Source organism: Protobothrops mucrosquamatus, unplaced genomic scaffold, assembly GCF_001527695.2.
Source record: "Protobothrops mucrosquamatus isolate PMUCROS unplaced genomic scaffold, P.Mucros_1.0 scaffold217, whole genome shotgun sequence".
NCBI classification, from domain to species: Eukaryota; Metazoa; Chordata; class Lepidosauria; order Squamata; family Viperidae; genus Protobothrops; species Protobothrops mucrosquamatus.
Window position 1 is genome coordinate 157,337 of NW_015386570.1, and position 136,358 is coordinate 293,694.

The 136,358-nt window shown below is 37.8% G+C and overlaps 3 protein-coding genes and 2 non-coding genes across 7 annotated transcripts in view; 4 read left to right on the forward strand and 1 right to left on the reverse strand.

Moving 5' to 3' along the window:
* Positions 1 to 12,054: 12,054 nt before the first annotated feature.
* Positions 12,055 to 68,119, forward strand: LOC107285827 (low-density lipoprotein receptor-related protein 5). Its single transcript, XM_029283762.1, has 11 exons — positions 12,055 to 12,418; positions 24,509 to 24,706; positions 26,441 to 26,637; positions 29,040 to 29,171; positions 40,517 to 40,913; positions 41,925 to 42,096; positions 59,493 to 59,709; positions 62,257 to 62,546; positions 62,767 to 62,993; positions 64,441 to 64,625; positions 67,407 to 68,119. The coding sequence occupies exons 1-11, from the start codon at positions 12,087 to 12,089 to the stop codon at positions 67,799 to 67,801; spliced, it is 2,742 nt and encodes a 913-aa protein (XP_029139595.1). The 5' UTR covers positions 12,055 to 12,086; the 3' UTR covers positions 67,802 to 68,119.
* TRNAY-GUA lies at positions 45,909 to 45,997 on the forward strand. The gene is given in 2 exon segments: positions 45,909 to 45,945; positions 45,962 to 45,997. It is a non-coding gene; the product is annotated as a tRNA-Tyr (tRNA).
* A 1,791-nt stretch (positions 68,120 to 69,910) lies between the features above and the next one.
* On the forward strand, positions 69,911 to 90,537 carry LOC114922177 (low-density lipoprotein receptor-related protein 5-like). Its single transcript, XM_029283763.1, has 11 exons — positions 69,911 to 70,066; positions 72,385 to 72,596; positions 73,424 to 73,614; positions 77,018 to 77,227; positions 80,991 to 81,116; positions 83,270 to 83,506; positions 84,946 to 85,125; positions 87,059 to 87,334; positions 87,913 to 88,052; positions 88,858 to 88,955; positions 89,852 to 90,537. Exons 1-11 carry the CDS (start codon positions 69,911 to 69,913, stop codon positions 90,111 to 90,113), a joined length of 2,088 nt encoding a protein of 695 aa, XP_029139596.1. The 3' UTR covers positions 90,114 to 90,537.
* Positions 90,538 to 105,957: 15,420 nt separating this feature from the next.
* On the reverse strand, positions 105,958 to 106,030 carry TRNAA-AGC. Its single transcript has one exon. It is a non-coding gene; the product is annotated as a tRNA-Ala (tRNA).
* Positions 106,031 to 117,302: 11,272 nt separating this feature from the next.
* The window catches only part of PPP6R3 (protein phosphatase 6 regulatory subunit 3), a 65,865-nt gene continuing 46,809 nt past the window's right edge, over positions 117,303 to 136,358 (forward strand). For 2 of the 3 annotated variants that reach the window (XM_015814083.1, XM_015814084.1), the window contains exons 1-2: positions 133,612 to 133,786; positions 135,996 to 136,228. In XM_015814083.1, coding sequence (XP_015669569.1) covers positions 133,775 to 133,786; positions 135,996 to 136,228 — 245 coding nt within the window. In that variant the 5' untranslated portion in view covers positions 133,612 to 133,774. Of the gene's footprint in view, positions 117,319 to 133,611; positions 133,787 to 135,995; positions 136,229 to 136,358 lie in introns of those variants that run through there. The other variant, XM_015814082.1, reaches the window with a different exon arrangement.

Sequence of the window (136,358 nt, forward strand, 5' to 3'; positions counted from 1 at the left end):
GGTATTATTATTATTATACCCACAAAGAAATATAACCCAAAGAATTCTATGATCCTAAGGAACCCCCCTCTCTGTAGAATTGGGAGCTGCAGTCTTAAGAAGAGTGGGAAAATGTGTGGTTGCAATTACTACAAGGTTTGTTTTTTTAAAAAAATCTAAAAGCCATTTGGGCTCTTTTTTAGCTTTGTATGGCAAATTTGGTGGAAAAAGAGTTAAACAACAATGGTGTGTGTGTGTGGGGGGGCTTCTTTTGAAATGTATCACAAATTTCTTTCTTGAATATAATTCTGCTTTAGTGGGGAACATACTGATTACGGTCAATTCGGTCCTTATGACATCTGTTCCCAAAGGATTGCTTTGTGTTTCTGGAACTACATGAAGGAAGATTCACAAGTTTCTTTTCTATTGTTGTTCATAAATCCCAAGTGCTGCTTTCAGTACTACAGAGACAATGTCTGTGGGGTTTCTAAGATGAGTCTTTTCTGCAGCCACATGTGGCATAAGCCCAATTGTGATTGATGCGTTACCAATTTCAGCCTGTTTCTTTTGAACTAATTTGTTAATATTTTTTTTTTTAAAAATCAGTGTTAAACAAAACTAAGACTGGTTATAAAAATTCCTAAAGCTATGTCAAAGATTCCCTCTTACCCCACCCTTTTCACGTTGTTAGCATGTATATGCTTTGCAGGCTTGCATTGTGACCACATAAACTCTGCTTTTATTAAAATAAAAGCATTTATGTCTTAGTAATAGAAAGCCTGAAAAATATAGCTATGTGCTTTGGAGCCATAGATACTACAAATTTCATTTCAGGTCATCTGCTTTCTCAGCCACTTTTGCTGAGATGCCTGGCCATTATTTTGAAAATTAGAACATTCCAGACAGACAGAAAAATTTCCAGCCCCTTTTTGCTAAACTGCATTTTTGAACTAAAAAAAAAAAAGGAATGTGTTAAAGTTGCAGGATTGTGGTTAGATGGGGGAGGGGCTTAATATTGAAGCCAGGCTGGTTGATTTATATATGGGCATTTAATTTCACTAGGGCCGCTTTACTTTCTGGGAAAATAGCAAATCAGAGCCTTTTCATCTCTCTATTACCTGCATGAGTCCTTTTTGAAAAGAGAACAAAAAGCAAAATTCTACTATTCATCAATTGTATCAATTTTCCATCAATTTTGGGGGGAAAATGCTTTGCAAGCTGAAACTCTTGAACATGTGCATAATTTTTTATAATTGGAACTTTTGTTTCAATATTCAGGATAGAGGAGCAAAATTGGAAGAAGGATGGAAAACCACAAACTGGAAAGTAAATAAGGAAATAAGCTTGGTGGACAAAGCTATGGAGAAGCTTAAAGACAATTTCCAGGTAGCTGAAGGAATAAGAAAGTATGAGAGAAAGGAAGTGAAATGAGGCACTGGCAGGAAAAAAGATTGAAGACCTAGGACAGAGAGACCATGCAGAAATATGTGGATTGCAATTGCAAAATGAAGGGCCCTCTCTGTGGGCAAGCGTGCTGTCGCCCCAGTCCTAGGCCTTCAGCTGGGTTTTATAAAACCTTTTCGCTTTAGGCCTCTGCCGCCATGTGCAAAAAAAAAAAAAAAAGGTTCAATCAGTCAATTTCAACTCGTGGGGAAAAAAAAGTTCTTGCAAAGTTGGAATTGATTGATCGAACTTTTTAGTCCCACCCAGTCTGCCGTTACCACTGCAGCCATGCCCACCCAATTGGCCACGTCCATCCAATTGGCCACACCCATCCAATGGGCCACACCCACCCGGCACTCGACAATGCATAAGTGGGTTTGGGGTTGCAGTTTGGGCACTCGGTCTCTAAAAGGTTCGCATCACTGGGCTAGTTTATGGCTAAGATAAAGTGCCTGAATTTGATTGGTTTATCTTAGTCATTATCCAGTAAAGCTGCCACAAAAAGAGGGAGTTGCCTACATAAGGAGTTAACCAATGGTTAACTTCTCCTTTCTAGTCTCTAGGCATAGATGACCAGAGGAATTACTGAATAAACTGCTTTTGCAGCTGTAGTGCTCCAGGTTTTTTTTAAGTAAAATTCTATATATACTGAGGTAAGTTTCAGGCTTCCCCTACTAATATAAGGCCACCCAGATCTCAAACCAGTCCTTTATGTTTTTTTTGCTTTTTTAAAAAAGGAATGAGAGTCCTGGCCAGCCACGCCTGGGATTGGCAGAAGAGGAGGGGGAAATACTTCAGTCAATTGCAGTTTGCAGTTTGTAAAAGTTCCCTGGAAAAATATCTGGTACATAATTGATGTTAAGCTATAATTAATTTCTCCTGCAAATGCAGTCTTTGGGGGTAGGAAGCTCTGGTTATGGTCCCTGTCCTGCAATAATCTGGACACCCAGAGTTTGAAGGAAGTAGGAATCACAAGTACCACTGAGAATCAGATGCTTTCAGAGCCAAGGTACTGAAAAATCCTGCCCAGGGATTCTTTGAACCTAATTCACCAAACCCCAGCTTTGGTGTGCCAGTCTTCTTGAGTACAAATAGTCCTTGAATTATGACCAGAATTGAGCCCCACATTTTTGTTGCTGAGCAAGATAGTTGTTAAGGGAGCTTTGCCCCATTTTACCTTTTGCCACAGTTCTTTCTTGCCACAGTTGTTAAGTGAACCACTGCAGTTAAGTTAGTAACACAGTTGTTAAGTTAATCTGGCTTCCCATTGACTTTGCTTGTCAGAGGGTCGCAAAAGGCGATCACGTGACCCTGGGACACTGCAACCGTCATACATACATGTCAGTCGCCAAATGTCTGAATTTGATCACGTGACTATGGGGATGTTGCAGTGCCACAAAAGAACTCAGTAGCGCGACAGGTGGGAGGGTTAGCGGTCCTAAGGTAAGTAGGTGTGGGATGCCTGGGACAGCTCCATCCCCCACCTCCACCTTAGCTTGATTTTTATGTGTGTGCCATGCCCCAAAACTAGGACTTATATTGGAGGCACGTGTAAAAATCAAGCTAGGTCTTATTTTTGGGGAACACATTAGTTATATATCTGTCAATAGGGATGTGATCCTGGAGAGAGATGGAGTGCTGTTTCCAGGCCACGTCGCTTTAAAAAAGGGGTGTAGTTTAAAAGGTGCTGTATCAGCCAATGTGTAACCTGTTTGAATTTAATCTCATCCTCAGGAAGTTGTTTCTTTGGAGCTCTCCGTGGTACTGCAACCACTGGGCTGCCTTGCCAATCAATCTATGCTTCCTAGCGCTATAGCAGAGGCTATAATCAAGAGACCCCCATTAGAACACTGGATGAATGAGGTTGTATATAGTACAGGAATTGATAACAACTTGCGAGACTTCTGAAAAATAATATGCTTTATTTTATTACGCGCCTTTATCAGCTTTGCCAGAAAACACTGACTTTTTGTTTTGCACAATGTCTTTTAGATGTAAGTGTCCCCCGGGAAAGTAAGTAAGTTTGTCCAAATGAAATGGTATATAATCAGCAAGCTATATTTCATTGTAAATAATAACGTTAGTAGTAACAAACTGTAGACTGCCAAGTAAAACCAGGATTCTGAAATAAATCTGTCTGGTTTCCGAAACCTATAATTAGTGCAAAAGATTTAACCTACACAGTGCCAAATATGCATCTTTTACAAGACTCCAGAAAATATGCAGTGCTTGACTGTGCAATAAATAACCAAAGCTAGCTGCGCAAATTGCCTGGTCTTTGAGAAGGTGTTGACTCTTTGAAGTGGGAGTATGGAATGCAGATTAAAAATTAAAAATGGTTTTTTTAAAAAAAAATGTGTTGTTTTAATATGGCCTTGGGATAATTTTATATCCTATAAAAGTCCTGGGACAGGAAAAGCACATTTCTAAAACTTGCCCAGTTCATATCAGCTGTCAGTCATTTCTACAGCAACCTGCTTTATTCTATCCCTGATGTTTATGCTTTGTAAAACTGGAGTAGCAGAGCAGGTGAAAAATTGTATAGCTACTTCCCATTAAGAGGAGGGAGCTATTTTTTTCTTTTGTACTCAGTTTAGCTAATTGTGGTTTATAAATCTTTTTTGTCTTTCTAACAAAAGATTTTGACTGTTTGAATAATGACTGAGTTACATACATTGTGCTAAGCTGTGTTTGGTTTAACTGTGGTTTAAGAATACATCAAAATTAGCTGGATTTGCATATGTTAAGTTGTAAATTGTAGTGTACAAATGACAATGTCTAGGTTCACACACCTAAACCACATGACCTATGTGCTAGGTGTATAAACCTAAGCTAGTGTTGTCCTTGGATCGGGATGAATATTGGAAATTGATTATTGGAAATTTATTTTGCAATTTATTATGGCGATCTTAGATAACTTTTAAACAGAAGTTAAAACACACTCGCCAAAATCTTGAACCACAAAGAGGTCCAAAATCAAATTATTCAAATAAGTTCATAAATTGTACGTAGTAGGTAAGATAACTCAGTTTTCCAACAAAAAATATCTTAAGGGAAAGAGACACAATAGGCAAGTTATTATTATACTGTTGGTTTTAGTCATTCTTGTGTTAAATAACTTACAGTTGTTGAATTTGTGTGCAAATATAGTACTAAGCTATAAATCTTGGGTTTATAAAATCCCATAGCTACATTCACACAATAAATTAATCTAGAACAAATCATAATAAACATGAGCACAATGTGTGAACTTTTTCATTTTGTTACAATCAAGTTATAAGTGACTAAACAAAAACCAAATATTAAGCAGAAGTATTTATATACTACTTCCCCCAAATATTCTTATTTTTTCCCAAAAGCTATGGAAAGCAATAAGCTAATTAACTGGCTTAGTTCAAGAATACTATTTGATTCAATTTGTATAAATTTGCACTCTGAAATTTAAGGAGGATATATGTCTCTGAGGGTTTTTGCTTTAAATATATGATCATTGAATTATTTATTAAGTAGTTTGCTTCTAGCTAGCAGTTATGGAAGTCATATTCTCCAATATTTTTTGAAGGCGCCAGGAGAATTGTTCTGTAGTAATATTATTTGATAAATTTAGAGTTCAGATTGTATCTCCTCTTCAACAATATAGTTGCTTCACAAAATATTTAACATAACTAGAACTTATACTAAACATAATTTGTACTTTGATACATTCCTTGGATAGGATTGGTTCGCAGGAATTGGCTATGCATAGTAACAATTTTCAAATCATAGCCTATTGAAATTTAAAGCAAGGTTGAAGAGCCAGCTGCTGACATCTGTTGAAAATTCTATGCATAAATTATTCTTGGGCTGAAAATATATTTTAGTGTTCTCTTTCTCCCAATTTTAAACAAAGGAGAATAAAGTGAAGCTTTCATTTACTGTTTGTCCTTACTGTGCCCAAATGGAAAAAGTTGTGAAATGAAGATTACCTATACTGCCTTTTGTGTACTGTTAAGGTGAGGATGTGTGTGTGTGTGTGCGCGCGCGCGCATGTGTGTGCATAAATGTGTTTGTTATTTATTTGCTGATGCTCGTATGCCACAGGATTTCAGAAGGGCCGAGTGGTTTTTGTCTCCAACTTCCATCAATTCCAACTCGTACACTAATTGTCAAGGGAGGCAGGCGTTCACATCTCAGGTTGCATGTAGCAATATACTGTATCTACCTGCTTCACTACGTGGAAACATACCGTATGTTCTTTTTGGGTGTAGGACAACTCACTGCAGTCCACTTGCCACAACCAACTCACTACGGCCAACTCACTGCAGGACAACTTGCTTGCGCCCAGCTTGCCACCAGACCACTTGTCACAGCCAACTCGCTGTGGGACAACTTGCTGCGGGACAAGAGTTACACTAATATTGAAGAAATGGTGGAATAAAATCATTAAAGAAAGGATGCAAAAGGAGGGACAAAATGAAATGCGAATGGCAAAAATTAAAACATTTTTTAATTATTTAAAAAAAAATTAAATTGAATTGTTGAATTGTCCCACAGCGAGTTGTCCTACAGCAGTGGTTCTCAACCTTTTTAATGCCGCGACCCCAACCGGTCGTAAGTCGAGGACTAAACCGGTCGTAAGTCGAGGACTACCCAACCGGTCATAAGTTGAGGACTTTCCCTGCCCGGGAGTGCCGCACATGCGTGGTTCCGCCCCCTGCGCCGGCCAAGGCATAGTTGGCAAGCGGCAGAGACAGAGCAGGCCGACCACCAGCTGGCCCAGCCCAAGGGAGGTAAGGCACCCGCCGGAAAAGGGGGAAAAATGGCGGACAAAAAAAAATGGCGGACAAAAAAAATGGCGGACAGCCTTGCTTGGCGACCCCCGTGAAATGGTCGATCGACCCCAAATGGGGTCCCGACCCACAGGTTGAGAACCACTGTCCTACAGTGAGTTGTCCTGCAATGAGTTGGCTGGAACAAGTGGACAGAGGCGAGTTGGCCACAGTGAGTTGCCCCATTCCGTTCTTTTTGTTGTTGTTCACACATCGTTTTGGTTTAACTTTAGCTTTTGCCCTTTACTGGCACTGCTGTAGCATGTTAAATGATTATACTTTTTTATACTATGTGTTGCATAATCTCTGCCTTATTACAATTAAATCTAGACGAAATGACAGTATGGGGGGTTAATTGTAAATTAAATTGTAAATTGTAAATTTAGACGAAATGACAGTATGGGGGGGGTTAATATTAGGAAGAGGCTAAGGATTCCTAGTAGTGTTTTAATACTACAAGAAGCTCCCATATGAAGGAGATGGGGTTTTTTATTGCACATTTATGTTCTATGTTTTGTTGATCATTGCTTAAATAACAAAATTATAACTTGCTATAATGATAGGTTACAAAAAGACAACATATCCAAAATAAGAATTCAGGTTTCCTAAGCTGTTTCCTGGATTAATTTCCCATGTATAATATTTGTTTACTTCAGAGGGACAAAAGTACCCAATAAGCCACTGTGTACTTGTGCAGGATGAATTCCCCCTATACACACACTTCTCCAAGATAAAAGGAATAATTTTCCATTCTTCACAAGGCAGTACTTGACAAGTTTAAACTCAGGTTAAATATGAAGGCTCCATGCATGAAAATCAACGTTTAATCTAGCTTTTGAAGTTGGTGATCAATGGATTTCAGGTGTTCTACAGTAGTAGCTGCCAATGAATAGGGGTGGGTGCAAAACACAGAGCTTGATTGTTTTGAGCAGCAATCCCAACTATTGTAGTTAAAAAAAGGCTTTATTTCCTGGTCTTTTGACTGATTAAGATTGCCTCTCTTCTGTGCACTTTTATAGAATATTATATGGTGACTATGTATCCCAGTCTACATATTAGCCAAATATTAACTGTGTTTGATTTATGTTTTCCTGCGATAACTCAGCAGAAATACACAGTCTTGGTCTCTGTGTGTGTGATCCTTGTCGTGCTATTCATAAACTGTGTGGCCTTTAGAACAAAGAAAGTTGGGTACTCCTGTCTGTATCACTGGTTCCAGACTGGAATATATCATTTTATGTTCACCAGTTTAACAGGTAGATTAGTCTGAGCGTTTTTAGAATGTCGAAAGGCATTGTTAAGGGAATAAAAACTCAGTTATATCTGACACCATTGAGATATATTTGGGTTATCCAGTTTTAAAACTCGTATCTTTATTCCATTATCAGAATCAGTATTGTTAACCACCTAATCCCTTTGGAGTCAAGTACTGATATCCCATTTCATTGATAACTCTGAATACTTAGAGACATAACTGAGCAAAACTTAGATAACTGAATAAAAAAAATTACAACAGGCATCCTGATAATAAGGTTACAACAGTTTCATCTTTAAAAAATGCAGTTTTCAGTGCAGTTGTTAGATCTGGCTATCTGTGTAAGTGGAGATGGTGCTTGAATAGGCAGTTTGTTCATAAAGACATGTATCTGCAATTTTCCCCAAGGCATAATTTCTGGTCTTGTCTGCAGCAGACCACATCCTGCCTTTTTTTTTCATTTGAGTATCAAATAATCTCCCTAACTGTTCTAAGTCTTAGTTACATTTCCTTAAAGAAGGGTGTGTGTGGCTTTTCTGGATGGAGACTTCCTTTTTTCAAAAATAATAATAATAATGCACACCTGCCATAGTTTATTCTCTCCAAACAGCATTTGTCTGTTGGGGATGTTTGAGAGGTGTTTGTTTGACTGTACAGTTGTTGAAAAACTTTAGATAATACTCCTAAGACTGTTTTTCAGCTGTAGAAATTGTACGGTCTCCCCAGAATTGTCACATTTAAGTGTCTTTTAGGTTTTCCAATCAAATTTTTTTCTTTAGTAGTACGAATGATGTGGACACTAGGAGAGGAGATGACTATGAAAAGAGAAATGAGATCTGGTGTGGTATACTGGTTAAATTGTTGGACTAGAAACGGAAAATTCTGCTCAGCCACAAAATATCATTGTGTAACTTCGAGCCAGTCACTCATGCCTTCAGCACCACCTGCTTCACAGGGTTGTTGTGAGAGAAAATAGGAGGAGGGAGCAGTCTGCATGTTATCTTATGCTTCTAATTGAAGGCAGAATATAATTCAAATAAATACATGCAAGAGGTCATCAATTGGAAATAAAAACAAGCCTGTTAACAGGCTTGTAATGTAATGTTCTATAGTATATTTACATCTGTGCTGTGTAAGGTTCTGGTCACTGCATTTGAAAAGGGATATAACAGAGCTAGAAAAAGTGCCAAAGAAGGCAGCCAAAATTATTACCTTCCCTACTGAAAAAGGGTAGAATAAGTAGGAATTTTTAACTTAGAGAAAATATTATGGAGATATGAATTTACAATGGTAGAAAGAAAGTTGGCATGGAAATTTCCCCCCTGTCTTAAAAAATAGGACCAACAGCATTTAATTGGAAGGAAGATATAGAGCAGATTAAAAAAAAACAGTTCATATGGTATTTAATTAATTTTGTAGAGTTCATTATTACAAGACATGATTATGGCTACTAATTTGTTTGTCTTTGAAAAACGATTCATTCATGAATAGCAGTTCTACAAAAGGCTATTTGATTTAAAGACTCATTATAATTTCTGGATTGGAATTAGACTGTTTTTTCATTCCATTTGCAGAGGAATAATGCATGCTTTACATCTGTTTTTCAAGAAGAACCCCAGAAATGTGTGGTTGGCCACCCTAGGAAGCAAAGTGCTGAACTAAGATGGGCCTGGGATGGAGTATTCTTAAATTCTTGCTCAAGCTCAGTGTAAGGGAATCCTTACTATTTTTAATGAAATTGTATTTATTTATACACCTTCCTGGGAATCCTTGCCAATAATAGAAAGCCCAGGTATTTCCCCCCAAAGCAATTTGATAAATGGGCGACAAAAAACTGTTCTGCTAATGAAGATGGGTACTTAAGCCAATCTTTTTCTCCAGCACCGGAGATGGAGAATCCACCAATGGGTTAGCTCTGCCTTCCTGCCCATTAGACCAAGTCAGCCAAACTTGCCACGCCCATCCTTGGGTAAGTCACTCCCAGTCTTGACTTGGTCTTCAGCCCAAATGGACGTGATAAGTTTGGCTTCCAGTCTAAGGCAGGTAGTAGAGCTTAATTACTTTGGTGGATTCTGCTTTTTCTGACCCACAGCCATTTCAGTGGCTCGGGGGATGGTCCTTTTCCCCCCCAGATCTCTGGGCTATTGCTGAGGCTTCAGCTCCCTCCAAAGGAAAAGCCCTCTTCAGCTGTTCAGCACTGGGATCAGTGCTGCAACTAGAGCCTATTCAGACTTCCCAGGGGGTGGTGATTCCTCCCTCGTTTTCCTCAATGAATTGAGGAACCGGCTAAGCTCCCTGCCTCATCGGATCGGCGGCTGCTGTTTCCTTCGGGCTTTTACCGACTCCTTTGTTCTCCAAGCAGCCGCTGCGCTCCCCACTGATCAGACGTTCGATTCTGTCACTGATTCAAGCCGCGCACGCGCCGAAATTGCCAGTTTTACCCTCTGTTCTTCAAGTGGCCGCTGCGATCCTCGCTGAGTTGAGCAGTCGCCTCGTTGCCGCGCCAGCTCGCTTCAGTCACCATTTTGGGCACAGGGGCACCTCGCAGCAGCAGAAGACACTCTGTTGAATTTCTTTTTCCCGCCGATAGAGCGGAAGCCTCCTTGGCACGTCATTCGCGAGCGACAAGCATCTTTCGTGCCATTGTTCCGGACGTCATTTTGGGCTGCTGAAACAAACGCGGCAGACAAGCAGGCCGAGAAATTCCAGGTGGAGGGTTGAGCCTCCCCAGGAACGAAGATCCAGGGATCGGTCTTTCCCTCATTAAGGGAAGGGAGGGCAGCGCAGCTGCGGAGGCTATTGCCAGCGGTTCCCACCTCAGACAGCCCCCACCACCACACACACATCCTGGCCTGCTAACTTTTGGGCCCACGCTGCAAGGCACGGCCCACGGGGGCCACAATCACAAAATTCACAATTCATAGTAAAATTCCATAAACTATAATTTTAAAAAAAATAATTATTTCATAAAACTCATAATTCACAAAACATAATTCATTGCCCGATTCTTCAGAAGCTTCTGCTCCCAACACTCTTGGTGCAACTCATTGTCCTGGCCACCTTTTAGCGTAATCAGGAGATCTACGAGCAAGCAGGTTTGCTGCGGCCGTAGACAAGACTGGACCCCAAAGGGGGACAAGCAGCCCACTTCTTCAACTGGTCAGGTGGTTAGGAGAGCAGGACGGCATAATTCACTGCTCCACCTGCTCAGTCTATCTCACCAACTGATCCCCTGCCAGAGTTCTCTCTCAGCTTAGCTGAGATAGCTCACCTCAGGATGGAGGACTCCACGGTGCCTTAACCTAAGAACACCGCCTCCCTTTCCTATTATTTACATAATGATAAAAATTGATATTCTTTACATTGCTTATGCTGGTGAGTGGTTTTTACTCTTTTGTTTAAGTCCTCCTAATTATATATTTTAAAAAGTTAAAATCACCACTTGTGGTCTGATATCTTAAACATGGAGCTGTAAACATATTTGAAAGAGATTGACTGTAAATATAAAATTTATTTTGTATTAATTGGATCATTTCCTTTGGAATTGGTCATTACAATTTTACAAATGGAAATATCACTTCATCTTTGTTATTCATTTAAGTAGCATGAGGTTTACAGCTTTTATTGAGCATATTTTGCAAAGGATAAAAAAATTATATTATTCCAGTCAGTGAAGAAGGAATTGCTTGTGTGCAGAAAGTTTCCACTATCTCAGGGGTCTGCAACCTGGACAACTTTAAGACTTGTGGACTTCAGCTCCCAGAATTCTGGGAACCGAAGTCCACAAGACTTAAAGTTGTCCAGGTTGCAATCCCCTACACTACCTCCAGGAAAGGCCGAGATTGGAAATGATCACTGCCCAAAGTCCTAGAGAGCTTCTGCACCCTTTAAATTTGTTACATTACATCCTAGGGCAGTCCTAGGATTGAAAGTTGGCCCCAAGTCCTGTTACATTTTAAATAATCTTTGCTACCACTATAACAAACTACAGTTTTGTATTATTTGGGGGAGATCATTGTAAGAAATCTGCCTATTATTTATGGTGACAAATAATATTTAAGAGTGTGTGCTGCAGTGGCAGCAAAACAGCTGGAGGATGGATATGAATGTAGTGTAGCAAAGTTGGTTTGTAAATGACAGTACAATTTACCAGACAACTGACTCACAGTGACCCATAGTAGGATTGATCCTATCTTTAGCTTTTTTAAAAAAATTCTTATTTTAGCAGTAAATGGCTTTACTTGCAAGTTGTAAGGGTTTTTGTGGCATAAATGAGCACTGGGTCTGGTCAATTCTGCGTATTCTACTATGAAATTATAAGCGAGTTGGGAATGGTGACTGAGAACACCGTGTTTCCAATATGAAATAGATTGGGAACTTAGAATTGGAAGGATTCACATGAGGATAGATACTAATAAAAGGATGATGTTTGCTTAGGTATTATTTATGTATATTTGATACATTTAATGAATCCAATGAGACAATACAGATTTTCGATCTCTTATATTGAGTGTTATTTTTCTTCCTTTTTTAAAGCTTCTCCTCTCTTGCTTTTTGCAAACCGTCGAGATGTCAGACTGGTGGATGCTGGTGGAGTGAAGATGGAAGCAACAGTTGTAGTCAGTGGCTTAGAAGATGCTGCTGCAGTGGACTTCCTTTACTCACAAAATGTCATTTACTGGACAGATGTGAGCGAAGAAGCCATCAAACAGACTTATTTTAACCAAACTGGGAGTCTTGTACAGAGTGTCATTGTTTCAGGACTGCTTTCTCCAGACGGCCTGGCATGTGACTGGATTGGGAAAAAATTGTACTGGACTGACTCAGAAACAAATAGGATTGAAGTTGCTAACCTCAATGGGACATCTAGGAAAGTTCTTTTCTGGCAAGATCTTGACCAGCCAAGAGCAATTGCTCTGGATCCAGCTCATGGGTAAGTAGCCTTTCTTTAAACTTTCACATTCATTTGCAGAATCACGGTTGTTTTCATCTTGCCAAACGAAATACAATCTCTTCTCACAAATTCTCTTTTCTCAATGTATTTTTCTCTGAACGTATGTTTACATTTAAATAAAACATGGTATGAGGAATCGCAAGTCATAGAAGAGCACCCTGATTAACCGCCAAACAAAACATTAAAAAAGTTTCATTTTTCCAACTCAGAATTCTTTAAAAATTTATAAACTTTAAACTTTATAGCTTTTAACATTATAAAACTTTACAGTGTTATGCTTTAATCCAGTGGTGGCGAACCTATGGCACGCGTGCCAGAGGCGGCACGCGGAGCCCTCTCTGTGGGCACACGCCATCGCCCCAGCACACGTGGTCTCTAAAAGTTTGCCATCACTGGCCTAAGGCCAGCCAGCCTGGAGCCGCCATTGGGGAGCCCACCATCCCACCCGCCAGAGACCCCCTGGATCTCCCCCAACCCTGCCCGGCTCCCACAAGTGTCCCTCCCTATAAGCAACATCAAGGTGGCCATGCCCACTCCGGCCATGCCCACCCAATCTGCCATGACTACTGCAGCCACACCCATCCAGTGACCACGCCCACCCAGTCTGCCAAGCTCACTGTAGCTGCACCCGCCAAGTGGGCCACACCCACCCGGCACCCGGCGATACATAAGTGGGTTTTGGGTTGCAGTTTGGGCACTCGGTTTCTAAAAGGTTTGCCATCACTGCTTTAATCTATAATTAATGTGGCTGGTTAAAAATAATTAGGGAGGTTGCCTGCTGAAATGCATGATAGATTCAGTTTTGCAAATCTGTAACACTGGCTTTCCACTGAATCTTAATGAATTTTCAAATACTATGTTTGAGGTAAGAGGCGATCCAATAGTTTGAGATATAAAGAGTGGGGGTTTTGGCATGCTCTTTGGGTATGCTACATAAAAATCTAATTTGTTTGAAGATCTTCTGCAGTACAAAGGTTAAGACTGACCACAGATCTTATTTCTGAGGGCAAAATGTATAGCTTAAATATAATTCAGTTATATCGCTCAGTTCATAAAACTGTAAATCAGAGTGCATTTATTAATAATAACTTGCTTCACTTAGATCCACTGTGTAGTTCAGAATCAGTATAACTTCTTAGTAATAATGCTTTCGATTACTTAAATTCCCAATTATCCAAATATTCTGGTTAACCACACCTAACAGCAGTCCTGGCATCCAATTCAGTGGGTTCTAACATTAGAGAGCAGGAAAATAATTTTCTCATTTCGTCATTGGGGAAGAGATATTGTAAATCTCTTCTCAATGTTGGGGGGAGAAAATATTGGATACAGTGGATCCATGCCCCCTTTTCTTAAAAACCCTGCTTTAGGAATTCTGAATTGTTTAATTGCCCAAGGGATTACCTTCCAGAGGTTGTAGACTGAAGCCTTAATTTATAAATATGGCTGCAGTGTGGGATCCTGCACGGTGGGAAGCAGGCCCAAGTAGGGTGGGATGTCAGGACGGTAGGTGGGAGATTGCCGCAGCGTCCCTGCAGTCAGTCATAACGGCAGGCAGGTTGCCTAGCACTTGAAATTTTGTTCTCGTGTCTCGGACACTGCAACGGTTGTAACTTTGGGCAAGAGTCCTAAGTCCCTTCATTTAGCACCATCATAATTCTGAACGCTCACTGAATAAACTGTGGTAAGTCTAGGACAACCTGCATGTATTTTATTTATTATTGTTCTTGTTGCTCATTGTAAAAACAATTATATTAAAACTATTAATTATAAATATAGGGTCAAAACTATGAGCAGTAAAAAATTACTCATGTAACACATATGAAAGTATGTTGGTCATAACAGTATAATAGTCATAATGAGTCATCTTAATAAAATTATCCTCCCTCTTAAGGCCCAAGCTCTTATGAGATGGAAATTGTCTTGCATAAGCAGAATACTAGGAAGCAAGAGGCTGTGGGCAGGGTTGTGTAATGGTATGCTGACCGGGTGCAAGAGGGTATTCATCTTAGTTAGAGAATTTGATAATATCCCAACCACCTGGCTTGCACACACAGTTAATGTAGGAGTGATTTGTGGTTGAGTATGCTAGTATTGCAAAAATCATACCAATAGGAAGACAATATTATGTCACTCAATAGTTCCTTGAGAAGAACTTATCCATTTTTTTGGATGCATGTAATTTATTTCGTATATTGGTCATGCATTCCTGAGGGAGATTTTTATATCTGGATCTTCTTATAAGATGTCTTTAAGCATCAAATAAACAGTCCTAGTTGACAATCACTTAAATATGAGCCAGCAGTGTGCTGCAGCTGCCAAAAAAGCCAGCACAGTGCTGGGCTGCATTAACAGAGGGATAGAATCAAGATCACGTGAAGTATTAATACCACTTTACAATGCCTTAGTAAGGCCACACTTGGAATACTGCATCCAGTTTTGGTCACCGCGATGTAAAAAAGATGCTGAGACTCTAGAAAGAGTACAGAGAAGAGCAACAAAGATGATTAGGGGACTGGAGGCTAAAATATATAAGGAACAGTTGCTGGAATTGGGTATGTCTAGTTCAGTGGTGGCGAACCTTTTAGCGACCAAGTGCCCAAACCGCAACCCAAAACCCATTTATTTATTGCTGCGTGCTGGGTGGGCGTGGCTGACTGGGTGGGAGTGGCCTCGGTGGTCACAACCATAATAAAAAAAACTTTGTTCCCAAGAATTTTTTCCCTAGCAGCCAGGCAGAAGAGCGGAGTCCCGGAGCCGTTTCTGCCCACATCTTTCTCATTCTCAATTCTCTTGCCTGCGTGTTGTCTGCACCCCACCCCCAATTGCTCTACGCTTCACAGCCCAGGGAATGAGATTCACACACAGGGCCCCGCTCTTCTGCCTGGTGCTGGCAGCTCCATCATCTGCAGCAGCCGGAACAAGAGGCGGGTCACAGCAGCCCATTAATCTTTTTGCTGCATCGGCACCTGGGAGCTTGCTATTTCCCCCCCTCCACCCAAAAATCTAGGTCAAGGTGCAAACCCAGCTCATGTACCTTTGCTCAGGAGGAGCAACTTATTATGGTTGTGAACTAAGCCGTAAGAAGAGAAGTTTTACTTCTCGCCGATTTATGGGGGGGAGGAAGCCCTTGCCCAGCCTGGGCACATCCACTCGACGGATCTCATGGGGGTGGCTTCTGCTGCTGCTCTGACCGGTCAGCAGGGAAGCAGGTGGAGGGGCAGCCGGGGAGGAGGTGGAGGGGCAGCCGGGGTCTGGAGCCGCCTCAGCTGCTCACTAGCAGCCTGAGGCAGCAGATTCGCGCACCAGCTGCCCCTTCTGCTTCCCTGCAGGGCTGACCAGTCAGAGTAGCAGCAGAAGCCACCCCCATCAGATCCGTCGAGTGGATGCACCCAGGCCAGGCAAAGGCTTTTTTCTGGCTATCCCAGAGCGATTTCCGCCCATGCCGATGGGGCTCTGTGGCCAGTCCGCCATTATGCAGGACAGCCAGCATGCTGTGGCTGCTGACGGACACCATTGGCCCCCATGCACTTGCTGGCTTCTGTGGGGAGGGGCAATAGTGTCAGGCAGCAGATCTGAAAGCAAACCTCTGCTGACCATCCTCGCGCTGGTGGCGGTGGCTACGGGGGAAGGCAGGATCTGGCATGCGGGCACCCTTTGCCGCTGCTGCCGCACATTGTCCCGCGTGCGCCTCCGGGCGGGGAGGGGAGGGCGTCTGCCACAGCTCACCTTCCCCCGCCACTGCCCCAACCAGCGTGAGGATGGTCGGCAGTTTTGCTTCCAGATCTGCGGCTGACCGGACTTGGCGATGCAGGGATCACGCCGCCACCTCCTGCTTCTCTGTGTGGTTGGCCAGTCAAGGGGCTCAGAGCAGCAGCCGCCGCCCCCGTCAGAGCCACCCTGTAGACAGGACCTGCACCAGGTGAGGGCTCCTTTCCGGCTGTCCCGGGGCTGTCTCCGCTCAAGCCGATGGGGCTGCACTGCGGAAGGGAGATGGCAGCTCTGATTTCACTCACTCTCCCACCAAAACTGCTCTTTTTATACGTTCCCTCACCCCGCCCAGCTCTTGCAGCTGTTCCCGGACTGCGCATGCGTGGAGAGGGGGAGGGGGAGGAGCCCAGAAATGGCGTGCGTGCCCACAGGAACGGCTCTGCATGCCGCCTGTGGCACGCGTGCCATAGGTTCGCCACCACTGGTCTAGTTTAACGAAGAGAAGGACAAGGGGGGACATGATAGCAGTGTTCCAATATCTCAGGGGCTGCCACAAAGAAGAGGGAGTCAAGCTATTCTCCAAGGCGCCTGAAGGCAGGACGAGAAGCAACGGGTGGAAACTGATCAAGGAGAGAAGCAACTTAGAACTAAGGAGAAACTTCCTGACAGTTAGAACAATTAACCAATGGAACAACCTGCCTCCAGAAGNTCATTTATTGGTCTGTTTTTGTTTTCTCAATTCATCATTATTGTTTGTAACTGTTAGTTATTTTACTTATTGCTTTCAGTAGTTTCAGTATTTGGTGACAGGTAAAGAATTTCATGCTCGTTGCAGTTTCTTCTTTTGCTTGGGCCCATTATTCATCATATGCCAATCTTCATACCAAAATTATATTCTGGTTATTTATTGTCTCTTAAATTTTCCTGACGCAACCTCTTAATTAGTTTTCCTTAAATATTTAGTTGGCCTGTTCTTAATCTTAAATTACGAAATTATTAAAAACTAATGTCTTCTTTCCTCTGATTCCCTCTTTGATGCATTACTTGGTGTTGTTTCTTTCATATTTCTAGCTAATTAGTGCTTTGCTGAATTATTTTCTTCTTTCACTTTGGTTTCTGTTCTAGCTAAAATATGTTCTTGGTACTTTCCCGTCTGTTTTCACCTCAGTTGTCACAGGAGGTTTTGTTTTAGAAATTTAAGCCTGCAGGCAGGACTTAATGATTTCCCCCCCAAATGCATGCATATTAAGTGCATATTAAATTCTTTATATTGATAACTGTGATGGTTTTATATTTTGTCTGATATACTTGTCCTTCCCGGAATCCTCAATTTAAATGCAGATAAGCTTTGAATCCACAAAGGGCACAGTTACTTAGTTCTGGTATACATATAGTAACAATACTTATAGTAACAATACTGACTTGTATAGCACTAATTGTCCCAAGAATCTAGGACAATTGTGGAAATACAATCTTGGGCCAAGATAAGTGACAGATTTTCATTAGACATATTTAATGCTGTTTTTAAATGTTGAATAGTTCTAGAAAGGATAGAAGTGAGCTTGGTGTCTTTGCAAAGACCTGAATACTGTGTAAGACATTAGTTACATGGAAGTTGATTGATTTAATTGACAAATTTTAGAACTTTAAAAACTTTTAATAATACATCTGCAAAATGCTAGAACATTCATTCACAAAAAACTGTTTCTTAGGTTTATGTACAGTAAAGCAGTGTCTTTCTGCTTTTTTTGCTTTAGCTTAAATGTGTTATTTAAAAAGACCTAGACAATTTATGTGCTAGGCTGAAATGAATAAAGTGGAATTTAAATGACAGAAATGTAAAATTCTGCAATTGGATAGGAAAATGGATAGGATGGGGCAGTATAAAATGGGAAAGTAGATGATGTGGAGACAGGAGACTTGTCTTAGTATCAGTGCATGTGAAAGGAATCTGGGCATCTTTGTTGATCCCAAATTAAATATGAGCCAGCAGTGTGATGTAGGAATATGTTATTTTGGAATGTATTAGCAGGATTAAAGATTCTAGAACACAGGAAATAATAAATCCAATCTAGACTGCATTGGTCAATTCCTACTTGGAATACTCAATCTAATTCTGAACACCCTGGCTGAAAAGGACAATGACAAAAAGAAGCAAATTTAAAAAAAAATACATTAAATGGTGACAAGATGTGAAAGATGTGAGGTAAAGAGCCAGTTTGGTCTAGTGGTTAAGGCACTAGGCTAGAAAGCAGGAGATCTTGAGATCTAGTCTTGCCTTAGCTATGAAAGTCAGCTGAGTGAGCTTGGGCCAGTCACTTTCTCTCAGCCCAGCTTACCTCATAGGATTGTTGTGAGGAAAATAAGGAGGAGGAAGGTGTATTACATATGTTTGCTGCCTTGAGTTATTTGTAAAAAAAGTAAAAGTGGGATATAAATAAAAAATTCTAATATTTGTGTGTTTGAGGTTGGGGTATTGTGGGAGATATTCTGGTTCTTTTATGTGTATCGAATATCTTGTTATTAAATTTTGAGCAGTTCATCTAAATATTTATACTAATAAAAAGCAGTGGCCTGCTTTTTGTTACTAAATTGTTTTTATTGAATATTTAGGCTACACTTGGAGTTTTGTTCTTTGAGATATTATGAAGCAAGAATGTTACCTTATCATACTTTCCCTGTTCCCTTAATCTAACAAGTTCCTCTGTGCCAAGCCGTTTCATGGAAGTAGAGTAATGAGGTACCCAGTGTATTTACCTGTGTCTTTGCTAATATTAAAAGTTAATTCTTTACCTTACTTTCTAATTTCTTCATCTTTGCATAGATCTATTGTCATTTATCTTATTGTCTTTTGCTTTGCATACATTTTCTATATTTAAGTGTAATTTTTAGCAAAAATTCCAGAGGATGAAGGAAGTATGGGACGTCCTAATCATATCTGAAAGTCGATAATTTTGTGTTCCTTTCAGACAATATTTGAATGTATTTCTTTTAAGAAAACCCATCTATAATGGTAGTTGGTTATGCATCATTTACTTGGTTATGCATCATTTACTTGTGGAACTTGTTTATTGCTTTTCTTGGTGGGGAAAGGGGAAGAGGAATAATGGTGGCTTGAGGTCTGTCCTTGTGGAATTAACTCTCTCAGCAGCTGCATTCCTTGTCTGACTTTGCAGCATCCATCTATCCCATTCACCCCCCTTTTTTTCTTTTCACAGTTCACTCCTTACCTTGGTTGTAAAAGGTCCCTTAGTGTTTTTTCTACACAATTTGAATTTGAGGACAAGCCAGTCTTTTTAAGTAGCTTACTTTTCTGAAATTGTTCCAGAGGCTTTCTGACTTATTTTTAATATGCAGGTTACTTTGGCAAGTTTGGTATAGTTTCTTCAGCATTTCCTAGTATTATCTCTCAATATTGTTTTCATTGTCTTTCAATTGGCCTGGAAAACCTGAATTATAGTGGCTGCAGAGTTTGTATAGGTTATTTTGTATTGTAGTTTGTTTTTTTCCTTGGCAAAATTTGATCTTAACTATGAATACTTCAATATGTTTATCTAACGTCCTATTCTACATTTTTTTTAAACTGGTAGCATCTTAGGCTGTTTGGCCACAACTTCACAGCAATTGTTGAGTAAGTATTCTTTTTAAAATCTAGGCAGATTTTTGGTTGTTTTCACATGTTCTGGTGAATTCTTGCCTGAAAGAGAATGAAAACAGTGCTGAAGTAGGCTTTTTGTCTTTCCATTTCCCCTTCCCCCACACACTATTTTTCTCCAGATAATAGGAGGGGAGTGGAAACTACAGTTGTTGATAAAGAATATAAGAATCTGATGAAAACAAAGCAATGAACTGAGGTGCAAATGGCTGCAGATATGGCTGTGAAGTGTGGAGGCCTTGTAGATTAGTTTGAAGATTAGCTGCTATGTGGGAAAATGATTGGAATCCTCTTGTAATGCCTAAAGAATTCCTTCCTTCCTTCCTTCCTTCCTTCCTTCCTTCCTTCCTTCCTTCCTTCCTTCCTTCCTTCCTTCCTTCCTTCCTTCCATTTTTTCCTTCTTTTCCTTATACAGCTACCCCTTTTACTTACCCCATCTTTATCTTCCTCCTCAGAGATGACTATGCCTACATCTGTGATATTTATGTGCGAGACTAATTTGTGTACATGTGTGAGAGAGCATGTTTTGTATACAATATGTAGATAAGGATCAATTATATTTAATAAATGAGGTACTTAGTTTATAAATAATTGGTTTTAATTAACAGATATTAATTCAATTACTCTACGTTTATTTTTTGTCCTTGACGTGCCCCATTTTGGAATGTAGTTTGTACAGGTTGCACACATATACAAGTGTGTTACGATACATACACATATTTTTTTGGATTGATCCCAATTGGAATTGGCAACCGTAGCTTATGGCAAGGCTGAGTAGTGTACAGGAGTTTTGACTAATAGTTCTGCCTGCTTCTTTTCTGGGGTGGGGGGAACTTCTTTGGTCATCCTTCTTTGATACAACAATAGCCCTGGGCAGTTTTATTTGAAATTATATATTTCTGATAATGTTAGGACTTTGAGAATGTTTTTTTCCCCTTTTGTTCAATTGTGTCTGATTCTCAGAGACTGCTTGGATAAAACTCTGCAGTTTTCTTGGCAAAGTTTTTCAGAAGTGGTTCGCACAAGGAAATTGTTAATACTGTATTTCAGTACTGTAATTATAAAGCTGAACATGGCATATATAATTAAAACATTATTAAATATGGGGTAATAGGGAATGATTGGACCTATGCTTAGAGACATTGGAGTTGAGGAAACCTGTAGCTTGTATGGCCATATATTCCACTCAAAAAGTTGCCTCTTAGTCTGGATTCTTAATATTGTACTGTAAATTTAATCAACCACAATCAGTGAATAATCAGCCACATATTCCATTTTGAACACCATGTTGGTTGGATTTGTGCAGTAAACTAAGTCAGAACGAAATTAAACCACACAATGACCTGATACATTATCTGACAAAGCTCTTGAATTATGGCAAGGAGATATACTAATCCTGCTCCTCTTTTGTCTGCTTAATCTAAAGTACATCAACTACAAAAGTAAACAATCTGAGCTCTCCTAATACATACAATTTCCATTGGTATGTATATATGTATTTAGATATTTAGGAGCAATTGTTATAATTGACATCAGTGTAAGAAATGTGCTGAAGGCCCTCTTTGAAAGATTGCAAATTAATACAGCTTTCTTTTATCTCTAGTAAAAAAATCTGCTCCTGATCTTTTAAAATCTTATTTTTGTTTCAAACTCCAAATTTCTTTGTTTCTTAATTTAGTTCATGGCAAAAGACACCCCTCTCTTTTTTCATTTGTATAAAAGAAGTAGGATTAGGCAAATCATATTAAACAAATTCATGTTGGGAATTTAGGTATACATCTTTAAAACATTATTATGATACTTTTCAAGTAACTATTCATAGCATAATAACCACAAATTATGCTGAATTGGCAGAGTAGTAAAATATAAACCCATTAGAGCAATAACATTCTTCCCTGATATTGAGAAATTTATATATAGTTACAAGTACATATATTAAAGCTACTCTAACAGTAAAAAACACCAAAAACAAATCTGTCCAATTCTTTTAAAACCATGTAGATAAATAAAATATATGAAATGGGATATTAGAAAAGTCAGGACATTACCGGGTTAAAGACTTAACAAGGAATCCATCTCTCTGAATATATTTTTTGAAGAATTGGTTACAAATTTCAAGTTTCATCATTCCTTCTTAATTTTATTAAGTTTTGGCAATGAAACCCTTTAGCAGTATTTAAAGTGGCGTATATAACTGCATTGTTTAAATTCAGGAAACTCTCTTTAGTTCAGTAATACACGTCTGTACTTGATAGCATTGGCTTTGAAAAGGAAGGTGAAAAAAATCCCGGAAGAAGTAATAAAATAATATGGGAAGAGGAAATGGAAGTTGAAGACAATGAGCTAGATTGGAATTCTTTATGGCATAAAATTCTGTTTAAATCCACTTTGGAGAATTGATGATAACCAAATGTGTAGATGTTAATACCCACCATTAACATTACATTATGTGAATCAAAATCTTCCTGTAAAGATTGGTAGAGATTACATTGCTGCCAGAGGCCTTTGCCATTGTCAGTTTAGTTCCTCATTCTGGCCAGATATTTTTGAAGTTGCTCAACAATCTTTGGGAATCAACTATATTGTACATTTGTTTTCTGTATTTCTTAACACAACAAATTAATTATTTTTTTCTTTCACTTTATGGATTTATTATTGCAAAACATTAGAAAATTAAAACATTTTTGTTTGGGCCAAATAGATTCAGAAGTTTGGGAAATAGTATTGGCTAAAAGAAAAACAACAAAACAGAGCCCTGATAAATCTCTGTGTTTTATTGTTTTATTTAAGTTTTGTATCCATTTTTATCAACAAAACAGTTCCTAGTACAGTGGTGGTGAACCTATGGCACGAGTGCCAAAGGTGGCACGCAGAGCCCTCTCTGTGGGCACGCGCGCCGTCGCCCCAGTCCTAGGCCTTCAGCTGGGTTTTATAAAACCTTTTCGCTTTATGCCTCCGCCGCTGTGTGCAAAAAAAAAAGAAAGTTTCAATCAATCAGTCAATTTCAACTTCTCGCGGGGAAAAAAAAATCTTGCAAAGTTAGAATTGATTGATTGAACTTTTTAGTCCCACCCAGTCTGCTGTTACCACCACAGCCACGCCCACCCAATGGGCCACACCCACCCAATGGGCCACACCCACCCAATGGGCCACGCCCACCCGATACCCGACGATGCATAAGTGGGTTTTGGGTTGCAGTTTGGGCACTCGGTCTCTAAAAGGTTCGCCATCACTGTCCTAGTAGATTATATTTGTTAGTGAGAGAATCTGTATATCTATATCTTTATCTATATCCATATACCTTTCTGACCAAATATTAGCCATGGATGTTTAAAATCTTTATACCTGTCCTTTCTGTCTCTCATTCTGTGCTTTTTTCATATTTGTGTTATGTATCTTATTTTTATATTCTCATGAAGTTTTGTTAATGTTCAGCTTTGCATTTACAAACCCCCCCCAAAAGTGCCAATAGTTAGCTGCCTGAAGAAAAAAAATGTGACATGAACTTAAGAAATGAAAAGACCTATGCAAATTATTGACTCCCTCAGCAGTTCTAGTGGAAGTGTCTTCTGTGCATGCACAGATAATCTGAAAAGGCCTTTCTGAATGATGACTGAATTCTGGAAAAACATTCACAATTTGCTGCAGTCAAAGCTACTTTGTGAATTATTTACACAGCTCTAATAAATAATACATAGTACTATTGGTCATACTGTATATCCTAATGGGTCATTATAGTTATTCATTATTTCTCTGTTCTTTGACACCAAGAAACAATTTAATTAACGTTCAGTTTCCTTGATTTTCTGATTAATAGCCAGAAATTCATAGTCAATAGGAATATAATAACAGCAGTTTTCTCAAATGGTTTAGTTGCCAGTCATTTCTAACCTTCTGAGAGTACTCGGTTAACCTTTAAACCCCGAATGCCTTAAATAGTTTATCTTAAAAGAGCATGTCCTTCCATTTCTATTTCTCCAAATACCAAGGCCAACTTCTGAAGCACTTCTCCATTTATCCCTGCCAATGAAATGAAGTACATGACTACAAAGACAGGGTGGTGTTAGCATCCCATTTGAGAATGACATTGACTTTAAGGCATGGTTAACTGGTTTTTAGTCCTTTCGGATCTTTGTGTTACTTCATTTCTCCTTTAGCTGTACGTGTTACAGTGTTTTCAACCATCTATTTATTTTGTTATATACTGTTTTTATCATTGTTGTGCTTCATTTTATTTATCTCTTTACTATTGCAAAAGCCTGAGTAAGTCATTAATTCAAAAGTTGATAAATTACTTCTAGTCAGATGCAATAGTAGAATCATTCTTTTTTAAATGGCACTTTTTATTTTAATTTGCTGAAAACAATGTAGCTAAAAAGTTGTACAAGGTATGTGTAGCTGTAACGTTTTTGCTCATAGATCATAATAGAGCCCAAGGGGCTCTACCAGTTGAAATAAAGAGTCCTTGTTCAGCAAGTAAATGAAAAGACTTGTATTAATTGAACTGCATAGGAAACAACAGACTTTATATTTTTAGAGATAGTTAACAAAGGTGGGATTTTTTAAAAAAAAATATCACAAAGTTATGTTCTGCTTTTAAAGAAATGTTTGATATCTGTTGAATCGGATGCATAAACCTGATTTCAGGAAAGTTTCTATTCTGCTATTGTAATTGTATTTGAATTTTTTTTTATTATTTCTAGATACATGTATTGGACAGATTGGGGTGAAACACCTAGAATAGAGCGTGCCGGAATGGACAGCAGTTTTCGGAAAATAATCGTGGATTCTGACATTTATTGGCCCAATGGACTCACAATAGATCTCAGTGAACAAAAGCTTTATTGGGCTGATGCAAAGCTGAGCTTCATTCACAGAGCAAATCTGGATGGCTCCTTCAGGTAGGGGTGGTTTGTGCGTGCAGATGTGTATGCATGTAACCCTCTGCAAATACATTTAATATTGCTTAGGTGTTTTCTTTTTTAAACTGGTGCTAATGTATTTTCTGGCAGCTATGACAACAAAGGTTATCAACCTTGCATCACCAATTGCCCTTGAATATTTTGATAAGTGTCTGGCAGATCATGTTTTGTTCCTTTTTCATTCTACATGTTTCCATCTCTCCTTTACTGAGGCTTGCTGCTAGTTTCCTTTTCCCCTTGTGCCTCCCTTTTCACCCCATGGTGATAGCTCACCGTCCATGCACATGGTGAGGTTGAACTATCTGTGCTGTTCAAAAGCACGTATGAATGAAGTATGTATGACAACCGTTGTGACCTCCCATACAAGAGAAAATGGAGACACACATACTTTGCATAGCTGTGTGTATACAAGCAGAGAGAGAGAGAGAGAAAGTACTACCTGCTTGTTGTTTTCTTTTCCAGGGTGTTTGAAAAAAAATCAATCTGCAGAATTATATTAGATTCTCTTAAAGTTCTATAATGTGTTTTGTTGGGATCCTTAATATCATTGTCAAATCAAAAAAGACATTTTCTGCGATCAAGCGATAGTATCGGTAACTCATATAAAAATAACAAGATAAATCTGGACTGTATATTATATAATCTGTGTTAATTTCATATTCTTGTGCTACTACTGAAATTTTGCTTTAATTTTATGTATCTTTAATCCAAACAAAGGAAGACATGTTCTTCCACAATATACTCTGTAAACAAACAAAAAAAATCCTAAATGTTGCTCAATGCTATTTCAGCATTGTTTGATCTTTAAAAGAAAGGAAGGGATTTTTTTTCTTATAAAGAAATGTACTTGTAGCACAAAAATCCAATTAGCATGTTTGGTCAAAATGCTTTATGAACTCATTTTACTTCTCATAAATGTTGTCTTTGAAAAATTACAGCCCAGATTCAAGAAATCTAAATAAGTCATATTGGAACATACGTATACCCTGCTATGACAAAGTTGTTCTAGCGATTTCAAAGTTAATTTCAGAATTTTAATCAATGTTCCTAATGTGCATGGTTGTCATTTAAGATAAAATATTCCAGCTGTCTCATTTTTTTTCTCCTCTTCTTCACTCATGACTCGTGGTTGGACATTGTGCAATGCATATTTGTGTTTTGTGCACAACATAATTCCGTGGCTTTTTTGTATCTTATTATAGATGTTTAAAATTATTATGGAGTGGTAATGGAAAATATGAATATGGTATTTTTATGCCCGAAAAACCTTTAGTTATTACTGCTAAATAAATTAAATTTCAATGGAATTATGTACATTACAAATATTGCCACTATGAACTGACCTGAAAGCAGTATAAAGTGTTTTGTACTGTGAATGGTAGATTAAAATTGTTGGAACAGACTCCTGTGTGATGAACCTCCACTTTGAAAAGTCAGAACAAAATAGTAATTTAAATAATTTTTCATAGCAAGATATTTTATGGTAATTGTGGTTCCAGTTTGCAGCCCCAGGATTTTTTTAAATGATTCAGGAGAAAGCATTTTGGCCAGGTTTGAATAAGGCTCACTCAACGTATTGAACTGTTGCTGTTTGTGGAAGTCACTGTTATTTTGTTTTAATTTTGACTTAAGCTTGACATCTTGTCTTTCCAAACTAATTTGTGAAGTAGTTTTGTAATCACTTTGGAAAATATTCTTTCTTCTACAAACCAGGCAAAAAGTCGTGGAAGGTAGTCTCACTCATCCATTTGCCCTGACGTTGGCTGGGGACACTCTGTATTGGACGGATTGGCAGACACGTTCCATTCACGCCTGCAACAAGAAAGCTGGAGAGAACAAGAGAGAAATAATAAATTCTTTGTATTCACCAATGGACATCCAGGTTTTGAGCCCGGAAAGGCAGCCATATTGTACGTTTGCTGTTTGTTTCTTTTTCTCTCACATTAGGGATAGGTGGGATTTTTAATCTAACACCCATGACTTCAGAGAAGAAAATGCAAATTTATTATTTATGCAATGTAGGACGCTGTACTGCTATAATTATTAACAAGCATCTGGTATGCTATGCTGTTATTTGATTGTGGTAGGAAGTTTTAGTCTTAAATGCCATGACTTTAGGTTCTTAACTTGATTGCTGTTTAATAAAGTTTGTTACCACCATATTTACATAAGATGTTGATTGCAGAGCAGAATCTCAAACTGTTTCAAAGGAAAGAAAATGTCAGTGGCACTCAGGGTTTTATCCTATAGATTTTTCACCTTGTAGTAACTTCTTTAAGCTCTGATTTGCTTTGCCTGATGAGAGCGTTGGCTGATCAGGCCAGTATTTCAGTGGAAGTTTGCAAGACAGAATTTTTTCTGACTGTCAGTGATGTGGCTGTTGCTGTAATGTTAAAGAAGCTCAAGCAGCTAGAACATAATAACCAAATAAAAGTGCCAATGAAGGAGACTTGGAATTCAAACTCTGTGGAGTCCATAAGTGACTCTCATTAAATATAATAGCTAATTCCCACTTGGATGCCACAGATCTCTGAACAATGCATCAGACTGAATAGTTGAACACTTTCCAAGACTTAAATGAGATCATTATTAACTGGTTGTGCATATCATTCATAGCGTAATGCAAATTCGATTACAAAGCAGGCCATAGTAATGCAAATTCTTTGCTGAGATGCCTTTTTGCCTACTTATTAAAACATTTAGAAATGTTAAAATTCAGAATTTCTCAGGCACATCATATACATATATTAAATACTTTAAATCAGTGATTTTAAGGACTTATTTTTCAATAGTATCTTGCTAATAGTATGTATTTTGTAATACTATTAACAAAAATGTTAACGATAATTTGCAGTAAGAAAAATAACTTTCTTGTGTGAGTGACTTGGAGGCAGAGGGGAAAATACCTCATTATTTCTCATGGATGAAGCTTTTAACCAACAGGAAAAATTTGTGGGGGAAAAAATTGAAAAACAGATAGTATGCTCTGATTGAATTCTTTAGCCACAGGATTTCCAAAGAAACCTTGTCTTGTGCACACTAGATATTAGGAACATAACATAACGTAACATAAGACAAAACATAGATTTATCCTAAAGTTGAGTACTATCCTGTTTAAGAGAGCATTGAGCCCTAGGTCTACTATTGAAAACCTCGGAGAAAGTTTGGCCTTGCTCGGAAGAGCTGTGGCTATACTAAGAAAAAGGATAGGTGGATGGTAAACGTTCATGGAGTAAAGAGAGGAATTTAAGAGCTGCTTTAGCTGAGAAACAGGTGCAATGCTTCAGTAGAAGTCATTGGCCATGTGCACTGATAGAGTTTGTCCTTGCGTTCCAGATGAGGCTATGTGGTGCTCTCGGAATTCCTAACATTTCTCTCAGCTGAGAGCACGTCCCACCCCTGGGTCACAATATTTCTGGACAGTAGTAAGGAAAGCCTGGTATACTGGGAAATACTATCTGCTAGAAATAGTTCAGATAATGCTGTCTCTTGACTCGACTGGATTTGGATGCCATAGCTCCCAAGTGTTTGTACCATATTAACTGATTGTGGATCATATACAGGGCTTCAGTCTTAACACTGGTGCTTTTGAATGATTACACTATCCCCACTTTAAATTGTCATGCTTTCCTTTTGATGCCATAATCAAAGCAGATTACATATTTGGACGGGGAAGAACAAAACAAAACAAAACCCCAGACCTTAAATTTTTAGGTTTGATTGTGAGACAGACAAGTGGATTTTGTATGCCTTCCAAAGTCCACTAGCTATAATAAATTTAAATAATAAATAAAAGTACTTAAGCTATGTATGGCCAACATAATTGACTGGGACACAGCTGAATGGAGAAAATACGAGGAAGTTGTTACTATTGTTGCAGAGTGAGATATACAGAAAAGTGTGAACTCTTGATGAAACAAATAACAATTGTTCAGGTTCAACCTGCACTGTAATTATAACAACAGTCCAAATAGAAACAAACACATGGCATCCAGTTGTCCCTTAACATTTTTTTTTATATTTCCCAAACTGTTAAAACCCTATTGAAACCCCAACCGCATTGGAGCAGTTTGAGATACTGTAGTGTGAAAAGGTACTTTTTTTCAGGACATTTTTACGTTTATTGATACTCCTCTAAAGTCTTATCGAGCAACTTTAAATGCCTGTCTTGTAGTTAATTATTTTTACTGCCTGACTGAATTTATGAGGAAATATAAAGTATGATTGTCCCCTTTACAGATCTAGGCTTCCTTTCTGTGTTACCAGAAAATAAAAAATGTGCCTGGTTTTCTTTCTTCTCTTATTTTTCAAGTTCACACGCCGTGTGAGGAAAGTAATGGTGGATGTTCACACTTGTGCCTGTTGTCCCCAAAAGAGCCCTTTTATAGTTGTACCTGTCCTACTGGAGTCCAACTACAAGAAGATGGAAAAACCTGCAAAGCAGGTAAGGAAGTCTTTATCTTACCACTACTTGGTTTAACAACCCTATTGGGACCTACAACTCAAGTCATTAGCTGCCTTTATGATCTTACTTCAGCTTTCAGCTTTGTTTCACAAATCCACAAAAATGGTAAAGGTGAGAATTGATCACAAAATTATTTTTACATTTCAAAAATACAAGTCTGAGTTACCCTGAGGTAAGATGGGCGGCCAGTAAATGTTATAGATAAATAAAATAAATAAACATTGCTAAATGAGGACCACTTGTGGTGAGTTTTCTCTGCTTTTTTCTTCTCCTGACTCAGCCTTTTTATTGCATATTTTATGGGAGAAATCCAAGATTTAGAGAATTTTACAAGCGAATGCTCCACAAAAAGACGTCTCAGACTTGGTTTTGAACAAGTTTACTGGGCACGCATTGTGTATCATGCGACTATATTTGAAAATGTTTGGGGGAAGGAGAATTAGCAGCATACACTTTAATGGCTCCGGCTCCCTTCTTGACCAGGGATGCATGCAAAACTGAGCTTATAATCTTCTGTGCATTTATTCTGTCTCTACATTCTTTCATGCAATTACATGCATGTGAACTTATATGTGTGCATTTGTTTAGCTTGGCCTGAGAGGTCAGTCCAAGTTTATCTCAGAGAAGTAAAGAGTTTGCCCATAATAGAAAGTTATTACAATTTAGTTAAGATTTATCATGATATGTGAAACTGCTCCCAGAAGGTAATGTTTTTTTGTTTGCAACAACCACAATTTGAAACCATGATAATTTGGCTTAATACAATAGCGCTCAGACTTATATACCACTTCACGGTGCTTTACATCCCTCTCTAAGCGGTTTACAGAGGCAGCATATTGCCCCCAACAATTTCAGTCCTCATTTTTACTGACCTCAGAAGGATGAAAGACTGAGTCAACCTTGAGCCGGTCAGGATTGAACTCCTGGCAGTGGGCAGAGTCAACCTGCAATACTTCATTCTAACCACTGCGCCACCACGGCTCTTTTATAAATCTTGATTTGTTATAACCATGTCATTTCTGAACCAAGGTACATATCAAGGTACAACCATGACTTTGGGAAGTCACCATACAAATCATGATTATTTTGCTCCAAATCTCCAAAACTGATTCTGGTATACATAACAAATTATGGCTGGGATAACATTATGAATCACCTCTGCCGAAAATAGTCTGAGGTGAAAGTTATATGTTCATCATATCTGGACTGCAATGTCTGTCTGTCTGTCTATCTCTATATCTCTGTGTGTATGTATGTATGTGTGTGTGTATTGTCTGGACTGCAATTCTGAAAGAAGACCTTTGTATTAGATGATACTATGATTTTTTTAAAAAATAAAATCCATTTCAAATATGTTATTTTGTTTTCTGAAAAGAGATGGAAAATGGTGACAGAAAACATATCATTACTAAAATAAAAGATGTACCTTTATTGAAGTCCATTTTGATTATATAAAATAAATTTTAAGTAAATTGTTAGTAAAATTTTGCTTGTTTAACATTATTATGCTGTGGAATCCAGCCATGAAACATTTAATAACAATGAATCATATAGATCAGTGGTTCCCAACCTTTTCTATACCCCGCACCCCTAAAACACTTCTGATATATTCTCGCACCCCTTACAAAAGTTTGAAATAATGGCAATGAATTATGCATATACACTATAATTTTGAAAACTCAAATTTTTTGCACCCCCTGGAATATCGTCTCGCACCCCTGGTTAGGAAGCCCTGGTATAGATGCACTTAGCCTAGAGATTGCCAACCATCTTTCTTTCTTTCTTTCTTTCTTTCTTTCTTTCTTTCTTTCTTTCTTTCTTTCTTTCTTTCTTTCTTTCTTTCTTTCTTTCTTTCCCTCTTCCCACCTCCACTTGCTCTTGTTTTGTGTGTATGTGGATAATGCTGAAAATTGAATTTGTATCTGGAAGAAAGCAAGGCCAGTTTTCATTATTCTGTCTGCTGCAATTGTGTTATTGATGTGCTTCTTAAGATATTGAAAGAACAGGGTTTTTTTTTCCCCTCCCCTTTAAAAAAAGGCCCTCTTTTCACAGCTTTAGAAACCCTTGATGAATGCTCAGAACAAGCCTTTCAGAAGACTCATATTGACCTTGTGTTTCTGGCAATGGGAAATGGCCCCAGTGGGCATTTAGTACTTTGGCTAAGGGTACAGAAATGAGTGACTGTTTATGTGGTATTTGCACCTTTCTATTGTTGAGCTAGACATTCTTTCAGCCCTTTTTATCAAAAGGGTAGAAAGTGGGATGGGAACAGGAAGTCTGGTTTTGCATAAGAATATGTAGCTTTTGGGTTCACTTTTATGGATTATTTCTTTCCCAAGCTCTGCACCTTTTGTGGGTTCTCTGCCTTATGCCAACATCCATGTGCTTTGACTCCCCATCTTATTAATTAACTCACTGGTGGCCAAGGACTTTTAATATATTACTCAGGAGGAATTTAACCTGCATTAGTATATTCACTTTGGAGATTTCCTCAAGAATTGTGTTCTTCAGATTAATACTTTGCATCCTATAGAGAATGTCTGAATTGTTCCTTAAATAATTTTGGGTTCACCAGAAACCAAGTCATGAGTGACCATGATGTGCCTTTTTAAAAAAATTTAAATGCAGAGCTACCAACCAAGAGGTTTGATTGTGAGAGGATTGTTTTCTCCTTAAACCCATTTCTCCTGATTTTAAAGTCTCCCTCAAAGTTTTTTATTTGGATTGCAGTGAATTAAATGCAGTAGATTTTATTATGCCTGCAGTATAGAATAGAATCTATGTGGTATTTTCTCCTGTTAAATTGAGATACTGCTCTTCTTCTACTTTTTTACTTCACTAATGTGAATGTGTAACATTATAAATTTATAAATTCCAATTACATAATAGCATATTATTTTTGAGAACATAGATAGTTACTTTAGTGATAATGTGGCAAAAAGCTATATATTAGCCATCTGTTAATTGTAAAATACAATATATGTAATTATGAGGTGTACTCTTAAATATAACTTTCCTAAAGGAAAAGCAGTAACCATTTTAATTGAGAGTGACATTGTGAATTAACCAGACTGTCCAGATGATTTATGTTTTCTACCCCAAAATGTAATAGAAATAAAAATGTGCATTAAGTGGTAAGGGACTCATACAGACACAAATATTCATTCCACATAAATAATCAGTTAGGTTGAATTTGCTTGTGTATAAATGAATATTGAGTAGTTGGCTTATAAAATGCCTGTTTGTTTTTTTCAACTAGATGTAACTGTTTAACATTAGAAAATAGTTTTAAAATCCTATTTAAAACGTCTACAAAAATTTAAAATATCCCTCAGTTATTATAAGGTTTTTATCTTTAGTAACAACCATCTAGATTGTCTATTATAAATAAGCACAAGAAACTTTTCTACAAGTGTTTCATGATGGGATCATAATATTTGGATTTCTCAAAGTGTGGAACAAAGTAATTTCAACAAGAATTATTTTTTTAATGGCAATATTCCTTGGCATTCAATTTTTTCTGATAAACACTTTATAGTGGCATATATAATACAGTTGATTCTAGTGAAATAAAACTTTCTCCAGTGATCTTCTTTCTATAATTCCTACCTTTCTTCTAGCAGAGCTGTGGATCAACCATTGGTATAATATCAAGTGATTTGTAAATGTTGAACATAACTGTCAAGTACTCGTTGTTTTGCATGGTTGGTCAAAATAACTAGCATTTTAATTTTTTCCCCTTGTTCTCATAATCTTCAAAAATATTTTTCTTCTGTTATTAATGGTAGGAAATTGTTCAGACAAATCAGGCTCGTGTATTTATGGCTTTAAAAAATGATTTGGTGTTAATATCCCTCTGGGGGTATGGTTCAGTATTGAAAAGACGAATAGATGATAGCTTTACACTCATTGCTTTCTAAAGGTAGCAGTGGTGGTGGTATTTGCTAGTTTTAGACTTTGCTAAACCTATTCCCCTTCCCAAGGCTCTACCAGTAAAATGATGGCTGTAAGAAGTTAGTCCTCTTTGCTGGGAGAGGGGAGGGGAAGAGAAGAAGAGAAAGAAATATCTACAATAGACCATTGTTATAGTCTGATTAGTAGATGGACTAATGAGAAAGGAATAATGCTGCATTTTTTTGCATTAGCAAAAGCGAAATGCTGTCTACATTTGTTTAGGTTGGATGAATAAACCGGAGCATTTGTTGCTATGTTATAGGTGCCTTGTCACTTGTCAAACTCAGAGAGAGCCAAAGGGAAAATGACAAACAGCTCTTGTGGAGCTGGCCTGCTTTGCTGCTGTCAGTTTTGATTGGAGATAATTTTGCCAATAGACTGCAGCTGCCATTTCCAGAGTAGAAAGATGTTTTTTTTTTAATCACAGGGGTGCAAAGCAGCAATCTTGGAAGGCTGTATTACTAGTATAGTCATTTAAAACTCGCAGATGAAAGGTAATCCTATCTTGGTTATAAACCTTGACACAGAGGGATATGCACACAGTACCACACTCTCTCACCATCTCTAGTCTGCTTTCTGCCTGGTTTTTCATTAACTACAACAGTGGTTCTCAACCTGTGGGTCGGGACCCCATTTGGGGTCGATCGACCATTTTACGGGGGTCGCCAAGCAAGGTTGTCCGCCATTTTTTTTGTCCGCCATTTTTTTGTCCGCCATTTTTTCCCCTTTTCCGGCGGGTGCCTTACCTCCCTTGGGCTGGGCCAGCTGGTGGTCGGCCTGCTCCGTCTCTGCCGCTTGCCAGCTACGCCTCAGCCGGCGTAGGGGGCGGAACCACGCATGCGCAGCGCTCCCAGGCAGGGAAAGTCCTCGACTTACGACCGATTGGGTAGTCCTCGACTTACGACCTGTTGGGGTCGTGGCATTAAAAAGGTTGAGAACCACTGAACTACAAAAACAGAATATAGCATTCAGGGACTGAGGATAAATAGACCAATAGACCAACACTTCTGCAGTGTGGCCCGTTTTCCTTTCAAATCCAGTTATCGTTAACAGGTGTTTCTAAATGCTAATTAAAAGGCATACCCTTCTAAGGATATTAGTTTTGTCAAAAGATATATAAAGCTTTTGGGGAATGGAAAAAGAAAATAAGGCAATTTAATAATATTAGTTAAAGTAAATAAAGGATTGTACTATTAAAACTATTGTACTATTAAGGGAAATTAGGTTCTTTACTTTCCCCTTTTAAAAGTAATGAAATTATGTAATTTTCTTGCTTGTTGAATGAGTCATATTTATTTCCTCTCCCTCCCCTCTTTTTTGGACAAATAGCTGCTGGCTGATGTAGACAGCCTTTTTTTTAAAGCCAGTAAGAATATATGTGCTGCCTTAAATAGTGCTTTGGATTCCATTGCTGGCCAACGAAGGAATTTTCCAGGACCAAGTAAGATTGGCCGATGAGCCTCAACTTTGGGAGATTTATTATTTTTTTCTTTTTGAATGCCATCTGAGAAATGGCTGCTTGTGCTGCTTGTAGAATATGATGTGTGGTAATATTTATGGGCAATTTTGTAGGCAGTGAATTTGACCATGCCATTGAGTTTTGAATACTTAGCCTTAGATGTACCATCTCAGTTGTGTAGAGCAGGTGTGGGCACCCTGGCCTCTTTAAGACCTGCGGACTATAACTCCCAGAATTCTGAGAATTGCTGGCTCAGGAATTCTGGGAGTTGAAGTCCACAGGTAGTAAAGGGGCCATAGTTGCCCACACCTGTCTCAGAGTACAAACCTCCCCCCAAATGTCTGTGAATAGGACAGCCTCCAGATGTTTGATGGCATTACAGATCCCAGAGTTCCCACTCAGCTAGAAATATCCTGTGCTGTAAAGAATTCAGTGCTTAAAAAAATGAGGAAAATATATATCACATCAAAGTTTTGGGATTTACTAACAGGTCTGGTTGGATGAACCCACTAATGCCCACTCTGGTAACTAAGGAAGGCTATAGTATTACCATACTATTGTTTGATATGTATGGTGTAAAATACATAGCCAGTAGTGAATTCTGAAATTCTTATAGCAAGCACAAAAAGCATGTCATTATAGGAATATTTCTCCCCTGTGTTTTGGATTTAGTACTCTCCCCCCTTTTGGGGGGGCATGAAAAACTTTGCAATTCTATGAGAATCCTGGTGGACAATCACTTAAATATGAGCCAGCAGTGTGTGGCAGCAGCCAAAAAAGCCAATGCAATACTAGGTTGCATTAACAGAGGGATAGACTCAAGATCACGCATCCAGTTTTAGTCACCACAATGTAAATAGATGTTGAGAGTGCAGAGAAGAGCAACAAAGTTGATTAGGAGGCTGGATGCTAAAACATAAGAAGAAAGGTTGCAGGATTTGGTATGTATAGTGAAAAGAAGGAGACTAGACATACCCAAATCCTGCAACCATTCTTCATGTTTTAGCATCCAGCCACCTAATCATCTTTGTTGCTCTTCTCTGTACTTTTTCCAGAGTCTCAACATCTATTTATATTGTGGTGACCAAAACTGAATGCAATATTTCTCACTGTTAGGAAATTTCACCTTAGTTCTAGGTTGCTTCTCTCCTTGTTTAGTTTCCATCACTACTGTACAGGAGACAGTGTTTCAATATTTGAGGGGCTGCCACAAAGAAAAGGCTGGTCAACCTATTTTCCAAAGCACCAGAAGAGAAGACAGGAAAAAATGGATAGAAATTAATCAAGAAGAGAAGCAGCCTAGAACTAAGGTGAAATTTCCTAACAATGAAAACAATTAACTAGTAGAATGGCTTCAATTCAGAAGTTGTGGATGCTTCATCACTGGAGGCTTTTAAGAAGAGACTGGGCAGCCGTTTGTCTGAAATGGTATAGGGCTTCCTGCTTTATCAGGGGGTTGGACTAGAAGACCTCCAGTCCTTTCCAACTCTGTTATTCTGTTATTTATTCAGTTCATATCTCTCTCTTTCTACTACTGTTTTCTTGGCTAAATTTGTGTTCAATGAAAACTGATTAATTCAACAGTGTGGCATATTTGCAACCCATCTTAGAAAGATGTTTTTAAGTATGTTTAAATAGGACACCAGAGCTGGGCAGTTTATTAATAATGTAGTTTGTTTGGTTTGACTTAATGATGGGAATCAACTGGCCCTAGAAAGTTAAGACAGTTCGAGACTATAGACCAGGGCTTTTCAACCTTTTCACCCATTGTACCACTTTTAGGATATGGCAATATCCAAGTACCACCAGTCGCCTAGCAAGGTGTCAAAAACTTGATGACCCCCCCAAAAGGAAAAAAGCGATAAAGTACAGGTAGTCCTCGACTTACAACAGTTCACTTAGTGACTGTTTGAAGTTACAATGGCACTGAAAAAGTGCCCCCCAAGGCACAGCCAAGCAAGACACCTGCCTGCCCGCCCGGCAGTGCTCTCATTCCCCTCCCCCGCTACCACTTTTCTAGGATGGTCGCGTACCACCTGCCAGGTGCCAATGTACCACAGGTGGCACCCGTACCACTGGTTAAAAAGCCCTGCTATAGACCACCAGGCCATCTTGTGGCCATAAAGTCTACACGGACAAATATCCAGGAGTTGAGATTATTAGCTAATACTGTGTGAATCTAGTTAATTGTGGTACATTCAGCAAACCATAGTTTAGCAAGTCACAGCTTAGTAGGGTGGATGAATTAAGTGAATTAAGATTGTGCCCCACATCCTATTCAAATGAAACCGAATGTATGAATAGCAGCTATGCCAGAGTTTAATCACTTGCAAATAGTGTAACAATACTTGCTGGCTCTTAACAAGGCAAGGTCATCATTTAAATGCCAATGGGCATAAATATAGAATCATGGAGCTAAAAGAAGAAGAAAACTTAACCTGAAGAATTGGCATGCTGCCTGCTTTTTTATTTAAATACATTTTTAAAAACTGAGCAGTCCCCTGATGTTGGATATGTATTCATTTGAGCCATTCTGCTACCCATAGTTAAATAAAGCACCATCTGTCTGGTCCACTGAAAATTGCAAACAGGTAATTGGAAAATATTTTTCCTTCAAATTAGACTTTTGACTTTTGGAGAGAGGGAGGGGGGGAGGAAGGAATGATACCCATTCCTCAAAACCTGCATCATAAACCAGTCTTGTTTTATGGCAAAACAATTTTTCAGGATTTCATTCGCTGCTCAGGACAGTTGTGTTTCTCCTTGTGAGGTCTTGATGTCTCTCTGTCATAGCAACAGTGATGCTGTTGTTGGTTTGGTTGAGCCACCTGGACTTTACAAAGTTATGAGATTATACTCAACTTTACAGAGCTTAGGTGGCCATGGCACAGCCGGGGGATATTTTAGGCAGTGCAGACAGCCCAGGGTCTGTAAAAGGAACTTGGCAGCCGTTATCTGGTATGTGGGCTATAAATTCCACATTCCTCCATTGCATTTTAGAGAGTATTGAACACATTTCTTAACCAGCAATTAGGCTGTATTCTTACCCATGTTTTCTTAATTCAAAACCCACTCCTGGGTACTACTGGGGTAAGTGTATGACCATAGGTTAGGGGCTTCAATTTGTTGATGGTTGGAGCAAGTTCATCAGGTCCATTTGATCCTTTTTAAATCTGTTCCCTCTCCTGCCAGTCCTCACTTCCTTGCTCTTCAGCAACCCATAGCCTGATGTTTTAATAATTAAAAGTAAAACAGTTACCTGGGCAACTTTCCTATACTAGATTTATATTTATCGTTATGAAGGGGGAAAGTCATTTCTTTATATATTTCTTTTCTTTTTCTTTGCTATATTATTCTTTTCCCTTCTATTTTTCCCTTTACTGTGCTTTCTATTATTCTTTTCTTTTCTTTTATTTTAGTTTGCATTAGTTCTTTCTTTTAATTATAGTGTTTAGTAAAATTGCTGTTAAAATGTTTTAATATAGTTGCACCCTTTCCTAAAAACAATCTGGCAGGTAATCCCAGGAAAAGACATGCCTTCAAGATGATGCAGACAAGTACCATGTTGGTAATCCTGTTTACAATCTTGAATCCTTCAAACTGTCAATGGGAAACTGAAATGCTACATGCAACTATCCTTAATAAACTATTAATTATAAGAGTGTTTCATTTGAAGAGCTTATGAAACTATTGCGGAAGAAAGTGGCTTACTAAAAAAATTACACAGTGCAGCATAAAACAGGACATTGGATTCAGCCCAAGATTGGTTCTTCATTTCTTTTATGAATATGGAGTTAATGGGCTGAGGTTTGATCTATCCATACAAAACAATGATATAACTTGAAGAGAGTTAACTGCACCAGTCCAAATATGCAGATAGCTAAATTGCATCTTTAATGCTCATCTCTAAGTAGAAAAATGACTGAACAGGGAGCAGGAGAGCTTAAACTAGGCAGGGAGAGAGAGAGAGAGAGAGAGGCAGAGGCAATTCTTGCTTGCAATTCATATCTCCTTCAGAAACATTCAGATGTGGAATCTGTCCATGTGCTCTGAAGTATATTGTCTGTCATAATAAGGACAGCCATAACCCAAAAAAGCAGCATTCTGGCAACCAGTTAAGAGGCTTCAGGGTAGGAAAAAAGTGTTGTTTGGAAAAAAGGGAACTGAACCAAGATGTAGGTGATGCTTTTCTTGTGCATTTAAAGAGGATGTTCTCTGGAACCTACCTGGAAGGAGTGCATGAAATGGGGACAAGTAAAACCAGATACGAACGGTTTAAAGATGTCAGAACCAGGCCAAGCATTTGAGAGGGCACAATACTCTGACACTTTGAAGAGCAGGTTCTGAAAGTGCTTTGTGAAGGTGTTTTTCTCACATAGCAGTAATATTTTCCTTCAGGTTCGTAAAAATCCTTTCACTGTGAATATTTGTGCCCAGTACTAGCAAAAAAAGGCAAACATTTTAAAACTATTTCTTGAAACATTTTCCCATGCATCTTTTTATTTATTTTAATAAGAGTGGGATCTGTAGCTATTATATGGTGTAACTTAATAGGTAAGAAGTTACACCATTTAATAGCTACAGATCCCACTCTCACTGTTTAAAATTGTATTGTTTATTTTGTCTTGATAGTAGAATATCAGTACAACTCAGATGTCATTAAACGTATGAGTCCTCAAATATTCTAGGCTGTCAAAAATAAAAAAAGGTGGGATGGAAAGGAAATTCAGATACATAGCCAATTATCCTGAATAGTCAACTACAAGTAATGATCTAGACTGAAATTGAGCTTTGATTCTCGTTTTAGCAACGGTCTGCAACTTTGTTCAACATTTTAAGCTTACTTTGTCTAATAGCTATTTCCTATTCTCTGAGAGCTTGGCCATGGTCAGTAGTTCACTAAAGATGTCATCTTGACACATGACATTAAAAAATGCATTTTAAAGAGAATATTAGGATTACAGTGGCTATTATCAATGCTCTTATACAGATCTACAATGAACTATTATACACAGTTCTGTTCACTCTCATAAGAATATTAGAAGTTTCTGTCTTATGGCTACTGTTTGGGATTTAGTTAGAAGAAGAAATATAATACAAGAAACAGGCACTGAAGGCATTAGAGGTTTGCATCATGCTCAAAGAACACAGCCTTCAGAACAATGCATGTAGTATTTTTAAAGAATTTGATGACTCAGAGTACTGTCTTCTTTTGCTGCTTGACTTTAGGAGGATTGCAAAATGTGAATTAATGGCTCATAACCTCAGTAGAGGCATATCTATCATATGTTAATTCCTCAGAAGAAGGACAGAAAAAGGTTATTTGAATTCATACCCTGGATGACTACACCAGAAATATCTGGTGCATCCAAAACAGATTGGCACCTCAAGCAGCTGTGTTTGCGCACCCGTGTCTTCCAGTTCATCTTTTCCATTATCTTACCCAGTCCTTTCTTGCTTTTTGGACATATAAATATGAGTGCTGCATTTGCCTGGTGCATTTTGCACAATTGGATATGCATTGCAATGGGTGATTGGGATCGCTATGATTGTTCCTGTGAACTGTAAGACCAGGAATCGCATGACTTGCTGTCACGATGATATCTCAGATGGACAAAAGTCCCAGAGAGCATCACTTTGAAGACACTGTAAGCAGTGTCTTCATATAGGAGTTGTACTTAGGAAATGTATATTTCTAGTTTGTTTCAGTAGAACCAAAAATTACTATTACATTATTGCCATTGGAGAAAATTTTTTGATCTTCCTTCACGATCACATTGCCTTTTTCTATGCAATCCATACATTTCATAATGTAAAGTTAATCGGAAAACTAGAACTAGCAACAATTTAACTACATGGCACAAGGAACGAACTGTTTATTGGTAGTTTACTGATTATCACTTTTTCCTAGGTGCTGAGGAAGTCCTCTTGCTCGCTAGAAGAACGGATCTACGAAGAATTTCCCTGGACATGCCGGACTTCACAGATGTTATTCTGCAAATAGACAACATTAGGCATGCTATTGCAATTGACTATGACCCTGTTGAGGGCTACATATATTGGACAGATGATGATGTCAGAGCTATTCGCCGGGCATTTCTTGATGGATCTGGAGCCCAGACTCTAGTAACAACAGAGATAAATCATCCTGATGGCATTGCAGTAGATTGGGTGGGTAGGAATTTGTATTGGACTGATACTGGTACAGATCGGATTGAAGTTACACGTTTGAATGGGACGTCAAGAAGGATCCTTATTTCAGAAAACCTAGATGAACCTAGAGCAATAGTGCTCAATCCTGTGATGGGGTAAGTTTTGCGAGTATTTGTTCAGTCTTAAAAAACTATGGTGGTTGCTCTGCCTTTGCATGTCTGTGCTATGGAACATGTCACAGGTAGTCTTTGTAGAGCCGTGGTTAGAATGCAGTATAATTGCAGGCTAACTCTGCCGACTGCCAGAAGTTCGACTGTCACCGGCTCACGGTTGACTCAGCCTTCCATCCTTCCAAGGTGGGTAAAATGAGGACCCAGATTGTTGGGGCCAATATACCAACCCTGCAAACCACTTAGAGAGGGCTGTAAAGCAGTGTAAAGTGGTATATGCGTCTAAGTGCTATTGCTATTGCTCAACGTAACAACCACAATTGGGACTGAAATTTACATTTAAATTGTTGCAGTCATAAGTCAGACCCAATTTTACAGCATTTTTTTTTACAATGGTTGTTAAGCAAATCACTGTGGTTATTAAACAAATCATATGATCATTAAGCAACTCCAGCATCCCCAATGAGCATGCCCCCCCTGGAAATCAGCTAAAAATGATCACACCACCCAGAACAGTTGCCAAGAACTCAAATTGTGATCATGTGACCGTAGGGGTGGTGTGATGGGTGTAAGTGTGAATGAAGGTAATAAATCACTTTTTCCAAGGCTGTTGTAACTAAGTCGAGAACCACTTGTACTTTAAAAATGTTACCTGTTTCTCCATACCATGTTCCAGTGGTGGTGTAACAGAATATGTTTTCCCAACTGCATATTTTTATTGGTATTTAGTAAATTTGGAATATACAACCATCAGTCTATTTATTCTAGGCCCATGATTTTTAGGTAAAAAAATTCCTTCATCATTTAAAGTATTTTTCCGTATGATATTATTATCCCTTTCTATATCTTGCAAGCTCTGAAATCTTTGAATGAATCTTTCTCTTTAGTGCCAGTTCATGGAAAAGCTTCTTGCCGAAAGGCACGCTTTAAAAATGCAATAATATAGCTGATAAATACTTGCATGTAAAAATAACACTTCTTCTCCTTCCGCAAAAGGTATATGTATTGGACAGACTGGGGTGAAAATCCGAAGATTGAGTCTGCTTATCTGGATGGGTCTGAGAGGAAAGTGCTGGTGAATACTTCTCTAGGATGGCCTAATGGTTTGGCATTGGATCTTGAAGAAAACAAACTTTATTGGGGAGATGCAAAGACTGACAAAATTGAGGTAACTGAGAATTTTCCAGACAACTGTGGTAAGAATACATTCTGTTCCAGAGAAAACATCTTGATTTGTTTTCCTACTTTTTGGAAACATTGCATTACCAGAGATAGTTTCTGAAAAGGATGGGAGGGGGGAAAAAAGCCCCAACTCCAACAATAGAGTTTGTATGTCGCTTTAAAAGGATCTGGCCTGTCCTGACTTAACTGAGAACGAGGGGTGCTTTTTGTCCAGGCAAATACAGAACTGCACCGTCAGAGGCCAAGAAGCAGAGAAATGTTAGAGCTAGGCTATTAAAATAAAGTCAATTTATTGAAAGTTAGGTCTGGAATTCATTATCAAATGACAAACATGGAGAAAACTATTTAAAACAAATAATATTCTCCTTCAGAATTCTCAGAAGAGAATTATATTGCAGCTTAATTCTGTCTGGGTAATTTATGCATCCTGCTGGAAGTATTTTGTGTTAAGTTCAAGGCTTACTGATTTTATACAATAAAAGTAATAAAATCCAGCAAATATATGATGTAAGTCTTCAGGTTGGGAGTATTAATCTGGAGCATGAGATACTGAAAGGATATTCTTTGTGCAGTTACCACAGTGTGTTTTCTAAGGTAGTGCACTTTTTTAAATGCGCCAGAAACTTTTAAGATGTGTTGACAGAATAAAACTCGGAATTCAAAGTGACCAGGCACAATTTGTGGTGGGGATGCTGAAGTTAGCCATTTGCTCTGTGCTCTGACTTGCCAACCATACTTCTTAAGCACCGTATTATTTCCTTGGCAAAAATGTTGAAGGATGTCTGGTATAATAAGGTTGCACAATAATGTACTTCGATTAATTGCATGTTGCATTTTTAGCTGTCCGTTGTTTCAGAAAACCAACCTTTTTGGTCCCTTGAGAGGGAGAAACCTACCCAGCCCAGCTCCCAAGCAGGAAAATACTGCTAGATACATAGGAGTGCGTTCCTTAATTATGTGTGTAAAACCTCACATGGCAGAAACAGCAGTTATTCATTCTTGGCAGAAACGTTCCCATCTGCAGCATTCAGCTGTAGATACAAAGGCCTCAGTCACTTCACAAGCCATTTATATCCTAAAGAAACCATTTGGCGAGCCTTGTCAAACGTTGCGTGACAACAGCCTTTGGGGCTTTCACTGCAAATTTGGCACCCTGTGGTAACATTGTTCCCAGCTCTTAAAAAAAGTTTTTTTTTCTAACTTGGTTTGGCAGCATGTTTGAAAGGTGGGAGAGAGAGAGGAGAGAAAGCAAAAAATTTGTAACAGATTTTAGAGCGGTAGATGGGGAAAGTATCTCGGATTCAAGAGGTGCAGCTGATTCAAAGTGAATGGCAAAAGTAAATGGAAAGAAAATTTAGGATTCTGTCAGAAAACAGTACATTCCAGGAACAAATGAATGTGGCTTACAAGGTTCCAGCTGAAGGAGTAGCAAAGAGCCACTGACATCTGCCTGCAAAATTGCCTGATCCTCTTTCAAAACCAGTTTTGTGGGTTGTCTTGTCAACCTTTGCTTAATGACTGTGTTATAATTGCGTAATTAAAAAATGTTGACCTATTTGTCTATTTTTAGAAGCGTTTTCCTAATTTAAACTGCTGTAAAACAACGTACTTAAAAGATAAAATGTAACCTGTAGAATCACCACTTCTCCCCCCCCCCCCCCCCCGGAAGCTTTGTGATTATTTTCTTCAGAATAAATTCAGAATTTGCGCCAGACATTCTCTAAAGTATTGTGCAGTGCTAAACTGTGTCTGTGAGGCATAATGCAGGTCATTAGTTCAGGCCCTTCACCTCTATCTGCAAACCCAACAAAACTCATTGATCCTTCTGACAACCTGGTTCTTCCTACTTTTTCTCCCTGTAGTTATTTGATGGATATTGTAGAAACAAAGCCTTGCTGTATGTCAGAATAGGCTTTCAAAGTAATGACTTTTACAGGGAAGTATTTTTATTCCAGGTAATTTCTGCATACGTTAAATATGATATTTAAAATAACACGTTTCATCTCCAGCTCAGTTTGAAGAATTTCTTTCAATCTTGTAAAAGATAGAAGGATGGTTCTATCTAGCATGGTTACTTTTACATATGTAAATATACAAATCAGTCCAGAATTCTAGAATACATGTTTATATTTATTTCTCAAAATGTAATTGTTTTCCTTTTGTGTCTTAATTTTGTTTTACATTTTGGGGAAAAAAACCTGATCAAAATCTTACTCAAAACTTGAGTTGCAGGGCAAATCTATTGTCCCATCTCTTGTCTTTAGTTCCCAAACTTAATTTCTTTGAGGCTGCAACAGTACTAGCAAGGAAAGTGACTGTGTGAGTGGCTTCCCTTGTTTGATATTCTAAATGCATATTATATGGTATTTTTAATTTATAAATTATCTGCTCTTTCCTTACACGTAAATTAACTCAGTAAAAAGAATTACTGAAAAAATAGCTGTTTTATACTTAAAATTAATGATGTATTCTTTATCCTGCATCAAAATAAACTGTTTATTTTTTAATAAATGGGGCAGGGAGGAAAAGACGGTTGGGAGCCTTGAATAGAGTAACTGACCTTTGACCCATCAGGAAGCTATGTCAGAAGTAAAGCAGTTGCCTTCCCACAGTCAAAGGACAAATGGACGTTGATCATCCTGAATAATACTGAGTAGCCTGACTTTCAGGGAACCAATTAAAGGACTGCTGTGGCTTGCAGCAATATAGTTTCCACACAAGTTTGAAATTCTTCTGATTTTCTTCGTCTGATTGAAATAGAATGTTGGCATTTTGTCATTTCCTACACATTTGGACCATATTACATGGAAAACATTACCATAAAAATATTTAGAACCAACCTTCCACTTAATGGGACTGAAGCTTTGGTAATGCATACATATATTTCACCAAAATCCTTTCCTTAGTGATTCTTATGCTGAATCTTTTGATCTTTCAACATGCTTTGGATTGAGCAGACTGGGGGGAGGAAGAGCAGTGGCACGGAACTGGAGAAGGACAGGAAGGAAAACTCACCCTGTGCCCGTGGAAGTAAAAAAATATGCTTTTTGTGCATTAAGATGGGGACGGGTGCAATCGGAACACATCTTACTTGTTTTGTTATCTTGAAAAGTAAGCTTATTAAGAGGAAATCTGTTAAAATGTAAGGAGTTACACAGAGACCACTGCACAAAGACAACATGAATTCAAATCTTACAATCAGAGTATTGGAAAAAATTATCAAAACCACTAACTATAATCTGGCAATGCCCCTGAAGACTACAAGGAGATAAATATTGTTCTAATCCAGAAAAAAGGGAAAGGAGATCTGGGAAATATTGAACATCTTGGGCAGGTTTTTTGGGAAAGATTATTGAACAATGTATTTGTGATCAGTTGGTTTAGAATGTCACAGTTAGAAGAGCCAGCACGGCTTTTATTATGAGTAAATTATGCTAGATTAACCTTGCCTCTTTTTTTTTTTACAGAATTACCAGCTTAATAGATCAGGGGAATGCTGTAGACATAATCTCAGCAATGAATTTGATAAAGTCATCATATGTAGATTAATAAAATGGTAAAATATGAGCTGGATTATACAACATAAAACAGTACTTCTGAATATCTCAGTATTAGTCTGAGAATAGTGCTAAGTGGACTACCACAGGGGGTTCTGTCTTAGCCCTTGCTGTTCAAGATTTTTATTAATGACCTGGATGGAAAGATTGGGGAAGTAATTACCAGATTTGTGAATAATGCAAAACTAGGAGGAGTGGCTAATTCTTTAGAAGAGAGAGAGAATTTGAAAAAAAAAATATCCCTTCGATAGCTCAGCTGGTAGAGCGGAGGACTGTAGAGTTGCTTGTACTGAAATCCTTAGGTCGCTGGTTCGATTCCGGCTCGAAGGAGGCTTTTTATTCTCTCCTTTGTCATCATTTCTAAAGTTGCCATTCATCCTTTGAGAGAAACAAATTATGATCTTGCTTTAAGAGCCAGTTTGGTCTAGTGCAGTGTTTCTCAACCTTGACAATTTTAAGGCATGTGGACGTCCACGTGCCTTAAAATTGTCAAGGTTGAGAAACACTGGTCTAGTGTTTAAGGCACCAGGCTAGAAAGAGGGAGATTGTGAGTTCTAGTCTTGCCTTAGCCGTGAAAGCCAGCAGGCACAAATGTAAAATTCTACCTCTTAAAAGGAAAAAAAAAAGGCTCAGTATAGTATAGAGAGACTTCACTTGGCAGTAGTACAGGGAACTATTGGGTATTTTGTTAGATCATAAATTGAATATTAGACAGTTTAATAGATAAATGCAACTTTTTAAAGTTAAAAAGACATAACAAAACTCAGGTGTTTAAGTTATAGTTTGGTGGACAAAGTAGTTTGGTAATAATACCTCTGAAAGAATTCTTAGTTGTTGATTGCAAACTTAAAGTAAGCAATTGTTCCATCCCATCCTGCTTTATTCAGCGCTAACTCAAATGCTCTGTTGACTTTTGGGTACCAATTTAGAAAAATGAGAACAGGTTCAGAATAGGATGGTGAGGTCAATCAGGAGACAAGAAATGAAGATCCTGTGAAGAGAAAGGAGTTCTGTGAAGGTCCTGATGTCAAGATCTGCTCTCCTTTGTTCTAGTGTGCAGGACATGGAGTAGTGGGTTTAAGTTATGGGAAGGCAGATTTCAACTGAATTTTAGCAATTGGTTGATAATAGAAAGAACTTGATGATGAAACCAATTATCCAGAGAGGTAGCAAGTTCAACGGATTCAGTTAAATGCTATAGAGATGTCTGTATGGAATGATATAATGTGAATTGCTATACCAATCAGGGAACTGGACTCTAAATTACCCATTTCAATGGCACAATTCTATATATTGTTAGGGGCGAGGAAGAGACAAATGATGGCCCACACACTATGCAAATTATACAGTTTACGTTCTTGTGCCAGGTATTATGTCCCAAATACACCACGTCATTTGTGCAATGATGTTGATGCACACATCTCATTTTGATATCAGCATAGCCTTGTCAGTCTTGGAGGGGGGACTTTCTCACTAATTTAGAAAAAGACCTAAGCATTGTTTCCTTCATCGTGGATGTTTTGAAATATGTAAAATACACACAAATGTACAATATAAGAAATAGAATGTTTGAAAGTTGAAGCAGCATGTGAAAGATTTGATTTGAATATTTTCTGGAGTAATGTATATTTATGCAAAGCACTATTTTCTGATTAATTCCACTCCATTGGTTACCTGGCTTTAATTTGAAAATTTGCTAACATCTACAGGCATAACTGCCTTCATTACCTGTGTTCTTAGGTATATTTAGGTTCTGAAATCTGATATAATTCAGTTTGTCTTAATTCTCAGATTTTTTTTTTTACAGAGTGTTTTCCACTTCCTGGTGGAATATATATCTTTCCTTCTAGTTTAGAATATATAATAATGATCCATTTAGGTTTTTAAGAGCCCTGGTGGCAGAGTGATTATTTTTTACACAGTTTAGGCATTTCATTTAGTGTTTTGTGAGATTAAATGATACTGAATTGTTTTTCTTTTCTACAAACCCGTACTTAGAGCAAAATCAAGTGAAAATGTAAGAAACATTTTCCTCACTGTGGTTACCGGTGAATAATTCTTCATGTTTTGATCCCCTTCATCTTAAATAACTGAGGAAATTCACCTCAGTGGTTTTGTTTTGCTGTGTTTGGGGTTCATTTCCTCCATGCTCTGTGTGCATGTGGTTAAAGTGCTCGGGGAAAAAAAAATGTGTGTGTTCAGGATGTGCTCTTAGCCTTGCATGTAAGCAACTATATAGTGGATGCTCTCTGGATTGTAGATGGCCTTGATAGCTTCAGTGCCACATTGTGTGACCCATTGGGGGGGGGAAAGCTGATTAGAAAGTGGGTGTGCTCAGGCTCACTCAGCATTAACTTAAGAGAAACATTTAGGCTTGTTCAATTGATGTTCAGCAACTATCATCTGTATTAAAGGGTGTGTTCAGCTTTTTATGAGTATTCTTAGTGTCATGAGGAGATACCTGTCACTCAAAAAAGGGAAGGGTTTTTCCTAACATTGACTGACTAGAGTCATCCTGTGGGAAAGGATGCTAACTTACTTTAAACTATGGGTGACCCTTGCCTCCTTTTTTTTGTGAGCAATAAAGACGTAAGGGGGGAGGGAGCAAGGAGGGTTTAGCAGAACCCCCACAGCTATCTGCGCCCTTCATTGGTAGAAGTGGCTTTCACTTGAACTTGCATTTGACAAGCGTGTTCTGTCTCATTCAGAAGGATCCTTCAAAGGCAACTAATTGAAATGCTTGCACCCCTTCATTCCTTTCCCAAGTCTTCCCCACCATGCACATGCCCCCAGGTTTGCTTAAACTTCAGGGCAGTAGCATTCATGGTTAATGAGGGTCTGGGTTGGGGGAAGGAACAGACCATGCAGATTTGCCTTTTTAAAAAAAAGTAAAAGTCTGTGGGAACGGGGTTTTTTAAAGCTCCCCTATCCAACCCCTTATGCCAATGTCTGAGAATCTAGTAGCACTAATAAAGAAGCTGGGTTGCTATTCCCTGCCAAACTTTTTGTTGCACACTTGTTAGAAATTCTTTTTGTCTTTCTAGTCCTTGACTTCATGAAGTGAAACACAAATCAGGTCCCCAGAATGAAAGGTTGCATGTCTGCCTTGTGGCATTTGGAATGAAACTATTCACTGCCTGGATGACTATAAATAGAAAGCCAGTAGCTGCCTAATTCTCCACTTTGAGGTTCTTGCAAAGAAGCCCTCTTTCTTGATGAAGGGTGACTTTTGAAAGAAAACTTGGCAAGGAATTCTTACCCTTGCACTTCTAGGTAGGGCTGTGTTTCCTCTAACAAAGGTGTATTCTTGGACCCATCGCAAGATATATCATCTCATCTGTAGAATTCCCTGTGAAATTTGAATGCAGAACAAACACCATTCTTTCTGCATTTTGCTCCTGAAAGATTTCTTTGGCTTTCCTCCAACCGTCGGCTCCTTTTTAACTTGTATTCATTCTTCGGCAAGAAGACTAAATTAGTGGTGCAGAGGGGTGATTTCCCTCCCCCCCCCAGATTCTGAGAGACAGAACAAGAATTGTGATTGTTTTTTTTGAAAGCACGATAAAAAGATTTTATTCTTCCAACGGACTTCTGAAGTTGCCGACGTAAAAAAACCCAATAGCGTACTGTTGCAGTTCTTCAGGCAATTTGTTTGGTTGATTTGGTCATTATGAATGCCTAAAAATGCTGTGTTGTCCTTTTATGCAAAGCGCTGTCAGCCGTCTTTCTCCTCCCCTTCTAGCTCTTTCTAAAGAAACGGGAGGAGGGAGGAGGGAAGGGGAGTTTCTGCCATACTTCCAATAGTTTGGATGGGCATACATGAGCAAAAGTGGTCAATAAATCATCTGCCTGAGCAGGCACTTTTTAGAACTGTCCCACGTCACCATTGTTTCTGAGTTGTGAGAGCAGGAATTGAAGCCCACTTTGAAGTTTTCTGCAGGATTAATTGCAATCTGAACAGTTTTTTGTTACATGTTTTTTTTGGGGTTGCTTATTGCTGAGGCATAGTTTGTACTCTACTGCAGACGTCATTATTACTCTGACTCATATTTGTGACTGCTGACCATAATTAAATTTTTTAATTCTGCCTACCCTTTCCTTTAAAAAAAAATGAGGTGCAATTCTTCAAGATGATTCTCAGCCTTGCACTCTGCTTGCTGAAGGAAAGAGTGGAAAACATTTTAACCTAAATTTTGTTATTCCCATGCCTCAAATTGAAGTCTTTTGTATTTCTCTCTCCCCTCCTTCCAGTTCCTTTGTTGCTTGAGCATTTGCATGAGAAAACAGTGCAAGGGGCAATGTTAATTTTCAATTGACAGCCACCAACTTTTTAATGGGGCTACTTTTCAGTTTTTATGATGAGTCGTTGTTATGTCTGCATGCTGATTTCATTGTGATGGTCCATATGTTTTGCTTGTCACTGTTTATGGTAAGGCTTCCTTCACCTAAAAGCACCCTGCTGCCCTTTTGCATTGGCTGGGCCTAGAGGTAGCCCTGCTCTTTTCCCTTTCTAACTAACTTTCCCTTGGGAGTCTGTTGTGAGCTATTGAACACATTGACTCTTTTGTCAGTTTTCCTCTTGCTTTATCTTGGGTGCCTTTGTCCAATACTCCAATTTTACAAGAGTGTTGTAAATGCTGTCCACCCACCCATCCATAGATGCAAAATTTGTCTTCCATTACTCACAGCTTTCTTCTGTTAATGGTGGTTAGACATTTTTCTTAAAATTTCCTCTTAGTTAAATTTGCTTCATGGTTGCAGTTATATCGGCATATGTAGCTGGTCTTGGTGAATTTCCTCTGGACACATTGATATTTTCCCTTTACCAAAGATCATTATCATATATTTTGCTAAAGAATATTTGCTTTCTTAGGTATAACTAGTTTTTTGAAGCTAACAACTGCACTTTCATATTATTGTTATCAGGGCTTTTTTTCTCATAGAACGCCCAGAACGGAGTTCCGGCACCTTTTTTGGATGGAATCTTGTAGGGGTAGGCAAGGTGGGTTGTATGATGTGTGTGAGTTCTGGCACCTTTTTTTTTTTTAAAGAAAAAAAGCACTGATTGTTATTGTGCTATTTGCTATCCAGGAGTAGCCGATACAGCAGGTAATTTTAAAACAATTTTTTTAAGCAAATGATAACGATTCTTATTTTATTTTACCGAATTATCTAAATAATTTTGCACATCTTCTGCACCTTTTTTCTGCAACAGTTTCTCATAAAGCATCAAGTTGTCATACTTTAAATATAATCTATGTGCAGATCAATTACAAACAAGTTAGAAATAGAAAATACTACAGTATTGATTGTTGCTAATAATAGAATATTTCTTAATGCTTTATTTATACTTAACACTACTACACTAGTAACATTACTACATTTACATGGAATGTCTAGATGTAAACGAATAGATTCATAATCTTATCCTGTATTCATTTAAGTCAGTCTTTTACAATTTGTTCTCTTTGCAGATGCTTTATACTACAATTCTAATATCCAGAAACATCATGAAGGATTCTGATAATGCCTTTTATACCTTAGGCATGAAAGCCGGCTGGGTGACTTTGGGCCCGTCACTCTCCTCAGCCCAACCTACCTCCAGGGTTGTTGTGGTGGTGAAAATAGGAGAAAGGAGTATTAGTATGTTTGCCACCTTGAGTTGTATATCAAAGCAAAGGCGGGATAAAAATCAAATAAATGAATACTATCTACATTTGAAATAGTACATTTCATATAAAGCAAACACTGCTTAGATCATTAGATGAAAGCTAAATCTGTACATTTTCCCTTCCATATAAAACAAATTGAGGATGAATCCAAATTAATGAAATATTTTGTTCTAATTTTCAACCAAAATTAATCTGATGTAGAAGGCAAAAAAGTTCAAATTCACAATGGGCAGGTTTTTTATGGAAATGTTTTGCTTGTTGATCCATACAATAACTTTTTACAACTGTTTTTCTCTTTAACAGGTTTTAGGTTAGGAAATTAAAAACAACCTTACCTTACCTTGTGCAAAAGAGCTTTTGAAAAATTGTTTGGGAGGGAGAAAGTTGATTGCAGGTAGCTTCGGGACTCTGTCCTAGCTCACGCTATAAATTAAATCACTTTTCCAAACTTCAGATAAAAGAGTGGGGATCAGTCGGTGCATTCTTGTGTCTTAAGAAAAACTCTTGAGTTTTTTTCAAATCAAAATTACTATTTTTAATCATGTTCCAGTCTGTGACACTAAATGAGAACTTGCCGAAATGGGCATAATTTATCCATGCATCATGGACCTGATTTTAGCTAAAGGGATACGCTACCTGGACCTTGAGGGAATCATGGAGCCTCCTGCTTATTTGATGTTTTGTAAGCCACCTGACATAACAAAACCCATCTCTGAAGACAGCCTATAAAAATTCCAAAGAAGTAAAAACAGAACTAGACAGATGGTAGAGTCATTAAACATATAAGCATTTAGGGATAAGAAGCGTGGCAGAAGAATGAAGAGAAAGAGGCACTCTAGCATATGGTTTGTACACAACGTGAGATTGGCTGAAGCCAGGAGGAGGGAGGAAAAAAGTTTTGCAGGACAAGAATAAAAGTAAATTTATCCACCCACTATTAAGAATACCTGAATAAAGTTCAGAATATCTAACTATAGTTAAGGTTATAGATTATTATTCTGTAATGTAATCTTTAAACCACTGCAAAGTGAATTTTAACAATGCCACATGTAGTCTACAAGCAAGTCTGGAAGATACCTGCTTAGGGAAGGCTGATTTTATCTTCCATCCAATACTGCTGTTTTGGATAGCTAATCCTGATATTAAAAATTCCAAATGGCAAGGATAATGTCAGCACTTTCAAGAAAGTTTCTGTACTTACTATGTCAGTAAAAGCAGAGTTATCATGCTCTCAGAGAATGCATCTCCTAGTCGGGAATAAATATACTTGTTTCCATTCTTTGCCTGTGAGTGAATCAGGGCCATTTGGCAGACTCTTGTTAAAAGACCAGAGGTTGACGAAGATTAGATCATTTTTCTGACCTGGCAGACATATGAGAATTCCTTGGGTTATGTAGGTGTATGTCTCCAAATACACATTCCAGTGTGGGTGGTCTGTCCATTTTTCATTGCTACAGTGGAATGCATACTTGGATATCTGTCCAAATGAGGCAACATGGTACTTATAGCTGCATCCTGAGGGTGCCAAGATGGGGAATGCTCTAAAGGCAATGCTGTATGGGAAAGCATGACTGTATAGTTCAACACAAAAAGAGAATACCAGTTTGAAGAACTCTTTTACATTTAAGAGATGCATTCTGCAACCACTTACGCTTTCTCTCTTTTTCCCCCAGTCTTTTTCTCACGCCTTTCCCCAACACCACATATAGGTGTCTAAATTTATTTATTTCATCAATTTATATGGCCACCTATCTGACAGATGACTGTCAGTGGCTAACAAAAGGTAAAAGCAATAAAAAATATTATTAGGGTTTATCATACAGTCAGTCAGATGTTCAGACAGGATTTTTTTTATCCACCTATTGAGTCCTTCCCAAGCACCTGGGATAGGCAGATGTTGAGGCATCGTCGCAGGATGTAAGCTGTTCCAATTAAAGCTGCTTTTTGCAATTGACTGAAGGTGATTTTGTCAATGCCAGTGGTATTCAAGTGGTGCTCCAGTTGCTTTAGGATTGCATCCAAGGTGGCTATATTATTATGGAGTAAAGACCAACAGTATTTAAGCCCAAACAAAACAACCAATAAAAGCCTTTTAACAGGCTATCTAACCTTCAGAACCTCAGACCTTGGAGCTTATGAAAGACTAGCAAGATAGGAGTCAACGCCATCTTGGAGCACATTGCAGTAATCCACCTTGGGAGCTGACTCTGGCATAAATAAACATAAGCAGTACCTCCCAGTCCAGCAATGAACACAATTCGTATGCAAAGTGAAGTTATGCAGAAATTCTCCTGGCCATGACTGCCACTGATACTTCAATATTTATGAACTATGTGTCTTGGGTTTAAATGAGGCTATTACTTAATGTGTCTCTAGATATTTGGCAAGCATAATTTACTTGTGTAGCCCAAGGCAATGAAAGTCCCTGATCTGTATTAATTAAGGGTGGGGAGAATTACATGCATTGATCTTTAATTAGTCAATGGAGCATAGTTTGCAGATTCTTGTTAGGTATTAATAGAAGTGCATGTTGGGAGATAAGTGCAAGGGAAGAGAAAATGGATGTGTAATTGAGCTTGCCTCTGATAATTCATTTTATCACAATTCCGGCATGATGCAGTTGCTGAGTCTTACTTGTACTTGCTGATTTTTTTGCTTCTCAGATCTTTTTCACCTGCATGTAAGTAACACTTGCTTTGGCTTGCTGCGCTGTTGTTTTGAATTGCAACAACAGCAACACAATCAGATGTGAGGTATGATTGATATTTATGACTTTGTTTTCAGAAAGCTTTTGAGTATTAATGAGGCAGAGGAGGAAGGCTAACAGCAGAAACAAAATGAGGCTATATTTTGCATAGGTTACAGATGTTCTGAACTTGGCAGAACAGTTTTTTTTAATATGGGACATTTGTTTTGCCAGCAGCTTGGTTCTAAACAACAACAACTGGAAGCTATACACTTTTGGTAGAACTTTCCTATTTCATTACAAATATAGAGAGTTTGTTCCTTGTAAAACAGGGGTGTCAAACTCGCAACGTTATGTGACGTGTCACGACATATCACAACTGTTTTTCCATTGCCGGCAATGGGGTGGGCGCGGTTTCACCATGACACATCCGGCCATTTAAGTTAGAGTCAATGAGCTGAAAAGAGTACTTTGAAAGATGATTGCGGGAAATTAATAATAATGCAATGGCAAGATTGTGGAATTCAGTTGAATCCTGTTGGCAATAAAACTGTGATGCAATTCAGGAGACATCAGTCAAAACATCCCTGCTGTTATCCTTACATTCTATCATATTAAACTTCACAAAAGGACAGAACACCCAAGAAAACTGCTTGTTAAATTAGTTTCTTTATCTCTCATTATCTCTCCACCTCTCCTCCCCCCCACCCCCCCACCATGTATATACTTGTTTCAATTTTTATCCATCAACTTCTTGTGACTTTTAAAAAACAGGTCACTATGCTGGTAACATTTAGATAACAGCTTTTCCAAATTATCAGGAGTGGCAAAACAACTAGTCTAGCCAATTTTTTTGGCATATGAATCATTGTTCTTAATATGGCATTTCCTTTAGGGGGTGTACACAAAAGAGGAAAATGCAATCTTAATAAAAAAAATTGATGCATTCAGAGCATTCTGGTATAATTTTCTGGGTGTTATATGGAGCAAAACATTTCTCTATTGTCCTATAACTGCATGGGACAAGCCCATAGAGTGCAATGAAAACATTAAATGAGTATTTTGTTCTCTAGTTTTTCAGCCTGGGATCACAAAAGTTGTTGAGGTGTCAGTCCATGCCAAATGTAACCTACCATCTAACTTATAGAAAAAAACCAATAAGGGAATTTCTTCCTCCCCCTCCCCCAAAGTAAGCTTTAAAAATTTTTCAACAGGAAAAAATGGAAGCAATAGTTAAACATCCTTTTGGAACTTCTTCCTGCAGAAGTAACCACAAAATTTATGTCCAAAGACTGCAGCAGAGTGTATTTTAACTCAGCCTATGAACAGAAAAGATTAATTGTCTCTTTGCAATGGTCAAAGAAAGCAAGATAGTTTTTGTATTTTGCAACTAAAAACCAGTAGCATAGCAATTTATAATGGGGTTTTATTGCAAGTATTAAAGATTTAAGGATTTTAAATGTACTTTTTTTTTAAAAAAAAGTTAGCAATATCTGAAAGACAAAATGCAACACACTTAGATACACATAGCAAATAAGGAAAATTTTGTATTATAAACCCATTAATCCTATGTTAATTATTTAAAGATTTAAAATGAAGTGTAGACTTGGGCAAACCAGAGGTTTTTACTTACTTCTAAAACCGTTCTTAACATATGCTTAGATGACTTTCCTTTACTGCTATCCTTACTTTTTGTCAGTGATTTCTACCTACTGGTAGAAGAGGGGGTTTTTTTTATGGCTAATGCACTCTTCAGAATATTTTTGAAACAGTATAGAGCAGTGGTGGCGAACCTATGGCACGGGTGCCAGAGGCGGCACTCAGAGCCCTCTCTGTGGGCACGCGCGCCATCGCCCCAGTTCTAGGCCTTCAGCTGGGTTTTATAAAATCTTTTCGCTTTAGGCCTCTGCCACCATGTGCAAAAAAAACCCATGGTTCAGTCAATGAGTCAATTTCAACTTCTCACGGGGAAAAAAAGATCTTGCAAAGTTGGAATTGATTGATTGAACTTTTTAGTCCCACCCAGTCTGCCGTTACCACCGCAGCCACGCCCACCCAATGGGCCACACCCAGCCAATGGACCACACCCACCCGGCACTCGAGGATGCATAAGTGGGTTTTGGGTTGCAGTTTGGGCACTCGGTCTCTAAAAGGTTCGCCATCACTGGTATAGAGTTTTGTCCTGGCATTTCTACCTCAAAATTTATTGAACTGGGAATGGTTTGAGTATGCCCCATTTTCCTTTTGAAGGGAAGAGGGATTGTGGTGTTTTCCTCCTAAGCAAGTACTATCATGTGGTATTGTTTTACGCTGCTACTGTGATCAGTTTGAACATTGATAAATATGGATGATCTAATAAGTCTGCAGTTTTTTTCCCCCTTTGGAGAAATGACTTTACAAATGGGCATATACAAATTCTTTTTACTTGGACCAGTGAGAATCCACTTCAGACGAGAGGGGACACTTTCCCTAATATTTTGGAGTTCATTAACATGGGAAGTACTGTGTTTCTCCGAAAATAAGACTGTATCTTAAAAGTTCTGAATAAACATAAAGAAAAAGATAGTCAAGCAATTTATTACTTTTCCACAAGGTCCTACAGCTGTTAAGACGGTGGCTTGTGCTTTTGAACATAGAGGAATTGCATGAGTAATCCTAAACTACTACTCTGTGGTTTCTAAAGATGTTGCCAGAGTAGACGGGTATACTGAACTGTAATGCAAACAGATATAGATGAGAAGACCGAGCATAATCTTCATTACTGAATTTTGCCAAATTCTGGATAGGCAAAATATAAGATTATACACTCATTTCTTTAATTGGGAATATTTCCTACTTTTGATTTTGGATATAATTTGAAATCTCACTTGATTTCTTCTCCATTTCTGTAGAAAAATGTACAAATATAACCTGTACTACAGCTATGGTCCAAAATTTAAATCACATTTATGTGTGAATAAAATATAGTTAATAAGCTATAATAAGCTGCATTGAATACACGGGTAGCCCTTGAATGACAGCCATTCATTTAGCAGTCGTTTGAAGTTACAACAGCACTGAAAAAAGTGACTTAGGACTGTTTTTCACACTTACGACCGTTGCAGCATCCCCATGGTCACGTGATCAAAATTCAGATACTTGGCAACTGTCTCATATTTATGATGGTTGCAGTGTCCCAGGGCCATGTGATCACCTTTTGCAACCTTCCAACAAGCAAAGTCAATGGGGAAGCCAGATTCACGCAACGACCGTGTTACTAATTTAACAACTGCAGTGATTCACTTAACAACTGTGGCGAGAAAGGTTGTAAAATGGGGCAAAACTCATTTAACAACTGTTTTGCGTAGCAGTTGAAATTTTGGGCTCAATTGTGATTGTAACTCAATGACTACCTGTACTGCACTTTTCAAAGAGTTGCATAATATTGACCAGTTCTCCACATTTTATTTTCTTGGGAAAGTTATCAAACCTTTTAATAAAGGAAAATTTGCCTCGATCTATGATTTGTCAGGGATTGTAACATTTTTAACAAGGCAGTTTTCTACCCTACTGTTGCCTGGCAGCCGTAAGGCTGCTTCAGGCTTGTAAGCCTGACCCTTGGGTGATGTGGAAAAAAGCCAAGCCACGCATTAGTGCACAGGCGGTAGATATTAACATACTTTGACAGAAGGAAAACTTTCATAACGAATTAGAGCTTGATTTGGAGAAGTCCCCAGGGTTGAAATCTGTTTGGAATATCTGAGAAGCTAGTGCTAAAATAATTGTAGCTTAATTTCGGACTGTGTTTTTAAATTGCACCAGACCCAAGTCTCACTTGTCAAATTTTTTAGAAAAGCTTCTGTTAAGATTTTTCTTCAACCCCATGCAAAAGAAAATGTACATAGCAGATATTTGTTTTGGTTAGGTTTGTAGTTTATTAACATAATTACAAAGAAGCAGAGATTGAAGTTTCTTGTTTTATACATTTGTTGTGGCTCACAGTTGCCTCCGCAGCTAGTAAATAGTCTGTTCTCAATGCATCCTATCCACATTGGAGACCAGATTGTGCAGGAATTTATAGGGTAAAGAGAAGGATGTAAGAAATACTACTTAATTTTTTTCTTTTCCCTCCCTCCATTCTGAAAATAGTTTTGGTAGAACAGCAGAGGATGAATTTTGTGTGTTAATTTCAAATGAATGCTCAAGTATAGTTTAGTTTCCTTACAGAAGGACCATAACATTGGCAAAAGAAGATAGCTGAACTGTGTGTATATATCTAAATACAGTATACAAATTTGTGTACATGCAAAATGAGTTAATAATACATACTAAGTCAGGATACCATTCCACCTCTGATTACTATAGGGCTAGATTTCACTGGTGCTTCTTGAATGCTTAGGAGATAATATAATAATTTATGGACCAATATCAATGTTCTGTAGATTTCCTTATCACAAGAAAATGATTGCAACCACTAAAAAAGTGATTGGGTGGAGTTAATGAGATCCTCCGAAAGAGAGAGTGAAAATTTCAAAGAGTAAAAGATATTATGGAAGCAACTATGATTCACGATGACAGAAAGGAACGAAGTCTAACGAATAGTGGTTGGTATAAACTAGATTTAGCTATGTCTGAAGTCATGGCAACTGGACTTTTTTTTCTGTTAGTTTGAGATGTTCCACTGCTCATCCAAGCAGCTTCATCAGTCCACGCAAGTTAGTTAGGCCAGGGGTCTAACAAGTCTTAAAATTGTCAAGTTTTAATCAAATATAGTTGGACTATATCCATGTAGTATTTTTATTTGTAGTGCAGGTTTGTGCCAAGGCCATCTTTCAGGATTATCGTTTGTTTGTTTGTTTAAAAAAAATCAATGTAGTATACAGCGCTAATAATCCCTGATAATCTTCTAAGTAGGACTCTGCTTGTGATTTTTCAAGATCAGTGAAAGTTGGCTAAATCCTGCAGCCTTCTGCACTTCAAGATCAGTAGTTGAGAATTAAAATTGGCTAGGGCTTTATTACAATTTATAATAATTGCCTAGGGCAAATGCTAGCAAATGATAGGTCAGAATCTACTGCTAAGTTTATGGATGATTTACACAAGTTTCTCATTCCTGTGTGGCTAATAATAACTAGAAGTATTTTTGTTTCAAGAAATTAGGAGTTTGGTTCTTGTGTTTGAAACAGATTGCAGGACTGATCACATGTTTAAAAGAAGCATTGCTGAGTCCGATGTTCCAGTCAGCCATGAACTTCATACAAAAAACAAAACAGCACTCATAATTTACCACTGAGCTAGAACCTAGCAATACCTAAATTATATGCTAGATATCTAACATATCTAGCATAGATATCTATCTTAAATGATGTTAAATTAACTTCACAATCACCTCCATCAAGATAGATTTTTCATACAGAATTTTCACTTTTTTGCTAGTTTACTACAACTGAACTATATATATATATATATGTATATTTATATTTTACAGGTAATAAGCCTTGATGGAACCATGAGAAAAACACTCATAGAAGATAAACTTCCTCATATATTTGGATTTACTTTACTCGGTGAATACATCTACTGGACAGATTGGCAGAGGCGAAGTATTGAAAGGGTTCACAAGAAGTGGGCAAGTCGGGACATTATCATTGATCAGTTGCCGGACTTGATGGGTCTTAAAGCAACAAGTGTCACCAGAGCAGAGGGTAAGTGAGGGCATTGCCCAATGGTTGGACCATGCTCCAGAATAATGTTTGCAGTGAAAACAATAACGAGTTTCACGGAAGAGTCGTATATAAGAAGTCTAACCAGTGTTAAGATTAACTAGAAAAATTGGTATCCTCTTTGCAGATTCATTGTCTGATAGGTAAAAGGATCTGAGTAGTAATAATAATAATGATGATGATGATGATGATGATGATGATAAAGTTGGAAGGGACCTTGGAGGTCATCTAGTCCAACCCCCTGCTCAGGCAGGAAACCCTATACCATTTTGGACAAATGGCTGTCCAGTTTCTTCTTAAAAACTTCCAGTGTTGGTGCATTCACCGCTTCTGGAGGCCAATTGTTCTCAGTGAACTCTTTTTTATTTGGTGGAGTAACTTTGAACCCATTGGTTGGTGAGAAGGAGAGTGGCAGGTCTCTTCTTCAGTCAGCTATGTGCTCCTGTTGGACCTGGGTTGCACCTGAATGTTATTTCAACTGCCAAGAGTATTTCTTGACAGTGATGGGGAAAAGAGGCATAACCAATGGACTCAGGGCCTTGTGTGTGAGATTTGGATATTTGTGTCGAGGGGGCTCAGTTATTGGCATGATCCTCTTGCAAAATATCACTTTTTCATCTCTGCAGCGTACCCATTCTCTAAGGGACTGGGGAACTCCAAAATGGTTGGAGAAATGCTGTAATGGGAATACAGCCACCTGGTGTGTTAAGGGCTTTGAATAGTGCTGATGTATTTCTATTTTGCTTCTTTTTCATGCTACCTAGGTCATTTTATGAGGTAAACATGAATAATGTATCATGTATTCTTACAAATGAGAACTAAGTATGATTATAGGGATGCATCAATTGGGCTACAATACATCCTCTGTGCAACACCTTCTGTTATAAAAGGCACACATTATTAGCTACCAATCCCATTAGCGGTTTTGACCAATGTTTATGTCCAGAGAAGCTTTCAGTTTAAGTATGGAGGTATATAAAGAGAGCAGCCGTTAATATCCTTCATGTCTGCAGATAGAAGGATCACACTGAAAATAACTGCATCTTTTACACACATACTTACATACACTGGTTTTGTGTGTGTGTGTGTGTGAATATATAAACATGAAAGCTTACTCCTGATTTATGTGTATGTGCATCCATTACGATTCCCTAATTGGGGCTTTAGACACATTTCTATCCCTTAATTTATCTCACTGTGTTCTCTAAGATTCACTCATGCTTTTTAACCTGCAACAATTCCTCATAGCAATGTTTAACGGTACTGATTCAGGGAACATTTTCTAGAAATGTTTATTAGCTGCTATTCCCAGACAACAAGCAGCTGGGATGAGCTGAAGTCTGTGAGATAAACGACAAGTCAAAATAGTGCAAAGGATGGGAATTTATTACTCTTACATGGAAAACACTAGACGTCTCCACAGGCTTTAACTCCCAAGTGCACAAAGAAATTCATGATATTCCAAAAGTTTATTGTGCAAAGAAGGAATGCTTTATTCTTTCATTATTGTTCAATGGAACAATATAAAATTAATTTGTCATAAAATCAATTGTTTAATTGAAATTTTGTGATTCTTTTCAATAATTTTTCCCCCAAATTATTAGCTCTATAAAGATAGATTTTCACTCAATCCCATGAAATCTTGTTGAGTTTCACACATTTTCACACTCCAAAATATGTGTGGAGATTTACCAATGCAGCTAGCATCTGTTCATCATCCAGATGCTCAGTCTTTATTACAACTGCTTGACATATCTTACTGAACCATGTTTGCTGCCTATTGGAAATCTATGTAGAATTAATTTCAGAAATTGGTTTACTAGCTTTGCTGTATTTGGAATTATCATGTTGACTAGGAATCTATGACCTTTCACACAGTGGGCCAATTTGGCATTATCTCATTCAATAATTGTTAATTATACTTTTTATGCAAAATGTATAGTTGGGCTGTTGGGAAAGTTATAGGAGGATCTATTTGGTTAGCTATGAATAGATCCAATTAGAAATAGAAATATACTTACTATCTAATATACTTACTATCTAAAATAGTCCTTCCACAGTGTGGAAAACTGAAATTGATTATGTGATGTGTATATGCAGTATATCCCCACTGCTTCTTAGTGCTGTTGGATGGGTCTGAAGATTGTGTTGTGTGGACTCAATTGATAGTAACAAGCATTATGTTTCCATATTGAAAAATGCATATTAATTCAGCAAACTGTAGGATAAATGGTCAATATTGGAGATAAGGGACTGAGACTGAAATGTATTGATATTGTAAGGGACATGAGGTAAATTTATACCTAAAGTGAATTTTTAACCCAGGACTTCCAAATCTTCTTTAAGACTCAAATAAATAATAAATGGAGGAAAGCTTTTAACCTAGTTTCCTTCAGTTAGACAATTCTAGAAGACATGGGGCAGAATTTATTTTGAGCCATTTTCAACATAGAAGGAGCTATGCTTTAAGACCTAAAACCGCCCTAGCCAAGCTTTTCTTTTCCTTCAGAGAATTGTTTTTCTTTTTAGGGACAAATCCATGTGCCGAGAATAATGGCGGCTGCAGCCACCTGTGCTTCTTCACACCCCAGGAGTGCAGATGTGCCTGTCCAATTGGATTGGAGTTACTTAGTGATATGAGGACCTGCATCATCCCAGAAGCTTTCCTTGTCTTCACCAGCAGGGCAGCCGTTCATAGGATTTCTCTTGGAGCCAGCAACAATGATGTTGCCATTCCTCTCACGGGTGTGAAAGAAGCTTCTGCTCTAGATTTTGATGTATCTGACAACAGAATCTACTGGACAGATATTAGCTTAAAGGTATTCATGATATTTTAACTGAAACGTTTGCTTTATTAACCAGCTGTCCTAATGGACTCCTTCCAGAACAACATTTTGGTTCTAAATATTTTGTTGTTCAAATGTCACAAAATAAAACACATCCTTGAGGGAACCCTGTCTTGTATTATATACTTTACACTCAGCCATTAATTGTTTTGTATTCTGAAATTCCTGTCATTTTTAAAAAATGTTTTTGCAGACAATAAGCCGAGCCTTCATGAATGGAAGTGGACTTGAACATGTGATTGAGTTTGGGTTAGATTACCCTGAAGGCATGGCTGTAGATTGGATGGGGAAGAATCTCTATTGGGCAGATACTGGAACCAATAGGATCGAAGTGGCCCGGTTGGATGGGCTATTCCGGCAAGTTCTTGTGTGGAAAGATTTGGACAACCCAAGATCATTGGCTCTTGATCCATCAAAAGGGTAAGAAAAAAATATCCAAATTCAATGCTTATTATTGCTTATTAGTTTGATTGCAAATGTGTTCCCCAAATTATGGAATTAAAATACAATGTCAAAGTTTATATAATTGGGACTTTTCTGCCCTGCTCTGATTTCCATTTCTATTGCAATGGGGTGAGGGATTGGGGTTCCTCCTTGTGCCTGACTTTGGACTTTGTGCCCAATGTTGGTGCAGAAGGGACCCATCACTGTGGTATGTATATTAAGCAGTGCAAACATGATTGATTTTCTTTCAGCCAAGACACCCAAGGTTGTAAATGTAAGGATTGGTTGCAAAGCTGTTTTCTTTATACTGTCATAACATCAAACAGCCACTAAACAAGATAGTAAGTGAGAACCAGCTCAATAGAAAAGGACAAATAACAGCAACTATGGGAGAACTGTCCTTAATGGAGTACATTCATTGTGAGTTATGTAACCAATGGGATCATGGCCCTGTTTCTCTTGCATGGTTCTGGAGTAGGGGTGGGCAAGTGCACTCTGCACTATGCATGTGTTCCAAAAAAATACTTTTTATATTTGGCCCTTTTTGCAACTTTGAGTTTTAGATTATTTTAAGTGTTGCAGTGGGTACAGTAAACCTTAGCTTAAAGCCACCATTTTCTCACCTTAAAAGTCCTGGTATCAAAATGGGTGAGTTGTCCCCAAAACAGACTTTTTGCTCATGATACCACTCAGAATGCCACCATGGTCCCTGGGAGACCCTTACCCTCTCCCAAATCATGTACGTCCCAAGAAGTTACTAGAAGTTACCCACCCTTGTTCTAAAGCCTGTAGGAAACCATGGAGCATATACCATATATCACCATTGCTTAGCTGATAAATAGGAGTGATGATTTCCCACAATCTCCCTCCCAGCAACACCGATTTAGATTACTGGTGTATATATGTGTTGAGATATGTGTGGCTACAGTCAAAACGTTGGCCAATCTGTGTGCCCAGTAGTCAATCCTGTATCAAACAGATATTTTTTTCCAGTCATACCAGTATTTGTAATCAAAGTCATGAAAAACATGCATGTTTTGATTGTTTTTGTCTGATTGCTGTACAAATAAAAATCTTGATTGATGCTACACAATACTACACTTGTACGATATAGTTGAGACCAAACTGACAACCAATATTTTATGTTGCATAATTTCTATTCCGTATCAAACTCATAGGAATCTATTCATATGCTGAAATATACAAAGATAAGTATTGTCAAAATTTTCAGAATAGTAAAGGAGGAAATGTTCTTACAGTTATTTATTTCTTTATTTCAAATATCTAAAATAAATTGTTTTGAAACATAGTAAAAGATCTTTTTTTCATTTCTGAGGACTCATAAGGCAACCTGCAAGCCAAGCAGTTGCTCTGATATAAATTAAATGTTGAATCATTCCAATTTTTGTTTCACTCATTATAGGTATATGTACTGGACAGAGTGGGGAGGCAAACCCAAAATTGTTCGAGCATACATGGATGGAACAAATAGTATCATGCTGGTGGATAAGGTGGGACGTGCCAACGATCTTACAATTGATTACAAGGATCAAAGACTTTATTGGACTGATCTGGACACAAGCATGATTGAGTCATCCAATATGCTAGGTAATATGCCAGAATCTAGAATATAGTAGATGTGATGTGGAAATAAGTCTTATTAAAACCATCATTACTTTCTTTTAAGAACAAGATGTACAGAAGAAAGCTATGGGTGACATGTCATGCTGAAAAAAGATCTTTAAGTCAAAGGAACTTAAACAGATCAACTGATCACATGGGAGCACAGTTTAATAGCCTTTTTGTTTAAGTAGCCTCCAAAACATTGTCTTATGCAAAATTCTGAATAGGATTTCTCATATCTTGTAATTGGCTCCAAACCTTTGGAAGAGTAATTGGGCATATCATTAAATAGAAGTAACAACAAACCAAAGTATATTACCAAAAGTAGTTGAAAGGTTTTAGAGTCCTAGTGTCCAAATTATGAATGTGAACAATAAAATGGAAAAAAATATTTCTCTGGTATGTTTCCCATCCCTTGCTACAAAAGAGCTTACTGGATTAGGAGTTCCAACTATTGCATTGCGAAGCCACCTGAGGTCTCTTCCATTATGGATTGGATTGGATTGGATTGGATTGGAATGGAATGGAATGGAATAGAACAGAACAGAACAGAACAGAACAGCTGGAAGGACCTGGGAGGTTTTCTAATCCAGCCCCCTGCTCAAGCAGGAGAACCTATACCATTTCAGACAAGTGACTGTCCAGTCTCTTCTTAAAAACCTCTAGTGATGGAGCACCCACGATTTCTGAATGCAAGCTGTTCACTGTTTAATTGTCCTCACTGTTAGGAAGTTTCTCCTTAATTTCAGGTTGTTTCTCTCTTTGATCAGTTTCCATTGTTTCTTGTCCTGCCCTCTGTTGCTTTGGATAATAATTTGACCCCCTCTTCTTTGTGGCAGTCCCTCAAATACTGGAATACTGCTATCATGTCACCCCTATTTCTTCTTTTCTTTAGACTGGCCAAACCCAAATCCTGCAACTGTTCTTCATATATTTTAGTCTCCAGGCCTTTGATCATCTTAGTTGCTCTTCTCTGTGCCCTCTCGAAAGTTTCAACATATTTTTTGTAGTATGGTGGCCAAAATTGGTTGCAGTATTCCAGGTGTGGTCTCACTAGGGTTTGATAAAGCGGTACTAATACTTCACGTGATCATGATTCTATGCCTCTGTTTATATAACCCAGGATTGTATTAACTTTTTTGACACATTGCTGGCTCATAGTCAAGTGATCGTCCACTAGGAGTCCAAGATCCCTCTCACACTTGCTGTTTTTGAGCCAGGTCTCACCTAATCTGTACTTAAACATTTGATTTTTCCTGCCTAAATGTAAAACTTTGCTTTTCTCCACATTAAAACTCATTTTGTTGGATAGGGTCCATTGTTCAAGTTTGTCAAAATCTTTTTGGATTCTGAGCTTGTCTTCTAGGGTGTTGGCTATTCCTGCCAGTTTAGTGTCATCTACAAATTTGATGAATTCCTCTTCTATTCCCTCATCTAAGTCATTAATGAAGATATTAGAATTAATATCCTAAATCCCCCTATAATTAGCAACTTGCATAGGGAGGAAGAAAGGGGCTGTAATTAACAAACAGTATAAAACAAATATGTACAGATATATTATTTGGATCACACATGAGTGCAAATGTAGCATCTTTATGGTGCTAAGGAGCATCTGAAAACAGTTGTATCTTTTCTTGGGTTTGTGCAGTTGCTTTTCTGCAGCTGACACAAGATACTGGGAAATAAATTGCTTAGTTGAAGGTGCTCCTAAAAGTTGCCCAGCGTATACCCATCTTTTGCCCTTCAAATTCAGATTTCTGCACAGACCTAATGCATATGTGCATGTATAGGTACTGTGTACCTACCTATCACATTATTATTTTAGATATTGTGCCGTTACAGTCAGCAGGGAATGGATATAGCCTGACTGTAGTTACATCTCATAAGCTTGTCTAGCATTCTTTTTTTTTTAACTAAAAAGTATCACCAACAGAAGGCCTTTCACCAACAGATCATGTTTTCTAGAAGTGTAGTTATGATTTAATTCAAACATTGGTGACAATGGTGCAGCCATTACACGTATCATGCTAATGAACTGTTTGGAAATTTGCTATATAGGCATGGGAAAATACACACTTGGTTTAAGGAATTGCATGCCCAAAAACACTGATTAGAATCAAATCTGAAGCAGTGCATAGCTCTAATTTTTTTTCTTTACTGTACCATTGTATATTTCCCTTGATAAAGCTTCACAGCAGGAAATAATACTTAACTGAGAGTTTGCTCCTATGATAGGACTTTCTATAAGTGAAGTAAAGATAGGTCCCAAACTGTATTGTTTTATTTCTAGTTCTTTATAGAATTAAAGCTATCATCAATGAAAGATCTGTTTGTTAACTGCCATATATATTAAATTTTGAACGATATTGTAATTGTTTTTAATTGTTTTTATGATTGTTAGCCATCCATTGCTGAGATGAACAGTTATAGAAAATGAATAAATGATCAAGAGAACACCCCATATTTCATTGTTTTTTATTGGTCTGGGACTATAAATAAAATTAACAAATGTATTGTGTTTAACCATGGGGGTCTCATAATTGTCCAGGGCAATTTTTTTCAATGTACTCTGACAGGCAGTACTGCTTTATATGCTTCTTTGAAAATGTGAAAGGAATAGCAGATGGCAGGGATAGATGACCTATATTAATTGATAATTAAACATTACTAGCAAAAGTTTGAGTTAATTCATCCAACCTTTCATCTTTTGGCTACCATGGTTTGAGTGTTTGAGTTGATTAACAACATATGGGTTGTTTCTTTCAGGGCAAGAGAGGGAAATAATAGCAGATGATCTACCTCACCCCTTTGGGCTAACTCAGTACAGTGACTTCATCTACTGGACAGATTGGAACCTCCACAGTATAGAAAGAGCTGACAAAACAAATGGCAGGAATCGAACACTTATTCAGAATCGTCTGGACTTTGTGATGGATATATTAGTTTTCCATTCATCGCGACAGGATGGTTTCAACGAGTGTGCGCAAAATAATGGGCACTGTGGGCAGTTGTGCCTGGCCATACCCAATGGCTATAGATGTGGCTGTGCATCACACTACACCTTGGATCCCAAGACCCGGAACTGCAGTTGTATGTATTTGACACAGCTCTCTAAATATTTTCAGTTTTCGACCATTCCCAACACGGTATTCTCTAAATAGGTTAGATTACAACTGCATTCATGGATGTGCTGGTTGAGATCATGAAAGTTATAGTCCCAACGCTTCCAGGAAGACAACATTTTTGCATCTGTAGCCTATCTGTGTGGGAAGGACAGACAGCTGGAACGGACTGTAGTAGGAGTGATTCAGAACTATTCTTGCCAGAAGCCGAATAGCAGCTAAAGAACATAGTGTTCTTGGGAGTGTGCACTTGCTCTTTTTCTGTTAGTTCCAGGCCTTCCTCCATCAAAATAGAGTTCTGGTTCCAGTAAGCCCAGGCTAGAATGGGAGGAAAGTCAAGGATTCATGCAACAGAACTTAAAGAGGAGAGGTTTCAAAAGGAACCGCATAGTTCATGTTCCAGGGCATCTTGCCAGCCCATTTGTTTCTGATACCTGAAACCTGGTTGAATAGGTTTTTTCATCCTGTAACCCTCCAGATGAAAAGAAAGAACTAATTCTTTTCTCCTGGCATTGAAGCAGCTTCTAGCAATTTTGTCATGTTGCTCAGTCCAGGGTTGAACCTAGTGGGTGGCAATGCAAAAGGAGTAAAAATGAGTAGCATTAAAAACTAACTTGAATAATTTGACCTAAATCGACATGTCCTCTTTACACACTAGATACTTATAGCTGTATAAATGGATGTCTGCATCTCTCCCAATAAATGCCTTAATTTTCATTTATACAAAAATCTTTAACTTGTTTTCCACCAGAAGGGAAATTCAGATATGGGTTAACAAACAACACAAAAAATAAAATTAACAATAAAAGCATTATTAAAGCAACTGGATAAAGCTCAGCACAATTCTGGATTCAAAACAGTATTGGAAAACAAGCATAAAGAGTGATTGCCAACAGTTGTCCATTTCAGAGTTTTCCAAAAAACTGCCTTTGTGATTTAAAGTAACACCAGTTTTGCTTTGGGGAGGAGGAGGGAAAGGGAAAGTTTGGTTAAAAACATTAAATGAAAAGAATTCTAAATTCATTTTTAAAGTATCTAAATTTAAACAATAAAATGATTTTAAAGGTGTAGTTGATGCAAGTAATAATGGTAGGATTTAATATTGCTTGGGGTAATGCTTGTCAGTAAGAGGAATACTACTTAATGTTATTATTCGACACTGAAAATAAACTGAACATTTTGCAGAAATGTATTTACTTCCCTATACAGTTGGCTTGAATGCCAAGTTGACATTTGCTGAGCCTTTTCTTTTAACAGAACCCAAAGCTGGCCCAGTACTCCTTGGGTTGACTGCTGCTTCTTGCTGTCATCCTTTATGCATCTGTCCCTTCTATGCAAGCAAGCATTGAGAGAGATGAGAGTTTCTTCTTCCTTTGCTCTCTTATAATTTGGCAACAGCTAGATTCACCCACATGAATATGGCAGCAGCAATGAAGAACATAGGACATAGAATAACAAAGTTGGAAGGGACTTTGGAGGTCTTCTAGTCCAGCCCCCTGCATGAGCAGGAGACTGTATGCCATTCTGCAGTGACGGTTGTCCAATTTCTTCTTGTAAACCTCCAATGATGGAGTATCCACAGTTTCTGGAGGCAAGACGTTCCACTGATAAATTGTTCTCATTGTTAGGACATTTCTCCTTAGTTCAAGGTTTGATCTCTCTTTAATGTTTCAAATTCATCAAATGAGATTGGTAGACGTAGAGAGCATCCTCCCCAAGAGGGCATTTAATAAACTTGGATCTGGCATTGCATAAATCAAAAGAGGGATCCCTGGGAAAGTGAGGCAGACCAGTCTTCCAAATTAATCTTGCATCTGTTAGGCTTCCATGGATTCCTTCCTGGATTGGACTGAAGATCATAGATGCCATTTTATCCTAAGTCTGGTAATGTGAAATATATCAGACTTTTTGGCAATTCATTCTGGTGTTTTCTTTCAAGATGGGACTGAAATCGTGTCATTCTGTGACCAGTAATAGTAATAGCAAAAATCTGGACATGGGAAAGATTATTCTTTGATATTTTTGCAACTGTGTATTTACTTTTCAAAAGAATTTTACCAATACTGTTATTTGGATTGTGTTCATTTTTCTCTACTTTTAGCACCCAGTAGCTTCTTACTATTCAGTCAGAGGTCTGCAATAAGTCGGATGATACCAGATGATCAGCAGAGTCCAGACATCATTCTTCCCATCCATGGACTAAGAAATGTTAAAGCCATTGATTATGATCCTCTTGATGCATTTATCTACTGGATAGATGGACGCCAAAACATTATTAAAAGGGCAAAAGATGACGGCAGCCAGGCAAGTATTTTTATGTGTCTAAACTGATACCATACATTTTGGTAGCAACATGCTGTATCAATGAGTCCTGCAACCTGGTCCTGCAGTGTCCTCCCAAAACAAGTCTTCTTTTACAGCAGGGGTCCCCAACACCACGGTCCGTGGATTGGTACCGGGCCGCAGCATGCCAACAGCTGGGCCACGCAAACAAGTGAAGCCCCATCCGTGGGATTCAGGCAGCATACAAAACTATGCACTCTCCGGTCCATGGAAAAACCTTTCTCCACGGAACCGGTCCCTGGTGCACAAAAGGTTGGGGACCTCTGCGTTACAGGATTTAAACTGAAATGAAGCTAAAAAAACCCCACCTTGCCATCTTAGGGGTGAGAAAGAACCACTTAAAATGTTTTTTCTCCCCTGCCCTAAAACTTTTCTTGTTGTGATAGAAGACTGCTAATTCCAAACTAGGACATTTCTGAAGGAGTAGAAAGAAAAAAAGGGTCTTCAATCAAACACCTTCTATTTATACTGCCATATTTTAGCTGTTGTGGACGGAGCCCCTTTATTGTTTCTTTCTTGGCAAGCTGCAGTAAAGTTCTTTTTCTGTGGAAAATACTTGAATTTTCAACGTGCTTTTTCTTTCTCATACATCCAAGAATGTATTTTCACTACTTCGCGTCCTGTAAAAATGAGAGGCAGGGGAATAGGAAAGGATTATCTGGGCTAATTTGATTATTTTTTCTGTACATTTTCTACCAGATAATGAAATCTTGTTTGTACCAAGGAGGAACACTCTAAGTGTCAGGCCTGCTCTTTGAAGACTATTTGCTAGGCGTTAATTGCTGAATTGTTTCCCATTAGTGCTCTTCTTAGGTGCAAATTACATTGGTGACTATTTGCTACAATGCAGTCTGCTGTTCTGCAGAAGCAAAAGAGTCTCACGGTTTGAAGAATACCTCCTTGCGACATTTTTCAGTATCCAGATTTGCAGTGATATTGATGATTGGGATGCTTCATATTCAGTTTCTGTTAATTAGTGGTTTTGAATATTAATATTCATAATTGGGTATTTCTCAGGGTTTTTTTTCATGAAATCATGTAGAAAAAGGCATGCTTGCTGCTTGGTGACTACATGAACATCTAGCTTTCTTTACAATAATACATAAATAGCAGCTTGCTCTTGCTATCTTTACAGCCCTGGGATTTCTCTGACCCAAGCACCATTTTTTAGAATAATTTTTATTAAAATTTACAGATACAAAAATAAAAAGTTAATGCAAACTGAGAAAAATATAAAAAGAAAAAGGTACCAGAAAAAGAGAAAAGAGAAAAAAATGGTAAAAAAAAAGAGATATGTAAAGGAATGACTTTCCCCTTCATAAAGACAAGTACAAATAATTTTAACAACTTATCAGGAACAACAACACACCTTATTTTAACCAATAAGCCAACTTTATATTCCTTTCCTATGCTTTTAAGTATCTTGACCTTTAATCCTTTTAAATAGTGTCCCAAAACTTTTTTTTATTTCCCCTTTGTCTTCAGAAACGTCTTTAATAAGTTTAACATGTCATTTTTTTAAAAATCCAGAATAAGACAATTACCCAAATCACTCTTCTGATTTGTTATCTGTATGTCCCTTTTCATCATTATCATCATCATTATTATTATTTAATTATTAAGATATCAACTGGTGTCATATGTAAACATATTTGCTTACATGTTTTCCATATCACTCTTGTGACATGTCATTTTTAGTTCCACATTCAAATAGCTACCAGTTCTTTTCTATCACCTCTTTTAAATCCATTGTAAAAGTAGTTTTAAAATAGTTTTGGTAGTTTCAAAGTTGAAAGTAGATGGTTTTAAAAGTAAATTGTGAATGTATTAGCTCTTGCGTTAAATGTTTCAGTTCCTTCTTTTAACAATTTGATTGTTTCATTCCCTCAATAGGCAGGAATTTTTTAATACATATGCACATAAAAATAGCTACTGGTAGGTACCATTTTAGAAAGTGGAGGATTTGTTGCTCAGAAGGAATAGTTCATCTCAAAGTCTGGCAAAATACTGAGTGAAGAAAAAATAAGCTATGATTTTTTGTCTACGTCTTTGTGAATTATTGTCTTCACTGAATTGGTCAGCTGAAATTGCAATCCTGTAAACACTTACCTAGGATTAAAAGTAATTGAGCTCAGTGTGATTGTTATATGGAATTGCATAAAATCACATTCTTAGTTTTTTTTTTCTGTAACAACTCTATTATTTGGTTTTACATTTTCTGTATACCGTGACATCAAATAATCTTACCTATTTTGTCCTTGTTTTTCTTTCTCTTGTAGCCTTTCACAGTCATGAATATTCGCAACCAAAGCCAAAACCCAGAAAAGCAGCCACATGACCTGAGCATTGATATTTTCAGCCATACTTTATACTGGACATGTGAAGCTACAAATACAATCAATGTCCACAGACTCAATGGGGAGCAAATTGGAGTTGTCTTACGGGGAGATCATGACAAGCCCAGGGCCATAGTTGTAAATGCAGAACGAGGGTGAGAATACTCTCAAGTTCTAAGAAGTTATATTGCATTGAATGTTGCAAAGTGCTCCATGGAGGTTGCCCACGCTACATAGGATATAAAAATGTATTTTGCTTGTTACTTTGGGATACTTTATAAGCCGATTTCATAGGGCTGCCTGATAGTTTCTTATTGCTAGACTACCAAGTGTGTTCTAACCTCCTTTAATTTAATAAAACAAAAGCTACTTAACAGTTCTGGAGATTAATTAAGTGTCTGTGGAAATAATGCATTTCTTTTTATTGTTGAAACTTTCAAATGTAAAAGAGGGGAAAAAATCTTGATAACATATCCATCCACAGAAAGGGTTTTTATAATCTTGAATTCCTGCAGAAATCATAAAACTAAATAAAAATAGATAAATGAGGACAGTAATTCCATCTCTCCCCACACATCTGCCTCAGAAGGTGGTCCTAACCCTCCAGAGCAGTTGTTGTGATGATATTGGGGTAATGATGGAAAGGGGGAGATGTCATGCATACAGACTTTTCTGGTCCCGATCCTTTTGGCTTTATTTAGCCAAGTGTAGAATGTCCATCTGGGGAGTTTGGCTTGGGAGCAAATGGACGGTGTATTTCAGATATCCTTTTTCTAGCTATATATTTATTTACAAGCAAGAAAGATTCCACAAAATTTACTGGAATCTCCCTTCAGTACAAAACAAGGTCGTAGTTAATTTGCCTGAGAAGTTGAGAAAGGAAGTTCAACTTCAGAAAATACTCCTAATAGCAGAAAATATAATTATACATGATGTTTGTCTCACAGATATTAAGGATTCAATTTTTCTTATATGTTGTCAGGTACATGTATTTCACTAATATGCAAGAGCGAGCCCCAAAGATTGAGCGTGCAGCCTTGGATGGAACAGAACGAGAAGTGCTCTTCACCACTGGCTTGCTTCGACCTGTTGCCCTAGTGATTGACAATAAACTTGGGAAGCTCTTTTGGGTGGATGCTGATCTCAAACGGATTGAAAGTTGTGACCTATCAGGTGTGTTGTGCTCTTGTTTTGGCATAAAATGTCCTGAGTGTCCCTCGTTACCCATTCCAGCCATTGAATCTTTTGGTGAACTGCACAAGCTAGTAACCAGTTCATTATTCTAGGATGATCCTGTAACTGAATGCTAAATGAATTTTTCTGTAAAGTAGGGTTTCTGGTGGTGGAACTATTCTATCTATTTTCTTTGTAACTTTCCAGCTTTTACTCTTCTCCTTGGTTATACTTAGTTCATTACATTTTTAGCTATTTGCTTCAAATATTATTACAGGATATGAATGTTTATAGATGGTGATAATGATGATAATTTGTTCTGATCCCAGAATAAATACTGTTACCACCACCATACTCTACTATATATCCAAAGCAGGATATAATATATATATATAAATCAGAAACCAGTTCAACAACAGAAATTATTGTATTATTTTTGGGGGACACTTGCTTTTGTAATTGCCTCTGATTGCACTGTTTTAATTGTTTTATTCTGTATGCTACCCAGAGTCCTGGTGGAGCCAGCCAGTTTGTAAATTAAATAATTATACACACAATATTATACATTAATAGGGCCAAAAGGACTTTAGTAGCCAGGAATATGAATCTATGCCCAGGAGAGGAAAGCTTAATTTATTAATATAATAAAAATATGGAGTACAGTTGAACTAGAAACAGAATAACACGTTTGTATTTTTATGTCAATATAGATTTTAATAATTCTGCTAAAAGCATATTTTAAAAACAGAAAAAGTAAGGATAAAAAGACAACAAAACAAAACCCCTAGTACTATAAAGCTCTTTTAGTATAATGAAAAGAAGAAAGATAACTAGGATAAAAGAGAATTTTAGCATTATTAAGTAGGCAATATGCATCACATATAATTCTTCAGAGTGCTACATTTTGTTTGTTCATAAATTAATATTAAAATTCTTGTGCTGCAAATAGATTGTCCATTACTGTTTCTGCGTGGAATACAAAATTGGTTATACTTTAGAGTAGTAGCTTATGTTCTATTTTTCTAGGGCATTTTCAATAACTGTCAGTGGTGTAGTTGATATTTATATCCCATCTTTCCTTTAAGAATTCACAATGTTGTACAAAGCAGTTTGTCCTTCATCCCCCCCCCCCTTAAGTTTCTGGCTGAAAGTCACCTGGTGAATGTAGGGGTTAAATAGAACTTTACCACCTTACCCACTACCCTCCCTGGCTCTTTTACTTTCTTTACTTACCATTTACTATAAATTAATATGAAGTATATCATACGAGGGACAACAGATTTTGTCTGAACCTCCTCTCCCCTCTCAGATTAGAAAACTTTATCACTTCTCCAAATCATGTGAAGCCAGCAGCCAGGGGCTTCAAGAACAAATGCCCATTTGCTGCAGAATGGCCCTTATGACAACAATCGTCTGTCATGAAACGGAAACATTTTTTTTCTAACATAAGGGGAAAGAAGGCAAAATGTTCGTGTTTTACCTTAAGTTAACCATTATGGAGGAGAGCCGTTTTCAGGTTAACCCTGAACAGATCAATAAAACTGTCAGATTAATTTTAGCTACCACTAATATAAACTCCATCAGGAGTGGCTACGCTGTGAGGATTTTTAACGTAAGTGAAAAATAGGACTTGATGTCAAACTTTATTTCTTATTCCTTTACAAAATCTTTGTAATGATATGTTGGCAGCCCCGTTTCTCTTCCACCTTCCTTTTCTTAGTGATTGGTAAAAGATTAGACGGAGGGAGCTATCAAAGAAACTGTAGGATTGGTACTACTCTTCTATAGATACTCACCCACAATGTGGTCAGCACACTGACTCCTGGTAACAATGATTCTCTGTTAGGTAGAGAAGATGTAAGATTCTGCACCGATGTTCTGGAGATTTGGTGTGAATTGTTGCAATTCTCCATACCTCACTTTGCTCAATTTGAGCCAATTTATTCTGTTTTAACACCATCTTATAAATATGTAATCACATCATATGCTTCTCTGAAAGCCATATCTAATTTTATATATTAGATTTAAATCAATTTATGTAATGTCATAAATATAATTATATAACTGTAAAGTTAAATCAGAATCAAAATAGAACTGGAAGGACCTTGGAGGTCTTCTAGTCCAGCCCCCTGGACAAGCAGGAGACCCTATACCATTTCACACAGGTGGCTGTCTAATCTTCTTAAAAACCTCCAGTGATGAAGCACCTATTACTTCTGAAGACAAGCTGTTCCACTGGTTGATTGTCCTCACTGTTAGGAAGTTCTCCTTAATTCCAGGTTGCTTCTCTCTTTGATTAGTTTCCATTCATTGTTTCTTGTCTTGCCTTCTGGTGCTTTGGAGAATAATTTGACCACATCTTCTTTGTGGCAGCCCCTCTGCTATCATGCCACCCCCTACTCCTCCTTTTCTCTAGACTAGCCATACCCAATTCCTGCAATCTTTTCTTCATGTGTTTTTACCTCCAGGTCTTTAATCATCTTAGTTGCTTTTCTTTGCACTCTTTCCAAAGACTCAACATCTTTTTTGCAATGTGGTGACCAAAACTAGATGCTGTATTTCAAGTGTCTTACTAAGGATTTATAAAGCGGTACTAATACCTCATGTGATTTTGATTCTGTGCCTCTGTTTATACAACATATAAAGTAGCCACATGAGATGTTGCTATACATGGGAAACAGCATGTTGAAATTGGGCCTTACTCTCTGTTTGGTTTGCAAAATCTGCTGTAACTTTTCAGTAAAATAAACCATTGCAGTTTATATTTTAAGAAATAAAAAAAGTGACTGATTATCTTTTTTTGTTCAAAATGAGCTGAGGACCCAGCTACAATAAGGCATATAATACTGAAGATGGGCTTCTTTAGCCTTTCAGTTGACAAATGGAAAGAACTTTATTTCATGTGTATGTTTAAATGAATTGAGCTAATTCTGTTCTCTAGCTTAATATATGTTAGAATATACTGTACTAGTCCTTTTTCTAAATGTTATTATTCACTTCTGTTTTGAATGCTACATGAAATGTAATTATTAAGAAAAATTGCTCATAAAATATTTCTCTTATGAGACATTGAATATAATTTTGCCTGAAAATCACTTGTATAGGAGAATCTACATAACTTTAATATATTCTTCTCTTTCTGGATTAGATGAAACTGGTTCTACTTATTTTCTCATTGGTCATTTAATGAGTGTTGCAATCTGTTTTAATATTCATTTTACTCATGTAAGGGCTATTGAGTGTAGAACAAAAATCAAAATACTATTTTTTGCCCAGTAACTATCTAGTAGCGGTAGTAATTTTTAAGAATCATTATTACTTTTTTTCGAAACCCTCCCTTTTTTAAAAAAAAAAAAAAAAGGAAAGAAAGCCTATATTGACAAAAGTTGTATTATACTCTCAGGGGCTAACCGGGTCACATTACAAGATTCCAACATTCTCCAGCCAATGGGTTTGACAGTTCTGGGAAATCATCTCTACTGGATTGATCGGCAGCAACAGATGATAGAAAGAGTGGAGAAAACTAATGGATACAAGAGGACCAGAATACAAGGTCGAATTGCTCACCTAACTGGTATCCATGCCATTGAAGATATTGATATGGACGAATTCTGTAAGTTTATTATAATACTAAATTCTTAATTTTCTCCAATATCCTGTTACATTACCTTTTTTATTCTCAACTTGCTGCCCAGATTCATGAGTTGGTTCTAATAGGAATTTAAACTCTGAGGACAATTTTTACTTGAGTCTATCCTAAAAAAGAGTTTGGCATTGAATACTCTGAGATCTAGGATCAAGTGGGAATTTGAATTTTGAAAAGCTTAATCCAAATCCAGATCCTTATCATTACACCACATTGTTTACCTCATGTACTGGTGAAGATCTTGCAATAAAACAAACCACTATTCACATTGTGAATCTAACAATATACTTCATCTGGCTGAGGCATTCTAATTCACTGTTTTTCAAAAGTGAGTAGAAATCAAGAAATAGCCATGTCTATTGGAAAAACAAATGAGTTTCATATGTCAAATGTTAGTTAGTAAACCCAACTCCTTTGGTTTACAATTCTTGATTTGATAATGACCACTGCCATATGGTCAGTGATCATTATACTTCATGGCTGAATAACAATGCTGAATGTTTATTCCAGAACATTCTCTTTTTTTCTTTTTAATTAGAATCAACTGATTTGGCAATTCCAAGACTGATTCTGGTTTTGGAAATGATCATTCCATAATAGAAAATGAGTCATGATTTCAACTATGATCCAGCTCTAAAATAAATACAATCACCACTTCCTCTCCTCATTTACTATTTACTTATTTTTGTTTATTAGGGCTGTCTACCTAATTTTTATCTTAATGCAATAGATTAAAAGTTACATATAACACCAAATTAGCAAAACTACATAGATCTGACATTCTTCATCTACAGACAGAAAAGAAACAAATCTAAGAAAGGCTTGTATACATATCTCATAACTGAAATTTCCAAAGGATTTGAACAGATTGCTCAACAGTCTTCATCCTTGCACCTGAATCCACCCACTTGACAAATCATATATATTAGCAATACTTCATAGCAGATCAGCTGTAAATTTGTCCTTTCAGTATTGTATAATGAAAACGATCCCCACTATGAAGTCCTTCTGGAAGATTGTTAACCCTTAGATGTTCCAGAAAGCCTTTGTTGATAGTTAACCTTTTTGGTATTTGCACACAGAATTGCTGTGATTGTATTTACAGTAATGTTATCATTGCTACTGTGGCTGCTTACTTTCACTCTAGACATTTTAAATCTCACATTACATTATATGTTTTAATTATTATTGCTATGGATGTTTTAACTATAGATTAGTCACTGCCATAAGCATCTTAAATGTTGTATTTGCCATTGTTTTATAATAGATTTTATAAGCAACCATGAGCCTACATGAGTCACCAACATATAAATCCAGTAAATAAATAAATACATTTTTCAGTTGTACTCTGTGTACAAAAAATTGCACTGATGATCCTGTAGATTTCAGTCTCCAAAGTGGCAACAGTAGGACATCTCCAGATCATGTGAGATAATATTCCAATTTCTGATTTTCATCTCCAGTTTCAAGGTGATTGTGCCCAATACCTATTACAGATTCTCTTGGGTGTCCCATCCACAACTAACAGAATATTCTATTACAGTAACCTCTTTTTAAAAAGGAAATAAATTGACTTAGGGCTTGGTTGCTTCCTGAAAAACTTCTACTGTCAAAATGTCAGAGACCAGTGCAACAGGAGTAAATAGTTTAAACATACATACATATATACATACTTACTCAATATGCTGTTCCTGGATAGGCAACATTATGCGAAGTCAGGAAAAGAGTGAGATGTAGTGGGTAGTAAAAATTAAAGGCAGGAGCTAAGAGAATAGAAATCTAACTAGATCTAGTTACACAGCAGTAAGCACTTACATGCAGAAATTTAAATCGTCTTTTCCAATAAATATCTACTTACACTTTTTTTAAGAGGCAGGCCTCTTAAAACATAAATCAACTCTGAATGAAATTCATCTTAAATAGAGATTATTTTGTCCCATGTATTTTCTTTTGGCTGAGATCTAGTAGAATGTTCAACAACTTTTTAAATTAAAATTAAACTAAAATTTAAATCCCTTTGATGTGATTCTGAAGCCACAAACAAGCCAACTTAGCTAACAGTTTGTCGGAGCAAAGTTCTCTAATTTTGAAGATGGTCCAAATGTATCCAGAGTGGACCGTATTATCTCAGAATTCATGCTTCATCCACAGAAAAAAATACATTTAGCAAAAAATCTGCTCTTTGCATGAATGAAGGTATCATTCATAGAAGGAGTGGTTTTTCAGGATAGGCTAAGGCTTTTTTGTTGTTCTCACTCAGCAGAACTTTTATCTAGAAATCATCTTGTTAAATGTTTCAAAGGGATCAAAAAAACCTTGCTCCCCACAGCCTTCCTAAGCAGTTTCCATCACTGCTTTGTAAGCCCAAAATACTAGAAAACTCCACTAACAAGCACCTTCAGCCCTGGGTGAGATATCTTCTGATTTTGTTGGAGAGACTTGATTTTTGTTTGCTTTTGGTACTTGCTTGTCATGATATGAAATCTCCCTACATGTGTGGGCTACTCTTTCTAAAAGAAATCGGCTGTTACATGATGAAACCTTCTCATTCATTATTTCTTTATCTATTGCCCACAATCATTATGTTACAACAGCAAAATCCTAGGTATCAGAAAATACAATAAGAAAGTTAACCCTTTGTCTTTTAATGATCAAGCAGGAGGCAGTGTGCACATTTTGAAGAGCATCACACACACAAAAAATCTTTCAAAGGGGACATGTGTTGAAAAACGTTGACCTTTTCTTGTTTATTAAAAGTCAGTGATTGTTCTAATGCCACCATGAGTTTATACATTAAACTCGGATGTTTTCCTAAGTTTTTCATCTGAATGAACAAGTAGGGAAAAAATTGTTATGTTTTTCCTCTTAAAATTTCCCATGCTTGCTGGGAGCCAAGAATGCACCTGCCTTTTGATCTCAGGTAATATTGAGCCCAGTTCTAGAAGGGATACTAGTTCAGCTTGTATCCTGTGCAGCTTGAATTTTATGCATAGTTATTTAGAAGAAAATCGTACAAGCTTCAGAGAACGTAGAAAAGGAATTCATCTTTTCCATTGTTGATAAAACTCATTCTTCACCAAAGAAGACAGGCAGCTTATATATCAATTAAATATATTAAAATAGGTCTCAAAGGGCTACTCTTTCATGCATATTGGCAGTATTTAATTATTACCATTTGTAAAGTGTATAGAATATATTTAATATATTCAGGCAGAAAACGATGTCCCTCCCTATTCCCCATGTCTAAATGCCACAATTCAAAAGGAAAAAAGGAGAACAGAGGAAACAAATAGTTCTTAAAGTTATTACTAATTACCAGTTTGAGTGGAAACAGATAGTTTAGAGAGGGGAGGGTGTGAAGCTAATTTTAAGTGAATGCCTCAGCCAAGCTAATAAGGGTGCGCTCTCAGTTCTTTCTTTGTTTTAGTGAGATGGAGTCTCCTTTGCTGCTAAAAATGGAACAAGAAGGCACAACTGATCAATATTCTAAAGGTGTTGACTGAGAATGCCTCTAATGTCTTAAAGCAGTGTTTTTGGGGGGTTTTTCTTCTCTTTACCATGCCCTATTGCTGCCTTTATACCTCCTCCCCCACCTGCCCTTCTCTAAGAGTTTAAATGTGATATAGCAATTTGGTGCAGTGATGAAATGTCTGCAAAGATACTTGGAATTTTCAAACTATTACCCCCTATTCTATAAACAACTGCTATCCTCCTTTTTCTCTCCATGAAGCAACCCACCCGTGTTCTCGAGATAACGGGAAATGCTCACACCTCTGTATAGCAAAAGGAGATGGAACTCCAAGGTGTTCCTGCCCTGTTCATTTGGTACTTCTGCAGGACCTCTTAACGTGTGGAGGTAAGTAATCTTAAGCAAAAGCTTTCCTTTCAGGAAAGATCGGCAAGCATTTAAGCTTCTCAAGGCAGATATATTTGTATTTCATGGCTCTAGAACAGTTTTCCTCAGCTACTGCTCCCTAGATGTAGCAGACAACGTGAGAATTATTTGAGTTAAACTCAGAAAGATCTGCAGGGCCCCATTTTGTGGGAACCCTTCACGTTGTTTGACCGGTTCATGCACTCAACCCTTTGTCATTGACAGGCCGTATTTGCACCTAAATGAGATTATGAGAACAACTTAAATTCAGCAGATAAATTTGACTACCATCTTTACATACATAGTAATCGTTCTGTAACTGTGATAGTATATTAACAAGACCTATATAATATCTGTACTATAGTGGACAGGGAGTGTTATAAAAGTCATAGTGAGTTTAATGTACACTAACTAAAGCACAGTGCATTTTACTGTTTTTATAACTATGCTGGTTGTTCCCACCAAAAACTATGTTGTGATTCTTTATTCATTATCATGAGGAAATGCTGTAAGAAAATGTCACTGTAGTGATGTCTAATTCAAAATTGTTTCTTAGGCTCTTTTATTTCAGTGAAATAGAATAGAAAGTCAATGGAAAAAGATAACAGCAAGGGGCATTTTCATTTGTTTCCCCTTAAAACAAGTATAATCTAAAACTATTCCATCCAGAACAGACTGCGCCCAACCTCATATTAGATTGTCTGCTGAGCAGCAGAACCTCTGTTTTGTCTGGACTGAATCCCAGTTTCTTACTCCATATTGAGGACCTGCTCATAATCACTCATGAGTTGTAAACAAGCGATGGATTTTATTAATCTAATGATCAAATTCAAACCATGAACCCTTGAGTGATCTCATCAATACATCATGTAGATATTTCGAAACAGAGTTCATACTGAGAGATTCTGTACGCAATAGTGCCTTTGAACTTCTTCAAAGTGATGCAACTAGTCAAACATTCCAGGAAATACTGTGATTGGAGTACTAAATACTACTGAGAGCAGCCCTATTTGTAAATGACATCTACCCCGAGTGTTTCTTTTACCTGTTCTCTTTCCTTTGTCACTTTCCTTTGAGGATTTAAATAAAATAAACTATTACAAGGGTATCTTTGTTATTCCTCGGTTTCATTCAAAATTGTGGATAACAAAACCACAGAAAAGAAGACTTTATAAAAGTATGCAGTGCCCCATCCATCATTTAAAACATGCATGATATGCACAAAAAGATCCACACAGAAGTGCTCTGAATTAATATCACCCCTCCTTGAAAGTGGTGAAATTAAATCCTTGTAGAATGATGTTGTATTGAAAATATTTTTTTTTCTTATTAGCTGATAAATCCTTAGAAAAAAAGGCACAAAATTTTGTTCAGTGATGATTATTTTAAGGAAACTTTGGATATAAATAAGATCTTATTATTCATATTAGAAATCAATTAACTAGGCAGATTAATTGTAACTGAAATTACAATTAATTTCAGTTAATTGTAATTTGTTCTATAAGAATTTTGTTCTATCGAATAACATTTGATTGTTATTATCAACTTTTTTCAAACACTTTTTTTTAAAGTAGCTGTCATGTGCATTTTAACTTTGAATGGCAAGCTTCTTCATGAAAGGCAGATTTCTATACAGGGACTTGAAGGAAAAGCTAGTTTACTTTTTAATTATATAAATACAGCTCTTCTTAGTTATCATTTCATTTATTGCAGTTATCTAATTACAGTGTTTCACATGAATTACTTATTTGTAATTTAGACTTGGTGTATGATACATGTGACGCTTACTTTTTAAGGCATTGAATTTGCTCCTTTTGGAACTACTTTTCCAGACTAAATTGCAGGATGAAATTTGATGTCTTTTTGAGACTGACAACATTTCCAAACATAGCCCCCAAATAATAGATTGCAGATTTTCAATCCATTTACGGGATTCTGCATATTTCATGTCTTATTTGTAAAGGTGGTAGAGTTGCCTTGGGCAGAGTGATTGTTCAGGCTGATTGAAATAAATGTCATAATGTTACAGGATCTATTACAAGGGCCTTAAAAAAAAATAAAACAGCACATTCTTTGTTGTAAATTATTTAATAGTTTGAAGAATTTCATGCAGTTCTTTAAAAAATCCCTTTCAGAGCCACCAACTTGTTCCCCGGATCAGTTCACATGTGCAACTGGTGAGATTGATTGCATTCCCATGGCATGGCGTTGTGATGGCTTTTCAGAATGTGACGATCAGAGTGATGAAGAAAACTGCCCCATCTGCTCAGCAACCCAGTTTCAATGTGAGAAGGGGCAGTGCATCGACGCACATTTGAGATGTAATGGAGAAGTTGATTGCCAAGATAAATCTGACGAATCTTATTGTGAAAGTAAGAACTGTATACTTTATCTTATGCTAGACACATACACATTGTTAGATTCAGCAACGAGGGGAAGCAAATGGGACTATGCTTATACATACACCCCTATAGATCTCAGCCTGGTCAAACAGGAGAGGTGGTAGAAGCTCTGATTCAATGCTTGGAGGCTGTCAGGGCCTGTATGGGAAGGGACAGTCTTAAAATGATACCCTCCAAGACAAATTCGCTTTTCAAGGTCAGATGATGTTCACTGTGAATGGAGCTGCACTCCCCTCTTCAGAGATGGTTTGCAACCTGGGGGCTGGCAGCTGTGACTAAGAGGGTTTTTGTTTAATTCTATCTTGTGCTCCAAGTGGTCTTTATTGTGGGGCCCTACTTACAGTCACTTTACATGGTGCTGCCTTAGAAAGCATTTGGAAGCTATAAATGATACAAAATGCGGAGTCCTAAGCAGTGATAGGATGGGTACATCCCAATAGTCTTGGGTGGTTCGACTGCTTTAGGACTTGTATTGGTTGCTGGTTGGCATCTGGATGCAATTCCAAGATTCTGGTTGTTATTTTGTAAGGCCCTACATTATCTGAGCGCCTGTCTTTTCCCACATTCATCTGCTGTCCATTAAGATCAAATAAGGGCTGGTCCTCCAGATCCTGTCCTATATAGGGATGCTACTGGATGAGACCTCAGAAGCCAGCATTTTCTATCAGCTCTTCCAGACTTTGGCATGCCTTCCCTATGGAGATCTTCTTCTTCCCTCCTGATTTTCAGGAGAGCAATTATGACTGTTTCCTTTCCCCCACAAGTGCAAGTGGAGAATTTGAATTGTCTTGTACATTTTCTTCAGTGTATAATTTTGATCATTTGTTTTATGGTGAATGGTTAATAAATCAAATGGGCTTTTTTGTTGTTGCTGCTGCTGAGGAGATTTCTTATTCAGGGAAGTTATTATTAGCCATCCAGAACCTTCCAGAAAAAGCAGTGTATAAATAAAAGCAAATGTAATGAATTAATCAAGCATATAAATAAAAGCAAATGTAATGAATTAATCAATCAACCCATTCCAAAAGTAGAATAAAACATTCTTCTTATGCACTCTCACATGATGTCAGGCCATGGTTGTCACATTCCTCGTAGCCTTCTGTTCTTTCTATTTCCCCCCTATATTTTTTAAATTGTGCCCTCAAACCACAAACGGGTTGTTCATCCCTGTTTTAAGGGATTAGAGTAAACTCTACATTGACACTATAATAATTCATCCTCCCATATCTTCAGTGCTTAACAGAAGACTGTGAGTGGTTTGCATTTATGCTTTCTGCCAGATGCTTGATTTTAAGAGGATCGAGTATAATGTTTATTTGTGGCTCTTGGAGGCTTATAAAACAACTGCTGTCTTGAAGAAAGTGATGTGTTTATTATTTAGTTTAGGTTTGGTTGATTTATCTTGACAGTATTAAAAATTGTTTTGGTGATTGTCTCCTGTCCCACCCACCTCTTCACAGCTATTTGTCTCCAGAATCACTTTCAGTGTGCCAATGGCCAGTGTATTCTCAAAAAACAGCAGTGTGACTCCTTTCCGGACTGCATTGATGGTTCTGATGAACTTTTTTGTGATAAGGCACTTTTTACCGGTAAGTTGGTATTGTAAAATGCCTCCTATTGTTAATTATCTTTACAAAATTTGTGTTGGGCTAACATTCCTAGAATTCCTAGCCAACTTAGCCAACAATTAGGAAATTCTGAAGGTTTTCAGCCCAACACAACTGGAAGCTATCAGTTTTCATAAAGGCAAGTTTGGATCCAGGGATCACTGTTTATTTTCTAAGTCTAGAAAAGCAAATATTTATTGTTACTGAGGGTTAATACTTTTGTCCTTGAAATGTCGTAATCTTCAATGGTGCTTTGCAGTTTTCAGAAAGCTGTCATTTTTCTTTCTTCAGATCTAGCCAAATCCACATCCTGTGAAAAAAAACAGCTGTGTAAAATAAATCTATTATCAAAAGGCCAGAGCAGATGCAATTCCCTCTTGTCCGCCTAGATCTTTGGTGGCTGTTCAGATTGGCTTTAACCCCTCCATCATTTATGCTAACCATAAATGCCATTTTGTGACTGTAGATAGTTTGATAATAATTCTGTATTTTCAGCCCTAGGACCCCTGTATGTTTTGGGGTTGAGGGGAAAAAAATACTTAGAGATAGCAGCCCTCTGATAACCTCCAGAAAGTTCTAAAAGGAATTAAACTGGCTATTTTCCATTAGAGTGATTGCCATTGATAACTATGTTGCAATAGAGATCATTTTATGCAGAAAAGAGCCACAAGGGTCCTTGTAATAAAATGCTACCTATTGCAAACTAGCCTTCCCCAACTTGGTGCCTTCCAGATGCATTGGATTACAAGTTTCATTATCCCAGGGTCAAGAAAGAAGACCCTAAAATAATTTGGAGTATGTATTCCTTGGGCCAACTTAATATGGAAAAAAACACAAGTTACCATGACCCAGTCACCATCAAATCCCCGATATGCCCTATGGAATGTTCATGGGAGTAAAACAAAGTAAACATCGAATAGCCTTTTGAAGATTGAAAAGGACTATTGAAGTTATTAAGAGAACATGCATGAAATATTAGTTCTGTCTGAATGCTTCTTTGAATTCACTAAAGCTTGGGGGCTCCTAAGTGATGTTAGATTGATTCCAGGTTTGAGTAGACCCTTATCAGTGTGTTATAGTTGAGTTATAGTCAAAGGTGACACTTGTGGACTCTGCCAGTTGACAAAGGCTGCTAAAGCAGATATTGTGAGAGTGGGAAGGTGTCACTCACAAACCAGGAAAGGTGATACAGTTGAGTATTCCACATCTTTCTTCCTTTGTACAGTATTTCAGCCACATATGTGCTTTGCTAGTAAATTTACTGAAAGATTCATTTACAGTGAATCGTAAAAAGATGATAAAAGAGAAGGCAACATCTGGTTTACTATACTAGACAGCTGATATGAGGTGACAGGAGAAAAGTGCTTTTCTGCAGAAGGAGACGGAAGTAAACTTTTAGTATTTGTTTCTACAAACTTTAATACAAACATTATTTCTAATAGGCTCCTCTCCTTCTCACTCTCATTATTTGTTGATCCTCTTTGACAAATGCTCCCCTTTGGGCACTGCACACATTGTTAAAACTTAGTTGCTCTAACCACTTGCACAGAAAAAAATAAGCACCCACAGTGATTGCAGATCCATTGCACATAGGGAATGACCCAAAGCCATCTAGGATTAGAAGTACCAATCTGCATACGATTTACAGTAGTGGACCATAGATAGATATAAACTTTGGGGATAAAGTAGAAACTTGGAATTGTTCCTATAGTATTACATTCTATAGAGGAGAACCTTTTCAGCCAGGATCTGCAACATCAAAGATGACAATTGAACTTCAGCGTACTGGTATCTCGCATAAGTAAAAAAATTACTTAAAATGTAAATCCCACCGGCCAGTTGTTAGTAACTGGAAGCCTGTGTCAAAAAGGCCCTCTGCTATTTTTACGCTAACATTTGTAGGGCTGTTAAAAAGGAGGAGATAGAGTTCTAATTTCTTGTATATTTTTTTTTACAGAAAAAATTAAATCCTCTGATGATTCTGGACCCCACAGTAATGCTATTGGTCCTGTGATTGGAATCATTCTTACTCTTTTCGTCATGGGAGGCATGTATTTTGTTTGCCAGCGTGTGGTTTGCCAACGCTATGCTGGGCCTAATGGACCTTTTCCACATGAATATGTCAGTGGGACCCCTCATGTCCCCTTAAATTTCATTGCTCCAGGAAGTTCTCAGCATGGGACCTTTACAGGTAATAGTAACTGTGCATCTATGTATTGCTACAATGTTCTTTAGAATATTTTTTTTTACTTTGCCACATGCTAAATAACAACTGGCTGTGGTTATATGATGATCTTCATTATATTGCTCTTGCTGTGGAATCTCCGACCAAACTACTATTTTAGAATCTTCCAAAATAGAATGAAGGGGCAATATTTGGACATTGATTCTTGCTTCCTTTGGAATGCCAGCGCTCAGAATTTGAGATCTTTTATTATTCTTTCAGCCATATCCTCTGAAGATCCTCTAGTAGTGTGCTTTGAATAGGATTGTTTGTAGATACGATGCAAAGCTGTGCATATTATAGGATATGTATTGCTTGTGCAGAGATCTTTTCAATTCTAATATTTAAGAAAATGTTCCAGTTTGTGTAGGAAGGAATTCCTACATTTGAGAATTTAAAGGGAACTTTGTATTTTTTTTAAAGCCGTGTGATAAAACCAAGAAATATTCTGCAGTCCACATAGACATCTTTTACCACAGTTTGGTAAATTTCAGTGAGTATATAACTGGACTCCAGGTTATTCTTAATTTCTTCTATCCATATAGGCATCTCTTGTGGAAAATCCATGATTAGCTCCATGAGCCTAATGGGTGGAAGCAGTGGTGCCCCTCTTTATGACAGAAACCACGTCACCGGAGCTTCCTCTAGTAGTTCATCTAGTACAAAAGCCACATTTTATCCACAGGTAAGTGTTGAAAATTGTATAAGTCATATTGCAATTAGGATTTCAGTTCCTATTAGCTCTGCTTGCACAGCACACTTAGCTAGATAATTGTTGAGGAGGGAGGGGCTGCTATCATGCAAACATGAAATTTGAATCAATTAGTCTTAAAGAAAGATTGGGCTCAAAGACCCCCAGTTTACTCTCAGTCAGCCATGACATGGCAATAGCTGTTGGGAGCTGGAGAACGGTTCTCTGCTTCTCATATGTACCCAACTTGAACATTTATATTTAAGCAAATGCACCTCTGATGGCACTCCTGGAACGGACCATGGTAACATTGTGGAGAACTGCTATCCCTTACCCTGGAGTCCCAAGTATTTCATGGAAATAAATTACTACAAAATGTTTGCTGATTCCTTAATGTAATAATTAGCAGAACGTTTATCTATCCATCTATCTATCTACCTACCTACCTACCTCTAAATCAGTGTTTCTCAACCTTGACAATTTTAAGGCATGTGGACTTCAACTCCCAGAATTCCACAGCCAGCAATGCTGGCTGTGGAATTCTGGGAGTTGAAGTCCACATGCCTTAAAATTGTCAAGGTTGAGAAACACTGCTCTAAATGGTGGCACATTAATAGAATGATCCCGTTGTTTTAGAAAAACATCTGGATTTGAAACAGATTCTCATAGTGTGGCCTTTAGATTATTACCCAAAGGAAGCACAGAAGGCCAACTTGTCCTCAGGCATCTAAAATGATTTCATTGGTGGAAGTAGCTCCCATTGGACATCATTAAACTATTTCATTTTACATTCACACAGATTTTGAACCCACCACCTTCACCAGCTACAGATCGCTCCCTTTATAACACAGAAATGTTTTATTCTTCAAACATTCCATCGACAACAAGGTCTTACAGGTAATGGCTTTCAAAATCATTTGGCGGATTCTTTAACTCTTAGTTTTTAAATGTCTGCTTCTTACTTTGCGTATATAGCAGCTTTGGATATAAAAGTGAAAACTTTCTTTTTCTAATAAAATTGCTCCAGTTGTCAGCTTTGTACAGTGGTGGATTGGTGGAATCTTCGAACTGGGAAATAAGATTTCAGGATTGGACTTAACGTTGACATGCATTTTTAGACTGCTCAGAAAAACATGAGTACCAAGGACCCCAGTATGGGGGGTCCTTGATGCTCTTTCTACTACATCATCAGTGCTAATAAGGAGTGGGATTTACTCTCAGATTATATTCTAGTGCAGGGGTCCCCAACCTCCGGTCCGTGGACCAGTACCGGGTCGCAGCATGCCAGTAACCAGTCCGGACAAACAAGCAAAGCCCCATCCATGGGAAGCAGGCTGCACACAAAACTACGCACTCTCATATCTACAGAAAAATCTTTCTCCACGGAATTGGTCCCTGGTGCCCAAAAGGTTGGGGACCTCTGTTCTAGTAACTTGTCATGCCAGCGTGGGTGGGAGTGGTCTTGGAGGTTCTTTGGGTGAGTTGTTTAATGTTAGCTTCTTTGGCAGTTCATTGATAGGGGTATGTTATTTACTTCTTGATGTTAAGCTTGCTATTAATCTATACCCATCTGGGTATTGATTGCTGTTGGGGAGGTGTTTGGGGGATTTTTTGTTCCCTTTTTGGCTTGCTGATGATCTCCTTTGCACCGTATGTAGATGTTGTCTATGTCTGTGTATCTATTGATGGTTAATTTGCTGCAGATAAAAAGAAATGGAAAGTCTCCAACTTCTGTCCTTTCCCAGCCTGCAGAATTTTTCTACAATGCTATTAATGTGTATTTTGTATTTTAGACCCTATCTTATCAGAGGGATTGCTCCACCGACTACCCCCTGCAGCACAGATGTATGTGACAGTGACTACACCACAAGTCGGTGGAAAGCCAACAAATACTACATCGACTTAAATTCAGACTCAGATCCTTATCCCCCTCCTCCTACTCCTCGCAGCCAGTACATGTCAGCAGAGGAAAGCTGCCCACCATCTCCAGCTACTGAGCGGAGTTACTTCCACCTCTATCCCCCTCCTCCATCTCCTTGCACAGACTCTTCATGATTTTAACAGAAGGGACTTGTCTTTTTCTGTAAATATGTTTTTAAATATGAACAAAGATTTTAAATATATATTTTATGATCTAAAATGGGGCGGGAACTTATAAAAATGTGAATAAAAATGAATGGGCCTGGGCTGTGAAAATTGTACAGCAAAGTGATATTTATGTTGATTTTTTTAATTTAATAATCCATTCTTTTGTGCCATAATTTGCCTTTGCATTGAAGTCACAACGTTTAAATTGACCTCCAAAGGAGGTGAGAAGCAGAAAATAATATGCTTGGAACATTTTGAAATCATCTTTTTGGTTCAATAAAGGGAAATGTGCCAAGTTATTTTAAGTAATATAAAAGGCAAGAAGAAGTATGTATGAATGAATGGTGATGTTATTTGAAATACACACAAGGGAAATTCCTCTGTGTCTATGTGTGTGTGTGTGTGTCTGTGTCTGTGTGTCTGTGTGTATGGATTAATACTTGATCCTTAGGTACTTAACCACAAAAATGGGCTTCCTCTTAAAATGCTTTCTCTTGTTTTATTCCATCATTCACTTTCCAAAAGAGTCAGTGCATTAAAAAAAATGGACTTCTGGAATACTTGTTAGATTTATTACATTATTCATCATGAACTACTTCTCCCCAAATTAAAATAACCATTCAGTCCTGTTACACACATCACACTTCCATTACGAGTCTGTCGAATTCAAGGCACTGCTTCAGGTTTTATCTTTCTCTAAAGGCCCCCCAATACAGCTCAGGAGATTTCGTGGTGAGAGAAGGGAGGAAAGGAGGTGGAGGTCATGATAGGAATAGGAATGGAAAGTGGGGAAAAAATAATCAATTTCCTGAAAGATTAAAATAGTTTAGAAAAATGTAATCCCTCAAAGTCTCTCTTTCTTTCAAATCCAGTGAAAATTCCTAAAAAAAAAATTTATCTATAAAAATTCAAACACATTTCACCAATTAAAAACAGTTTATAAAGAGTTCCCTGAATAGCAAAACTATGTACAATTTCCAAATTAATGCATTTGGATATTTCTTGAATAAGCATCTACCGAGGCCCCTGGTTGTACAGGGGAAAAAAAGCCTTTTCTCATTTTAAAACATAACATGCACTGCCACCATATTTTCCATTGGATAAGAATCCAAATTTTACCCTCTCTAACCTTCTATATGTAATATTAGAGAGAACACAGGAGTCAGGATCAGCATAATTTAGTAAAAGATCATTTATTTGGAACAAAAACCCAGAAAGAAAGGTGCTTTTCATCACGGGTCAGGAAGAAAATGTGCAACACGTCTTGCATTACTGACTGTACTTGTGCTTTGGTTTGATTGCCTCACACAGAATGTTTAAAAGCTTGTAGGATGAGGAGACTGTGATGTGAACAAATAATGAAATATGATTGGAAAAAGAGGGGAAAGCCAAAATTACAGTGTGTTTTCACAGCTGCATAACAGCAGGTGCAGCCGGCTTTTGACAGTTATAGAATCATTGACAAAGATGAAATTTGTTCTTTTTTTTACATTTATAGCTGGGTTTCTAGCAAGTATTTCTGGCCAAGTGTGAGGTGAGACTCCTCCAACCCCTGGCCACTTTTTCCAAGCTTATTAACAGGGTGGAGGTTGATCTCTGTTATTTCTGAATACATTCCCATCAGTCTATTCCTAATAGTTTGGATATGGTGGTTTAATTCTGAGGAACTGCAATTAGGATCTTTTGAGTACAGGAGAATCACTTCTGATCTCTTAAGAAACTTGTATTTTGCAGTCATGCCAATTTACTTTTCTTTCCAGTTTAATATGGGAGATAAAAAAAATAGAATTAATTATTTGTATGCAAAAATATCCTACTCCTGAATACTTTGGGAGGTCAAAGTTGTTTGGGTGTATTGCCTGTGTGTCTAGCACAAAAATAGTCCATAATAATACATCTAGAGTGTTCAGGCAAAAAATCATAACAGCATACTATTTTTTTAAAAAAAATCTAGTAACTCAAATTGGGTGTTAGGTAATAAAGTCAGATTCTTCTAATTCTAGGATTCCATTTCTAGCTGAGTTACAAATAAAGCTTGTACGTAATGTGTGTGTGTACATACACATACATAATTGTCGAGAGATTTGCATCCACTAATTTGATTGTTTTATAATTGCTTTTAAACTTTTGTCTAGCATTTATAAAAAGATACCATTTAATTCTTAACATTATATGCTTTGATTTACCATTGCCAGGTTTCTGTTGTCTAAAATGCACTGCACATTAAAATTTGAATGAATAGTTTATCTTTTAAAAGAAAAATAAACAAGCATTGATAATATTAACCTGCTTGCTGAAAAAACTGTTCTGTATTCAGAGGTGAATTGGATGCTTTAAGCAGTGAAAAAATAACTAGCGGTACTGATGTGAACAGAGTACTATAATATTTATGGCTACAATACTGAATATTTTTATTTTGCTTGCTATTGTAAATCTGTGTTAATCAGGAAAATTAAATATCCTGCTTTCTTGATTAACATGTTAATTGGGAAACATCCCACCAAATTATCAAAATCTTCACAACTGGAATTGTTGTTGTAGAATTGATTGAAGACAGAAATATCTTACCAAGAAATAATTGTCACATTTTCATTACTTCAGGTTATTTCTCTCTCTCTAATCTAGAATTTTAGCTAAAATATCTGATATCAGTAGTACTCTGGGCTATGATATTTTCTATTTCTTTTTTGACATAGGTCTCAGTGAATCACATAAAAAACTACACTGTGAGCTTGGTTGTTTGCTTGCAGACGATTCATTACCAAGGAGAACACCACATTCCCACCAACATTGGCAGGGCAAACTACTGAATATAAACAGAGAGCAAACCCCACCCTCACTAGCACTGATACTATTATCTAGTCAGGTAATGAAATGTCTGCATCCTCAGAGAGCACAAAGGACTTCACAGTTCAGTTCTCTTCTGTTGGGAAAAAAGATACAGTTTACCAAATCACGAATAAGTAAGGATACTGATTATAATTTTTACAAGCTATTTTGAAATGATACCACTCAAACTGTTGATTGTAATTTTGGCTTTCCAGAGCCCTCCTAATCTGGGATCATTGGCCATGTTGCCAAAGAGTTACAAATGATTTCAAACTGGGCTAGTAAACTGACACGTTTTGGATCTCATTTTTTAAGCCATAGTTTGCTTAGCTGGACTGAATAAACTACAGTTGCTAGGTTTATGCTTGGCCAGAACCAAATCAGATTATGACTTAGCCCCATGAATATGAATCCTATCTTTATATTCTAAATACAATACATATGAATATATATGTAAATGTAACTGATTGGCTTTAAGGAACAAGTAACTCTTATTCAGGTGTAGCCATAATGCAATGTCAAAGGTTAACTTTCTTATTATTAGCTTGCCTTGATTAATGGCTATGTGTGGCATGTCATTACCCTAGGGCAGGGGTAGGCAACCTCGGCTCTTTTATGACTCGTGGACTTCAACTCCCAGAATTCCTGAGGGAGATTGTTTTGAATGTTTTATCTCTTCAAAAGTGATTGTTAATGTTGGTGAAATCTTAAGTAGCATATTTTTTCTGGCCAGACTGGGTTTTACTGTATAGGAAGATATCAGATTGGATACCTGATCCCTGTAGCTGATGTTTATTTGGGTCCAATTAAATCCATCTTCATGAACATTACTTTTTAGAATCCATAATTCACTGAAAGTAGTTATTGATCTGGACCTGAGAGCGAGCTTGCTCTTAGCAATGAACATATTAGGACAACTAAGCCTTTTTGAAAGGAAATGCTGGTTTTAGCATACAACGTAGCAAAACTCTTCATCTGAAAAGTATTTAAAGCACCTTTAGATATGGAGCTAAGTTCCCGGGAAGTTTCCTTTGCCAACTTGTATGTGTGGATGTGAGTGGGTGGGTTGGGTATTGGATGGAAAGCAGAATGTGGTGTCAAATTTAATTTGTAAAATTATAATATGTGTTGAAAATATTTTGTAAATAATGTAATTGAACTATTTGCAATTAGGGGGAAAACAATCGATTTTATTAAATAATGAATAAGAACTATTGGGCCTGGAATAAAATGGAGCAAAATTAGGCTTGCCAAGTTACAAACTTGTGATTCCTCCTTTACTTTGGAGCCTATTGAGCTCAGCTAGAGGAAAAGTCAGCTAACAGCTTTTCCAAATTATTCCCCCCCACCTCAGGGCCTATTATATATCTACTTTTTGTGTTGTGGAATACATATTTCACTGTTCACATTAAATCATAGATTTTTTTTAATAAACCGCTGATTTTACAGAACACTAAGCTATAAACTATTATTTAACAAATCATAATGGTTCACACATCGCAGTAAACCAAACCTAACCACCTTATGGGCTATTGCAATATGTGAACTTTCCTATAGGATCTTCTTGGTTATTGCACTAAGAATGAGGGAAGCAGAGTAACCAATTATGGAAAAGTGATTGGGGGGGGGGAGGAACAGGAGAAGCAGTAGCTGGTTCATCCCAGTTTGGTGGGAACATGAAAGGGGAGGATCATGGGATGCAACCTGGCAACTTAACATTTTTAAGTGGGTTATGCTTTACTATTATATACGTAACTCGGAGGGCATTCTAATTAGAAATGAAACCCAGGCTGCTTTCTGTATTGTATCTAAGTATTTTGCAGTTGCTGCTAATGTAATGTAAATGTACATGAAAATCTGCAGATATTGCCAAGAATTGTTATAATAGACTCATGCTGATCTGTTTTATATTTATATTGTAAAGTGTATTCTGCGAACCTCCTAAATATTTTAGCTTTATATTCATATACTGTTTTGTAGACACAGTTTGTCACACACAGAAAAAGTGCCTTTGGTCTTTTAAAACAGCCTAGCATATTGACTTAGGCAGATGATAACAAAGCCTTAAAAAGGAAGCAACCTTTTACTCATTGGCTCCATTTGTTAGTTTTTCATCAAGCATGGTGTTGCAAATATATGTATTGTGTTCAACTCATTCCAAGTTAAGGCATTCACAGGATGGTGGGACTAAGCTTGTTTGTATATGTTAATGCAACATCACTAATTATGTGATTTTTACAGAGAGTTGTGCTTGTTGTTTTTTTTTTAAAGAAAATATTTCAGAGAAATCTGGGAAACATTTTTACCCAGAAATTACAAAATTGGGAGCTTTAAGACACCCAATGTGCTCCTTTTCATTTCACTGTTTATATTTTATGGATGCTAAATATGCTATTGGTATAAATTTTTGTAAAATTATGTAACAAAATTTGTTATTAAATTAGATTAATGTGCTTTCCTAAGGACTGGAGTCCCATTTGATTTTTACTACGATATTAACATATCATCAGCACAAGGTTTACCAGAATCACTATTTTGAATATTAATTGGGCAGCTGAAAACAGCCTTTTTTCATATTAATGTCCAGTATACACCAGGATATGCAGAAGCCCCTTTGCCAACAATAAAACAGCCCAATATTTGTTCATCTTTTTAATTTTACAGAGTGAAAAAAGCATAGTTTTAATGCCCTGGGAATAAAAAAAAATGTGTATCTTTGACTGAGTCATACACTTTGAAAAGAAGTCAGTTTTTGACTTTGCAACTTGTAGTTCCATATAACTAATACTAGACTTTTATTTTGGCTTCAATATAAAATATCTAAACAAATGAGAATGGGGTGTGAGGTTTTAATTTTTAATATAAATGTCTTGCTTTTAGAACTCAATTTTAACTTGGAGTACATTGCTTTTCATTGCTTTCCAGTTTTATGCTTCTGAAGTTTAGATATAACAATGAAAGTCATGAATATATTACATAAGCAGGAAGATATACTGAAATTAGTAATATTTGTTACCTCTGAAAAATATTTTATAGCAATGTCCTAGCTTTTACTTTCCAGTTGTACACATATACATTCAGCAATTTGCATTTTGGTGCCCACTGCTTATATGTAACACCTACAATCTTGGAATCATCTCTCAAGTATGAAGGATATTTGTAATGAATAGCATTTTTTTGCTGCAGCTCAGAACTGATCCAGAAAATTCACTCTTTAAATTATTTTTTCCTTTTTTTTATTTGTGCATTTGAATCAGCAGTGACTCTTAGCAATTGCCTGGACAAGTCTCTGCAGTTTTCTTGGCAAAGTTTTTCCAGAAGTGACTTGCCATTGCCTCCTTTCTGGGGCTGAGAGAATGACTGGCTCAAGGTCATCCAGATGGCTTCATGCCCAAGGCAGGATTACAGCTCACAGCCTCCTGGTTTCTAATGTGCTTCCTTAAGCACCCCACTAAACTGCCTCCTTTAATACGTTGTGTTTAATTTTTCTTTGTGTAATTCTATACAAATGACCTGTACCAAGAAATATTTTTAAATTTTATTTATGAGATTTATATTCCACCTTTATGTGTACAACTCAAGGTATACATAATATTCCTTCATATTAATTACATCAACAACTACAATGATTGGCCCATGGTCACTCACCCAGCTTCTGTGCCTGAGGGAAGACTAGCAGTCTTTTTGTTTCACACCAAGCAAATTTAATACAATTAATTGAATATTTTTAAATAGTTTTTGAAAGCTTTAAAGCCATTGTCCAGAAAATATATACATTATTATTACCTTCTGCTACTGGAGAAGATACGTGTTACGCAGTCTCTGGGTCTAAATAATTTGTGCTCAATGTATTTACAATTGAAAACAGATTCTAGACACTAATTAAATTGCTAGAATGGGGTTTATGAATAACTGGCAACTTTTCTTATACAGGCAGATTTGTGAAAACAAGCAATGTTTCCTAGATAAATAAGAACTTTTTTTCTTTCCTTCCTGTGTTTTACAGAATGACAACATAAATTCTTCTTATTCTAGGCTGCTGACTTCTGCTAATTTTAGGGTCATCATCTGTCACTGCTCTCAGCCCTGTTGCTCATTCTAAGAGCAAATGACAAATAGGACATAGTTGCTTAACATACTGTACATATAAAACCACACAACGGTTTCAGTTACTGTAGCCTCTAGGCATTGGGTAGATCCCAACAGATAAGTAATCTACCTTCTCTCTTCTGGATGACATTTTACTACCTTCCCTAATCTGTCTTATTATTTCTTTACTTCCTGGCCATTCTCTCTTGTCAACTGAGGTAGTATCTATACAGTCCAAGGCACTATTGAGTGCTTTTGATGCTGGTATCCAGTGAATGAATGGCACTGTAAGTGTAGGCAAACACCTTGTCCTGAATTTGGACTAATTTAGAAAATGCCTGGCAGGGATGGGCAACTTTTGATGGATCAGAGGACAGAGAACTGCAGGTGGCCAATTGGTCATGTGGCAATTTAATCAGAAAGGGCATGTCAGAAACATGTTGGCACATGGGGGGGGGGTTTAGGGGGTTAAGGGTAGGAAAAAATCAAGAGGTGAGGCAAACCTCTTTCATTTATATTATTTTAAAAAGAAACAATCCTCAAATATGGTCTTAGCTTTAGAAGAATCACTCAGAGCCTCTGGGTTGATGTTTGAAGGACAGCAGGTCCTATCTTTATTTTTGCAAACGAAGAGAAAAAAACGTCCTATTGAAAACTGACCATTTTTGCAGCCAAATTCCAGCAACCTGAACAGGGGCAGCAAATGGACTGCCGTGATTGGGGGGGAGGGCGATGGGGGCAAATGCAGATTCTGTTGACTTGATAGAGAAGATTAAAGATTCTGGGTTTTTTTTAAAAAAACAGTATTTTGGCTTCTTTACCTTCAGCAAAGGGATGGTGTGCCAAGCCAGTACTTTCTATGGCCATCCAGATTCAAGATTCATCATTTTGCTAGGCTCTATTTGTTCCACTGATAGCAATGGCTGCACTTGATTAGCCAACAGGTTATTTTAAAATTCAGATGTTTTCTGAAAACCAGCACACCCTTAAATCTCTCTCAGCCCCTTTGCAAATTTGGTTTTTTTTACCTCCCACGTTAAACTAGACTATTGGCTGGATATGTTTTGCTTGCAGGTTGTAGCTTTTTTCAATGCCATTTTATGGCATCTGGAAATAATTTTACTTGAGCGTGCCTTTTATCAGGAAACCTGCCAGTGTCTGTTCTGGCCGTTGCCTGCAGACAGCCAAACTCTTTGGAACTGCCTGTTCTGCCTTGATCCAAGCATCCATTTTGGGTTTATCCTGTTCTTCCCAGGAAAAATAACTACTGAAAACAAAACTTCAGATCATCTGCAGCTCCCTTCAGAGACCATGCTGTGTATTCATGGCAGTGAAAAACTTATGATAGTGCTTTCTAATGAAAGCTATGTGAATTGTGATTTACAGCTAATTATTTGCTTTAATTTCCTAGCTGCTGTGCTCCCATCCTGATGTCTTCATGAAATATATCTCCCATTACCCATATCTAAGATGACCTGGGTCGGTTTGGCTGGAAAGGTAGGCCAACCCATAGGGAAAGTGTCAAGCTGCAGAACCCCAATGGAGGGTTTTGTCTCATCATATTTATCTTCTTTTTTACGAAAACATTTCTACTTCCTTAACATAGGGTTTCCATACATCTGTAATTTTCTTCTGCAGGGAAACTACATTTTTCTGGTGTACAAGCCACAATATTTTGCTCTATTGCTTCCCACCCCACAAAGGTTTTCACTGCATTCTGTTTTGTGGATTGTTATTGATGTACATGTATTAAATGCCTCTGGCGTTGCTGAGGAGGATTCATCTATCTACAGAAACTCTATTCTTTTGTTTGTGTGTGTTCAAATGCTTAATTATGGGTGCTTTGGAGATGGAATTCTCTGCACAATTTATTTGTGAAGGGGATACTCTTTTTAAGCGCTCAAAGAGTATTTAAAATATCCACCTGGAACCCCGTTTTTCAAAAGTTGCAGTTTTCCAAAAAGAAGATAAACATGTGTCTATCTCAACATAGAATATCAGAGTTCAATAAAATGCAGAAAGGCTGCACACACATTCATATACAAAAATGCTTTGGGGACTTGTTTTACAGGAAAGTTTTCAATAAGGTCTCAGATTATAACCATAAATTCTAAAAAACAATATGTGGTACCAATTGAAAAGGCAACAGAATCTGGAATAGAACCCTAACATTAAATATTTGTAAGATGTTAGCTTTTATCAAAACTAAAATATGAGAATAATTTGTTGAGCAGAACAAGCTTAATGGGATATTTCTGGTTAATGCATGAAACATTTGGATTCTAACTCATATCCTACAAAATTATTCATTTTCTCTGCACAGTATGAACTGAAAGTTGAAAAATAACTTTTGGAGAATAATTTTATTTTCCCTTGGAGAATAAGCTGGCTCTAAGCAAATAAATTTGTCTTGTTTCTGCCTCATTTATACGAATAGGTGTCTTATTTTTATAACAGTAATTTTTCATGTTTATGACATTCAAATTACAAGGATACTTTTTACTACTGAGATCTAAAATAAAGCCAACGTAGCAGTAACTAAGCACAGCTATGTGGAACCCTAAAATTAAAGCTTAAAAGCAATTATTAACATATTAACTCAAATTTTCATTGTCAAATATCCCATAAAAGATCAAATACATTTGGTTTAATCTCCTAATTTTTACAGAAAAAAAAGACCAAAATGCTGTTTACAGATAACTTTGATCCATACAGTGCATAAAATTTGTCTCTACGGATTGAAAACAAAGCCTTAGAACAGGATGATCAGCACAAAATTGACAGGCAAGAAAGAAAGGCTTCAGTTTATCTAGGCTGTTTGCAATAGTCACTTGTTTTTTGGCAGGCTGGCAACCATCCATCCTCTCAAGAGGTTCAGAATTCAAGTTTACATTTTGGTGAGATTTGTTTTTCCAAACTCAGGTGTTTTTCTAATTTGTGAAATGATTGAAGCCAGACTTTTTATAAAGCAAATGAGAAGTCAGTAGGTATTCTGTTTCCTAAATGTGGAGTGTCAGTTTCTTTTGATGAATTAACCAGGCATAAATAACAAGAGGCCACTGTAGCCTATTCCTGGATTCTCTATTTAGACAAGTGTTTATTGTAGAAACATATTCTCCATACTTTCCATGAGTTCAAGCCACAGATTCTTTCTTTGGGCAGATGTCTAGTACACATCAATAACAATTTGGTATGGTTGGATGCGGGAGCAAAAATGTTCATCATTTGCAGGCTAAATTCATCTAAATGAAATTTCTTTCTGAAGAGTCTAGGTGGATTGACTTCCTCTCTTTTTTTCCAACCATAGTCTTTCTGTCCAATCTTTCTCCTGCTGCATTGTTGGTCATTTAGAAGCTCTGTGAATTGCCGGATACACAGATCAGGAACCATGAAATACTATGTGCACTCACCCCCATATTGGTCCCCGGTCAGTCATTGAATGAGGAAGCAGTATTATAAGTCAAAATATAGTAGTCAAGTTTTGATATTGCAAGGGGCAAGGAAAATTAAATGCTAAAATACTTAGCTGTATTAGGCCGTGTTTACTGTTCACACATAGTATTTATTATGAGAAATATCATGACAGTTTTAGTATCAACTTGAGATTATTGTGACAAATCCCATCCCTATTTGGGCAAAGACAGCGAGTCATAACCTGACAAACAACTTGTCACTGTCACTGGTTAATATATCACCAAACCATATTACTGGGCCTGCCATGCTGTTTAGAGGCCAACTTGGTTGCGTCTCTTCTAGAAACATAGGACCAGCTTACTCTTGAAACAAAAAGAGTAAGTACAAGCATGCAAGTAATGTCTGTAGTATTCTGGATTTCAACTTTGGCTGTGTCAGCCTCTGATACCTTCATTATGTGGACCCTGAGAGTACAGAATTAAAACTCACGTCCAGCAGACGGCAGTAGATGATACCAATGTCTGAAAGCTATGGCACTGTAGAATGCGAATGAATAATAGAAGTACAGAACTGTACAAAAATATTGGAGCAGATGGGATTAGATTGCCCTCACGTGGTAAATTTAAAAAATTGCAGCCAAATGCTTGGAAATAACTCTTTTAATAATATTTTTTTTTAAAAATGGAACAAAAACAAGAATATTTTAAAATCTCTGTCCTGGACTTCACTAGCACATCAGACATGATTTTGAAGCAATCCTTCTGCCAACAAGCGAATATTTTAAAAAGATTCCAACCCTCCCCCATAGTAGCCACCAGATGTCCAGAATCAACATGTAGGTCACCTATTTTTCTCCTACTCCACTGCACCTGGGGGGTAAATAAAACCAGGATGAAAACAGTGACTTTGTTCCAGTTTCTAAAATTTTAGTTTGCTGAAATTAATTTTTCCATAATCTGCAAAAATAAATTACTAAATAATTTTGACATTACTTTGGTAAATTTTAATGCCAGTCAGAAATAACTTGAAATAATATGGAGATTCATTATGAATCACCCAAACCAGAAAAGACTTTAACATGTGCATATTCAAACAGAATATAAATAGTAGTATGACACCTCAATTAACCATACAAGTAGTATGGCACCTCAATTAACCCTGTCTTGTTTATTCAGAAAAACCCATTCTAAGTCTTTCATTATTTGCACTTGTATTATTATTTTGTTAACAGATTTCAAAATATTGGGATGGCCTTTGTAATGAATTAGAACCAGTATGTATTTCTACTGCTGGATTCTGTTTCTTTGTGAGTAGATTCTTAATACCACTTCATCGACTTCCATGTGCATGTTTTATATATATACTGTAATGGACTTTTTAGAACAGATCTGACACATCTGGAAAGCGATGGAGAAAGAAATACAATATAAAATTCAGTCTTGTGATGAGAATATTAATCCTGATGGGTGTTGAGCTGTGTGGATGTTTGATCTGGTCCGGGGGAGGGGGCTTTTGTTTTTAATTATGTTTTATGGATGCAATGAGCTGCCTAGAGTCATTTGATATGAGACAGGCGGTCATATAAGTCCTGTAAAAAATAAATAACTAAATTACTGAAGTTACAATAATGGGAAGCATGATTTAGGAAGCTTGATATAGAAGCTACAGATGAGGAAAAAATGCATGAAGGAGAATGACTACTGCAGAAAATAAGGATCAGAATATAATGTGTATGTAGAAAAAAAAGATAATTGCAAGGAAATCGTCAAGGGATAACAGATTAAGAGGCTGAAAAGAAATCAATGAAGAGTGATTCTGACGGAAATAAAAATTGTTTTGGAAGTAGGTAAATAGTGCTAAATAAATCCCCATGGTCATGTGGTCAAAATTCAGACACTTGGCAACTGACTCATATTTATGACAGTTGCTGTGTCCTGATGTTATGTGATCCCCTTTTGTGATTTTCTGACAAGCAAAATCAATGGGGAAGCCGGAGTCACTTAACAACCATATAACTAACTTAAGAATTGTAGTGATTCACTTAACAACTGTGACAAGAAAAAAAATCATAAAATGGGGCAAAACTCACTTAACAAATGCCTTGTTTAACAACATAAATTGTGGGCTCAATTGTGGTCATAAGTTGAGGACCTGTATTTTGTCCTATAAGTTATTTATTTTCTCTGCCATTGCTTACCCCAAGAGGGAATAGTATAATGATTATGTATAAATAAATATAAAGAGATACAGGTTTTTATCTATCTGCATTTATCTTGAAAGTCTATAATCTTTACATTTATCTATATTTCATCATATTATGTTAATATTATAGTTACATGTAAAGCCCAAGATAAAGTCCAGATGCAAATTATAGACCATATCTTTATTAAGGTGGTAATAGTTAACAGTAACACTAGTGAAGAGGCTACATAAAGTACTGTAAAAAGTACTGTAAAACCATATGTTGTATAATGCTTCCATCACAATCTGGATTTATAAAAAATAGATGAGTATTTGATAAAATCCTCCTGGTGTTTTATATTATGAATACTATAGCAGACAAACTGGAAATTTATTCATTCACATTGAATTTATGAAGCTATGGGTTTCCAGTATTTATTTCCATTAGATTACAATTTGGTATCTCCTCACATTAAGGAATGGATCTAGTATATGTGTTTAATGAAAAGGTTGTGCAATATGTCTCTGTATAGCCTAGGTTTAATGATAATAATTGGATTATTTTATATTTCTGTAGCTATTATATTGATTTTTTCCCCTGATAATTAGTTTTTGGCACACTTATTCTAATCACTATAATATATTTAAGTTTCTTCAGTGTAAAATTACTATAGTTGATGCTAATTGGGGCCAGACTCACTTAATGAATGACAGAAAGAAAAACCTTAATTTTTTTTGACATACAGGTAGTAACTTATTCCAAATAGCTTGATAACCTTACCCAATGGAGTCCCATAGATATTAAAAATGCATCTTATGGTATTTTGGAAGAAGAGAAGAAACAGAATCCAAGATGTATTGTAAATGTGCAAGCAATATGAAATATGAATAGAAAAGAGGTATGGAATCTATCTTTATCTCTAACTACCTAGCTATCATCTGTCTATTTAAAAAGCTTCACCTGAATAGAGTATAGCTTTGGAATGTATGTTTGGCAAAAATTCAAACTGCAGTAGGAAAACAGGCTTAACATAAAAGAGGAGACAATTCAAAATTCTTACAGCTCCTGAAATCTAAACCAGAATTGCCCACAGAGAATAGAAAATGGGCATATGCCCCAAACCTCAGAACAAAAAGTTATAATTTTACATTGGAGCAAGCAGTTGTGGAGACCGATAGCACACAGCAAAAAGGATGAAACAACTGCAGAAATAATCCAGAACGGATTATAGTATCAACTGACAGCAGCAGTTCACATCGCTAGTGTCCTGACCACTGCATTTTGCACAAATTGTAATTACTGGGTTATGATCAAAGGCACCTTTCCGTTGCGTAGGCAACAGAAACCTAGCCCTGTAGTGGGAGGCGCAAGTGAGGGCTTCAGGATCCAGTTTAGGATTGCAACTAGTGCATCAGCCTAAAAGTCTTCATGAAGGCCACCAGAACACCTGTTCCCACAGGAGCAACTGTCCTGGAGGAGTCTGTTGCATAGTCCCCATGTCAGGGGGTGGGATGCCAATCATTTCCTTTCTCCTTTTGTTCTGCTGCCACTGCTAGTCCCCCACTCAGGTTGAGAATCTTTCAGTCTCTAAATAGACATTATAGGAGAATAGCAGTTGGTTCTTTTCCAACCAACAGATTTTATTTGAAGCCATGCCCTTTCTTGAGCTTTTAATAAAATGTGTTAGCTGCTACCAGACTTCTGATTTTTCAGCCCCTAAGGTAATGTAATGAAACTTTATGGGAAAGATATTTGGGTAACCTAAGAAGAAACAGATTTTTATGAAATAACTAAAACTTAGTTTTTAAATCAGGTTTAATTATGTCTACAAATAAGCTTAGCCCTAGCCCTAAACCGGTTCCTTTTAAAAATAAAACTTTCTTAAACATTTTAAAAAGAATATAAACATAAAGCACGATAAAACGTAAAAAAAGAATGAAAAGTATACAAAATAAAACAAATAAACACGGAGTTTGTGCTGTTATGAGCATTTCAATTATTCAACGTATCCTATCACGGGTAAAATTCTACCTCACTTTCTAAAAGAGAATTTAAGCTCTAAATTTAAAAAAAACCTTACAACTGGTTAACACTACCAAGCATGACAACAAATGAGGTCAATTTGAAGAATCTCTTATGGTATATACTGTAGTTGAATTATATACTTTGAACATAAAAGCAAAAAAAGAGGAGGTGGGAGAAATCTGTAAAGTACTGCACCGGTATAACTTAACGATCGCAATTGAACCCAACTGCAATCGTCATAAATACATGGCAGTTTGCCAAGGGTCTCTGTGAAGGTCGTAAGTGAAGGGGAAAGATCCCAAGTCACTTTTTCAGTGCCATTGTAACTTGGTTGCAAGCCGAGTGAATGGTTGGTTGAATGAATGGTTGCAAGCCGAGCACTACCTGTAGGTAAATTGACGCGTTGGGATGCTCCTTCCACTGCGATGCACGCCCAAATCTCTCGCACCTGGAGCTGACTTTGATTGACAGGCGTCAAGCCCTGCCCACTGTTCAAATGGCAGAAGTTTTTGTATCACGTTGCTGCCCAGGTAGAGCAGTCCTGCTAGTCCCGCAGTGTTTCTCAACCTTGACCATTTTAAGGCATGTGGACTTCAACTCCCAGAATTCCACAGCCAGCAATGCTGGCTGTGGAATTCTGGGAGTTGAAGTCCACATGCCTTAAAATGGTCAAGGTTGAGAAACACTGTGCTAGTGCCTATGATCATAAATTTCTCTCCCCCCCCCAACCTCACGGGTATGTTCAGGCCAAGGGGTGTGTTGAGCTGTTTTGTATTTTTCTGTGTGAGTTGCTTCTTTTAAGTTTGACAATGAGGAGGGGGGAAAAATACAGCCCAGTCAGCTCTATAGATTCTCTTCCGGTGCTGGTGGAAGAAATGGCTCCTCTTTTTTTTCATTTTCGTTTTCTTCTTCTTTTTCTTTTTTCTTCTCCTTCTTCGCCCACCGCTGATGGTGAAAATGTCACGTCTGGAAAGTTTCGGCCCGCCGTGGATATCCTGAATTGAGATCAGTTCCTTATCGTGATTATCGCGTGGACACGTACATTTGCATTAGTCCCCGTCAACCAACTGACGACAACCTTAAGCCAAACGCAATTGATGTGTGTGTGTGTGGGGGGGGGAGATTGCGGAATAGCGGAGAAAAGAGGGCTTAATCGTTGGTGTGTGTAAAAAAAAAAATAATAATTAGAGCCGGTGTTTGAGAAAACTACTGTCATTGTCACAATAAACTTAATACCTTTATTTTTCCAGAATATTATACGACCTCTAAAACTGGAGAATGCGGGCATCGATCCCGCTACCTCTCGCATGCTAAGCGAGCGCTCTACCATTTGAGCTAATTCCCCCTTCGCAGAAAGGAGGCTGAACTGAGTTAGAAATGCCATTTTAACTGACCGACAGATTTCTAACTCCTCCCCCATTTATGAAAGAAGTCGTTGTTGTCAGGCAGTTCTGGTTCTTTAATTTTATGACGATAATTTGGATTCTTATGTTGTCCAATAAGACAGCACGTTCGTTAGCAAACAGCGCTATGGGAGGAGTCACTTCGACTCTGCCCCCGTGAATTGCAATTGGACTGAGACTTAGAACGATTGGCTGCCATTGGTTTAGTTTTAAAACTGAATGGGACTTAGTAGTTGGGCAATCTGAAAGTCTTTCAAAGTGACGTGCGGCTGTTGCTAAGGCGTGACCGTGGGAAGCCGGAGTCACCCATCCGAATACGCTGATTGGATTAAATAAAGCCGTGACCCCGGCCTTTATCCCTTTGTTGCCCAATAGAGAATTGGTTGCCTTATGATTGACTATGTTCTGGAACCAATAGAGCACGGAAACTTTAGCCACCGTCCAATAGAAAAAAAAAACTGGCTGAGCGAAGGCGTGACCTGTGGAGGGTTGATTGGCAGGAATGGGGGGGACGGAGACAGGAGGGTTCGAAGAAGCCGATATGACCGCCATCTTGAAGAGTCGATGATGGTAGGGAGCCGCAGTTTTCCCGCCTGAGTGCGGCAGGGGGTCGCGTTGCCCGAGCGGGGGACCTGTTCGCTGAAGTAGGGGCTTCGGGAATTCCTCTGCCTTCGGGTAGGAGCTTGCGGCCGCCCCTTCTCCGAAGGCCCAGGGCAGGGGAGAGTGGAGCGGGGCGGGGGTGGCGGTGATGGTGGTTTGCTCCATTGGAAGAAACGCGTCGGCCGGTGAGCAACAGGAAGGGGTCCTGAAGAACCGGAGCTGGGAGGCCGGCTTCGCCTTTCCGTCACCACTACCGGCCTTTCGGCGTCCCTGTGTCTTGAGGTGCGGGGGTCGGAATGCTGCCCCTCTGGCTCGTACTTGGAGCGGCAGCGGCCTAATTTAAGTCCGGTTTGTTTTGCTTCCTGAGTGCACTACCCCCCCCTCCCCCGCCTTCCATTCTGTGTCGCAGCGGCCTGCGTCCGTTCTCCCTTTCCTGCCGGGGAGCAGAGGAAACCACCCCCCCCCCCGCGCTGCTGCCTTATCAGACGAGTGGGTTTTCGGTCAAGGGCCCCTTCTCCAACAAAATGAGAAGAACCATTTCATCCCCAACACGCGTTTATGCCTTCCCACGTATTCTTGTTTTCTTGCCTCCCGCAGGCTTACCGACAGGCCTTTAGTTTGCTTTCGTGGGACTGTAGGGAACACCATTTATGTCTTTTTCTGTTGCCGATGAATGGGAATTGAACAATGATAGTTTGAAACGTAGTTTTTCTTCTTAACTGATATGTAAAAATATCCGGGTAACTTCAGGACTCGAGATTTGAAGCCAAGTGTTAGTAAAGGTAGAGAGCTAGGCTGTCTCTGGTTTTAGACAGTGATGCCTGAAGCCAGGATATTGATTTGGTGGTGAGAATAGCTCAAATTCATTTCTGTTAACAAATAAAAATGGGTTCGTTCTACTTTAGCCAAAAAGGATTTAAAAAGTATTATTCCGTGTGAATAAAGCTAGTTAATCTGTACTTTTCCCCCCATTGCTTTAAAACTGTCCCTTTTGGGACATAAGAGAAAGTATTAACTTGATTTTTTTTAATGATAGTAGTCTAAAATAATTCGAAGTAATCATTAATTATTTCCAAAGTAGATGTATGGGTCTCTTGCTGCAAAACTCAACCTAAATAGCCAGGAATCTTAATAAAATGCTGCACAGTGTTTATGTTATTGCTGTTTCAGTTCAATGGTGCTGATATCTAAATTGCATAATCGTTTTTGGAAATATCTGTTGAGTTCAGAAATTTACTGGTATTGTTCTGTATAATTTTATTTATACAGTTCCACCAAGTCTGACAGTGTTGGCATTCTTTGGGATCTTTCCATCAAGCTGTGCATCTAATGGGACCCAAGAAGTGTGGTTTCTCCATCATGGACCCTGCTCTGCAGAACAGCTTCTCTCTCTTCCCTGTCCACCAGATTAGGATGGCCCCAATCATACTGGCTTTTTGTAAGGCTCTTGAAGCCTTGCTAATCCCACTGGCATAGAGTGTTGAGTGAAACCATCTCTAGGAAGTGGGATGTTATTTTGGTTAGTGTCTTTGATCACCAATTTATGTGTTGGTTTTGATATGTATTGTTTTATTTATTTATTTTAATTTGTGTGCCTCCTAGAGTTGCTGGGAGCTAGGCAGCTATAAATCTGAATAAATAAATAAATAAATAAATAAGTAAATAAATGTAGCAGGGTAAATATAAAGCTACAAGTTTCAAAAATTTATGCCTGCCAGGTATTTTGGACTATGGTTACTATCAAATTTGATTGACCATACTGTAATAGATAATACTTGCAGGAGTTTTCAAACTGTATGTCTCAATCTCTTGGGGGGGGGGAACAGAAACAGAGTGGGTCACAGTTGTTTCCTCTGTCTGGAAGTTAGTGGTCTCCAAGGTGCTAGTGCTAGACACAACCATCTACAATATCCAGATGTGACTTACTTCAACAACTTTTGTAATTGCAGTATTGGCTCCTGCCTAATTTTATCTTTCTCCCTCTTCCAACATGACTTTTCCTAGTACATTTGTCATCTTGATACTGAACCCACTGCAAACTTTGTGTTGATATCTTGTAACAGAATGCCAGCATGCTCTACTGCAGATCTTTCTGGAGTGGTGTTCCTTGTGTGCTGAGCTCCCAGCTTAGGCTTTCTCAGAATGTGAAGGTAGTTCTCTATGTTGTGGATGCTATTTGCTTCTCAACTGAGGGATACGTCCCCTCCTTCAGGAAACTGTCAAAATGGTATGCTTATTAATTATGCATCTGTTGATGGTGAGGTTATCACATAAATTCATTTTTCCTTGAGGCCCTCATATATATTCTTTTATTTTAAGGAATCGTGGTACCACAAAAGTCTGAGAATGCTAACTTTCTGAATAATATGAGTTGTAACTAAAAAGTATAAACAATTCTAGATATGTGGTAAATGTTAGATGGATTACTTCCATTCCCAGACTTTAATATAATGTAATTTTGTATGTGCGTCCAGCAATATTAGGGTCAGGAAGGATTTGTTTAATTGCTTTTCATTTTTTTAATACTATGTGACGTACTTGGTTAATATGAACCATCAATATTTTAAAACTGTTGATCCTTTCTCCTCCTGGCATCTCAAGCTTGATCTGTGAAAGTACTAGTCATCTAGGTTTGAATTCTTAAATTCTGTTTTCATACAAGTGCTACCTGTGATTCTTGCACTTCTCAATTCTGTAAGTAGAATTAAACATTTTATATTGGCTAGAGCAGGGGTCCCCAACCCCCAGTTCGTGGACTAGTACCGGGCCGAGACATGCCAGCAACCGGTCCGCACAAACAAGCAAAGCCCTATCCGCGAGATGCAGGCAGCACACAAAACCACGCACCCTCCAGTCCACGGAAAAACCTCTGTCCATGGAACTGGTCCCTGGTGCCCAAAAGGTTGGGGACCTCTGGGCTAGAGTGTAGTATATTTTTCACATTCTTTATTATTCTCTGTACATTGAAAAGATAACATTCTTTCAAGTCAAGCTCAAGTCCTTTGACTTACAGACATGACCTTGAAGGTTTTATGGCAACAATGCGTAAGTAATTTATAATTGCCTTTTTGCACGAGGTTCCTGCAAGCAGGTCAGATCCTGCTTGTTTTTTGAGACTAGTTGAAATTTGGATATCTATATTGCCACCCAGCTTAACTAACTATAAAATTCTTTTGTCTGTGTGGTGCTTCTCAGTTCCTTTGAGAATTAATTTGATGTTTTTTTTTTAAAAAAAGTCAAAGCTATTTTTACTGACCTATTTATTGGAAATGGAATATTTTTATTACTGAGATCTACTGTACGTAGGATGCAAAATATCTAGTAATGAAGTTCAGTTCTGTGAATCATACAAGGTAGGGATTGAATTGTGATTTTTTTTTAAATTTACAGCTGAGGTTATAATCATAAAGACAATTTTAAATTTCTTCCTACTTTAAAAACAATGTTGACATGTCCATGTAGTATTACCAGCTCAAATGTAGGGAGCTCTACCTGAAGGCTGTAATCATATATTTGGTTACCTGAAAAGAAGGGCCACTTGATTCAAAGCACTTTTGATTAGAAATGCAGAGGGATGTGGAAATTTGCCTAGTTTTCTGTTTTCTGAAAGTTACTTGAAATAAAAGGTGGAAGCGTTCTTAAATATAATGCATATTCTAGCCAGTTATGGTGTTTCTCTAATTGCAGAAGTATGAGGAAAAAAGATAATAGGTGATGCTAAAACCATTCTTAAGTAGAATTCGGATGAGTCTTTATTTGCTGAAATTAGCCGGGCAGTAAACTAAGTCCTACTAAGTGTGGTGAATTGTAATATGTCTCTAAAACAAATAGTAAATTAGTGATACTAAGGTTTTCTGCTAAAGGAAACTGGACACTAGAAATCCATGATCAAAATATTTTCTATGCAAATTTTTTTTGAGAAAATATTCTTAATTCAGAGTCATCTTTGAATTAAATGAGGCTGCAGTGTTTGAGATAATACTTTCTGTTTACAAAGATAACTTTCCCCCCCAAAGTTGCTGATTATGCTGCTGGTAAAAGTGTGTAGAGGTGAACAAATGCCTTTTCATGATAGGACACACTGTAGCATTTGGAATTTGATAATAGATACATGTGGAAAATGTTCACTCCTTTGTGGGGTTTTTTTTTTTTACATAATTCCGGGATAACTGTAACTGCTTTTAAAAATATTGAAAAGAGAGACAGCCTGATAAGTTCTAAAATGCATAATTTAGCTTCACTCCTGGTTTTTTATAAAGTTTAAATTATTAAAATAATACTAGTAATCTTTAAGTTCAAAATAGGGTGTGGGATAAAAAATAATAGTTTTAATGGTCATGCAGTATCTAAGCATCTGGATTTTAGGTGAAAAAGTTGATATAAATTAGTTCAGCTTTAGTCAGCTTGTCTCAGTTTAGATTGAAAACTTTAGCCTGGGACAAAAATAATTAGTAGACATACAATAATGTAATATATAGATGAAACTTAAAATATTTTTAGAAATTGCTTAAGTTAAAAAAGGAGGGACTATATTCATTTTTTTTTCTTCTTAGAAGCATTTCATGAGTAGAATGCCGCCCCAAATAAGTGGGAATACATGAAATATTATTTATAGAAAATGTACCATGTTTTGTATCCAGTACTATCTTTTATGGTTATAAAGCAGATTAAATACAAAATTTATTTCTGTATACCTGTAATACATTTGAATTTTATTATTTTTTCTTGCAGGTTGGGATATTGTATTTTACCCTAATTTCCAGCAGTATTACTTAAATGAATATAGAAGTTTGTTCTTGAGTTTAATGAATTCTATGTACACATAGTTCTCAGGGTACAACCATTGTTTAGTGACTGTTCAAAGTTATGACTGTACTGAATGAATGATATTTAGCCATTGCAGGCTTCCCACAGTCATGTGATCATGATTTCCAACATTCTCTGCCAGTGTCTCACAAACACACTCAGTGGGAAAACTGGCAGCAAGTCAGAAATCACAGTCACATGAGATCCTTGCTTAATGACTCATGCTGTAATTGCCATTGCTAAGCAATATGATCATGTGACTTTACGCTTAGCAACGGAAATTCCAGCCCCAATTGCCATTGTAACTTGAGGACTATCTGTAGATACATTGATGCACTTGTTCAGTTTGTATTTATTAATATATACTAACAGTGTAAACTGAGAAATGCAATTAGTAATGTATTAGTACAGAGTGTAGAATGTTTAAAAAATAGAATTCCTTCTCAAAATGTGTGTGAAGGACATTTGGAATAAAATAAAATAGCATTAAAACTAAAAAGTGGGCCTAAAAGACAGGATCTGATAATTTAAGAAACTTCAGTGCCTTAATGCATTTAATTACAAACCAGTCTACTTCGAATATTAGTTCTAATATTTTAAAGGAGAACAGGAATAAGATGAATTATTATGTGATTTCAAAGTCTACAAATGCTACAAGTGTTTAAGAGGTTTTTTTGGATTGTTTGCAAAATGTGAAATTATATCAGATCCTTAATCCCTAATAATCTATTTAAGATTGATACAGGTTTAGTCCAAGATACATGATAAAACATTTGCTGAGAAGAGACTACATGGGATGACCTGTGTATACTTTTTGAATTCCCCAGAAAAAAAATGAAAAAGAAAACAAATTATTGGAAAGAGCTTATCAACTATAGTGAATGGGTTCATAACAAATAAACCAAAACCAAATGAATCACATTATAATATAGCATGTTGTGTAAGTCTAGTCTAAAAATGAATTTTCTTCTTTTTAAAGGTGTTAAGCTTCACAGTCTCCAGTCTGTAGGCAAGTGTTTATACTCTTTAGTATTTTTGAGCAGTTCTACAAAGGAGGGTATGCTAAACATCTTACTCAGCAACTTTTTTTGGTTAAATTGTCATGATGTCCTATGCTGTGGTTTAGTAGAGGAGGCATAACTTAACCTTGTTGAATTTGCTTTGGTTTTCAAAAAATTTAAGCGCTATCTCAGAGGCAGAAGCAAAAGTACAAAGAACAGGGACATGTTCTGAGCAGTTGATCTTGTTTCCAGTTATAGAACAGTGTTGAGTTCATCTTTATAAATATTTATTTCTAGGATACTTCTAGGTTCTTGATTTCAGCAACCTAATTAAATGGATAGTTATTTTCTTGTTGCTGTTACAAAAAACTGGAAGCCAAAGTCCTCTGCCAGTCTTTTGCAAATGGCACCAGAATTTACTAATAGAACTGGTTTAGAAAACTGAGCAATTGTTTGTACTGCATGTTTTTTCCCCACTCTCATTGTGCACCAGTTTAGAGTTACAGTCTCTTTCAGTGATAGTTCCTTGTTGTGTTTGAGATACGTAACTAAGAATTTAATGTATTTCTATTCTTAATCATAAGTTCTTAGTGGACAGAGAACGACTTGGGTTATACACCTTAATACTGTAAGTCATAAGCTATACAGTATTGTAATTTGTTGTAGCATGTGGTCCAAAAAGGGATCATGGCTGAAATTATACATAGCCTTCTTAGTTTTAATTTCAGTCTATTGCCATAGTTATAACCAAATGACTTGGTCCAAATATGACATTCAATTGACTTACGGCTAAGCAGATGCTATATTTTTTGAGAAACGACCCTGGGTACAGGAGAGGTGCAAATCAAAGTAGCTTCTCCAGCACTGGAGACATAGAATCCACCAATGGGTTAACTCTGCCTTCCTGCCCAATAGACCAGGTCAGCTAATTTGTCAGGCCAGTCCAGGGGTAGCCACTCCCCCATTCTTGACTTGGTCTCAGCCCAGACGGACTTGTTGAAAGTTTTATGAGTCCTGCAAGATTCAAACAGCTGTAACAGATCTGTTAGCGCAAGTGAGCTATGTGGCTTTTTGTTTTAAATAATTGAATTATTACTGTTGTTATTGTTATTACTGTTAATTGCATTTCACTTTTCTTTTAGGAGCTTTTGGGATATACATATGATTCCCCCCCCCCCCCGGTCTGACAACTGTATTATGTAAATTAGGCAGGAAATGACACAAAGTTATTCAATGAGTTTTGATGTCCAAAGGTGGACTTAAATGTTTGTTAGCTATTATATCATATTGGTTGTCCTCAATAATATCTCATTTCTGTAATGATGGAGCATATCTTGTGCCTTTCTCAAGCTGAATGGAGCCTTTGAAGTTCAAGCTATCTTTCTCAAAAAAGAGTCATAGTCATGTTTGCCATATTTTTTGTACATAATGGCAACCACAAAATGCTTTGGCAAATAAAACTGTTTGAACCTTAGAGTTAGCAGAATTAGGCTCTTGTTATACATTCTTCTTTGAAATGCTTTCCAAGACTTATTTTTATTCAGATATCACTGCAAATTTATAACATTTGGATTTATTTACAATACTACTTGAGCATTCCCTGTTCAGTTTACTTTTGTATGTTTCTCAGTTTCTTCCAGAGTAATTAAAAAGTAAACCTATAACGTTTTAATCAGTTAGAAATGTTATAGCAATATAATCTTGTAGCAGTTTATTTATTTGGAAGTATTGTGCAAACCTTTTTTTATTAAAACCCATGTACTGTATCGTATCAGTGATTAAAACCAATGGTTATGTTATAACAATGGATTTTAATATAGAAGTCCTCAAACTCATAATCCAGTGGTGGCGAACCTATGGCACGGGTGCCAGAAGCAGCACTCAGAGCCCTCTCTGTGGGCATGCGCGCCGTCACCCCAGTCCTAGGCCTTCAGCTGGGTTTTATAAAACCTTTTCACTTTAGTCCTCCGCCGCAGTGTGCAAAAAAAAAGGTTCAATCAGTCAATTTCAACTTCTCGCGGGGAAAAAATATCTTGCAAAGTTGGGATTGATTGAATTTTTTAGTCCCACCCAGTCTGCCATTACCACCGCAGCCACGCTTACCCAATGGGCCACGCACACCCAATTGGCCACGCCCACCTGGCACTCGATGATGCATAAGTGGGTTTTGGGTTGCAGTTTGGGCACTCAGTCTCTAAAAGGTTCGCCATCACTGTCATAATCTCTCAGTCTGAAATCCAGGAATCCCTTGAATATAGTGAATAGAGATGTGCTATATTTTACATCTGAGGTTGAAAGGGTGCTTGGAGAATGGGCAAGCTCCATCTTCAATGCCCCCTTAAGAAGGCTGCATCTTTTCAACAGTATTCTTATAGCCCAGTTAGTGACAATGTCAGGAAAAGCTGGAATATATCCCTGCTAGTTTCTGAATGTTGAAATTCTAACCTCATATTTATATCTATTTAGTTCATGTAGAATTTAAAATGTTTATCCGATGCATAATACGTGACACTGAAGAGAGATGATAGTATATAAGACTTCAGTGAATGAATTAGAGATAGTCCTTGTCATTCAACCACAGTTGGGACCAGATTGGCGGTCATACATCATTATGGCTTGTAAATTGAGATAATCACATGACCGGTCCCAATTTTACAGCATTTTTTTTGTGGATGGTTGTTAAGCAAATCGTGGTGGTTAAGTGAATCATAAGTTGAGGACCACCTGTATTGTGATTTGTAATAGTGTTGCTAGAGTAGTCAAGGATAGAAATTGCATCTGAACCTATTAAGGGTTTGCTCTTTGTATCTATGATCTATTCTGAAATGTTTACTAATTTTAAATCATACTGAAGCCTACTTCTGAAAGGCAAGAGTTTATTATCTGCAATGAAGTTTTTTTAAACTTGAACTTTACAAACATGTATTGCATTACATATACTAACAACGCTAACAAAATAAAGAAAAATCCGTAAATTACCATTTATCTATTTCTTTAAAAAAAACCCTACCATTTTACATTTTCTTCCTTAAAAACACCCACAACCTTTTTGATGTTTATTATTATATTAGGTCATAAAGGAATCACTGTTTTTCATGCCAAACTCATTACAACATTTCTGTTATTGCTCTGTACATGCTCTATATTTGAAAAATGATGAGAATATAAGAAAGCCTTTGGATGAAACTCAGAGCCTATTTAAATCATTATTCTGTTCTCATTGTGTCTAAGAAGATGTTTAAGAAAGCCACAAGTAAATCACAAGTGCAATAGTAATCATATAGCCTTCAGTAAGGACTGCAATACGAAGCTGCTGTAGCTACTAGCCATCGGTTATTTTGATTTTCATCAACTTATCAAATCCACTTACCAAATTGCTCTCCTTTAGTGGCAAGCTCTCTTAATAATTTTCATTTTTTATAAAATGCACTGTGTGAAAAAGGGTTATTTATGTCATGAATCTGTCCCAATTCAGTTTCACTGATCTTAGATTTTAATATTATGAACACAGATTTTTTCCCCCTTCACTTCAGAATATTTTTATCACATCCTACTATTTTTTCTACTAAAAAAGGTCAAAATATTCTACTATTCATGAATGAGAGCTGCTTCACCCCTTAATAATTTGGATTTGGTAATCTATAAATTGATTAAAGTGATAGTTTGATTACATGCCATCAAGTGGTTGTGAACTCTTAACAACCACATAGATAAATTTTCTGTCCATAACCTGGTCCTTTAGTTACTCCAATGATAGCTAGTGACTACTTTAATGGAACCTGTTCATCTTGCTCCTGGTCATCCTCTTTTTCTTTTTCCTTCTACCTTTTCCAGCATTGGAGCCTTTTCCAGAGAGCTAGGTGTTCACATAACATATCCAAAATGGGATAACTAGCAGTTTAAGCCTCAAGTGAGATGTTGTTTTGCTCAGTGATCCATTTGTTTTCTTGGCTATCCACAATATTCTCAGAATTTCTTTCCAACACAAAGTTCAAAAGCTTCAATACTCTTTCTACCTTCTTATTTCTTCAGAGTCCAACTTTCACTTCTGTAGAATGTCGCAGGCTTGCACAATTCTGATCTTTGAACTCATTTCCAACCTGGAGCTAGTCTGTTTCACCATATTCTGCCTGTACTGTGGGGTTCGTGATCTGTGTATAAGTTTCTTATGAGGACAATGATATATTCTGGGATTCCCATTTTTCTGAGCACTTTTCACAGCTTGATATGTGACATAATTGAAAAATATCAAAAAAGTCTTTCTGTCCTTCATTGATTATACAAAGGCCGTTGAAGGCTTTATATAATCAATGAAGTACAGTAATTTCTTTTTAATATTCTTGGTTTTCTCAGTTATCTAGGGTGCATCAGCAATAATGTCTCGTGTTCCTCGACCTTTTCTAAAGCCTACTTGAACATCTAGCATCCTCCCGCCCTTCAATTGGTATTTTCAAATTTCATGGGGAAAAGCACATGTAAAAAGAAAAAAACAACAGATTGCTATATATTTTCATAAAACATTGTACATAGATATGAGTTAGCCTAATTGTTATCTCCTATGCAGCCATTGATGCTCTATATATTTATCTTTTTAGGTCTGTTTCTAATTGAATTGGCTAATTAAATTGTATATTGATGTAATTAAATTGTTTTGTTTTTGTTTGTTTTTGTAGGAAGAAACCTGCTGCATCTTAACCTAATTCAGTCTCTAATCTGCTAATACCGTAGACTGAAAGATTTTGCTGTTGCCAGGATACCTTGTAATGGGCAAGGAGCCAAGAAGACTAGATTTTTTTTTCCTTTATAAACTTTTCTTTTAACAGGTAAGAAATCCTGCATATTTTTGCCTCTGGAGGGGTATGTTAAAATATGTATGTCTGATTTTCATAGTATTGGCTAAACCGCTTTATGTTCCAGAAATTTGATTGACTTAATTGTTCTTTTTCTTTCAGTATTTTTTCTCATTAAATTATAAGGTGGTTTTCAAAAACAAAGTTTTTAGTTACATACACAAATCTGCTAATGATTTAAATTCACATAAGGATTAACTTTACATTGATGTAAGAAGCTGGGTTTAAGTTGCAGTGTTACTAATTTGGTTTGGTCCTGAAACATGTGTTATCTGATATGGCCCTTATGGTTAAAGAATATTCATGGAATAGAAAAAAGTTTTCTCAAAACAAAACCAACTTATGCAGAGTATTCCATTTGAATGTTTTGAATGGGTTAGGTCCTCACAAAACATTTTGAATGGTCTTTCATAATACTGGAACATGAAGTGGGATTTTGCTCTGTCTTTTTTTCTCCTGTGGTCACAAAAATAGTGGGTAGTAAATATCCTGAATGCTTATTAGCATCTAGGCTATAGCCCAAAAGCCCTAAAATCTTTTTGAAGAGTATTTCTTGAACTGCCCAAGAAAGAAGGAAAGTAACTGATTAGATACACTTTTTTCCCCAGCCTGCCTTCCCATTATGCAAATTGTGTAGTGTACAAATTCTCTTTAAATCTGGCCATAGGTAGACAGGGTAGTTTCTGATGTAGCCATGTGACCTCGGAGTCGATGATTTCTACTAAATTTAGGCAATTTAGTAATTAGCTTGCAGTAGCACTGGTAGTTGCTGCTGTTCTGAGTGAAGATTGGGAAGGCCTCATCCTCCAGTCACAGATGAGGCGGTCTGAGGGAGGATAAGTTGTGAGGAAGGTCAGCTAGATCACTAAGTCACAATTCAAGTGTGAATGATGGCCATCACCTGCCATGGAGAACACCATTTTGCTCAGGACACTGGTTGGCAAGAACAGAGTATACCACTGCCCAGACTTTGTCAGGTTAAGCTAGATCTGTGCATTGACAATTCAAAATGAGACTATCTTGCCCCTCTTTTGCTTGTCAAAAACTCGAGATATTTTCCCTACTAGAATGCAAGTAAACTATGCAGTCTCCTTAATGGTATATCATTACTAAAAACATTTCTCTTAAAAGTTGACTCAAGACTAATAAAACTTATGCTGTGCTCCTACCCAGTTGTATATGCTTGGCAGCACATAGTGTCTTTAATAGCCAAAGAGATCCAGCAGGCAATGTATGTTCCAGTTCTCAGCTGGTCTGTCAAAGCTGTGTCTTTCTAGGATCTTATTTGCTCTATATGATAACCACGGCTTTTCCCAAAGTCATGGTTTTGGGAAGAACTTGGCTTAGCGTGTCTTCTCAACATTCAAACACTGAAGGCCTTGGAGATAAGTTTCTATTTCTTCTGCCCAAAGGAACCAAACTGTGTCTCCTTTTTCTAAACTGGTTGCACAAGAGGCAGTATATGATGCTGTACCAAATTGTATCATATATCAGGGTAGTGTGCAGTATTTCTTGTTGAATACCTTCACCCTGTCACATTTTTGTAGAAATATCCTGCAGTCATACATCATGTGTTTCAACTGTCAGGGTACCCGCACAAGGGGATTCTGTAATGGGGGACAATTAGTTGAAGAGATGCTGAAAATTCTCCTTATTGGATATAGTGAGTGGTTGTTGAAGCCATTATTTGGGCGAAAGCACATGTAACATTCGATAATATTGAGTCACTTGCTATTTGCTTATGGATTACTGCTACAATTGCTATGGCAGTTTCCTCTTCTTCAGAAAGGATGCCTTTATCTTTTTGATAGTTAGAAACACAGTTTGCCAGCATTTTCGGAGACGTTTTGGTAAAGCCCAGGAGCCAATACCACAAGTGTTTTTTGTCCGTGCCTCTGTTGATCGTTTTGGGTCTGTTGATCGTTTTGGGACCTTGCTTTAGGCAATGTAACATAAATCCTTCCTCAAAGGGTTAAGGTTACAATACTAGTAGGCACTCTTTAATCTAGTATCTGTTGTTTGTATGTGGGTCACTATCACCATTGATCTTGGGTTGAATTTCAGTCCCTGGGTCAATAAGACAAAACTGAACATTGCCACCTCCTATGCAAATGGAAAATAGCCGGGCCTAATACTGGTGATTTTTTTATATAGTGGCAGTTGGTATCACAGCTGCTGCAACAGTAGCAAAACAACCATGTCAAACTTAAGTCTCTTGCTTGTATATCTTTTTTAATAGATCTTTGTCTCTCTGCCCCATCTCCCTCTTCATGATTATATTGATGGTTTTTTGTTTTGTTTTGGGTTTAGTGAGGAAATAGTATGGTTAGGGAACCTTTAAAGATGTTGGGAAAACTATGAAAGAAAAAAAATGTGGGGCATCCAAATACTTGAAACAATGTAAAGCATGCCTCCTTTCTTTTGAGTTTAGAAAAAATTCAGAAACACTCAAAAAGATTTTTCCACACCCAAAAAAGAAAAAAAAAACATTTGGGGCTGGAACCCTTTGCATGTTCTTGTTAGCTAAGTTTTGGGTTGGAAGCTGAAGCATTGGATTATTGGGAAATAATTCAAGATTAAATAATGTGCCTCTGCACTATGCTAAATCTTATTAAATATAATTACCTTGGTTTAATTCCTTTCTTCAAAAATGTGCTTTAATTGAAACCTGCCTGGTGACAAACTATAAAGATAAAGAATAAGGAAACAAAAGACTACTTTATTACATACTTTCTATGGAAATTGCATAAATCAAGTATATCAGGTTCTCATCCACCCAAATTGGATGACTTATGTTAAAGTGGTGAAATGAGAATATTCATACTGCTTTTACTTAAACTATTTGAACTGTTTTGTGAAACCTGGATATATATTTTATCAGTTCACTTATCAGTGCTTGTGTCTAGGTAATGGAAGTGTGCTTATAGGGTAGTTTAAATCCTGTTCTATGTTGATATGGATGCTGCTTATTGTTGAGGTGACATGGTACTTGCATAAAGTCTGTAATGTTCATTCAGTATTTTAAAAAATGCTGAATGCACATAAGAGTTTCTGCATAAGTTGAGAAATGTCACTCTAAATGAGAATATTGTTGCGTTATATTTAGATTTTTTTTTGGTAAGGAAAGCAAGAACCACTTTACAGGAAAATATGATCTTTTGATAGTGTTGTCTCTGGTCACTCAGGATTCTTGATTTAATATATGTATTCTAAATAAATCCTGGAAATTGAAAGTGACTTCAATTCTGGTATAATAGTTTTAAGTACATATAGATCTCACTGTATATATATATATATATATGATTTAAATAAATGTTAAATATATTCACTGATAATGCCCCTTTCAGGGCTACTGCAATGCACTTTGTGTCAGGGCACTTTCCAGAAACAGTTTCTCACATTCTGAAAGTGAGGATAAATAACCAGAATTTGGTGGAAAGTATTTTGGTTTGCAAAGAATACTTGCTTCTTCAAAGTTAGAGTGGGATTTAAAAAAAGTTTCCAGAAAAAGGTGAGCACAAGGTCAGCTATATCCCTGTCTTGAGTTTATTAGTTCAACGAACAATTTGTTGATTCTAGGCTTTCATCCAGGATACCTACTGCCTTACTTACTATAAGAAGAATGAAAAGAAAGTTGATGATATTGGCTTAATGGTGGTACTATACTTAATTGCCAGATTTCTCAGCAGTTTTATGGCAATGGGGAGTGGATGGGGGGTTTCCTTCCTTCTGCCATGCTCAAACACGTAGCCTCTTTTGATAAACACATGCACCCACACGCGTACATATTTTTTACAATTCATCAGATCCTTTGAACATAGGATTAAAAATATCTCATTTTTCTGGTGAGGAAAAGTAAAATATTTCCCATAACACCAGCAGGCAGGCTATGATCTTTCCAGCATCCTAAATAACACTACCTCAACCTAATGAGTAGCTCTCTGCTTTGGAATGAAAACACTTTAGTTTGCCTGATTCTTCCAAGGCTATCCCTATACAGGTAGTCCTCAACTTACAACTATTTGTTTAGTGACTGTTCGAAGATAAAATGACACTGGAAAAAGTGATTTATGGCTGTTAATTTCACACAACCATTGCGGTACATGATGTGGTCACCTGATCAAAATTTGGATGCTTGGCATCTGGCATGTATTTATTATAGTTGCAGTGTCCCGGGTCATGTGATCACCTTTTGCAACCTTCTGTCAAGCAAAGTCAATGGGGAAGCCAGATTCATTTAACAACCCCATTGCTAACTTAACAACTACAGTGATTCAATTAACAATTGTGGCAAAAACTTTGTAAAAAATTAGGCAAAACTCACTTAGCAACTGTCTTGCTTAGCAACAGAAATTAATTACCAGAACAGGTAAGTCCAGTATTACTTGTGCGGGCAGTATGATCAACTCTGTGTTTGGGAAAGGAGGATAAGGTTCTGTAGATCTTAGCAGTCTGTATAAAAATGATTGCCACTATAATGTGGGTATAGAAAGCAATCATTTTTGAAAAATCTTTGGATGAATGAAAGGTTGTATTAAGAGGACCTGCCCTTCCCATGGGATTACTTGATTACAACTTTTGCTTTATGAAACTCTTATCTGATCGGTCTTATTTTCTTAGTACGTGCTATTTCTGATGCCTTTTTTAAAAAGTCCACAAAGATAATATAAATCTTTTATTTGGTATGAATATTTCCAAGTGTAACTATGTTTCCTTCATACTGGCCAAGATTCTAAAGCAATCACAAACTAAGAGAAGTCAGGCTATATCAAGCAAAGAGCTTGTCACTCTGTGAAAGTAGGTTATCCCAAACAATTGATGGTACTCAAATATTTAAGTGCTTCTTTATTTTACAACATTTGAAAGAATCCTACATATGTTGCTTATGTATAAAATCAAATATATTAGCCATACATTCATCATCCATTTTTCTGGGATTGAGGTTTGGACTTAATGGGTTTCAACAGCATGAGTCAGGCAGTAATAATAATTTAGGGTTTTATTAAAAAGTATTTCACTTTTTTTTTTAATTTTAAATTCTTATACATTTAGATTATCAGAGTTTAATCTAAATATGACTGGCAAAATTGTCAAGGTAAAAAACAAAAATTGTCAAAGTACAGCAAGTAACTGCTGTAGATATTGGATTTTATATCTTCAAGTACTTCTGCATCTGGTCTTGAAGACTCAAATAGTACTACATCTGTATCCATTGCTTTGGGATGTTTCATATACCTGTAGGTCTTTTAAAATCTATTGTTTCTTTCAAAGCTTCTTTATGGTTTTTCAGTTTCATTACTTTTAGCTTAGTTTAGTTTTAATTTCCAAAGCATATATGAGTTGTCCAGAGTTGTCGGCAGTGTTTGAGATTTAATAAAATAAATGAGTGGGTTTCATTAATTTTTAGTACAAATTTCAGAGTCACTATTTCATTCTTTCTACTTCATTTCCTTCTTGGTGTTCTTAAAACTTGCAACTATAAGATGACTTTTCAGACTTCTTTTGCTCTTAAGATACAAATTTAACCTGTAACATGTACTTCTCCAGCATGAAGATGGATAATCCACAGATGGGTTTCCTGTTGTCCTTTCTACCCAATAGACTTAAGTCTGAGAGTTTGCCACGCCTCCCGCTGGTCTATGCTGACCCAGTTCCGACTTAGTCTGATACCCAGCAGGACGCGTTGGTTCCCTCTCAGTGGCAACAGGTTATATTATCTGTGAATTATCCTCCCTTTTACTTGAAAATCTTTAGTTTTGCTGGAAAATCGTTAGTTCTTTCCCAGTTTATTTCTTTCCTTCCCCATAGAACTTCAGATTTACCTCCTTCTTCTCTCCCCCTGCCTTTTTGAGCTGCCTAAGCTCAAACGGCAGTTTAGGACAGCGCAGCCAAGCTGCAGCTCCGCCGATCGACTCAGCTAATCGGCGGACCTCCGCGGAGTCCCTAAATAGCCCGATCATCAGCTGGGCTTTGGCCCAAAGATTTTCGGATTCCCTGGCCCGCCGCGCGGACAGTGGCTGCCATTTTGGGGGCCGCAAACGGCCATTTTTCCTTGTTAGAAGCCATCCAAGGGATTTTCTTCTAGCCTGCTTTTACAGTGGAGAGAGGGAGAGGTATTCAGTATAACGCCTGATTTTTGGTGGGGAGCTTACCAATCTGCAAATTGGCTATTTAGAGTGCCTTGAGGAAGCCTTGATATTGCCTCAGGCGTTGACGGCCGCCATTTTGAATATCGTTTTTGGCGCCATTTTTCCTCAGCCTCAGTTTTACCTTCCAGAGCACTAGGCCCAATAAAATAAATACCCTGCCATGTTGGATTAACATTGCCTCTGGCAATTTTTCGGTGATTTGGAAGTTCAAACCCTTCCTCCAATTGCAATCCTTGCCTTCCTTCTCAGGCCTTTAATTGCATCAGGGTGATCCAGCCCAATATATTCCTATTCCAACGAACATTTTGCCTCTCAAAATACACTGTGATTCACAGTAGAATTATCAGGAGCTTACACTGGTTTTACCAGTTTTCAACAGTTAACAGTCCAGGCCTCAGCTCCTATTCCCATAGAGGTCCATTCTCAGTCCTGTACTGAAGGATCTCCAACGAAATGGCAGAAGACAAACAACCCCAGATTGCCTTTTCTACTACCAGCCCTCCAAGTAAAAAGAGGCGCAAATCCTCCAAAATGGAGGCGGCAGGGAAGCTGAAAACCAAGGCCAAAGCGTTATCTAGCAAGGCCCCATCCAAAGCGGCCGAAAAGGAGGCCACAAGGAGACACCTGGCCCTAGAGAGACAATTTTCGAAGGGTTAGGGAGACTACACCAGGGGAGATTCCCCTTCCTTCCATGGCTACATCAGAGGGCTCCCTTTTCAGTCCTCAACTGGCAATGTCAATTCAAGGCCGGAGACCATTGTCCCCGGACGTAGAGACCGGGCAGAGGCCCATCATTCGTATGGTTCCAGATCCAAACAGCAATTGGGTAGCCCCTTTGACCAGTACTCAACCAGGGCCCTCAGCTACGGTCACACCCACTGCTGCTGGTCTCCGTCCCGAGGTTCCTCAAGCAGTATGGCCAGAACAGCTCCAATCAATGCTCACTCAGATGTTAGCACAGAGCATTGCTTCATTGCAGAGACCCAAGCCTTCATCCACCACTCACGTCCACTCTGAGCCCCCGGAATATGCCTACTCCATTGCCTCCGATCATTCATCTCAAGACAGAGAGTCATATTCGGATGCTGAGGAAACACGGGACCCATCTTTGTCAGAGGACGAGGAAACGCATCAGGAACCCTTTCCCTTCGTGGGATTGTTTGATCCCACGTTATTCAGATCCCTTCTATCTAAGGCCACCACAGCTGCCAAGATTGCACCCGACCAAGAGTCACAACCCACCCCTTCCACCAGTCAAGCTCCAGACCCTCTATTCTCCGAACCGACCGTGACCCAAAAACACATTCCGTGCCCTCCCTTCCTTAATACCATAAAGAAACAATGGGCTAGCCTCAGTGCTCCCCCTGCTCCAGGGGTCACTGATAAAAAACTTTTCAATGTTACTCCATCGCTGACAGATCTGCTAGAGGTCCCGGTGGTAGACACATCCTTAACTCCTATCTTTTCCCCCTCCACCATACCAGGTGATATGGCCGGAGGAAAGAAAATCAGAATTTTCTTTGCGCAGGTCTCATCAGGCATCCGGCTGGGCAGTGAAGGCTTCCACTTCAGCATCTTTCTTTTCCAGGACCTCCATCATTTGGCTTCGAGAACTTCAGGCCATGATTCCCCAGGAACAGGTACGGGCTCACCAAACTTTGGGTAAGTTGCTCACGACAGCAGAATACATGGCTGATGCCACACTTCACGCAGCCAGGTTTTCGGCCAGGGCAATTGCTGCTAATGTATCAACTCGCCGGCTGCTCTGGCTGAAACAATGGCGAGCGGATTTAAAGTCCAAGTGGCGTCTGGCCACAGCACCTTACACTGGGGGTCATTTGTTTGGGGAAGCTCTTGATCCCTACTTGGTGGAGAACCGGGACAAGAAGAAGGTGTTAGTCTACCAGACCAGGCGGGCGGACAAGAAAACTAGCCCGTATTATCGTAAAGTCATTCCGCAGCACTTCGGGGACGGAGTGGTCACAACAACCCCGATCCTTCCCTCCCAGGGCCGATCACCAATCAGACCGATCTGGACCCAAACCCAGACAACAATTTCAGTCCAAACGGCCCTTTCGAGGTGCCGGGGGCTGTCCCTTTAGGAGGAATAAGTGACTCCAGGGAGGGCCCCCCCATCGGTGGCAGGCTTTCCCTCTTTATTCACAACTGGGAAGCCACCACCATAGACGTTTGGGTTCTATCCACCATAGAGAACGGCCTATCGCTGGAATTCCTATCCAGACCGCCAGATCGGTTTAGGCCATGCACAACCCCTCTGAACCCAACCAAGAGAAACCTCATGAACGAGGCTATAAATCACCTCTTGGAAATAAAGGCCATGGAACCAGTCCCAGCCGAACAGATAGGGAAAGGCTTCTACTCCATCCTCTTTGTAGTGCCCAAGGCCTCGGGAGGATGGAGAGCCATTCTCGATCTAAAAAGACTAAATACCTATCTAGTTTACAAGAAATTCAAGATGCAGACTCTACAATCTATTCTGTCCAGCATCAGAAAGGGCGACTTCCTGACGTCTATCGACCTCACGGAAGCGTACCTACATGTCCTAATACTTCTCCAACATTGCAGATTTTTCAGATTCTGCTACAAGTCCTGTCATTATCAATACGGAGCTCTTCCATTTGGCCTGTCATCCGCTCCGAGGGTGTTCACGAAGATCCTATCGGTTCTGGCTGCCAACCTGAGACTGGTTCCAATACAGATCCAGTGCTACCTGGACGACATTCTTATACAGTCCAGGTCAGTTCAGACGGCAAGGTCGGACATAGCACTCACCATCGAGGTTCTTCAGAACCACGGTTTCTCTGTAAACTTCCTAAAGAGCCAGTTAGTTCCATCCACTCGTCTCCTTCATTTGGGGGCGGTCATAGATACGGAACAGTGCATGGTCTACTTGTCCCCGGACCGCCAGATCAGTATCCGGACTCTGACATGTCACGTCCAACACGACCGTGTTGTTCCTCTAGTCACCCTTTCCCAGCTCTTAGAGAAGATGATCTCGTGCATCTCCATAGTGCCATGGGCCAGATTCCACTCCAGGGCCCTGCAGTGGTTCCTTCTCCCCTTTCAAAGGCGGAAACTCAGCTCTTCCAACAGAAAAGTAAAGGTCCCACCTCAAATATTGAAGTCGCTCCGCTGGTGGACCTCCCAGACGGTAGCCAGAGGTTCCAATTTCAAGGAACCGACTCGACTCACTCTCACCACCGATGCCAGCCTCTTCGGATGGGGGGCTCATCTCCAGTCCCAGTGGGCTCAGGGACGGTGGTCCCAACAGGATCTGAAGCACAACATAAACTGGTTGGAGCTCAGAGCCATATGCCTAGCATTACAGCATTTCAGCCACAGGGTGAGAGGACAGCACGTTCTAGTCCTCACGGACAACATAGCGGCCAAAGCCCACGTGAACCGGCAGGGGGGCACACGGTCCGAGTCACTCATGGCCGAGGCCCGGCTGCTTTACTCCTGGGCAGAGACCAACCTCTCCTCCCTCAGGGCGGAACACATCTCAGGAGAGACAAACAAGCAGGCAGATGCCTTGAGCAGAGCAACGTTGAACCACTCTGAGTGGAGCCTGCATCCAGAACTATTCACAGAGGTAGCGAAAAGGTTCGGCCACCCGGCACTGGATCTGTTCACATCTCCGGCAAATTCACAACTCCCAAGGTTCTTCTCCCGTTTTCCATCTCCGGGGGCAGAGAGAGTGGACGCCCTACGCAGCCCATGGCCCAGGGATCTACTTTACGCATTTCCTCCGCTCCCTCTAATGCCAGCGGTCATACGCAAACTGTTACAGGAGAAAGTGGAGATCATACTAATTGCTCTGCACTGGCCGAGGCGTCCGTGGTTTGCCGACCTCGTGAGTCTTTCCATCTCGACTCTGTGGAGGATCCCTTCTGATCGCATTGCGCTCAGTCAGGGCGCGCTTCAACATCCTGACCCACAATGGCTCCAGCTAACCGCCTGGCATTTGAGCGGCAATGTCTGACTCAGGAGTCCTACCCAACAAGGGTGATCAACATGATCCAGGCTTCGAGACGCCAGTCTACCAACAGAATTTATGACTCCACTTGGAAGAACTTTTCCACCTGGTGTACCAGGAACCAAATTGATATTTCATCCATCACTATCCCTAGAATTTTAGAATATTTGCTGGATGGACTCGACAAGGGCCTATCAGTGAATACCATTAAAAGGCAAGTAGCAGCCCTGGCTACGGTGCTGTCATGTGATGGTTCTTCTCTGGCCCATCACCCGGTGATCCGCTCCTTCATCAAGGGAGCGGTCAACTCAAAACCACCCACGGTCCATAGATACCCCTCGTGGGAACTTTCTTGTGTATTGCAAGCTCTTACCGTGACACCATTCGAACCCCTTAAGACTTGTGATTTGAGACTCTTGTCCATGAAGGTTGCTTTTCTTGTGGCAGTGACATCAGCCAGGCGCATTTCCGAACTGGCAGCACTCTCTGTCAGGGAGGATCTATGCGTCTTTCGTAAGGATTGTGTGATTCTTAGATTGGACCCATCGTTCATTCCTAAGGTAAACACCTTATTCCATAGATCACAAGAACTTATACTACCGAGCTTTTGCCCTCGACCGTCTCACGACCTGGAGCGCCAGTGGCACACCTTGGATGTGCGCAGGGCATTAAGACGGTACATCAAGCGGACTTCTGTCTTCCGCAAATCAGAAGTGCTTTTCATTTCTTTCCAGCCCTCTTCCATGGGGCAGAAGGTCTCGTCGTCCACCGTTGGCAGGTGGATCAAGGCCTGTATCGCCAAGGCTTATCAATCCCAGTCCTTATCCATCCCTAACCATATCACTGCTCATTCCACCCGCAGTGCAGCAACTTCAGCGGCTTGGGCGACTCAAGCACCCATTTACGAGATTTGTCGAGCGGCGACTTGGTCGTCACCCTCCCCGTTTATAAGGCATTACAAAATTGATAAATTTGCCTCCGCAGGCGCCTCCTTTGGCCGGAGGGTGTTACAACGAGTGGTGTCGTCCGGAGGGACACATGCCCTGACTGTTTCCCCCTCATAGGATTTGGTATGTCCCATCTGTGGATTATCCATCCTCATGCTGGAGAAGGGGCATTGTCTTACCTGAACGCCTTTTCTCAGCATGATGATGGATAATCTACTCCTGCCCCTTTAGTGTAAAGGTCCTGTGTAAAGGGTAGGGGAACCAACGTGTCAGACTTCGTCTGCTGCTTCGCCTTTTGTCAGAACTGGGTCAGCATAGACCAGTGGGAGGTGTGGCAAACTCTCAGACTTAGTCTATTTGGTAGAAAGGACAACAGGAAACCCATCTGTGGATTATCCATCATCATGCTGAGAAAAGGCGTTCAGGTAAGACAACCCCCCATCTGTTTCAAGAATACATGAATATTATGATCTCCCCGTGGGTTTTTGCATTATCAATAAAGCACTTTATACCAGGGGTGCCAAACTACCGGCCCATGGGCCGGACGCATCACAAGGAAACCACGCCCACCCCATTGCTGGCAATGGGGGAAAAGTTCCGCTACGTCACACAACATCACGTGACGTCGCAAGTTTGACATGTCTGCTTTATACTGTCAGTATTCCATAAGACATGTTTACAACCAATATAATTTTTGATGTAATATGCTATTCTATGATTTTGTCTTTATATTTTTCATCAGTGTATAAATAGCCAAGGGATTGTTTTTCCTTGTAGAAATTGTTTTATGGTTTATATTCTAAAACATTTTCTTCAGTGAATATTTAGCTAATAGTAAGACCATCCTAGTAATTTAAAACCTTTCTTCTGAAACCTCTTTTTGTTATTGACAGTGGCATTCCAGTATAATACATTGCCTTTGCAAAAGAATGCATGATTTATTTGCTGATCTTTAGGTATCATTTCAGGAGATGCTTTTTAGTACAGCTGCTTAAAATATTTAATCATTAATGGATATTGATTACATAGCCCTCTAATAATGCTGCTATTTTATAACCTGTAATTGGAGGGTTTCTAGGTTATTGGAAAATAATTTATTTTCATTAAACATATTGAAGACTATACTTGTTGATCTTTGCCGTCATGGTTTGGCATATAAGAATGTTTTCTGCCCTTAGAGTATTTCCAACACATACTTCATCAACAGTGTTTGTCAACAATATTTTCCTTAACCCAGGTTATAGTATGGAAATGCTTCTTAGATTGTTCTTAACCATCCTGCTAAGAGGAGAAATGTAATAACCACCTGCCATGTAAATTCTGCACTCCAACGTGTACTAATGGATGAAGTTATTTATTTATTTATTCATCAATCCATCCACACATTTAGAGACCACCTGACCCCTTAGCAGTTCTGCATAGTTTACAAATAAAAAGTGAAAAAGGATCCTATATAATAGAGGGGAGAGAAATACTGGGCTGTTTTCTAGAATAACAACCTCCTGGTTCAGGTATTTTTAATTTTTAAATATCAGAGCTATGATAGGGACTAGCAAAAATTTTTGGGTACAGTGTAGTGGAGCCCACAGGAACTACATTGGGTTTCCAGGTATAGCTTCAATTGAAGTTGAATATACACATTAGTATTGATTAATTAGAATTCTTCAATTAACTTGGACCAATGGTAGAGTCTGTCATGTAATTTTTTTCAATTTTATACCACCCATTTTCTGGAACCATAGCCAGTAGATTCTGTGGTAATACATGGACTTTTGAAGACAGGATATGGTCACTGTTGTTTGATTATAGGGAGAATGGTTTTATTGTCTTGCCAAAAAGTTACTGAAATTTAGCCTGAATGTTATCTTTCTATTTATGTGTTTATAAGAAACATGGATTGTTGATATACAATTCATTTCAATTGCATAATGGTGTATCAGAGACAAGACATGTTTTGATTACAGAAGATAAAATAACCATTTATTCAGAAATTGAAAAGGAAGGAAAGGAAAGGAAAGGAAAGGAAGAAAGTGAAGTGATACTAAAAGTTTCCAAAATCTTATCAGGGGATGTTTTGAAGGTACAAGGGAGATAAATAGACATCACTTAAGTAAAATTTAAAGGTAAGAAACATATGAAGGGCAGCAATGTATGCCGCATAATTTGCTCTCACTAAATGGGTTCTGGAAAGCACATAGATGATCATTTATAAGCCTGAAATATTTGACATTTTCCTTTATTCATTTACATGATGATATTCTAAGGCTACATGTTAATGATAGACAGCTATGTTTTTGAAACTAGGTATCGGGGTATATATGAAATAAGAATTTTATTTTTTTTAAATCTGGAATAAACCATTGTGTTCCAGAGTTTCTGCTAAACAGTTTTGATTCAAGCCTTGATTCAGTAGAACTAAAACTCAGTATGCTTTGGATTTTTGGACAAAAGAAAATAGGGGAGGGGGGAGAACCATTGCTAGTGTGTGTGTCACCCTGTTTTCCCTTCTCAGTAACTCCCAAAGTGACATATTCCATTTGACTCATCTACCCTCACATCTTCCCAGGGGCACTCCCACTCCACCCCAGGTGCCACCAGTCTTTCAGTCTTTCCTACCAGCTCCCTGATCTTCCCTGATTTTCTCTCCTTTTGCTTCCTCTTAGTTGCTAATATTTCTCCTGTTCCAAAAGTTTGCATAAAACAAAACACCTGAAATGTTTGTTTTTGTTCAGGTACAAGATTACCTGTTCTAGCTGTTTAGTAAATCCTAGCTAAGGTGGTTTCTCAGTTAACAATGACTAACTGAGGACTGGAATTTCTGTTGCCAAGCAGTGTGGGCATAAAGCAGAGTTATGTGACCACATTGCTTAGCAATGGCAATTCCAGCAGTCACTGTTGCCATTGTTAGGTGAGAAACTCACATGTTGCAACATGAGAAGAGGAATCCAGAAGCGCAGGAGGGTCAGCACTAAGGAGTACGGTGGGCAGGTGGTTAAGAGTATGGACAGCGGGGGCTTCAGAGGATGAGATCTCCATGTCATCTGGGGGCTCAGGAGAAAAAGCAAGAGCCATCTGCAGGAGTGCTATCTACATTTGTCGTACCTAAGATTGAACTCTCAACTTTCCAAGTGAGAGGCAAGCATCTGCACCACTAGGCCACTCTTGTGTCTTTGGGTTTGCAAAATACCAACATGAGAATGAGGAAGTAGGCATACACAAGATATCCTATTCATTTTATGAGTTTATTCATTATCTTTGCTTTTCTCTCTGGGGATAGAATAAGTTGCACTAACAATGGGCTGAGATGCCATAAAAGAGCATAAATCATAGAAACCTTAATAATTTCTAGGTGTATTGAAAATATTGGATAGGTGATTGTTTCCAGCTGTTCAATTGCTGATCCAGGAGTTTTATATACTTGCAAAAGAGGCTTGCAAGCTTCTTATTTGTGTAATTGCACCTGCCTAATAAGTCTGGCATCAACAGTTTGGAATGATATCTTATGTGAAATTGACATTAGATCCCCCCCCCTGATTTAATAGAAACCGAATAAGGCCAAGAAGTTAAATATATCAAATACATATTTCTATAGTATCTTTTACAGCTGTAAAAGAAGAAGAGTGTACTATCACAGTTTAAAAGGACAGTACAAAAATTACAACCATTAATACAAAATTAAATGAACATCAGTATTTTTGGGGTCACCTAAAAGCTGTGGAGAAATGCTCATGTCCTTCTGTGATGTAATAATGGAGATCCCTGACTCACCTGTGCTGTAAAAACAGCATAAAACCTAGTATGCATATTGAAGGCAGTAGCCTCTAATTGTAATGCCAAAAAATAATCTTACAGCTACCTGGTTACGGGCAACCTTAGGTCTTAGTGCATAGATAGGAAGTTAGCAAAAATAATTACTGAAATATCCAGTAGTGAGAAGTTCCCATGAATACTAGAAGTATAAAAAGAGGACATAAATAATTTTGAAGATTTAGTCTATGGAGGTGGAGTATGCTCACTTAGAATTCGTTTTGTACATCTGGAGTGAAGATTTCCTGGTAAGTAATAGAACAACAGAAAGCCCATTTAGAGGAGGAGATTGCTTCACTATCTGTGATGTATTAATTAGGAAAAGGCTAAAGACTGATAAGCTAGCCTTTTAATGGAAATTTTTAAATATTGAAACAATCTTCACAAAATGATGTAGTATCTCTTTATCATATTTGATAAGATTACAGCTGTTGAATGCAAATAAGCCTGGAAAATAAAATTTTACGGTCAAATTATCCAGATGCCTCCTTACTTTTTTCACTGTTAAAATAGAAATGCTGATTATATATTTAGCTGTTGGTATATTTGGGCATTTTGTGTCCTGCACTCTGTGGCAATAAAAGCTACTCTTATGCTCCCCCAGTCATTGTGAAGATAAATGTTTTTGCCTGACAGTGATAAAATCCATAAACTATTTTAGTATATCCTTGAATCTGAGGTTCAGTTTCTTTCTTCTCTTTGAGAGACAGTCTTGTATTTAAGGTGGTGGCCTAGAAACCAGGAAGCTCTGAGTTCTAGTCCTGTCATAGGCATGAAAGCTGGCCGGGCAACTGTGGACTGGTCACTTTCTCGCAGCCCAACCCATCTCACTGGATGGTTGTTTTGGGGGAAAAATAGGAGGAAGGTTATTTATTATATATATTTGCCGCTTTGACTTATTTATAAAACGATAAAAGGCAGAGTAAGAATCTAACAAAAATATTCTCTTCATTATACTTGTTCAAAGATCAACAGCCTTTTCAGCAGCAACATATGCTTTGCTTTAAGCAATTTAAACAAATAATAATAATAATGAGATGCCATAGATTTGGCTGTCATAAGATTTCTTAAAAATAAAAATGCCTTTTATTTAATTTTTTATTTTGAAGGTCAGTAGGCTAGCTCTTTTAAGAGGCCTCCGTTGTTGGGTTCAATTCTGGTTGTTGTAGTCTTCTGTTGCAATGCTACATATATTAAACTCACCAGATTTTGCCAGAACTATATGAAATTAGGTGGCTGTTTTGCTTCCCAGCTGAGAACCAAAGATCATTATATAGAATAGTAAGTGGAACTTGAATATATGTTTGTAACCATAATTACGTCTTAAAGATTTAAGTTCAATAAAAATATATCTTTTGGGGGATCCTGCAATTTTTACCCTTTGATCCATGTTGGGTATTTTTCCTTATTCCAAGGGTCCTGGTCTCCTGTTGAAAGTGATGGAATAATCTGGTCAGCATCTGCCATATTGAGAAACCAGCTCCTAAAACAGCTTGCCTGGGAGAAAGTTTGTGAAATAACGCAGTAACATGTTTGCAGTAGTATGCTTTCTTTTTTGTTGATATTTAATATTGGTCTTCCCTGACTACTATTACAAATCAGTGGGTCTTATATATTGTAGAATTTCATGCACCATGAGGTACACATGTTTTGATACTAAATTCCATTTTCTTGAAAGGTCTTCTTTCTAAATGTTCATTGGGCTATAAGTTGAATGCACAAAGATTTTTCACTCACAAAGATTTGGAATTCTTTGAGAAGAGCTGAAATCTGGAAATCAGATTTTTAATAGGATATAGGGCAGAATTGCTTTATATGTTAGGAATGAGTGGTAGCAGTCACCTGATAAATAAGCCAATGTTTGATTTCCATTTGTGTAAAATATATTTTTATATATACAACTTAAATCTGCAAAAGTACTAATATATTAATTCATTGGTTATTCTTCTGCCTTTTTAATCTTACGATGATTAGGTTGATACCAAAAGCAGGTGGTACTTAACTTTATTGGGTAGGGGTCATACTGCAAGAGGCAGCCAAGCCAGAAATTGGCTTAACTATTTATAGCTCTGTACATACTTTTAAAAATCCTGTGTCAAATCCTGTATTATTCTTTTGGTCCCCTCCTTGTATGTCTGCTTACTATTGTTTGTTATTGTAATGCTAAGGATCTACATTTAGAAGTAAACGTTATTGGTTTCTTCTTCTTCTTCTTGTGCCACATCTGTTATCGGACGTTGGCGATCATGTTGGCGATCCTGTTCAATTCCAGGTGTATCTATTTAGAGGATTGCAGTCTATTTTAAAAAGATCACTTCAGTGATGTATGGGCCCACAATATGTGATTGGCTTTGATAGGTAGCTTCCTTCACAAAATCAAAATGTGTATAGTTCTCTTCCTATGATTAAATTATCATACATGCGCTTAATTGAAGATTGCTAGTATTTAATTCATAACAGTTCAGAATTGGCTGTACATGAAACTTTTCTTCTCTCTGTTGTAGTCTTAAAATGAAACAACCAGAATTATTGTATGATATTAAAACATTGCACTGCTTTAGGAAATTACTAACTTACTAAATAATTGATGGATATAAAAATGCTGAGCATTTTGAAATTCTAAATTGATATACAGAGAATCATCTAGCTAATTCCTGTTTTTTCCTATAAAATAAAATTCTTCTAATGTACTCTTATACTAATTTATCTTTAATACAGTCCTCTGAGCCTGACAGTCTGTATTTTGGTCTAACTCCTATCAGCCTCAGTCAACGTAGCCGGGGTTTGGATAATGGAAATTGTAGTCGGTTGAATATCTAAAAGATCCAGATTGGGGGAGAGTGTTTAATGTTATCATTTGAAATGCAAGAGTAAAAAAAAAGTTGTTGTTTTTTTAAACAAATAATTGGACCATGATTTTTAAGAAATTATGAAAGGATTTTAACTCTGGTCCTCATTTCCTTGACACTTGTTAATTTTTAACAATAATGAGGCAATATTAATATTAATAATAAATATTTCCGTAATCTATATACAACAACACATTTTTAAACATTTTCTTCATCAAATAAATTTACACTGGTAACAATAGAAAGAGAATATGGACTCAGTATGAGGCCTAACAGATGTAGTATTAATGGTTTGTTCTGATTGTTGGTGCTGATGAGTTTTGCAAACTCCAGAGGACATCCAAATTTTATTCAAACAGTGAAGGACTTAATTATCTTTTGCAAATAATGTCTGCAGAGAAAAATATGAGAAAATTCATGAACACTTAAGAATGGAAATGTGGACCAGCAATAGGGTTAGATTAATTTGTGTATAGCAATTTCCCGAGTTGACCATTGTTGGAATCAGGCTTCGAGTAAAAAGGGCAAGAACATGCTAAAATAGCGTAAAAGCAAATTTCTGAGTCAATAAATACTTTTTTTCCTGTTGTTGCATTAACACGTGAACCATTTCATATTAAAATCATGTGATGACTAATCACTATATTGATATATTAAAGACATTGGCTTATCATTTAAGGCACTCTAATACTAGTAGCATTTTTCTTCCTTGCATTCTATTTTTTTTATATAACAGTAGCTTGCTCCTGGCTGCTGTGGTTTCTTGCTTTTTCAGTTCCTTTTGCATACAAATTGAGAACAGGGTGGTGGTGGTAGTGAAATGGCTTTCTTAAGCAGTTTAAAAAAAAAAAAAAAAAACACCCATTAATTAAAGCTCTATGATTTTTCCCCCTTTCTCTAGACCAGCATGTTTTGGAAATTTGATCTTCATTCATCATCCCACATAGACACACTTCTAGAGAAAGAAGATGTAACACTGAAGGAACTGATGGATGAAGAAGATGTGTTACAAGAGTGTAAAGCTCAAAATCGCAAACTTATAGAATTTCTTTTGAAATCGGAATGTCTGGAAAATCTAGTATCATTCATTATAGAAGAGCCACCTCAAGACATGGATGAAAAGATCAGATACAAGTAAGAAATATGTTTAATCTAAAAGCTGGAGACTGAAAAAATAAAAAAAAAGTTGGGAAAAAGAGATTTGCATGCTACTAATTTTAGGGAAGTGTGGGTTGTATGCTAAGATAGATACTCTCAAAAAAAA

Excerpts from the sequence above, each read along its gene's own strand:
- LOC107285827 (XM_029283762.1), top strand. The coding sequence starts at position 12,087 with ATGGAAGCAACAGTTGTAGTCAGTGGCTTAGAAGATGCTGCTGCAGTG. Across the intron at positions 29,172-40,516 it reads TGGAAAAACCTGCAAAGCAG|GTGCTGAGGAAGTCCTCTTG; the intron begins GTAAGGAAGTCT and ends ACTTTTTCCTAG. Across the intron at positions 40,914-41,924 it reads GTGCTCAATCCTGTGATGGG|GTATATGTATTGGACAGACT; the intron begins GTAAGTTTTGCG and ends CTTCCGCAAAAG.
- LOC114922177 (XM_029283763.1), top strand. The coding sequence starts at position 69,911 with ATGATACCAGATGATCAGCAGAGTCCAGACATCATTCTTCCCATCCAT. Across the intron at positions 72,597-73,423 it reads GTTGTAAATGCAGAACGAGG|GTACATGTATTTCACTAATA; the intron begins GTGAGAATACTC and ends ATATGTTGTCAG. Across the intron at positions 81,117-83,269 it reads GGACCTCTTAACGTGTGGAG|AGCCACCAACTTGTTCCCCG; the intron begins GTAAGTAATCTT and ends AATCCCTTTCAG.